The following is a 144,179-nucleotide window of genomic DNA, read 5'->3' as shown; positions in this document are numbered from 1 at the left end:
TTATTACAGTTTTTTTCTTTCTTTTATTTATCTTTCTTTTGAGAAGTTTTACAACATCTGCTGTATGTTTGAAGTACTTTCGCTGCCCATTCTTCACTCTTTAAAGCGGATGTCTCTTTTATGGTTACTTAGTTTAGTTTAAACTTGGGTTTTATTCACACACCTTATGTAACACATAATTAGAGACAGAAACAAGTGTAAATACACTTACATAAATCTGTTATTTTAGTTACCAACATTAACAACTGTAGCGTAGGAATAGTGACGTGGATAGGGATCAATTACAGGGGTAGTTAGAAGAGAGTTGGGGAAATGCAGTGTAAAATATGGTACATGTACAAAATATTCTATATTCAGAAAAATACAGTACATAGTGGTCAAGACAAATCCTCCAGTTGCGTCATCGTTTCATGAAAAGAATATATACATGTATATGTATATATCTAAGATCGTACATAAACAAGCTGCATTATAATGTTGATATATAATATTCTCTATATAATATACGGTTGCTTTAAACTCGACTGTCTAAACTGGATAAACATCCAGATATGTTTCAAACATCCATCTTTGAATATTGTACACCATACAGGTGCTTTTGCTTTCAGTTGAAAATTTCAGGTGCAGAAGGAATAGTATAACTAGCCTCCCTTTTCCCAGCAGTTGTATTATAATTTACGTAATCTCTGCGACAAGTTCTGTGAATTCGCTGTCTGGGAGTGTTTCTGATTGAATCCCTTCTACGTTCACATGATGGCGAGACTACAAATTCACTGTATTTGCTTGGTATTTGGACAACATTTACTTGTTTGACAGTGAGACACAATGAACTTGTCTGCGTGTATTTGTCTTTTGCTTAAACTTTGTTGTTCATGGTTTTGCGTCTTTTGTAACAGGTATAATATAATATATAATATGAAGACGAGAAGGGCAAGATAGGGCTGTAATGAGACAGCATGTATTTGTTTGATAACGAGACAACTTGTATCTGGTTTATAATGGAACTGCTTTATTTAAATGATTATTTCATTGAATTTCATGTGGTGAAATGTTTTAATGGGTGTTTTTTAAATGACGGGATCATTGTACCACGATGGAACATCGCTTTGATCTAATTTGACTGCGGAGAGAAATTAACCTTCCAATAAGTCTTGCCTCAGGGAATAGCATATGTATATGAAATCAATATAACAAATGAAATGACATACAGGTAGAATTGTGTACACGTTAAATGCAAATAGATCTATTGATGGATGTTTGTAATTTGTTTTAGGAGATAATGCTTTTCATATTAAAGCTTGGTCGGGTTTTATGTTAGTTTGTCAGAAATAGCAATGCAGGTTTAGTTTTGGTTTGGACATTATTAGACATTCCACTACACAAGCAAACTTTCCTCTAGTTAGTGAGCGTACCCCTTGACTTTCGATAATGAGTATTACCATGCAAATATATAACTGCTTTGTGAAAGCTAATTTAAGGACGTGATATGTTTAAGACCATTTCTCCCAGCCTTCATTCTTCAGGTTTCGTTTAAGTATATTTTGGGGCTCTCACTCATATGTAATGATATCCTTACATCTACAACAAAAATTGTTTAAATGCTGAACAAAGGAAAAACAATTCGGAGTTAGTTTAGTTTAAATCAATTTTATTGCAACAAAAGACAAATGGATTGGACAAAAGTTATTGCAACTTACTTACGTCCTATCCGTAACAGAAAAAAATATATACAAAATTAATGTGTCACGTAATAACCTAAAACAAATTTATATACATATATATATATAAGATGTTAAAGATGGGTTACAGCAAAAGAGGTAATGATAGGATTAGGGACACCAACGTATAGTTTTTAAATATGTATTCGGAGAGTTTACTTGAGATCGCGTGTGTGATTTTCCTATTCGAGTCGGCGTAAGTAGTATACCTATTCTATACACACATATCCTTCTGCTTTTCTAAAGTTCAATCACATTCCGTGCCGTATTTGCCTTTCTCTTGTGTCACTCCAAGTCCTTCTGTGAATTCCTGCCTTACACACTTAGCCGACTAGATTAGGAAAACCGGACACGCGCTCTTTGTCATATGGAAACGGCTATGATATTGACGGACGCTAAGATTGAAGTTAATACACAGTGATCGTTGGTGTTGGAAAAGGGGAAAGGGTCTGGAATAAGAGGGAAGGTGGAGGGGAAAGGCAGATGGGAATAGTCGAAGTAGGTATCCTGGTTATTCAATATGACTGTTGGGTATTACATGTTAAACCGTTTGGAGCTAAAAATGAACAGTTTTAGAGACCTACAAATTTGAATGTTTAGATTGTAGTCAAGATTTGCATCTCCGAAGAGAAGGTGTTCAACAGTGATTTCGTTATACCAGTCGAGGGATTGAAGCATTATATTACGGGATTGATCACATTTTTAACAGTTTAGTATGAAATGGGAAGAGTCTTCCGAGTCATTTCCGCAGTCGCATGTAGAGTTGTCTTGAAGGTGAGCTTTAAAAAGGTCGCAATTTAAAGAGCTTCTGCGTTTTCGTAATTGAAAATGTGTAATATTTACTTTTCTGGACCCATATTCAAGAAAAAATATATATAAGAAGGGGTAGTGACTTTAGGTTGAATAAGAGTTTTAAATTGTTTAATGGATTCTGATGACATTGTTTCTATTGGTAGATTATTCCAGGAGTCTGAAGTACTTGGTATGAAGGATGATTTTGTGACTTGCAGTCTATAGTATGGGTTCTGAAAGTTATTTCTGTTTCTAAGATTATAGTTTGAGAAGTTTGACACATTAGGTGGTAGAAGAGATTTTAGAAATGAGGGAGCATTATCATGATAAATATTATAGAACATGGATAATTTTCCAATCCTGCGTCTATCTGTCAATGATTTCCATCTGAGCTCTCTGTAAATTTTTGTATTTTTTTTTTTGTATAAATAGGTAATCCAGTTATTATTGTTATTATTCGACCTGCTTCATACTGCATGTTCTCTAATTTATTCGAAAATGTGATATTACAAGTGTCCCCTTCTTCGCAGGTATATTCAAATAGTGGTCTTATAAAAACAAGGTATATTTTTTCCAAGTTTTTTCTATTTAGAATGTATTTTAATTTCCTTAAAGTTGCAATGTACTTTGGAGTGTTCGTTAATATATGTTCAATGTGAGAGTTCTATGTGCAGTTGTTACTAATAATGACTCCTAGATGTTTGTGGTTTTTAACAATAGGGATAGGTGTGTTGTCGAAAAGAAATTGTGGGTTAGAAGGAATATTTGTGTTAGAAATTAAGAGTATTTCGGTTTTATTTGGGTTGAAATTCATTAACCATTTATTTGACCAAAGGTTTAATTGTTCCATGTCATAGTTAATTACTTGTTTTATATCGTGTACATTTTCGGAAAAGTGTGCTAATGCGGTGTCGTCAGCAAAAAGTCTAGTCATTGATAGTAGTGTATTTGAAATATCGTTGATGTATACAAGAAAGAGAAGCTGCCCTAACACTGAACCTTGAGGAACTCCGGCTTTGATAGATACTTCAGAAGATATAGCATTTTTTGGTACCACTGACTGACGTCTGTTACTTAAGTAGTTTTTAATACAATCTAAAAGTTTACCTTTTATCCCCTATTTTTCTGATTTAATTAATAGACTCTTATGCCAGACTCGGTCGAAAGCTTTGAATCAATGATGTAAAATGGGTCTATAAGGGATTGTGTAGTATTTGTTACTCTAGTTGGACTGGTTATCAGGTTAGTTGAATTAAATTGCTGTGTTAGAATGCTAAGATCATTGTGTTTCCTGTTAATAAGTCAATGTTAGTATCCCCTGTTAATATAACATGAGGAGTGTAGTCAAAAGCTATGTCAAAAGAATGTTTCAGTCGAGTCCAAATTCCAGAGTTAGTATTTTGCCATGGAGGTTTGTATAGTACACATAGAAGATATTTCTTATTATCAGTACACAATTCAATCCAAATTATTTCGTCATTCGGTGATTCAATATAAAGTCTGCGTTTAGGCAGTATGTCTTTAGTTGCAAAAATCATAACACCGCCACCAAAAGCGTTCCTGTCTTTTCTAAATATTGTTGAGCAGTTAGTAAGAAGAAGGTCAGAATCAGGGATAGAAGGATCGAGACATGTTTCTGTTAGGCACAATATGTCTACGTCATCGGTAAAACTCTCAAGAAAAACAATTTTATTTCTAACGCTACGAATATTCAAGTGCATGATTCTTAATGACTTATCGTCAGAAACAGAAAAGGATATACAAAATGTATTGTCGGAGTCGTTAGATGAAGAAGAACTGTCTGCTGGTCCTGGATTTGTGTGTATGTCCCCTGACAAAAGTGACATTAAGATTAAGACAAGGGCGATGTTGTTTGGGTTGCTATATGTCTGTAGAAAAACAAGAAAAACAACTGCTATAAGCAAATATATAAAATGTAGCTTAAAGATATCGTAATAGGAATAAGTGTTGTTGTTGAATCTGTACGTTTTGTTTAAATGGGTTTGTTTAGAGTAATATAGTCCGATAGCACATCTCCATGTGGCTAATGAGCACCCTGTCATGGGGGATAGAAAAAGTACGAAATAGGGACATGGAGACTGCTAACTGATAGTTCTGTTATTGTTACATGTACGACTGTCAGATAACCAGGATAACTTAAAGGCAAGAGCGAGGGGAACAAAGAGTGGGGAATGAAAGATAAGAGGTAGGGAAAAATATAAACACATTTTACACAGTTACACAACATCGAAAAAGCAATAATGACAGTGTAGTAATGTGTTTGCGGGTGATCATTAGAATTATGACGCTGGAAAAATTACTAGTCGTATCACATGGTATGGACAACCTGTATAAGTCAGACAGATGACGTTAATTTAAACATGAGTATAAACACGGATGGGCATATATATTGCAACAAAAATGATGACAAAGATATGTACAGCAATGAAATCATGAATGAGCATCAACTCAAACTATCATACGTGAAAGCCGACACGAATGTAGCTACAAAAATGTAGCATGAGTGACAACATGTAGGTAAAAATGTTTGTATACACGAATGAACACAAGTGCATGTACATGTTCTATGAAAGAACACGAAAGCGATCGAGTGTAAAAATAAATGCAAATGTGAAGGGGCATTAATGGACACGAATGTAAATCGGATAAGATTTGATGTTGGCCCGAACATAAACATGAACAAACACGAAGGAGCCGTCAGAGAATTTGCACGCGTATTTATTCATGAATTCATGAAAGGTCCGAGTTTAAAAGATATTGTAGACATGTCTGTACAAGGCATGACAACAGCATATTCATTTGTGGTATGAAAACTATTTTCGTACAAGAAATAGATTATAAGTATATATACGCAACAGCAACAGAAAAAATATAAACCCATATGCACACGAATGTATATACATACATTTGTATGTACATACACACAGTTGGTTGCTACGATGGAAACTACGTTAGCCGTGGTTGCTAGGATAATATAGATTCCAGTGAATCTACATCGATATATGAGTTTTACAAAATATACAGTGACTTGAAAATATTATTTTTTCCTTTTGATAGCTTATACATTTTATATTTATTCATCTGAGTAGCATTTCTTCTCATTTATAGTGGTCATTATATACACACATTGACACACTGCTCCTGTAGTGACGTGGTCGAATGTTCCAGAACGTAGTCGCCATTGCTTACTTTATGGACAAGGAAATTTGAATGTGCATCGATGGAATAAGAAGTTTGTCAGCATGCCGTTGTTACTAGACATGCTATATCCAGAATAGGTTCCATTTTTCCAGATGTTGAAGGATCCAAGGAATGACTGTCATCAGTTGGTTATGGCCGTCTGACATTCCGCTACCACTGGCCCTCTGCCACTGGGTCGCGGGTTCAAGACTGACGTAGGCCAGTCGCCATGTACTGACCGTAGGATGGTGGGGGTTTTAAGTATATAAGTTAATTTATACGCACTAAGAGTTAAATAAGCTAAAGAAGGACATCTCAATATTTATGCATATAACATAATCGTAGAATTTTGGCTTTTAAATAATTTGGAATTTTATCTTTAATCCTTCGCTTAGAATATTCTTTTACGGTGACTTTAGACGTTGCTTCTCTCGATTGGTCATTAACGTTTGAATGTACGTGGTATGTTTAATCAAATCGCTTAACATGTATATATATAATGGGCATCCACTTCTTTGTTTTTCAACATCTTTAAAAGTAAATATAGAAATCTCTTTTTGCCTAGATCAGAGCTAGACTTCCGCATTGTTACGATTTAGTTATATTGTGAGTATTGTTTTGCCTTGTAGTGAGATGACAATTTCTACAAGATTTTCCACGGGATGCGGCTGGGCGGTGTACATGTGGCAGGGGGAACTAAGCTGTCGATAAGTCCATATCATTTGGACAATGAACTATTTCTGAATTAATAAATAAAACTCGCTTCAATAGTAAATTACTTAATTACATCAGCGTGTGTTAAAATTATTCAGTTTTGTCTTTCCTATTTTGGCAGGTCACTTAGCTGTACGGAGTGTATCTACATGTATATATGTTGACAAACTTAATCTTATATATACTTGTACCTTCATGTTGACGGGACTGGAATTACATTTCCCTCCATCAGGACATAAGTCGATTACCTCGATGACCCATTATCTGTCTGGTGACCTCTTGTGACCTCTGATGACGTCGACTGACAATATTTTTTGATAACGACAATCAAAATGTCAAATATTGCCATACATGATGTACGAAGGACTTATTTTTACATTATCTCAATATAATTGCATATGATGCGAAAAATGTCTCGATCGGCAGAGAATATTTTATTAATATATTCAAATGAAATAAAACGCTGCGAGACGATGTGATTTCACCATCGGTTGTTAACGACCGAAGATTACGTGACAACATCAATTTCCCCATATTGATGTCAATCATTTTGAGGTTTTGATCCTTGATCGATATATACCCAGATTTTCGGAGAGTGTGAGTAATGGTGTTTCACTAAATTCATGACTTTTTCCCCCCGTCAAATCGATTAATTCTGTTACATAAAGATTACAACTCTGAACAAATGCTCATCTCTATGCGTGCGAGGCTACTGTCGTACAGATCAGAGAATCCCTAATTGACGTGCACGGGTCAAAAAAGACAACTGCAGGATCATTTTTCCTTTCTCAATTAAAGAGCGTTTTTTTTGTGTGTGCTTGAAAGTCACATTTACTCGTTATTTGGTATTACAGTTCCTTGAATGAGCCAATGTTTAAAATTTCAACACTAATTATAAATGTCAATGTTACAATAAGAAAACAAAATGAAATTCATTGTAAACACTATTTTTGTCATCATCCTAACGGCTTCAGTTCTTAACAAATAAATTAATGAAGTTTGATAGACGTATTTGGTACGTCATACCTTAGGCAGGCGTTAGGTTCAGGGGTCTACAATTAAGCTCAGGTCACAATGAGAAAAACTGATAATTGCAATGCATTGGTCAGACTAGTGATGATGTACAAACCATTTTGTTACTTGTCTTGGTAGTCCTGTAGTAAAGTGTAGGTCTACACATACAGGGTTACAGGGGGTCGTGTTTGAACAGTTTTCCATCAAAGAATTTGTGTCAGATAGGATGTGTCTGCGAGAGTATTTTATCACTCTGTCGCCTTATACCTAACTTTTATTAAATAGCTTGACAGATTCCATCAAATTCCTCTGAAGAATGGTCTGACAACTTTTATCAAAATATGGGTTGAATGATGATCGATTCAAGTGATTTATAATTTAAAGTGATTCAAACAAAATTCGTCTTTCTGAAATCTTAATGTCCGAACCATTTTCAACTCATTCTCGAAATCTACCAGTCCTATTTAGCCTCACTTGTATGTATAGAATGTCACTGCGGTAATTCCAATCTTAATTGGTCGCTCTGATTTTTTGATTAGTAGATAATGTTTGATGCTGGTGATGTTGGTTCATGATTAACTATAAGTGTTGCTGTTATTTTAGATCATTTCGAAATGTTGTTATTATATCGGCAAAACTAAAAACAGCCGAGGTTTTCGCTAGTATCGGGTACGATTTGCTCACAACAATGTAATCAATTGTCACTACGTCTGTGTATGTACAAAAGTGCATCAAAACAACCACTTATTCTATTGTGACATGTGAAGATATGAAGATATATTTTTATTGCAGTGAAGTGTTAAGTATAATTGATAACTTCTGACATTCACTTGTTGAAAATGTAATAACCTTTTCGTGTGTCTATGTGGAGCTATTATTGATGGTGCCGCACCGTCTTTGTGTTTTTATTGGTTAAGGAAGACGGAAGTCTTGCCTCACAGAACATTTAACCATACAGATTTGAACTGTTGGCAAATCCTGCCTGAGAACAGAGGATGCCACTCCTTTAATCAAAATTATTGCAACGTGTGATAATGTTTGAAACCAACATGTTTTGACATTTCCGATCTGTGTCTAGTGAATTATTAGCCACGATGATACCATTAACCTCATTTATAACAGAGGTGTTTTTGCATATTGGTAAAATGTTACAGTTTTAGTTTCCCATCTGTAGTAAAAGCCAGATAATTTCTATTGGTTATTTCTTAAATTATGGCTCATAGTCTTGGGCTGTGATAAATAACCCAATATGTTTATAACATGAATATAATATTCTCCCCATACAGGAAAGGGTAAGTTTTTCATCTGTATGATTACTTCCTTTGGTTCCGAAACATTACACATAAACATTACATGTTCATTACGTCAGAGAATTCGGATTTTCGGAAATCGTTTCAATTTTAAAGCTCCATTGGGTAATATTGATATGAATTTGGTCCTGATGACTTCAGGTAATAAAAGTAACGCTAAGACATGCTGGTATGACTGATTTACGTATTGTGTTTCTCTGGTGGTTGCTGCCATTGATTTTCTGTTCAACAACCAACTTGATTGATTTGAATACCGGTAAAACAGGAAATTTGTCCTAGCATAAGGAGAGAGACACAGGACAACATTTGGTAACTCTAAATGTCTTCAATACTCCCCGTTATCTAGAGCATCTTCAAATGTATACAGATACCTCATATATATGGCAATGTGTGTGATTGCATTACAGTAATCACATAAAGAGGAATTCAAGCAATCGTGTTTTCCTCTTGTGTTCGAGTTTCCCCAACATATTTCCCTTATTCTGAATCTCCATTTTTTGTTTTGCTCTCGCTAAGAACAAGTAATCTCTGGGAACAACAACAACAACAACACCAACAAGGGCAATACATGTATAATATTAGCATGAAGTTGTCTACAGTATTCAATGTGATATACTTTAGTTCATCTAGACATCATACAGTTGCTCACACGACATACTATTAAAGGTATAATTTATAACACAATCAGTATTAATTATTTGTGCGGCGAGTCCTTTGTTAAGGACTGGTTACATATATTACATGTATACTGGTGATGACAATTTTTCCAATTCTATTCATAGAAAGTGCATTTACAAATTTAAATAGCAAATTTGCAGAAAAATCCTGCATGTATAGTCTTTAGTTGCCTAGATGTGAGAGGCTTATAGGGCATGTGTCGCTCTTGTTATCTTAACGTCGCCACCCGGGGAGGCTAACGCTTTTTATGCAATATATTCGAAGGTCCTCCAAGAAGCGGGTAAGACCACAGGCCCAATCCTGGTAGAGTGACGCATTCATCTTTTCATATCGCAAAATTGTATACATTATATGTTCATAAATGGAATCTCAGCAGGTTCCATACTGTTACCCATGGCCTAAGTCCTCAGTGTTGTGGTCGTACCAAAGGTCAGTTGGCAGCAAGGATGCAATGCGTTTCTTCATGCAAATTATATCTACATGCAGTTATGCATATCGCGAGGATTTCTGTTGTATTTCAGCAGTGCGGCAGTACATCCAAAACTCTATAAGAATCAAGGATAAGGTTCAAGCCCCTCTGCTATTTTAAACTTCTCCTCTGTGTTTCAATTTCAATGAAAAGCAAAAACACAACATATCAACATGAAGGAGTAGAAAAATCAACGGGGTGATTTTTGCGTAATAAAAATGTTTAACGAGACATACAGGACAACTAAAAAAGACGTAAAGGTTATACAATATATTTTATTTTCTACAGTTTCCTAGCCGCGAAAAGGTTCAATTCGATTAGATTACCCTCACTTGTATTAAACAGAACCATCACTTTTCTCGTGACATCTATACTGGAAGTATGATACTTTTATGTTCTTGTTCTACATTTGAAAGTAATGCTCTTCAATATTTATGTTTTCTATCAATTAATTACAAGATCTATACTCTCAGGCATTACACATTCATGAACTACAAACGGTGTATACAGCAGTCTTGTCAAAATGTACACAACGAATGGTATTTAAATGTGTAGTGTCCAACTTTAATATAGAACGATCAATTTCGTGTCAAATTATACACCACAAGCAGTTTTAAGATTTTGTCAAAGATCTAAGCAAGCTTATGAATGTTCAATGTTGTCTAATTGGCGGCCATGTGTCTTATTTAAAAATAAACAACTTAATTTTGAGGGGGTGAAAATATGACAAAAGACAAGGTTGCAGTTTACATCTATAAGGAATCGTATTTGACCTTTGACGCCTGGTTTGTCTTTAGGCCACGACCCATCGCCTGCTGAGAGGAAGTGACATTATGTCTGTTATAAGATTTATGCTTGGTAACAGTTCTGACCTTTCTTAGCCTCTGATTTGGATTTCCCTTGTGTTTTATACCATTTGACTTTTAACCAAAAACGGTTTTTTGCGTCACATATCTTTTCCGTTATTGCCACTGGTGAATAAGAGATTTCTCATCTAAATCTTTTTATGTCTGGGTTGAATTTTTGCCGTACATGATATCTTTATATCCAGACGAGCAGACACAGACAGTTCTGTAAATTATCACCGACATCAAACAAAGGTTTTGTATTAAACGGTAGGGAGGCCTGACCGGGTACCAGAGAAAACTACTACATTATAACATTTATCTATTTATTTCATGTTATTACTTATTTTTGTTGTATGGCCCATCGATGAAAAATCACCAAACACTTTTTGTTTTCGAAGTTCGGTATTTTCCCATCTAAGTACCGCAGTAGGTAACTGCGGATTTCGAAATCAGATTTTAGGATAGATACCAGTTTTGGGTCAAGAATGTTTTCAAAAAAAGGTATGGTCAATAGCAATGTGTTGTGCGCATTTTATGCGGTTAGATGAGCATCTGATGGGATGTGGATATTTGTTTTTTTGTTGTTTATTTGTTCTCATGGATAATGTATTGGTTTGGTTTGGTTTAGTATTGTTTAACGTCCTATCAACAGACACGGTTATTTAAGGACGGCCTTCCCTGTGCGCAAGATGCATGCTTGTAGTGTATGTGTGTGTGTTTTGGTAGGCTGCGATATGTTCGTGTTTGTCTCCTTGTGATAGCGCGGAACTGATGCCGACTTTATAGTGCTGCCTCACTGAAACATACTGCCGAAGGCTCCCAGTCGTCCCACTCCTAAATTGCTGAGCGTTAAGCAGGAGTAGAAACTACCATTTTTACAGACTCTTGTGTGTCTCGGCCAGGGGACAGAACCCAAAGCCTTCCTCACAGGGGCGAACGCTCAACTAAAAGCCAAAAGTGAGGCATTGTCAGACATTAGGAAGAAGAAAGTTATTTAGAAAGAAGAGAAAAGATAGAATCCCAAATTTAGTAACCTCTTATGATCATGCAATGGGGGCAGCAGGTACCATTCTTATGCCCTACCTGCATGGACGAATGTATAGGTATTTATAAGTATTTATACAACATCATGTGACCGGGTGGAGTATCCTGCTGGGTGTCTTTGGCCTCCCAAAACATACACGCATGCATCTTACACACAGTGGAGGCCGTCCTTAAATGACCATATCTGTTAAAAGGACGTAAATCAATTCTAAACCAAACCAAAACCCTATACATTCACATTATAATAGAAACATGCACTATTTCAATTCAAAGTGCTCTTCAAAACACGTGCTGGCCTTATACCAATCAGGGCAGCGCCACGTTATGTCGGTATTGCTTTCTGTGTGACCAGTAAAAGCTTATGTAAAATGGCGCCGACCATTCTGTGAGAAAAGTTGAGTAAAAAAAAACCCAAAAAAAACCGAAGGGCATGGATTGGTGCATCGGTTTGTCGAATTTCAGGACGACGTTTTATTGTAGATGACACAGCTAAAGAGACCCTTGATCATATCACAAGGTCGGATATGGTCTCGTGTCTGGATTATATAAACCACGAAACAATGAAAATGGTTGCAAATGAAATGTCTGTACCGCTTCTCTAACATCATTGAATAAATAAGGATTTAAGGTCGATGGATCATTACATGAATTCTCGTTTAAATCTCGTTTTGATATAACTTTCAAACTTGTCAAAGGCCTTCAAACAATTTATTGCAACGACGATTACATTGAAGTGTCGAATCCATTTGATCAGTATGTAATAAAAGTTTGCTGGCAGTCTGTGGCACATGGGTGGACAGGTTATAATTTTACATCTGTTTGTCTTCTCGGAGATGTGTTATAAAACAATTAGATAAAGAACCGAAAATGCAATTATCCCCGCCAGCGGAGCCCTGCTGATCACACAGACTGATGAATGAAGCGTCGTTCAAGTGGCCACGTACATTCCGTCACTCGATAGGACTCCAAATAGGCACTGTCACCGTTCGTTACGCAATTAAGCACTTTTTGCATATATATTGTGTCTAGTCTGTGTTTGTTGTCGTCCTTATGGAAGCAATTAATATTCTTACGTAATACATACACTATATATATCCGCCCTTCCCAAAACCACTTCCCGTAATCTGTCATTGTTTCCCCGAAGTATTGACGGGTCCCTGTCATACAGGTGCCTATTTTGTAGTATTAACAGCGCTGTGTCTAGACCAGAGGACCATCAAACATACACGTCAATGTTTTCCCTACACTTCATGTTGCATGTCAGGCTGTCTATTCCCTAATGGAGACCCATCATAATTTTAAGCTTTTGATTGTGGCCTGATGTAGCAGGCTTATTACAAAGCTGGGAATTGCATACCTTTTCAACGCTGCAACTGTTGAGAAAGTTAATTGTTTTCCCATAATGGTTTCTTGTACCACTATGAAAGTATTGATTGATTCTATAGAGTTAAACGTTCTATAAATAGCTAAGATCAATTAAGGACGTGCCTCCATGTATGTTGTGTATGCGTGCATGTGAGCCGGAGACCGGGTATGTTGGTATATTTTCCTTTTAATGATAAGACTGCTACCTCACTGAAATACCATGCCGAAAGCACCGGTCGAAATTATATTGACAACGGGTAAACCAGTTGTTACCATTACCCTAAAGGTTGAACATTAAACAGGGAATAACAACTACCATTTGTGTTATATCCCGGCCTCGGGGCAGAACTAATTGCCTTCATCACCTTGGCTAACATTAAAGCCAAAAATTGAGGTATCGCCAAGCAAGACGCTAAGAAATAACAGGTAGAAATACAGAGAAATATGAGGATTCGAAATATTGTTATTGGTGCAGTAGATGTATTGTGGTCGCTCTCCTGTCCCCAAGTATAGGGAACAAAAGCAAATCCCCAATTCTGCAGGGGGTTCAAACATTGGTCGCCTCTTACGATACATGCAGTGGGTAACAGCAGATGTATTCTTCCCTCAATCCTCGACCTGCAGGGGTGTCCACGAAGATGGAGTAGTATCCTTTTACGGACGCCCAGTACACGATTACTGTTACACATCTCCAGAGAAATTAATGTTAATTAATCATTTGTTTTTGCTATTACTGTAACTAAATGACTAAAACGGACATTTCTTTTCGCTAAAGGTGTTGTATAGTATAATACCCTCACAAGCACACATATTTTTGTATGCATCACATACCTTCAAAAGCTTTACTAAATGATAGTAATTTCAGTGTGAAATAGCTCACGCAGTACGACGTCATTTTACCTTTTGACATCACATTTTGCATTATCCGTAAATCAAAACAGAGAAATGTAGTTTTACTTAAACCAAACAAGCTTAAGCATAAATAAAACAAATCTCACTTGAGAAAATGTTGATTTCAATATATAATCTATTTGCTGAAGACCATGGTATGCTTTAGAAAAAAAAATGTTCGTAAATTATGATATTTCCATTTGCTCGTTATTCAATTTGTCTACAATCCTGTGAAAATTATAGGACAATAACATTCCAACGAAGGCAGTTTAATGCTTTAATCAATTATCAATTATTGGGTTTGTCATGTGTTTAGGGATACAGCTAAGGTGATATGAAGGCAACGCCGACTGGTGATGGTACTACTGATGAGCCACTTTATGGTGACATCTTCCTGAAATATCATAAGCTGAACAACAGAGTAAAGACATACATTTAAAGTTGTACGACAAGCAGCAAATACCTATTTTAATGTCTCTGTTTGTCTCGACCAGGGAATAAATCAAACAACCTTCATCGCATGGGCAAACACTTAATACAACAATCAAAGGAGAGGTATTACCAAACAAGTGGCCAGGTGTAGGTAGTTAAGAGCAGAAAAAACTAATACCAAGGTCCCACGTGATGTCATTTGCTGAAGTAGGTTCATGAAGGTCGCTTTTGTTTCCACAATTAGAGGATACGAAACTAAATCCTCACTCATGTAGGGGGTTGCTCATTAGTCACCTCTTGTAAATCATGTAGAGGGTGAAAAGGTTTATTATTTTCTAATCCCCGATCTGCAGGCATGGGAATTTATCTGATATGCTCTTCATAAATAACCACAGTCTATGAATATACTGAATTAAGCACACTCCCTATTAAGCCATAGACGTTAACAATCAAAATATAAATATTTAAAAAAAAAAGGAGTTTGTTTAAGATTCGGTTTTTTAACAATGAGTAATATCTCTGTCAGCCATTAGGGTATGGCTACTATCGCTTCCTGAATTGTGAGCATTTTTATAAAACTTGTCAAAACAAAACCGACAAGCTTGACAACGTTGTAATAACTTAAATATTGTGTTGAGGTTGTGATCCACTACGTACATCATGCGTCACCCAAGGATTGACGTTTAAAGAAAATAGTGCGTTTGTTATACTTATTAAAAGATCGTATTTCTAGAGGCACAAATATGTTTGTCAATTTCTCATTCTGTTTTATGCTGAGCTTATACAAATTACCATTCTCTTTTCTTTTAAATTAAATACATATACATATGGGCAAGGTCAAGAAAAAATGCTTCCATGTTTTACCAAGCAACGAATATTGTCCTCCAAAGTATATTTAATCTTTTCGTTTCATTTTTCATTAACAAACTAATAAAGTAAAATTATTCAGTGAGATCAGTTTCCCGGTTGAAGTTAACGCAGCACCTATGGTTTTGTTTAACGTCGCGTCAACAACTAAGGTCTTTTAAGAACGTGCCTCCGTGAATGTTATGCATGCTTGCTTGTGTGTGTGTGCTGGAGGCAGGGTATGTTAGTTCCTCTTTGGGATACCGCGGATCTGATGCCGACTTTATAGTGTTATCTCACTGAAATATCATGCCGAAGGAATCCAGCATAGCATTCCACCCTGTCACATTTAACTGAAAACGGATGAACCAGTTGTTGCCATTACTTTAAATGCTGAAGGACAGCTACCAAGTGTCAGGACTTCGGTATGTTCCGGCAAAAGGCAAAAGGGAGGTATTCTTAATAAAGGCTCTTGGAAACAAAAGGTAGTTAGAAATAGAGAGAAATATAAAGATCCAAAAACATTGTAGGGTGAAGCAGATTTATTTTAGTCGCCTTTTCTACCCAAAGTAGAAGGCACACACGCAAATCTGCAAATCTGTAGGGGTTCTCCCACATAAGTTCTCTCTAACGATTACTGTTCTCAATCTCCGACCTGAATGGCTACGCTGCATCTATAACAGCTAGCATTAAGTCTGGAGTCAAATGAAATTGTTGCAATGCAAACTTGCAGGTCAGATGATTGGAACTGAAGTGAGCACCTTACAAATATTTAGCAAACCTGTAGTGATGAGTTTTTCAGCATTACTGGAAGTGTACAATCTAAATTTTTTGAACTAGGTCCTAATACTTTGTACCATTTAATACAGTGTAAAACAAACTTGCTCATCCTGATTATCACCCCATCATTAATGAATCGCTGGTGGAAATGTCAACTGTTCAAAAATGAAACGAGCTGAAGCACTACCGACAAGTTTCAACTCGAGTCTCTTTTCTAAATTCCCGGGAAAAAATCGCCAAGCGTCTGATGATGCATCCTGATAAAAACTTTTAATTGGTCAGTAGCTCTTGTGCTACTAGATACGTTTTCTGCAATTAATTGCATTAAGTCATATTGTGCGGGTGCATGGAATATATTCATGGCGTATTTGCTACCGATCGATCGGAAGAAAGCTTGTTCGACATCAGTCTCTGGATGAGCTGCATTATGTTAAATTTCAACCGGAAAGAATGCAAATGTTATTGTCTTTATTCCTTATTAAAAAAAAAAAAAAAAAAAAAAAAATGACCTCCATTCCAACCCAAAATTGGTAACAGTGTCATTTAGGCCACGCTATTTGTGAGAAAAGTGTGTGTCTTTACCTTTAATCTCTGACTTAGGAATTACAAGTGAAATCAATCTCTAAAACGTGTTATTGTCAAGACAGAATATTGGTTACAGCAGTCAGGTGAAAATAGATACCTGCAGAACCCTAGTACATACCACATTGGTGTCTGCTAATGAAATATTCGTCACTCTATTCAAACGTCTCCAGAGAGTTGGCATCTACTCACACGTACACGGAAAAAGAGACCTTGCACTGAAGTCATTGCAAAGGAGTAAAATACGGTCATTAGTACATCGTTCTGCGTACAAGTTTGAGGCTACATGTGGAAAATCTCCAGTTTTGATTGTATATTTACCGGCTTGCTTCGAATATTACGATTTCAATGATACACAAGGGTTTATTCAGAGAGATGACTGTCGTTAAAGACTTTTTTATTATTATTTTTGCCAGCGATAAATTGAATTCTATCGATTTTGTAAAACCGATATCTTCCACACTGTTACTGACATAAAATCTGCATTTTGTCCAAAGTATTATTAAATAATTGTATACTGCAAGCAATTCGTTTTTGAAGCTGTACATAGTTTTATAAACTGCCATGGTAGTGACTATTCCTTCTTCATGGTTTAAAAACCTGACATTTTGTAGAGTTATATTTACTTTATTGCCATTACTGTGTAATGGATACAACAACAATTGTTTATCCTGGTTGTGATAAACTGAAATAAATGAGTGTACGCTGCTATTATTGTTTTTTCATAACTTGATGTTGGGGTATATATAATATTATATGAGCAGCATGTAAATAGGACGTGTATTTCATATATAGATTAAAACGTAATGCCACTATATGATAGGAAAATAATTACATATAGGGAATTGAAAACATGATGACGAGACTGAAAACAACATAAAGTCATATTACCCTATAGGAAAAATATATCTACACTCGGAGACGCTTTGAAGCACTGTTGCACTTTAAAGTTAGTTCTTGTTTGTTAGACTCGAGGACTGTAAACAGATTACAGATTCATTGTATTTAGATGTTAGCTTCAGTGAGAGATATTCCTGTCAGTAATGATTTATATACAGGAAACAGGAAATATCGACTGTGGCGGTCGAGTTAAAACCTCATATATCTTTCACAGACGATTTTAAAAGGGCACTAGTTATAGGATTTGGCCATTCAGAAACCCCATACATCCACACGAACGCAACAATTCGAAAGGTTAATGGCGATTTATTTTTATTCTTATTTTGTTTTTGATATTAGCAGTATAAATAAATAATGGAACCAGCAAGCATTCCGTTAACGACGCTTTTCTCACTTCTGAAAGCTATTTTTCGCTTGTATGTAGTCACCTAACTGAAGATTTGGTACACATTTTAAGTTCCTGTGATATAATGTTGTCGTGACTAAGAAAGTACTTTAAATTATTTAATGATGGATCATTTCGTTCACCTGTCTTTCACAACGAGCTGTGTTCAGAGCTTCACTGTTTGTGTCCTTGGTCATCTCTACAGACATGACAGGACGCGGCTTATCGACCTGGCTTAATCGACCACGCTTAAATTCGGCTACCATGTGCTGTATATATACGAAGGGATACAATCACCGTTAAGATTCTGACAGTTCGTCAAATATTCCTTTTCCGGAATTAACTTTCATATTCAAGTATTTAATGATAGATCTGTACGTTTTGACGCTTTCCACGAGTTTTGACCACGTGATTGTTTCTCTGTTAAATTTCTGCAACTGAACCTGACGATATACACAAGAATATATCCATGTACAATATGTGCAAAGCATGCCGTCGTTACGTCTCGAGGAATGGTTTAGGCCGGTTACACAATGAATAACCCGTGAATGTTATCATGATATTTTTTCTATTTCTATTCAGGATGTTAGGACTGTTGATTTACTTAAAGCTTTGTCTAGTCTTGGACTCATAACATAAAAGATGAATTTAAATGAGTCTTTGAACATGTCTTAATATCTTATAAACTTGTGCATGTGGAAACACTAAACTATTTCAAATTTCTTTCTTAAAGTGATAATCGGTCAGGCGGAAGACAGTTTTATTTGGACCCCTCCTCCTATTCCGTCTTTGCGTATTGCAGAGTTATCTTCTCTTGAGAACAGGTATTGATTGTTACGTCATTGATTTGTGTGAGAAAATTACGTCATTTTCTCAAAAATTGACGTTAATCTCACAAACCAATGACGTAACAATCAATACCTGTTCTGAATAGAAGATAACTCTGCAATACGCAAAGACGGAATAGCGATACTTTGCACATATACTTCCCGTCCCATAAGCCTGTTCGTGTATGACCGTAATGTTTGATACTTAAAAGCAATGAAGCTTGTTTAGTTTACCATGACAAAGCATTTCCAATATACATGTTCAAGGTTGATTTCATTGATAGTCTAACCTATCCTATATACATTTGCATTTGTAACTCTCTCGTTGCTTTTACCCCATTTTGTCGTAATGTTCTATCGTCTGCATGCGCATCTTCCTTTGTTTCTAATCTGTACCATTTATCTTGATGTAGTCCTAAAAGACATCCAGTGCCTTGGAATTTGTTAGCCCTACATAACAGTTCTGTCATATAGACGTGTGTCGAAGGTTTCTAAAATTGAGTGTGTGTGGAAGTTATAGATAATCAGCAAGAATATTTCTGATATAGTGAAAAGGATTGGTGGCAGTTTAAGACTTCTCATGGCTTTCTAAGATACGTTTTATTTTTTGCAAAAATAAACATTGAGGGTATACTGTCATGATTTGACGAGAAATGAGGAACAGTTTGGAACCATCCTTCATAGCTATGATGTTTTTGAATCACGAAAGCTGTATATAATAAAACTGACCGAAAAATACACTTTTGTGATAAGTCGCGGTGGCCGTGCTTTATATCGGCTCAGGTGCTTCAACTGCATCCTCTATTTTGTGCCGAAATACACACCAGAATCAAACAATAATCATATCAAAAATTAAGAAGCATCCCACCATCATCTAGAGAAATGAGATTTGAGGTTGAGGAGTTAACAAGTGTTCACTTGGCTGTGTGTTAATCTCCACAAATCTTAATTGATGAGACGTTAAAGTATATACAAGAAGTAAAACCTTTCTTAAAGGGTTCTAAAATACACGAGAGAAAAGTAAGTCACAAACATTTAATTAAGGTATGGTATTATAGGTACCAGTGGTGAAATTGGCCCTCTAAAGTTATTCAAACTATTTATAATGTAATGTAAAATGCATATACATGCAGAATTTCGTAAAATCAAAAGGACAGTTTCAGATGCATGTCCAAATAGAATGAGCTCATCACGAACTTTGTTATTGTTATCCGGCTGTGTAAAATTGTTGTAAATCAAATAATTATGGAATTTTAAATACAAAAAATATATTTGTTGTGAACCTATATATATTGATATAAACAATGGTTCAGTGTATAAACCATTTCCTCTTGTGGCCATTTTAAATCAAGAAACTGTTTTCCTTGTAGTTATTTTTGAAGGTACAGTGACATGGTGACATGGTTAAAGTCTGAAATAGCGGCCAATTCTAAAACAAATCATCATGCCTCTTGTGTCCGCTGACTTCACAGATACCACACCTTTATAGCATGACCTTACAAACGGCCGTCACGAACAAAAAAATGTACAAATATAAAAGATCGTTAAATAAATCTGTTATCTTGGGACAATTTCCTTTTGTAAATCTGGCAGGTACTTGGAATTTTGTCTACATTCCTGAGGGTGTACTGAGACGTGTAACACATATCAAATAAGCCCTTTGGGAAATTCGGGTAATGTTAAGTGATCAAAGATGGTGTAATAGTTATAGCCGCGAAGGGTTAAGTAGAGTAATATAATACCGCACGTCAGTACGTCAATGTAGAGGCTATACATACTACTATATGGTAGTTATTCTTTGCGGTTTTTTAGGCAATTAATGCTAGATTGGCATTGAAACTAAGGTAAAATAGAATAGAAAAATATAATATTTATATATATATACCACAACGTTAGCACTTTATGACTAACTCAGAACTTAACTCCGATGCAATTTATAGGAAAAGAAAAATAACCGCAAATAAGGAGACATTTAAACGAAAGATAAAGAAAATTATTAGTGAACCAGGTGAAAGGGGTTAGTATACAGTTAGAGTATGGGGTTGAGGGATATAACAAGTTTCTGGTGTCCCGAGACCAGGTCTATTTCCCGAGGCGAAGCCGAGGGAAATAGGCATGGTCAAGGGACACCAGAAACTTGCTTTATATGCCTCAACCCCATACTTTAACCGTTTTATTATACCGATACACACTGGAGAGATAGTTTTAACTAGAAAATATTTGTAAACCATAAGCTGTATAGCTTCACGTCCCAAATGCCCTTTTGATGGCAATGGAGCCAAATGCTTACGAGTTCGGAAGCAAGCTCCGCACACCTCGCGCGTCACTGCCGAGTTCGGTAACAAGCTCCGCCCACCTCTCGGTTGAATGGCTCGGTGGAAACACCCGAGTGTAGGTGTGTTTTAGTTCACAGACTAACACACAGGACTAAAACACACTCAGGCAAAAGTGGGGATATATTCGATTTAACCAATTACTTTTATATAGAGTAAATAAAGTAGAGGTGTAATAATACCTTCCAACTTATACCCTTGCTATTTATGCGATAGTAGGCATAATTAATAATAAATAGGGACAGGAAAAAGTAACGCAGTCAAGCGCTTCCTGCGAGGGTTGGAATTTTGAAATACGATCATCAAAATAGGGAATGATCCTTTTACTCCAAAGCAATTTTAGCACAAAGTATCAATCGCTTAAGATATTCCTTTGAGAATTTAAAATAATATCACCTGACTAAGCTTATAAACTTCAGTGAGGTAGATCATTAACACACTGACACCATGTAAACATAATAAAAACATACTTTTTAATATCTCTACTTTGTCTGCCACAGACAATTTGGGGGTAAATGGTTTTGGTTAATTGTTGTTCGTCACCTCTTTTAATAGACGTTCGTGTACCTAACATACATCTTATAAGTCATAATCAAAATAAGCAACATGATAAAATACTGAGTTATACCATTGCAAAAAAGCAGCCGAGTCGAAATTCTTGTCTCTCCGGAATTGATGCTTGCCACACGTAGATTGACAACTGTGCTGCTAACAGCAAGATTAACAAGAATATCGTTTCTGTACATACACATGTTACGCACCTGTATGCCTCATCCACAGATTGTCATAGGGAAACCAATATGTAGTGTATGATACCCAGCAATGATTTCTATTTTAAACACATGTTGAGGAAGTGATTTTTGACATTGAATAAAACGCATAAAACTTGGAAATGTCTACCCTTGTTTCATACTGTCGTAGTTGATATATCCGAGTGTTGGAACTATTTTTAAAATGTGTTGACGCTTGGCTTCAACAAATAGTGTAAAGGTTCAAACAGAGAATACCGACGTGATAGGAAAATTGTAATAGTGACTCGAAATCGATGGAACTAAGTCAAAAATACAATAAAACGGAAATATAAATGAAATACATGGATCTTCAGACCATGTGTTCCGAAAGGGTAAACGTCGTCTGTTTCATAGACGACAGCAGCAATGTTAATCTAGCTAAAATCCTAGTACGTTCACGACAACGAAACCACAAGTCACTAATGAGCATATTCATATTGAAGAAGAAATTTGAATGTTTGATATATTAAAGATTGACATCTGTCATGAACATCGTGAAATTCCGGTCCAGCCCAAGGTTATTGGATCAACAGCAACATGTACACAATGAAGTTAAGGTTTTAACGTCTTTGTTTAATCAGTTTTATTTTATGTGGGACCAAAACGACATGATAACTCCTAGTACCATACGTCATTTCATGATTGAAAATGGTTATTACAATAATGCATTTCTGCAGAATTGCCGAAACACATGACACTTCATGATCAACATGTATCTCGAGGTCAAAGTATTTAGATGCTGGAATAAAAATCGTTTAAATATTCCAGATAATCATACTTACCAACCCTAGTAAAGGCTATTTTCTTTAAAAGTTCATAGCTAACATGGAGAGCAGATCATTGGAAACCTGGAGAGATGGCAGTCCGCCGTGGTTCCAGATATAGTGTTTGTCAACCGTATTGTAAATTAGACATGTCCAAATACGTATCCCTGGATTAATAAAAGATTATTATTATTATTATTATTATAACCGTTCTGTTAGACGTATTTGTTACTTCTGGTGTCCGGAAGAGTTCGGGAAGAATGGTTTAAAATTCGATACAAAAAGGTAATAACGACAACAATGAAACAAAAGCCGAGGAGATATCAAACCAAAAAGGCAAACAACAACAGGAACCAGTGGGACTCAAAACAAAAGACAACAACAGGAACCGAGGAGATACAGAATCAAAAGGATATACAACAACAGGAACCGAGGAGATACACAATCAAAAGGATATACAACAACAGGAACCGAGGAGATACATAATCAAAAGGATAAACAACAACAGGAACCGAGGAGATACAGAATCAAAAGGATATACAACAACAGGAACCGAGGAGATACAGAATCAGAGGGGTAGACAGGCGATCCTGAAAGTAAGGAAAGAAGTAGTGAAATCTTATGCACGGCCGAATTCCTAAAAGGAAATATTTTTAGTATTGACAATTTACTTTTAGATTTGGTTGTAAGTTCTTAACCATGCCGTTCTTATATCATAATTAACTGCGAAACCACATGTACTAAATGACTGATTTGTCACTATAAATATGTTGCAATCCTTCAGTAAGAATATTAAATATCATATTGTTTTCTTCTAAAAAAATACATTTAGTTTCAGGAAAACTTTCCATCTGTATACAAGCAGTTCCCTTTGAGTTTGGAAGCCAGGTACTACGTGTAGGAAAAAAATAAATTCGATCAAGTCTGACGAAGGAGCCACAGATGCCGTTTCACTACACGATACATTCTCCTGTCCTACTTGATATTTACGTCACTACCTCTTACCTTTATACGCGTAAAGGGACAACAGTTCGCATCATATTACACGTTTTCCACGTTTGTTTTTCGTTTTCGGGATGTTATCAATTAAGGTCGATGGGTTGAATTACTTTTAAACATGACGTCAAGGTTACCCCAATGTATTAATGACAAAATTCAAATGTATTGTTTTGAATAAATCACCCACCCTTTTCTCTAGTTATGCCATATTTGATTCCACAAAATTTAAACAACGGTTACTGTTTTCAATCAAGCACTAATAAACTTTCAAACTAACCTCGAAATTCTAATTTGTTTTTTGTTCCACATTCACGTGAAAAATAATACCACACCAGGTCAGAAGGGAAGACAATATACGCACATCGTATGTTGTGTATTTAATTAACAGCCAAACTACATAATTTATTGACCCTTTTTGAAGGATCACTGCTTATATAAACATTGTAAATAGCATGTACCAATATTATCCCGTGAGTAAATTATTGATAATCATATAACAGTAGGACGTACGTTAGATGAAGTGGTGGGCTGGAGAACAAATGTAAAAGATAATTTACATTAAGGGTTATAGTCGTAACCCTTCGTACTGATATAGAGTCACTCCAGTCCCCTAATGTAAAAGAAAGGTTTTTTTACATTCTAGTTGTAATAAAAATAACTATAAGAAGGGGATGTTTTACATTATAGAGCGTAGAACCACCATGTTCTCAATGTCTTAAAGTAATGCCTAAATAGCCGCACCTCTTAATAAAAAAGGTAACCCGTACCTTTGTCGTCCCTTAGAATTAAAAAGATTTGGAAATGTAATTTTGTAACAAACACAGAGTGTTCTCGATCCCTTAATATAAATGTTTGAATTGGAATTGTGCTAAGTAGTGAAAGAGTACATACATCCGAAACTGTTAAAAATCTTAATGTAACTACTCTGTTATATCTTAAGAGGACTATTTTACATTAATAGATATGCTTGGAGTAAGTAAGGGTATGTTTTACATTAAATATTGATATGTATCATATTACTCTCTGATAAAAAATAATGAATGAATGAATAAAAAGATGGTCAGTCGTACTCCTTAGTATAACACATACATTGAGGAGCTACCTAAGAGAAACCTAGCTAAACGTCGATAGGGTTTTTAGGGTAGGCGATGTGGCCTTAATACGAGAGTTTAACTAATTCTAGTTACGAGACGTGTTCCGACTTTGGGGAACTAGCAAAGTGTCTGTACTGACTTTATACTGACAAATTTACCTAATGGGTGACGGAAATCTACGACTTGGCACTTCAGGTGATTCATGAAGGGTTTCTCACTTTCTATCTAAACCTATTCTTTTGATTGGTAAATATACTATGGATATACTACACATGTACTTTGTAGCTTTGTTTGTAGGCTAGGGTTAGTGTTAATATTATATCCGTGGTTTTGGACTAGATATATTGAAATGTACGTTTGTGTACTAGGAATGATTCTTTTTGTGTGTGCCTTGGAACTTATATGTTATTTTATAGCTGTATTTGTCGACTAGATCTTGCAATAAAACGAAAAGTAGTCCATACTAGTTTACCTTACTGTATCATCGTCTGTATTTTGTATGGATACTTGGCCAGCTGTTTTCCGAAGAAAGACTTGGCTGCTGTATCCCCCCTTATATGTTGGAGGGAGGTTTAGGCTGCTATTTTGTTTGTTGAACTGCCACCTCTACCCAAGGTTGATGAATTCACAAAGATCGTTTACTGACATTATGACATGTCAGCGTCTTTTGTAACAGGACATACTTTATACATAGTTACCGGTTAAATATACGTAAAAACATGGTAAAATTGACGATAAATTTTGTGCAATCCCATGTTTGTGGGTTACGTCCATCTTTAAGGATACAAGATGGTAGACTCTGCTAGTGAATTATTTGATCCCGGATGTTTGTCGTAGCCTTGACGGCCATATACATCAATTGTGGGTAGTATATATGTAGCATGGTAGTAGTATTCATCTTATTCTTAAAACTAAATATTATGGGGATTTACGCACGTCACACTCCCTGTTCCAACAGCAACAGTGCAGCGTGTAATTCTTTTTTTTTTAACTTATCAGGTAGCATAGTTAATTGTGACGAATATTAAGTCATTGGTTTAAGGGCTGACCAACGATTATATAATTAAAAAGAAATAATAATAAAATATATTTAAAGGTTGCCAACATACCTTTAAAAAATATTTAAGTGGCATAAGTCTTTCTTGTTACGGCATCTTTCCATTAGATTCTCTGTCGATTCTCTTAATTAAAATAATTGTCCTTACATCGTTTATCGTGCAATTTTGACAAATTTTGCACATTGCTTCTATTAGTTATATATAAAATATGATTTGTTCGTATCATTGAGATAGAGACTTTTCATCTCTGCATAAACATTACTTTGAACGTCAATCGTTTAGGCACATTGTCGTAAATATTGCTTTACCAAATTCAGTTATCACGGTTTATATTTTAAGAAACGGATACTGATATTATTAATATTACCAACATAATTACTCATTAATTTTTTAGCTGTGTGTCGATTTTTTACATGAAATTAAAAAATGAAATCAGATTTTTTTAAATATAAAATAAGTAAATAAACATAAAACCAAATGGGAAAATGACGTTAAGTAAAACACATGTCACTGTTTTTACATAAAAGTAACGTGTTCTAGTTTTTAAAAAGCAGTAAAAGACAGAAATCCTATTAAAACTACTGGTAACTTTTAGGAGAGACCACTCCTATCGAGTATATAGTGAAATATTGAAGTATATCATCAAACGTTTAACCACAATCCACTCACATCCTGCAACATTACAATATACTGCTGTAAATTACACACTTTGTAATCTACGACGTGTCGGTGGGTTTGGTCTAAATCGCAACACGCCCATTCGGCGACTCGGCCATTCGGTGTTCCGAGAAGTAAGCGTCAATATCTGTGTGGACATCGCTATTTACAATCGAGTCTCAATAGCCACGTCAATGATGTCTTTAAGTATTTCTTCCGATGTAAATTAGTATTTTGGCGCAATATCACTCAGCAAGCTACAATACTATACATACGTGCTAAACGTACGATCGACTTCCCGATAACCATAGTATAGCTGTATGACAATACATGTTAAACATTTCCAAATTCCTGCTTTTTATGCAGTAAAGAGAAATTCAAGATCAAATGCTGAAACTATACAAAGATGTGGAAAGGTCGTTGAACAGGACGAAAACGTCGCTTCTTGTGTGAAGAAGCGTTCTTTAAAGGTCAGGGCGGGGTCAAGCATAACATTTGGTGCAAAATAAGATAAATGATAGTATCCATAGCCCAGCATGCCTTTTGTCACGATAAAGGAAGAGGTAAATAAATTATAACGAAAAACAGCGACGTGTTTCTATACATGTCCAACGAAAGGTCAATTTACGTCACCACTGACATTTACCAAATTAAAGTAATGTCTTCCAAAAAACCCCTTAAAGTTTACAGGTCATCTTAGAAAAAAAATATAATTTAGTTTAAAGCAAAATGATCGTGCTGATAAACAAACGACGTAGTTCCGATAAATCAAGACATTCGGTAGCTTTAGGTAAGACAATATCTCTGATTTCCTTTCCTGACAATGGCGACCTTTATACTCTGCTGCTGTCAAACTGTCCTCGTATAACTCGATCCTTCGTCTTCTTCATTGCCCTGAGTCTGAGTTCACACCTGTACTGTCCCAGAAATCTTTACACTGACTGTAAAAGACTTTTCAACAGATGCTTTTTCTCGAGGAAACCTGATATTCATCCACAATAAACATAATCGGCGGGATTTCAATGCAATCATTGTAAAAAAAATGCAATCCGCATAAAAATGCATTTTAACAGATACGTGGGTTACAATAGGAAGTCAGATATTGAATCTAATCAGAAACAACTGAAATCTTCTGTGTGAAATGCTATGAGGAAAAATATAACACAGCATGAAGAGGTGGATGGGGGAAGAATCTTTATCTGGCAGTACTCTCCATATAAACCATCGATCTGGCATAACAGATGAAAAAACATTATTATATGTATCAAATTTATCCTTCATCTTTGTTTTGATTTCCTGTTCTCGAAAAGTCTTTTGTTCAGGTTTATGGTTCTGTACTTTTGGTTTATAGATCTGTGAACATTTGTGATGTGTCAATTTTATAACTGAGCGCAAAGGAAATTGTTTATTCATATCATTTGGGGTCACCTGCCTGACCACGTTGGTTTTTTCTCCTGGTACTCCGGTTTTCTCCCACACTAAGACCCCTGCACGCTAACGACCGGGCCAACAAGAGTGATTAATATAAGTTGTTTCCTAATTGTTGCAAAATAAATAAAGTTTATATATATATCATTTACTTGAAGTTATATATTAATAATTCGAATAGTATAGGGCTATTTTCATCACAGTTATGCCTCTACAGTAAATATTTTATCAGCATTTTTAGAAATATTTTCTATTGTTTACCTGTTCACTAGAGCGTTTGTGTTGATTAATTTTGGGGTATTCTTATGTCATAGTATGTAAAATACCAGTTGTGCATTTACAATGCTTAACTTTGCTCGTTATGTTGTTTATAGTCTCCACGTGACACCATGATGCTGATGCTGACCGTCATGCCAGTTACAATGTATGTATGTAGTTCAAATTGACTAATAATACAAATATTAACGAAACATAATGATTCTGCAGTAAAACGAACACCAAACATGGAGCCCTTGACGATTCTCGATGTCACGATGACCATGGCTGTTAATAGCTATGACGTAAAACAAAACAAAACCAAATCACGATGTAAGTGGATGGAGCAAGACGTCTGTATTTTAACAATGTGACAAAATGTTATCCATTGTCTCATGTTCAGGGTAGAACTACAAGATCATCATCTACCAATGTGTTTTACTTGCCATGTCTATATCTATAGAGTTTGGGTCTACAAACGATAATAATAAAAAAAAAAGATAAATACATAAAATTTATATAATGTCAAAATATATTTTTTTTTTTTTTAAATTCAAACAGAAGTCCAAAAATGTAAATAATAAAAATCTAAAAATCATTTTTAAAAACATCTGAACAAAAAGAATAAGAGAGAGACAGAGAGAGATAAAAGAAACCTTTGCATGTTATATAGAATATTTTTTAAATACAGTGAAGTGCCATAAGCCATTTAAGTAAAGCTTATTTTTTCCACAAAATGTATTATATTCTATGTTAATTCACTTTTTGTTTATAATTGTTTTGTCTTATATTTTTGTCCCATTTTGACAATATTTTGCACGCTGTCAAAGAATTATTCAAAGCTTCTATTTGTGATATTGGTTAAATTCGGGTTTGTTGTTTATATATCACATTTCATCTCCACATAAAAGTTACATGTGGTATCATGCCCAAAGACACAACGTTAAAGGTTTTCAATAGAATTTGTTTTAATCAGATAATTTTCCATAATTGAAATTCTAAATAAGGATAATAATTTATATTATGCTAACAGAAATATTCCATTATTTTTATATATGTGCCGAAATTTATCAAAATTGGAAGTAAAACGAAATATGTCAGCAGCACGGCCATTCGGAACACTTCTATAGGCGTTCCGTGTGAACACATCTATGTACAATCGAGAGTCAATAGCCACATCCGTGGTATATTTCAGTGTTTGTTTGACATGGGTTCTTATTTTTTCAGCGATGTCCTCCATTAAATAAAACCTATGTTGACACAATTGCTTTACGGACTAGAAATACGGTCGACTTCTCGATATTATAGTACATTGTATGTTAAACATTATTAAAATCTTTAGAATATCGTAAAGGTCATCAGGGAGTCAAACACAAGATAAGGCGCAAATCAAAGCAAATGTAGCTCAAGACGCCCTTTGTCACGAAATTAGAAATGGAAAATGGATTAAATTGTATAGCGAAAACAAATGCCCGATTTTTATACAGGTCCGACATAAGGTCAATGTACAACACCACTGACATTTACCAAATTAGCAGTGATGTATTCGGAAGACAGAAATATTGTAGCAGGTTAGTTTAGAGAGAGAAAAAATGTGTGATTCAACCCAAAATGTTTGTGTAAATGTCAAAATTTCATACTTTTGATGAATCAAGGTTTCCAGTTGCTTTTGGGAAGACATTGTTTCCTATTTACTGCTGATGTCAAGCTGTTCTGGTGAAAACTATCTTTTTTCCCCCTTCATAGCAGAATCGACGCTAAAACTATCACAGAAATATCATTTAAGTATAAAGTCCACACACAGGACTCGCTGACCCAGATTCCCTCATATTTACCACATTAAGGGAAATAAGCCCTGCTGAGCCGACCCTGTGGTGACGAAATCCTCCTAATGTTTTTTTTTACCGTCAATTGTGCCTGCGTTATTTTGGGGTTTTATTTGAAAGAACGAGTTCGTGAGTAGGTTAAATTTTTCTTCTTACACAGCCATTTCCATTCAAAAACGAATATGAATTAATTGTTCATGATTTTTGTCCTACCATGATTTAGCGAGAAAGTCTTCCATGACAATCAGTTAAGATTCATTTACAATGTAAGTATTATCATCCACTGAATATTTTTCTTGCTGTCTAGACACCTCTTCGTTTTTTACTCCCGGGTTTAGGACATTTATGACACCTAATTATATACGTCAGAACTCTTCGTAACATTTGGAGCTTTACACTCAAGGAAACCTAGACTCCGGAGGCACATGAATGTCAGGGAAAAGGACAGCAACATGTGCAGGTATAGCATTGCAACAGAGTAGTTTAACTGCTGCCTATCCAAGAGGACACCTGATATCCACCCACAAAGACACAGAAGCATTTTAACAGGAAAGTTGGTGGCAAGAGGAAGTCAGCTGAAATCTGAGAAATGTGACAAAGCAAATTAATTCCCGCAACATGAAAATGTGCACGAGGAAAGAGACATGATATGCCATTATTTACATTTTTATATCTGAACTCATGTGAATGATGGAGCATTACTTGCACTTTGTCAGATTGTCGTAGAATATTATTGAAATAATAATAATTTTGTTGTATGTTAGATCTAGGCTTCATTCATGTTTTGTTTCGTTGCTATTAAAGTTCATATTTTTTCACTTTATATTGGTTAACAGCCGAACACCAACAAAATGTGTTACTTTATTTATTTCATGTTTTATTGAAATAAACAGTACGTAATTGTATTTAATCATCACATGTTGTTTTGCCCCACAATCAGAATGTGTTCAGTTATTTTTTCAGAGTCGTCTCCACTTTCTTTTACCTGATCATCAGAGCGTTTGTGCTGGTGAACGTACTCTTCACATGTGGTGCTCTTTTTTTATAGTTTGATTAAATCGGTATTGCTTGTAAAGTGCTAAAATTAGTAGGATATGACGTACATGTGTCTGGACTCCACGTGACACTTAAACACTGGCGTTGACCTTCATGCTAGATATGGTACACATATCAAATTAAGATAGTCCTATATGTGAGTTGGAGATATCATTAAAGTGTCATGTTACTCAAATTGACCAACAAAACGACCTTTACGAAACACAATGAATCTCTGGTCAAGTGACTAACAAGTATGACGCTTTGAGAAAACAAAATAATCACTATAAGTGATACGAGAAAAGGAAGCAAAAGGCATAATTGAAAATATTATTTACCGTTGTAGAAAACCACACAAAGTAAACATTTTACTTCACATGGTCATTTTGTCCATTTAGAGCTCATCAGTGGTACTAAGGACTAAAACTAAAACAAGGATTATCCACGTCTAAAGTATTCCGGAACTTAGGCAGAATGCCGCGAAAAAGAAAGCAAGGTCAACGAACGTATTGCGTAAAAGAGTCACTGGAAATAAGGATGAATGCGTACCTGTCAGTGTCATTATCATGCCAGATGACCGACAAACATGATACCCTTGAGGATTCACGAGATCACAGGAGGGAACAAGATGTCTGTTCTTTATTCTACCATGTATGCAATGTAACGACACTTTTCATTGGTTGATAACCATGATAGACCATGCAAGTGTGTGTATTATTTTCCAACAGACCAACGCTCTAACAAACACCTCTCCCGCTACTATACCGGTAGACAATCGCGTCGCGGGATTGCTTTCATTTGTCGAATGAGGGTAACCGCATTTATTTTGGATGTATTTGAAGATTTGTTGGCGGCAAAATAACTATTTAACTTGTATATCTACTTAAAACCTGTCAAGGGCTAATGGTCAGAATGTTGCGATGAACTTACCGCGAAGGTGACAAGAAATAGTGTCTGTAAATTTCTCAAATGCTGATTTGATATGTTGACAAGCAATGTCGATAGTTTGGTGGATATCATTGATTGAAATAAAGATTCGACATAAATCATGACGTCAGTGTTAATTGTTTATCGTCTGTCGACTGAATGACTACTGAAAATATAGAATCCGTCCCATAAAAATCAAGGTTAAATTGAACTGCCCACAGGGTCAGAAATCAAAAAATCGCGCAGCTTGTTGTATAATGAAGATATGTAGGCATCACGTGTCAAAGGTTAGCGCGCGCAAAAGAACATCCTAATTGAAATAACTAGAAAATATCTAGGAAGCCATGCTTATCAAAGGCGTATTGACACGAAAAAGGCTTCTGTTACACTTTACTTGGTTTAATAGATATACTCAACATATGTTTATATATTATGGTTTGATATATAACTCGGAATTCGAAGATGGTGGAAAGATAACCAACTCAGGCTGTAAGTGGCCTGAGTTTGTTAATTTTTCCAGCATTTTCTCTCCCTCGTTTTATACTCCACCATAATTCCGCACATACGTTGATTATTTCTTAAATAATAGGTCTTAACTTTAACCATTGAAACGAAGAAAATGAATATAAACAATTTTTCTTTGCTTGAATGCGTTATACTAAATCAATTGTTTTGGCCTAATTTTCCTTTCCTTTTTTACCCATAAAACTACAAATATAATGGCTATTGGTCTTATACGGAATATGCCGTTGCTGTGTAATTGTGTAGTTTGAAGTATAATGGTTAAATTACAATTTATCTTAACGAATATGCAATATGCAATCTATGATCTTTGTACTTTGCAAATGCATTTAATTCGATACATGTTACATAACAATGTAAAATGACACCAAATCCGCCACTTATATTTTTATCTGTAAAAACAAAGCGATTTTTCTTAATTTTCCATTTTATTGCTGAACAAAATCATGAGTGAAGTAAATGGATGGGTAGCCTATCCATCTTAAACGTGTTCCACAATATTCTTTTGATCAGAATGACTTTCAGTACACAGTTGTGAGATTAATGTTTCCATTATCGGTAGCCGAGAGGTCCTTCCGCCTTTCCGTGTTATAGGTTGAACCGTCTGTGAGTAATTAAGAACGTGAACCGGTATGCTCATCTGAAGACTCCAAGTTCCATTTGGGCTGTATGGCGTGTTTATAGTGACCTCAAAAAGTATCTCATACCAAAAAGCATTATATATATATATATGTGTGTGTGTGTGTGTGTGTGTGTGTGTGTGTGTATAATGCATTCTTAAAATGTGTTTAATGTTATTGTAGGTGGTATCAAATAGATCTACTACAAATCTTTGGTAAACAAGTGCATAGTATAATGACGTAACTATATAAAATAAAAACCTATCTTTTTCTCTACCTCAGTTAAGTACAGCTCCAGTTTTATCATTTCTCTAATATGATGGCGATCAGTTAGGAAATTAAACTAATCAACTAATTACATTTTGCATAACTACTTCAGTATGGCTGTTACTTTCACGAATAGTAATTCTTTGTTGCTCCTAATTTCTTTAAATGCATTTCCGACGCAGAGTTTGGAAACCAGATTTGCTCGCAAGCAGGATCTTAAATTCACATTACTGAAGTAAGAGCGTAAGATCGGCAAATATATAACAAAGTGTCTAAATCATTGAGGCGTTTTAATGTATTTATTGTTCAATTATTATTTTGTTAACAATTGAAGGCATATAGAAAACAATGAAGAAATCATACCTTGATGAAAAACAAATAGCCCTTCATGCAGAAAGAATGAAATCTTGTTTTCCTTTTGAATGGGTTATATTTTAACGAGTGGGGTAAATATATTTTGGTTTATGCATGAGAATTTAGGACAGTTTTCCTTTCACAAATGGGATATTCTTCAAGAAAACGACATTATTCTGTTTATTACGCGTTTATTCATGGCATGGACTTCCATGAACAAATTATTCTACCGAATGATACTGAGACAGTGAATTATGTATTGCTTTGTTTATGGTTTGTTTGTGTTTTACGTCCGTTTAACAGCTAAAGTCATTTAAGGACGTGCCAGGTTTTGACGGTGGAGGAAAGCCGGAGTTCCCGGAGATAAACCACCGACCAACGGACAGTACCTGGCGACTGCCAAACCAGGGTCTAGAAACCACGAACTAGTGGCGGCGGGCTAGTGGTAGCAGAATGTCAGACGCCTCTACCACTTGGCCACCGCGGCCCCTAAGTATTGCGTCATCACCATAACAAACGGTAATGCTAGTGACGTGGAAAACGATTTTCAACGGTAACATAATATCTTTGATAAGATGTAGCTAAATGCTGTAAAAATAAAACATGACCATGAGTATGATTATTTTTTTTAATGAAACACTTTTTTGCACGGATTTTTTTTCAAATCAAGCAACTCCCAGGGGGATTGTGGAGGTTGGGGGCTTTTAATTATTTTTTTATCGCAAAGTGAAAACATTCCAATGGGATCAGAGTATTTCCTCTTGAAATTATTCATTAATGAAAAATGATGTCAATGATTTAAATTGGAATTTATCGCTTTCTAAATAAAAATTAAAAGCTAATCAGAATTTATAGTGCTTCATTCTTCAAGGCGTTTAAACTGATTTAATAATTAAACCCATTGTCGCCTCGTGTCCGTAAATAAGTCTTAATTAAACAGAGAAAAAAACTGAGTTAATGGGTTTATTTGATTTCGTCGAGATGATGGTCGTTCTGAAACCTAAAAATAATTTATTCGACGCATAGAACGAAGTAGATTTGATCAGAACTTGTTGGTATTCAGAAATGAAAAGTAAGAAGTTCCATTAAAATCGTCGATATGGAAAATTACTTGTCAACCTTGTTAGAGTCCCTGCCACATACAACTTGATTTGAGAGGGGTTAGTGTTAGGTGAGCTGGTGTGGTCAGGGGATGGGAGCTGAACATCGCTAGTGTAATAGGTAAAATACTACAGAAGCTGGTTTGCGTCATTTAAATCATTTTCGCTGTAATGACAATAAAGATTCTATTTAGAGTACGATTCTCCTTTATCCGATTGGGAGTGTTCTGACAAGTTTCTGTGAATAATCCTCAATTCAGTCGTGCAGTTTTACCCACCAGATCACATCAGTGATACAGCTAGAAAATAACATAAACTCAGTCATTTCGCCATGATTTGATAAACACAATCTTAATTCATTTCAAAATCAAATCACATTTTTAGAAAATGTCTTTCCTGATCAGAAATTGAATATAATGTATGATTTAGGGATCCTTAGGGATTGTTTGACTATACCGTTAGCAATGTGCAGCTTGGGATCCTTCGATGATATAGAACAATGTAGAGGGACACAGATAACATGGTTATAGCATGGTCGGTATGATTCCTCTTAGATTGCATTATATGCTATCAGAGGGACAACGTTTATAGAAATAAAGTTTTTCAATAGACGAATAATTTTTAAAGCGTTATGGTATAAATGTGTGTCTGATTGATATCTAAAAAGCTCCAAATGAAATATAATTACTAAAGTAAAATAATCTGCATCACAACATGAATCTACAACCTCCTCATACAACAACGTATAATAAAATTCGGAAACCTTTATCAATCACCCCATTAAGAACAACCGATCCATTTTCAAAATATACTACATTTACAACACTATCCACCCTTCCATATCAAACACACACCACACGAAGTAAATATACCATATGTGTGTTAAAGTACTATCCTCACAAGTAAAACTAATACATGTACACCACTACAGTGCAATTAATCAACTTTCATTTTATTCCACCAATCTCCACCAAACAGTAGACCACGTACAGTACAATCGACCAATATCTACCAAACAGTAGACCACGTACAGTACAATCAACCAATCTCTACCCAAGTACAGTACAATCCACCAATCTCTACCAAACATTAGACCACGAACAGTACAATCCACCAATCTCCACCAAACAGTATACCACGTACAGTTCAATCCACCAATCTCTACCAAACATTAGACCACGAACAGTACAATCCACCAATCGCTACCCAACAGTAGACCACGTACAGTACAATCCACCAATCTCTACCAAACAGTATACCACGTACAGTACAATCGACAAATTTCTACCAAACATTAGACCACGTACAGTACAATCAACCAATCTCTACCCAACAGTTTACCACCTACAGTACAATCCACCAATCTCCACCAAACAGTATACCACGTACAGTTCAATCCACCTATCTCCACTAAACAGTATACCACGTACAGTGCAACCAACAAATCTCTACCATATAGTATACCACGTACAGTACAATAAACCAATCTCTACTATATAGTATACCACGTACAGCACAATCAACCAATCTCCACCAAACAGTAGACCACGTACAGTACCATCAATTAATCTCTACCAAATAGTATACCACGTACAGTACAATCAACCAATCTCTACCACATATCATACCACGTACAGTACAATCAACCAATCTCTACCCAACAGTAGAAACAAATCTCTACTATATAGTATACTACGTACAGCACAATCAACCAATCTCCACCAAACAGTAGACCACGTACAGTACCATCAATTAATCTCTACCAAATAGTATACCACGTACAGTACAATCATCCAATCTCTACCACATATCATACCACGTACAGTACAATCAACCAATATCTACCCAACAGTAGACCACGTACAGTACAATCAACCAATCTCCATCAAACAGTATACCACGTACAGTACAATTAACCAATCTCCATCAAACAGTATATAACGTACAGTACAATCAACCAAACTCTACCCAACGGTAGACCACGTACAGTACAATCAACCATTCTCTACCCAACGGTAGACCACGTACAGAACAATCAACCAATCTCTGCCACATATCATTCCACGTATAGAACAATCGACCAATATCTACCCAACAGTAGACCACGTACAGTACAATCAACCAATCTCTACCCAACAGTAGACCACGTACAGTACAATCCACCAATCTCTACCAAACATTAGACCACGTACAGTACAATCAACCAATCTCTACCCAACAGTTTACCACCTACAGTACAATCCACCAATCTCTACCAAACATTAGACCACGAACAGTACAATCGACCAATCTCTACCAAACTGTATACCATGTACAGTACAATCGACCAATCTCTACCAAACAGTATACCACGTACAGTTCAATCCACCTATCTCCACTAAACAGTATACCACGTACAGTGCAACCAACAAATCTCTACCATATAGTATACCACGTACAGTACAATAAACCAATCGCTACTATATAGTATACCACGTACAGCACAATCAACCAATCTCCACCAAACAGTAGACCACTTACAGTACAATCAACCAATCTCTACCACATATCATACCACGTACAGTACAATCAACCAATCTCTACCCAACAGTAGACCACGTACAGTACATTCAACCAATCTCCATCAAACAGTATATAACGTACAGTACAATCAACCAAACTCTACCCAACGGTAGACCACGTACAGAACAATCAACCATTCTCTACCCAACGGTAGACCACGTACAGAACAATCAACCAATCTTTGCCACATATCATTCCACGTATAGAACAATCGACCAATCTTTACCCAATAGTATACCACGTACAGTACACTCAACCAATCTCCATCAAACAATATACCACGTACAGTACAATTAACCAATCTCCATCAAACAGTATATAACGTACATGACAATCAACCAATCTCTACCCAACGGTAGACCACGTACAGTACAATCAACCAAACTCTACCCAACGGTAGACCACGGACAGTACAATCAACCAATCTCTACCCAACAGTATACCACGTACAGTACATTCAAACAATTTCTACCACATGTCATACCACGTACAGTACAATCAACCAATCTCCATCAAACAGTATACCACGTACATGACAATCAACCAATCTCTACCCAACGGTAGACCACGTACAGTACAATCAACCAATCTCTACCCAACAGTATACCACGTACAGTACAATCCTCCATCGTTAAGTGCTCCCGATGTTCCCTGTGTATGCGTGATGTACATTCGATTTAACCGTTTCTGCTTAAGGGGAGATTACTGTATCTACAAAAAATATTGGAATTATTTAGTTTTCTGCCTGCAGCGGGACAAATATCCTTAATGGGATGATATTTTTGAAGCTATGAAGCCAGACTTATTGCTATTTTAAAGGCGATTCAGCTAGGTTAATAAATAAAGTGTCTATGGCATACGTAACAGTCTGACTTTAATGGTTTTGTCATGTGTTTTATAATCAAGCACTCTTGATATGGATGTCAAGGGAGAGTCTACCGTCACAGACTACCACCTGTCTCTCGTAAAATGGTCACCGAGCAAAGGAAATGATCATCCTTTCTTTCAGATATTCTGAAATATAGTTTAAGCCTATACTTTTGTCAGATGCCTTACAACGTATTGTCTAATATCAAATAATTATTGCTGTTAAATAATAATTTAATATATAGATATATCGTTTAAAAATTGTGTATTGTACACCTTAATGATTAAAGATAATTTGAAATATTTTCAAAACAAACCAAAATGTAGACGACAAAAACTTCACCATTCCTTTTCAACTGGTCTGACTTACATAAGAAAAAACATCATGGTTTCTTCTTTCTTCTACTCTTCTCTGTAGTGTATCCAACCTTAACTGATGTTTATCAACCCTTAACTGATGTGTATCCATCCTTAACCGATATGTATATACCCTTAACCGATGTGTATCTACCCTTAACCGATATGTATCTACCCTTAATTGATGTGTATCAACCCTTAACCGATATGTATCTACCCTTTACTGATGTGTATCCACCCTTAACCGATATTAACTACCCTTAACTGATGTGTATCATCCCTTACCTGATATGTATCCACCCTTAACCGATATGTATCTACCCTTAACTGATGTGTATCCACCCTTAACTGATGTGTATCAACCCTTAACCGATATGTATCCACCCTTAACCGATGTGTATCAACCCTTAACCGATTTTTATATACCCTTAACTGATGTGTATCCGCCCTTAAAAGATGTGTATCCACCCTTAACCGATGTGTATCAACCCTTAACCGATATTTATATACCCTTAACTGATGTGTATCCGCCCTTAAAAGATGTGTATCCACCCTTCGCTGATATGTATCAACCCTTAAAAGATGTGTATCTTCCCTTCACTGATGTATCTCCAAATCGTGTGCAGAATGTCTCCTTTTCGAGCGGGGGCTGCTAGATAAGATACATATGTTTGTGACCTGACAAAAACCCCACCAATTGACGGTAGGTGGCGGAGAAGTGAAAAGCATTACACTTATTGATATACATGTATAAGACGTGATATTTTATGGTTACTGCATGCATTGTATAGTTACTCAAACTGAATCACATACATTAAAGGAGATATCTTTAATTTTCGACTCTTTCTAGCGAACTGTGATTATGGTCATAGGAGTGTATTGATAAACGGAAGTAGGAAGTACATCCCTAGTTGAAAATCCAATGTAGGGAGACAGTAACACAATTTCCGCATATTCTAATGTTTAATATTAAACTGATGAATAATTTCAGTGTTTTCTCTAAATATTAAAGTATTTCAAAGCAATGCAGGCATTAATTCAGGTTTATTTTTTTATCAATGAGCCACATGTATCTATTTTTCTGTACTTCAGGAACCGGCTACCTATTTCACTACTGTGAAGTTTACAAGAAAGATAAATCTTACCTGCAATTACAATATGCATATGGTTTTATTATAAAATGTCAATTTTTAATCGTTTATAGATCATTTTTTTGACATAATTTCAGCATTTATTAAATTGATATACATTAATGCAATACTTATCTATGGCAGTATCATTTTTATTGACATTATTTTGCAAATTATTGTGTCTTTAAATTGTTTTCAAAAGTCACTCTTTTTTATATAAATTTCCATTTAAATTCCTTAAAACTATGACAACCTATATTTTTTTGTGGCAGAAATTTTTCTTTACTTCAAAGCAATAAAACTTCAAATTTGAGGAAATTCTACTGAGATATGGCGACACAATCCTATTACCTTAAAGCAAAAACACACATTACCGATTTAGTTGGTCGATAATTTTGTCCCTGACATACATATGCATTTTAAGATGTTTGCGATCGAACAAAGAAAATGTTGTGAAACAAAATAAATAAGAATGGGAATAGCCCCACTGTGTGTAAGTAGTTATGTCGGATTATCGCTACTGTACTGCTGTAATCTACTGTTTAAGTTGTTAAGAATGTATTTATCTTGAATGCTTATGTAAACATGGAACACTGATTATGACGCCATAATAATGATGACGACGAGAATTGGATATTGGTATTCATAGTTGATATAAATGCCGTCTGAATTTGGTAGGGTTATATAGGGAAATGATAACATACTGGAAATATCAAAACACGAAATAAATTAATTGAAACCGATTTGCGTTCAAACCGGAAACAATGTTAAAAAATCTGTACATCAATAAAAATAATAATACAATGTATTATTCTGCCCTCAGAACACTGCCATATTTGAACATTAAGGCCACAATATTAATGTCGAAATTTACCCCCCGCTTCCAGTCCTGTTTTTTTTTGTTTTTTTCAAAGGTTTCTTCACGTGCTGGTTAAAAGACACGCTTTACACGCATGTGGTTCTGAACAAAGATAAATGTCCTTTGGCAGGTTTGTCTGGTGCAATCGTGTGGAGGTACTTTCCCATTTAAGATAAGGTGCATTTATTTATATAATATAAAAACTCCCGAAAGTCAGTGAGCGGCAGACGTTTCTCAATAATAATGAAGATGTTAGTCTGTGTCATCGGCGGTTTGTGAGGGTGAGAGGAACCGCGGATTATAACTTTCTTTACAAGGTAGGAAAGGTCTTTAACACTACAAAATACTGAACGAGCATATAGCACGTTATCTGATACTTAAACAATACGTCCACAGCGATGAGTCGACAGGGGCTATCTCAATGTCACGCGCCAAAATGAAAAACACACATTCTGCACGACAGTGCACATTGAAAGCAATTCATAGCATTCATGGCTTATTTAAGGTCAACGGAGAACAAAGAACGATGGTCGAGTGCAGTAAACAACATGTGTACGTGTACCTTTCGGAAACTGCCTGTGTCCAAGAACAGTTTTTGGCCATGCTTTTAATATTTATCTTGAGCTCTCGACTAAGCAAACATGGCGATTATTACAACATGTTAGAGATATCTTGCAATAAATAAGATATGCGATTTCAAATTAATATCTTTATTAAACCGTTTACTGGATTGAGCAGCAGGGAAAGCCGTTAAATACCTCTTTTCGACTTCCTGCAATACAGTACAAAAATATCTGAATAAATGAAGAAACGTGTGCATACACCCAGTAAACTCCTGTCAATGTTATTTGCTCATCGCTCGACAATCTGTTATTTCATAATAAAAGCTTATCTATTAAATAGATGTAAACTATTTATTATTAAAACTAGGTAATATTGAATATATCTGGAAATGTGTTGAAATATTGATTAATATAAAGGCTAAGTTTGCAAAATAAGATTTCCTGTTTGTGTTCAAAACAAACGTAGCCCATGGGGGGGGGGGGGGGGGGCCTAATAAATTATAATTGTCATGTAGGTTGTACATGTATACTACTTTCTGGCACCAAACAATATATAGAACTTCATTATTTCTGAGATTGTGACAATTATAATTTTCCTGTCGAGCAGAGCGATGCGAATTTGTTTTCGGAAGATATAATACTAAACTTGTTCAAGCACTGCCAAGCGTAGAAAGCTAGAATTTATCGGACATTATTTCTATTGTCAAACAGATCGAATAAGGCATAGAATAGTTTTCTGAGTTTGCGGTATTATTCCAGGTTATATTTTATAACATAGAGTATTTATATTTTATGATGGCCAAGCGGAGCGAGTGTTAATAAATTCTCTGAAACAATGGTAAAAATGTAGGTTTTTGGTTAAAATGTTGATGTTTGTGTCATGCGTTTCATGTGCATGTAGTTTAGGCGAGCATTTTGGCAATTAAATATTAATTTATTTTGTCATAAATATGAATTATGATTTGACTGTTTGTCTTTTATTGTGAATTTGTATGCATGGATATGTACAAGGGCAACACCTGTTATAAAGGAAATATATATACATGCCAGGCTTTTATGCTAACATTGGTTAAATATTCACCTGATAACTCGATGCTAAGGTGGATGCTTTATTGTCTTTGACATTTTTTGAAATTTACATTTTTTAACAGGTACAATAAATGACTCCTGGTGATCATGTGTACATGAAACCACAGGTGAAAATACAGGTTTATCTATCATGGGACTCTACCTTTGAAATAACAATTACCATATATACCTTATTCCAACAGATGGTTTTATCCTCTCTCAACGGACAGGGTGATCACTTTTTTTTCAACAGTAGACTGTCCGTTGAACCTTCACCACTGACCTGACTGGAGACCCTACTAATATATAAACAAAAGAGGATTAACCCCTATTGTTTAGAGTATAAGTAGTGGACTCCTTGTTTGGTCAACTGCACCCTTAGGCATAAAATTTATATAGATATTCAAACTGCTGCTTGCCATAGAAAATCATAGCTCACAGGATGGTTGATATTAGAAAAAAATCCCATATGAAAAAGAGTAAAATCTTCAAAAACCTAAGCCAGATTATTTTTAGACACAGAAAAAGGGCGTTGTCCGGGCAACTAGGGCAATACCCATGGGTCCGCAACTGTTAAAGCCTTTATTATTCATACCAAACAGATTAACGGATTTCGAATAATAGAATAGTATATACTATATACTTATATATACTATACGTTGCCTAATATACACAATATACTAATTAATAAAAAATAAAATAAAAATAAAATTCATAAATTAAGGTTTTTGGCGCCCCTACCCGTCTGTTTAAGCATAGTTAAGACCAATTTGGACTTCCAACCTGTTGGCCCCTATCATCATCGATGAGTCCAAGAAGGACGAAACGGCTGTATGACGCAGTGTAATTCAGGTTTGACATACTGTGCCTATTACAAACACTTTTGTGGGTTATGTTCATCATTGAAATCTAATATGAATTATACGCTTTAAAATTTGAGAATAGTTTCATAATCTTAGGATTTGACTATGTATCAGCGCTGTTACGTTTAAATCGGTTTACAGTGCCTGCCATATCAATATTTTGTAAAAGCAAATTCCTATCATAAATACATATAAACTTAATTGATATTTGTACACTTAATTAGATATTAAGTTCTTAGTTTATACTGATAAACGAGTTAACGATTTGATGTTCCTGTGCTATTGTTACCCTATGTCGATCCACCCTGTGCCCTACAAATCAACAGCATTTATCCATACCGTATTACACAAAAATATGATAATGTAGAATGTCATATTAATAAAATAAAACCTTTTTTCAGTTTTTCAGGAATATATGGACACTTGATAGGTGTACTGTAAGTCTGTGATATTATTACACCTCAAAACAAATATGTATTTATTATATTAATGTTTACGTCATTTATAACGATCACCTGAGACGTTTTTTGTAATTCTAGGATAAGGATAATGACACTAAAATCATGACAGTAATTTCAAGACCGGTCTTGTGTATCTCTGAAGTGGTCTTAAAAAAAGCCAGAAATATGTTGACAGACACGATTTCTGAACCTGCATGTTAAAATATTATTTGCCCTATCATTTGCTTAGCTAAATGTCATGGTGTACGTTAAATACATAAACTAAGACGCAGGACTAGTCCATTTCCCTGAGGGTAAGATAGAGCTGTCCATGGTAGGAGAGGGGTGTAGGACATTTCTTTCTCCCACCCTTCACAGGCTTGTCTCCTGTTTTAGCCGGGAAAGACCAGATTGTCACTCCCTAGGGGGAGATAGCCTCGTGCCGATTAGTACGTGTTCAATTTTGACGTCATTAAAATGCGTCACAGGTAATTGTGACGTCATCAAAAGTGAATGAAGATATTCATACCCCACATGTGTTTTTGTTTACAAACTTGGTAGATAATTGTTGGTGTAGTTGTGACTGAAATAATATGATGGGAGAAAAATAATCATACCCTACCTTGAGGGTGTAACAGAGAAATATCCAACCCTCGGGGTGATATTTGTTGGTTGTCTAACCTTCGGCAGAGCCTCGGGTTAGACAACCAAAAAAATCACCCCTCAGGTAGGATATTTCTCTGTCACACCCTAAAGGTAGGGGAACCTTTTACGATATATTTACCGACACGTTAGAAAGATGTGATTAATTTTCCTGGGCAAACTCTGTTTGCCAATATGGGATGTCCTCAACCCGACTGGCTGATTCGTTTTCATCTAAAAGGTTTTGGGAGAAAATTGATATTTTCAAAATGGTGGCCAGTCCAAACGCATTTTGCATGGTTTCTGAGCTTATTCTAGTGGTTGGAATGAGAGAAAAATACTCTTTCATGCCCAAGGGTGTAGGATATTGAAATTCCACCCTCGGGATTTTCAAATTTGGCAAAACCCTCGGCACAGCCTCGGGTTTTAACAAATTTGAAAAACCCTCGGATGGATTTCCCTATCCTACACCCCTGAGCATGAATAGTCTTATATTGTTTATCCCTCTTATTCTCTAGAGTTGTCATATGCACGCTTTATCACTGGCTGTGCTAGATGTTCAAACAAAGTCATTTTTCAAACTTCTTGCTACCATTCCTAGTACCATTAAATCAGGGTTAAAGTCCTTTTGTGACTCCGAATATTCCAGTGGTAGATTAACGGAATGTTGATTTTGAATAACTCAACAGATATTTTGATCAATCTGGATCCTCAAACCTTCAATCAGAACATATGGATTTTTCACACTTAACACCACCAAACCTCACACAATACTAAAGGAACGCATTCGTTCCTTAATTATGAGAACTTTCCCATTTAATGCACGACAAAGGCCAATAAGTATACTAAGGATGAAACCTTGAGATGATAGAGTTCCTGGCTGCCATTGCCTTTGTTGATGTCGGTGGCAAGATTTCCCAGCAAGTTGTAGGTTTTCTTTTAGGAACAATCTGTTCTCCTCTTTTGGCCGAACTGTTCTTCTTTCATATGAAGCTGAATGCAGTGAAGCGCTTATCAGGACTTGTAATGAAAACCTTCCAAGTCAACTTCAAATTGAGAAGTATCGACGATGTGTTGTCTTTAAATAACAAGTATTTCATTGACCACGTCGATGTATTATACCCTACTTAACTTGAAATGAATGATGCTACGGACTCTTCCACATCAGCCGGTTTCTTCGGTCTTTACTTACAACATGACTAACAAAGCCAGCTTTCTTCTTTACTGTTAATGTGACTTTTTCGATTTACCTATCGTGAACTCTCTTGAAAATAACATCATTGCTTCCTCTACCTGCCGTGTTTACATATAACAGGCGATTTTGTACTTTAGAGCTTTCTTTCCGTGACATAAATCGACTACTGACGGACAATGTTTACGCCGTTTGAAGAATGCGATGGGCAAGTTTTACAATCGCCATCATCATGTAAAATATTATATTTCCCAGATTGATATGAAGTGAATGGTTTTAATAATGCTAATTAATGCGCCTTTCGTTGTCACTACCTCGGTCCTTGCTTTGACGATGTGACATTGATTTAATTTGACTTAGATGTATCAGTGTGATGGACAGAAGGCACTTGACCTTCTGGAACACCTATCTTATTGGACTTTTTCAGTCTGCATTTGAGTCTCTCCTTTGTCCATCTTTTGCCCCAATTTTATCGATTTTGATTTGCAATTACGTTTTTTGTTGCTTTTTAACTTGTTTTGTTCTTTTATGCAATATGATGAGACTCATTCAAATATGGGCCTATTTACCGCAATACATAAAGTATGTTCTTATCTATTTTATATTTCACCAAAGTGCTGTATTCATTTACATTTTTATATATCAATGTATATTTTTACATTTTGTGCCTAATTGCCTTGTTCACTTCCGTATTTTCCTAGATGTTTCTTATGTGGAATTTTATAACCACCCTTAACCAACACGTGCATCACGTGTTCATTTGCCCATATATAACAATGAAAGTTGTAATCATCCTCGTACTGGTATGTCATGTGATTATGAAGACAATATTGACATACAGATAAAGACTCTGTTTATATGACCAGAGAAAATATGTTAAAAACTGGCTATTTTTATAAATAAAATGAAATAGAATAAAATTTAATCCTTTAAGCCAACAAAACTTAATCATTGCCTTATCTGAAGTGAGACATGTTACTGTCATGAGGTGAAAGATGATATTTGACTTGGGAATGAGCGAGTCTATTAAACGGTATGCGAGTAGTGTTTTTTTCAATACTAACAGTGACGTAAGAGTCATACTCTGACATTTAACATTCCCTTGTGTTTTGATTGAAATATTTTTTTACAGGTCAATCGCACAAAACTTTGAGAAAAACAAAATTTACCATTTTTTATTGAACCTCAACTTCGTTAAATGTCTCGTCATTTTTTTCCACAGGTAGTCCATCACAACACATGACACGCACACACGTGACTGATAGGCCTCGTGAGAACGACTAGATGATTGATACCCTGATCATCTCTCTTCAACACCGGCCCGACATTACAAACGAGCATAAAATATTGCATCCGAACATCATGTCTGTCTAAAAGCGAACAAGTCATAATCTGGCAATGGCAGATAATTCTTCTTCAGTACCGACCTAATAATACAAGTCGAGTAATAAAGAGCTATTTGTTGTTATTGATATTGTTTTCTATTGTTTATGTCTTTGATGTTGGTATTGTTTCTGTAATATCTTCGTTCACAACCACAAATTTTAACCGTCATGGCAACCGTCGAACATAATCTTCTCCAACCATACCAACTCGTTGAGTTTGTGGAAAACGAGAAACAGTCTTAGAGGTAATGATTAGCCAATGTCTGTTCCACCTAATTGAGTCTTCTATAACCTTTGAAATATAGATACATTTACACTTTGGTGTGTGAATCCCGATATATCACCTCTGCCGTGTAAATGATGCTGTTATGCTGTGAAGAAAATGTCGGCGCGATGCTTTGATAAATTTAATAGGTGACAGATTCTAACACTTGCCAGCATCAATGATAATGAAACACGATTTAAGACTCATTTTCAGGAGATTGTTATTGGACTCCGGGGTATGTTGATTCGAAATAAATTGATAATTAAAAATTGATTACCCTAAGCATTACTCTTTAGCGTAAGGTTAACGACAATGTTATTTCACTACACCACAGGAGTCACCGTATACGTACACAGGTATTTTTTTTAATATTTGTTTATCCTTCCAGGTAACGCACATACTTGTAATTTTACTATGCATCGAAAACAATGTGCTGTTTGTTTTCAGATCCGTTCTAAGTCGTTAACACCTCCTGCATAAGGAAAGTCAGCTATTGGGCCAAGTAGCTGTAGATGTGAGCGATGAGCTTGACAAATCAAATTAATTCTGTTAATATTAATAGTTTCCTTCCTGTGATTTTTTATAAATTAAATAGCTATCAATAAAGTGTTTAAAACTTGTTGATGGAAACTAGTATAACTATGAAGAAAAGGTTGGTTTTAAAGAAATAAATATTGCAAACTTATGATCGCTGATTTGTGTTTCTGGATTCAAGATGGCTGCCTTGATCTTGATGATGAATGCGGCTGAAGATTAAGTTCAGTTGGGTTGATTCGAATATTGTTTTTGCGATGCCTTATTTACTGCTTCTGAAATAGTTTTGGAGACCGTCCAAACAGTCCCTGTTACAAGTAGGACTATATCTGGACCACTGATGATAAAAACTCCAACAGAGTTTTATGGAATTTGTCACCAATTATTGTTTATAATTGTTATCATTATAGTAAAGTTATAATTTTGAGAATTTTCCATGGCAGGTAGGCGATCTATGTTAGCCTTCGGCTTACAGTTGCTATCGTTATTCCACAGAGCTATACGGAAGTAGCAAATAACGAAACAATGACATGATTCACGCAACGAACCAACGGAATAACAGAATAAATATGATGATGCAAAGAAACGACGCAGTTATGAATAATTACACAAAGCAATAGCTTACAGTGTATCAACTAAACGAAGATTGATACTGAAACACTGTAATTACAAACACCGAAATAAAGAAACTTAAAATTAACAAAATAATGAAACTTTGAAACAACAAAACATGGAAATGATATATCAAAACAACGAAATCACGAAACATTGATAAAACGAAACAATAAAATAACGAAACACAGAAATTACGAAGCGACGAATAATGAAACAGTGAATAAATTAAACGAGACAACAGCAAGCTAGCGTGATTAAGTCACTCTATTACATGCACAATTAGGGGAAAAGCTATGTCATGTCCTTGAACAGACCCATTCACCAGGAAATGTTTCTGTTAAGTGACCTCAGCTGTCTGTGAGAGCTGCAAAACAAAGATTCAATATTGTTACAATGATTTAAACCAGGAACTAAGTCAAGTATTGGTTTCCTAGTAGCAAGACTATTCTCAAGGAATCGACACAATAATACGTTATTGTTACTTATATTAATTATCCATTCCCTTTTTGCGTATGGTTTAATTGTTTCTTTGTTTCCATATGTTTATTTTCATTAATTAATCAAATCTTTAAAATTTTTAATTTATTTTTTATTTTTAGGGTTACGTATTCTACTGAAATACTTTAATTCAATATATGTCAGATCCTACTGTGTTAGATAGGGGAGAGTTCCTGCTGTAGTAGTTACAAGTTGCTTAAATATCACAAAGACAGTTTCAGATAGGAACTATAGTTGCTGTGACGTTATAATCAGTTTTAAGCTCATATCCGGTCGGTTATAGTACACTATTGACAGAATACGGGATATATTTCATTAACCAATAATATTACAACATCCTGGGTAGAGGCGCCATACCTATTATCGTAATATTTAATCATTTTTACCATAAATGAACACCCAACACGTCTAGTTCGGATTTTATTTTAGAGTCAGCTTATATCAGACATTAGATTGCTTTTATTTTACTTTGGGGGTGCAGTAGCATGCTTGCATCGTTTCCCCGCATGTTTAGCGAATATAACCGAACCTAGGATTCCATCATTAGACGTTTAGGTTTGTATACCCCTTATCTTATCATGGTTTCTTGGCGAGACAATAAATCAACCCGAAAAGATTGTAGTCGGATATGTATGAATTACCTCCATGCAGTCAGTGGTCGATGTAAAAGCAATCATGGCCTCACGTGGGTAAAATCAAGGGACTCTTGTGATGTGCCTAGCTTTCTTTTACATTTACAGTTAACGTATGTCAGTGTGCAACAGGTTCCATTTTCATAATATAAACTATAATTTAATCCAAAGGTAGGGTCAACGCCTATGGAGATTTAACATTAGCGTCGGCCCCCACTTGGAATTTCAATACAAGATAAATCCAAAAAGGTATCGGTATAGGAAGCTTAAATCAGGAACAGTTAGTTTCAGAATTCATTTGACGATAAATGGGACCTCATTGACTTAACCTGTGTGGGTGTTACGGGTGCAGTAATACAATTCCTCCTAGAGCATTTAAATGGCACAATTACTATAAAATTATATCATCATCGTGTGCAACGTATTTCAACTGTTATTTTGATACCGATTATTACACTATTTCAATAAAGAATTGTTCTTTTTATTAAAGAATTGTGTGAACTTTCATTTCTTATGAGAAGTTTTCCATTTAATACGTTAATTCATAAAGTTCTAAAACTAGTCTATTTTTCTTACTTGTTAAAAAGTTGGCTACCAATGATATCTTTCAACATCAGGAATTTCAAAAAAATTGAAAACCGGTAAATTTGTCGTATACTACTTTTGGTTCAAAAAAAGAAAAACATAGCTTTCTTTCTACATTACCTTTAACCTGTGTTTCTTCATGACTAAAGGTCATTGGGTGTTGATATTTGATAAGAAGGTTGTTCATGTAAATGAGTTTAAGTGTTGTTAATTTTTATGACCTTGACCTTTGTTCAAGGTCACAAAATCCAAATGTGCCGAAATATTTTTTTGTATGGGGAGTCAGACAATGGTATCTTTCCTTGCTTTATTTGTTTAGAGTTAGCGATATAAAATAGTGTAGAATCCCTTCATATTTAATTTAATGAATGGTCAAAAGGCTACAAAAATAATAAGTAGAACTGTATGCCAAAGATTAACTAAAAACCCCGCTCCTATATAAACCAGAACTGTAATCTAAAGGCTAACTAAGGCAAAGCATTGCAAATTAATCCATAGTCTCCCACCAGTAATTATGTATGTATATATGTCACTGACATACTTCTTGTACTCTCTCCCTATGCCAAAACATATTTTCATACCACATCTTGTTAGCCTAGATGACCCACTTTTGCTAAAATCGTTGTAGTAGTTAAGGAAGAGTTATCAAGACAAAGATTTTTAACAAAGGGCCATAACTCTTTAAAAGGGTCGAAATGAACAAATACTACCCTGATGCAAAACATCAGGGGGGTAATTACCATATCTGTAAGCTTTCATGAAATTGGCCCAGAAGTTTAAGAGGCAGACAATGTTTTTTTCAAGAAAAGGCCATAACTCCTTTTTAAAGTGTCGGAATGAAAACATACTGCTTGGATGCACAATGTCAGGGGGCAGTTACCATATCTGTAAACTTCCGTTGAAATTGGCCCCATAGTTTTGGAGGAGTTGTCTGGACAAGTGTTTTCCAACAAAGGGCCGTTACTCCGTTAAAAAAATGGTCAGATTGAAAAAAGAATTCTTGGATGCACACCATCAGATGGTTGTTACCATATCTGGAAACATTCGTTGAAATTGACCCCTTAGTTTTGGAGGACATAGCCAGACTAGGATTTTCAACACAAGGCAATAACTTTGAGGGGGAAAAGGGTCAGAATGAAAAAATAATACCTGGATGCATAACTTCAGGTGTCAGTTATCATATCTGGAAACTTTCGTTAAAATTGGTCCACTACTTTAGAATGAGTTGACAAATAGACAAGCTGATTCCAGTATACCCTCACCCCCTCCACACCCACACCCACCCCTAACTTCGTTGCGGGGGTATAATAAGGTGTATACTAGTTTTGTTATTAAGATTATTTTATTTATTTTTAGGTAATTGCATAGCTTTGTCTATAACACAATCTCAAACCTAAAGTAGTTCTCCAGAGGAAAGATTACTATGACAGAATACGTACTCATGAGGTATTACTGCTGCACATAACTTGAAAACATGCCTAACATAATAAAGTGTTTTAGTATGATACAAAAACAGAAAATGTATCGGTATTTATCATAATAAATTTTGTGAAAATTTTGCATGTTTTTCCAATTAAAAGTATCACTGCGCTTACTTCATGTCTACCAATATGACATATTTAGTATCAAAATAACATTAATTTTATTCACTATACACTATCATAATTCATTTCCAAATTAACATTTACCTGTGATATTTATCGGTCATTTTGTTAGGATACCCCCGTCACTCAACCACTACGGTTATCAGTAACAATTATGAATAATCATTTATGCAGTTATTAATAATTTTTATGTATCTACATATGGCAAAAGAATAAAGGAAATCAAAGTGGGCCCAAATGTTGACCCCACCTTTGAACTAATTAATTAGATTTGACCTTTGACCCATTGTAATTGATTGTTTTGTTTGTTGTTTTGTTAGTATGGTGTATCTAAAGTTTTGACCACGTTCATCACTTAGATACTGCATTGACTTTTAAAAAGCACACGATTCAACGTTTCTGTGCTACAAAGTACTTACACCATTTGATTGGTTGTTAGTTATACAGCGTTGAACGTTCTATCAACAACCAATGTCATTTAAGGACGTGTCTCCATGTGTATATGGGTGCCGGAAACAGGGTATGTTGCTGTATTTGCTTCCTTGTGACAGCGCTTATCTGATGCCAGCTTTTTAGTGCTGTCTCACTCAAATACCATTCCGAAGGCACCCAACACAGCATTCCACCCGGTCACATTATACTGACAACGGATGAACCAGTCGTTACCAATAACTTCAATGCTGAACGCTAAGCAGGGAATAGCAAGCATTATTTTAGGTAGTTTCGGTATGTCCCGACATGGGGACAGAACCCATTGCCTTCCTCACCAGGGCGAAAGTTAAACATCAGAGCCAAAAATAAAGTATTGCCAAAGAAGGCGCTAGAAAACGAAAGGTAGTTAGATTTAAAGAGGAATGCAAATATCCCAAATATTGCAATGGGTGCAACAGATTTATTTTTGTCGCGCTTGAATCCCCAAGCATAGGGCAGAAAAAACAAATCCCAAATTCTGCAGGGGCTTCCCACACTAGTCGCCTTTTACGATACATGCAATGGCTAACAGCAGGTGTATACTTTCTTTTCTCGATCCCTTACCTACAGTGGTATACAAATGTATACCATTTGCACGGTTCTATTTATTTTTGGACAAAACGCTGTACGATGAACTGGAAAAAGCTTTTATTTTGCTTATTACTGAATGCTTCACCCTTAATGAACTTGCTTGCTATTCAAATGTGATTGAAAAGGAGTTTGAAAAGGAGTTTGCCAACTCTTGCTGACCTGATTCCAATCATTATTTACAACATGACCAACAATGGCAGCAGTACGGAGTTGTTTCAATATTCACTTGGTTACATTTCGTGATAGATGTCAAACTACAGAAAAAAAGACTTACAACACAGATATGATTATTATTTGGAAGTGTTATTGTTGCCATTATGACCCCACTTAGAAATATATTATTTTTGTGCCGTATGGTGTTTTTTTTGTCACTCTGCCCTTGGTCAGTTATTGGTCTCCATATAACAAATCGTTGTTTATATATATTTTTTAGCTCATCAACAGTTAGTTAAAATCACTCTTCTATGTACTTTTTGTTTTGCATTTTTCACCACCGTCCGATGTTATCTGATTTATCTGAGTACTGTCTTTGGTGTTGGATTCAGGGTTTAGATGAACATTGTGGGGAAAACATCAGCTCATTTTGGTTGTTTACATCAAAACTCTATGAATGAGTGTTTTCGGGTAAAGGAATGTGACGCACTAAATCATCATAGCTACAATTTAATTAAATTTGATTGTAAAGCTCCTGTGCAATTCCCACCGGGGCCTCAGTCTTCCCGTTCTTTGTCCATTACGTCACGGACTGGTACGTGTGTTTGTTGACAGCGCTTGCAGAGGTTTCGTTCGATGGGGAAATTGTGACATTCGACCGTCATTTTATTGAGAACAAGTCCATCCTTACAGCAACAAAAATGTCAGAATGTAGAAAAAGGGTCTGTTCAATATATACAAGCAATGCACTATCTCTCGGTTGTTCCTTTTGGTTATGATTTCAACAAAGGAAGGAAGCAATGGTGAGGACTTGTCAATGCATTAATAATGTTGTCATCTTGAATCTTCAGTTCCTTATAAAATAAACGCCTGTCAGTAGTGTTCGTCATGTTGTCGATAACAGAGTCGGGCTGTGTAACAAAGTTATATGTCAGTTATTGGAACTCGTCACTTTGTCCCTGTCACATTTCATATGTGTGTTTTCCGAAATTGGCCATGAGTTCAATCTGATCACCACAGTTGTGGAATTGCTTTTACCATTTCCTCCCTCATCACGGTCGTTGGATGATATCGTCTCTCCTTGACCTTGTCATATTTCCGAATGATGTAATCGTGCAAACCTTAGTCACAACACAGTCGGGGAGACATGTAAGTATAAAGATATTTGAAGAAATGATTATCCCTTTTCCACACACTATCTACAAAACCTAACCATAGCTCTGATAAATATTTAAAATCTGTTCAAATTTGGTATATTCATTCCAAAAATTGTTCTTCTGATTCATTGAGTATATCCCGAAAACCAAGAACTGCCAATATTTCTTATGTGGCATCCTTGATTTTCTCATGTAAAATATCAATTACAAACCAACAGTTTCACTGTCTCCTGGAAAATGTATTCACATTTTGAGACGAAGCTTTTATTAATTAATTTTATTTGTATAGTTATTTTAGCGAATATCGGCAGTGAACAGTACACATTCTTTGTAAAATATTTGGATTGATATCACTTTGTCGTTAAAACTTCTTTTCCACATAAAGAACATCTTCTTGATTATTCCACTGAAGGAATTTGCTGTTGCTGGTAACGAAATAGGCCTTTGAGAGGTCTAGCAGTTTCTCATATAGGTGTGTAGTATTCTGTAGACCAGAGAAAAGCTAGAAAAGTCCGCCAAAAATGTACTACGCTTGTGTGGCCATCAGGTGGTGTTAGTACCTGAATGCAACAAAATGATAGGCAATCCAACAGCGTTTTGACGAGCTTTTAATTCTGACGTCATATTGTATCGTCATCATCTGATTGTGATATGATTTTAGAGTAAAGCCCACTGCGTACAGCTATGTGAGATAAATAAAAAAAAGTCATTGCTGTGCGTGTATAATAGGACTGCCTGGGGCAAGAATAGGGCGACGCCACAACGGGACAACGATCATGTGACAGCATGACACCGGGAAAATTACGAGGATCCGGTGTGAACACCTTGCAGTGTATTAACAGTATAAGTCAGAAAAACCGGATTAAGATTTCTATGCAATCAACTTTGAGAGAAATGGAGGATGCCAAATCTTGCTGACAGGTTTGCTTTTCTCCAGTCAAAACGCCTTTCATATGTAAGGTGAAGGATAGAGAAGTTCAACCCACGAAATTTTCAAAACGAATTTGAAACCAAATCGCGACTTATAACACTATCATGAAAGACTCTTGTAATAACCAGATTTGCAGTAAAAAAAATTGATAATGGAATTTCTTCAATTAAGTAAATTTTTATAAAATTCGAAAAACCGTTACTGTGAATGTGTTAGGAAACAAAATTGAAAACAAGTTAATTCCTTAAAACAGAATAGATAAATCTTTAAACTACAATACATCCCGTTTACTCGAACTTTGATGTCAAGATCAATGGTCCGAAAGATACATGGCATTTAACTAATTCAAGGTTGGGCCGACATCGCCTTGTAAGTGTCTAATTTTGAAAAAGGCGCGTTCACGTCGGATGTTTTTATTTCTCAAATATGGCAACTTACAATACAAAGATATATTTATATACATCGCAAAAACAACAAACGTTATTATATCTCCCGGAAGAAAACCTGCAAAGTATTGCTAATAAGATTTTTCAATGGTCTGCGTGTATGATGCCCTATTTCATAGTATGCGAAGATTGCACTCATAGATATGAGTTTTGTCGCACTTCGCGGAAGAAAACGACATTTTTATCGATTTTTTAGCATTTTGTAATTTTTTTTACCATTTGGTATTTTCTTGCTCTATTACTTTTATTGTTTGTTATATATTATATGTGCCAAACTTGAAATTATGATTAAGCGATCCTGAAGAATAGGGGTGTTCTGTACCAAAGGGGCAAAATCAAAAAGGGTAGTCTATGTAGAAAATTATCATTCCAACCATGTTCTCATATATCGCTTTGTTGCAAAGACACGCTTAACACTTCAGGAAATAATTCTTTGAAAAAAGGAAAGACCTAATGCGTATATGTATACACCGATTCCTCCCTCAGGATTTAAATTGAGAACAAAATCTTGCAATTACGCGCACGCTTGTGACACCAGGTAAGATCAATGGTCCTTGGTTCGATATATAATCTACTTATTTGTTTATATTCCGACATTCTGGAAACTAGCAAGAGGTCCTACAGCCATAGAGATAAGCCTGCATCAGTTAAAACAAAAATAGTGGCCAAAACTTATTCCAATGACAAATTAAGATAGCATTAATGTTGTCTATTTTTGCAAAATCACAAAGGGACTGACGATTATATAGTAAAACCTCACATTGAAGGTCGTCGTCATGATTTCAGTGAGAATTCGTCTAACATGCATGTAAGTATACAAAATATTCGGGTGTAACACATGGAAAAAGAGTTCTGATAACAGAATTATTGTAAAAAGGTTCCACAGATCTACGAAATAATTCAAACGTGGCGCAATATAAATTATATACCAATTATTTACAATACTAGCAAAGAAAATTAAGTTCTTTATCGACAAAATAACGGAGGTTTACAGTGCTACAAAATTCCGTTTTTTCTTCCGACACACTAAAAACACACACTGGTGTAATTTGTGTGCGACACTGGTGTAGTTTGTGTGCGACACTGATGTAGTTTGTGTGTGACACTGGTGTAATTTGTGTGTGACACTGGTGTAGTTTGTGTGCGAGACTGGTGTAGTTTGTATGCCACTGATGAAGTTTGTGTGCGAGCCCAGTATTTTGTGTGTGACACTGGTGTAGTTTGTGTGTGACACTGGTGTAGTTTGTGTGCGACAATCTTCTACAAAAACTGTCAAAAGCGCAGAAACAAGCTGCAAGATTACTGTTGGATGCTCCATTTGATACACCATCAGTAGAAATGTTTCTTCATTAGGGTGGTTACCAATTGGCAAATATTTGAAATTCAAAAGAGGTGTTATGGTGTACAAATGAATAAATAATCTGGTTCCAGGATATCTTTCTAATCAATTTAATTTATCTAACAACAGATATACTAGATCAGCATCCCAAAACTCTGTCAAGGGACCCAAACACCGTACCACATTTTATTCCAAACACTTTTTGGTACAAGGGAGCTTGATTTGGAATACTTTACCGGTTGAAGTACGACTCTCTTCCTCCTTGACAAAACTCAAACAAAATATGATTGGTAACATTAAGAATGCGGTTTAATTGTCTTTTATTTTTACTATCATACTTTTTAGATACAGCTTTGATTTGTTTTATTTTCGCTATATTAGCGTGTATTCTGTCAATTTTTAGCTTTTGCTACATTAGCATATATGTAAATTAGACAATTTGTCTTTTAATGAAAACCATAAATGGTTAAGCACGGAATATATTTCGTGCTTCTGTGATAATTTTATTGTAATTGTATTGAACGACCGTTTAAATTATGAAATAACTGTGATATGAATTGCTGTTTTAGTAGACCAACAATTATTTTATGTACATTTATTTGCTGTGATACTACTGTCTTTTAACTAACCAATTTTACTAACAGAGGACCCTGTGGAAGATTAGCTTTGCTAAACAGGTTTTGTATCCTCAATAAATAAAGTTTATTATTATTATTATTATTATTACACTGATGTAGTTTGTGTATGCCACTGATGAAGTTTGTGTGCGAGCCCAGTGATTGTGTATGCCACTGATGAAGTTTGTGGGCGAGCCCAGTGATTGTGTCTGCCACTGATGAAGTTTGTGTGCGAGCCCAGTGATTGTGTATGCCACTGATGTTGTTTGTGTTCGAGCCCAGTTTTGATATCAGTGTTGTTGATGTGTGATTCCAGGGTATTTCGATATGTGACACCTGTTTTGTTAGTGACATCAATGTGTTTGGGTGTGTAGAACATTGTTGCTGGGATTGGTGTTGGTGTGCAATATGAATGCTGTTGGTGTGTGCCTCAAGGGAAGTTGATTGTGCTATACCAGTCTGTTTGCGCATGATATCGGTATTGTTGGTGATACCTATCAAACAGTCAGTTAATTCTGTATAATATTGCTTGTTGTATAAATCAAAAGGATAAAAAATCAATATAAAAGATATGGACCAAACCAAAATGACTTAATTGTATTGCACCATATGTCGCCTATCTAGCAAAATGCTTTGATTTTCGGAGTGAGGCTCTCAAAGGATGATCACTTAAGTGTGGAGAGACTAAGGGTATGCAAAATGAGAATTAAGGTGAGCATCACATACCAATTGGGCCTCCTGTGTAGCGCTGTAAGCTATACAATTTTGTTATTAATGCAATGCATGTTATCTACAATCCATGGACCATATGTGTAAATATGCTAACTTTAAAGAGGAATATAAATGTAATTAGGAGTAAGTAGTTGCAGTTAAATATTCCATTTTCTGTACCTGCTACTGTATCTGCTCAAAGAGGAACTCTTAATGACATCACGGTACACATGAGTTGTCATCCTCTGTCTGAAATAAAGATTGTGATAATGAAACTAAAATATTTTCAAAACCAAACAGTCTGCAAGACTATATACAGGTAATCGGGGAAGGAAACTGTGATAAATAATGTCAGTATTTAAAGGTAAAATGACCCTTTTCAGCATGTATTTAAGCCTCTTACAAATGTATGTTTTTTTCTGAGTTAGGTGAAAGTGGCCTTATCAACGGCAGGTGTGAACAGGGTTTTCATTAAAACAAATCCACAGGTGTGCAAGTTTTTTTTATCTAGTCTACGCTACGGACTGTAGTATACCTTGTATCAATAATAACATTGTGAAGCTTACAATTCTAGACAACCAAATTTCATAAGGCTTTTGGTACCTTTACCAGTATTTAAATCCACATCACCACATCTCTCTGTTAAATCGACTATCTGATATATACATGCAGTCATTGCTTCAGTTGTGGTCAAACCGACACACCGACCAGAGGTAAACCACTTGATAACATTGTTTTAACTAGACCACTACTAGAATCAATTTAATATCATTTGTCAAAGTTGATTAGCTAACCCGCGTAATGCAGTAGCTGTTTTGAATTTTCCAAACAGATCCGTTATATTTGCAATACTTTAATGCGAAAAAGTTACCTACCGGGAACGCTTCAATCTCCACAGAAAAAGGTAGCACAGGTATAACCACGGCCTGATAACCAACTGTAGTGCTTTTGTACCTGATCGGTTTGGTGTATTGGGTGAAGCCTCCAATTACCAGCTAAGGTCATGCGAAGACATTTCCCTGTGTATGCAATGCATACGTGTGCCCTGGAGGCGTCATATTAGTGTCTGTGCCTCCCTGCGATGATGTGGATATCTGATGCCTCATTTAAGAGTGCTACCTCACTGGAAAATATGTGAAAGGAACCAAACACAACATTTCAATCTATGCCATTATACGGACAACAGGTAAACATCCTTTTCGCTACCCAGTTGAAGCTGAACGTCAACCATAGGGCAGCAAGAACTCATTTTAAGGATAATATTTGCCTTGGTCAGAGTACAGAACTTATAGTCTTCCTCGCTACGGTGAACGCTCAACACAAGAGCCAAATTAGAAGTCTCGCCAGGCAAGTCGTTAACAAATTCGAAAGGTTGATAGAAGGGATAGAAAAGATGAATATCCCAAATGTTGTAATGGGTGCAGCGGAATTCTGCAAGGGGCTCCCACATTAGTTGCCTTCTACATGTAGTGAGTAACAGCAGGTATATTCTTTCCTAACCACCCGACCCACATGGGCTTTGTCTGTGTCTAAGTCGGACAAAATACATTATCATCTTATTTTAAATCGTTGTTGACTGATTTTTTCCCTGTCTTTTCCAGGAAACATCATTCAGTGTTGCATATGGTGCCGGAGACAGTTACTCTTTCGGACTATCAGATTTCGCCTACGAGTTTGTAATAAGATTTCGTGTTCTTTTTCCAATTGTTTTGAAATTTTCTTTGTATTTTTACCTTTTCGTATCCAATGTCCTTCTGTTACATTAATCTATTAAAACCGTTATGATTTAAGCATTACATTGCTTTCTGTTGCTATATCTAGTCCTTGTGAATGAAAACTTTAACTGACAAAGCCTGTGGCTATATCTAGTCATTGTGAATGCCATCTTCAACTGAAAAAGCCAACAGCTGTGTTCATTTAAGGACGGCCTTCCCTGTGTGCAAGATGCATGCGTGTAGTGTATGCGTGTGTGTTTTGGGAAGCTGCGATATGTCCGTGTTTGTCTCCTTATGATAGCGTGGAACTGATGCCGACTTTATAGTGCGACCTCACTGAAACATACTGCCGAAGACACCCAGCAGGACACCCCACCCGGTCATATTAAACAGACAACGGGCGAACCAGTCGTCCAACTCCTAAATTGCTGAGCGTTAAGCAGGAGTTGAAACTACCATTTTTACAAACAAAGCTTTCCTAACAGGGGCGAACGCTCAACTAAAGGCCAAAAGTGAGTCATTGACAAGGGAAACATTAGGAAAAAGAAAGTTGTTTAGAAAGAAGAGAAAAGTTAAGATCCCAAATTTAGTCGCCGTTTACAATCGTACAATTCTTACGCCCTACCTACCTACCTACCTACCTACCAATGGCATGCCCTGGTCTTTAATTTTATTGAGATCGAAACATTATGTAGGGGATGCTACGGTTCTATCGAAACCCTTAGCAGAAAACACAGACAAAAACACGACCATATCTGTTATATATTATTCGTTGATACAAACATGTAAATGTTCACTGCATCTTTTTCATCGAAACTGCAAAACAATTTAAGAGCTATAAACTTTAGAAAACAAATTAATTGAAGTTTAAGAATGATCGTAAACATTTGATATTATTTGTGTAAAACTTATTTGCAATGTGAACACCTTTAATTTGTATTGCCGACACGCCCGTTTTAAAGTCATTTCACACGTGACGCAGGATGTCGGTTGTAAACATATAATTGTAATCGAACGCGCCATAAAAATTAACTGTTACTGTTGAGTAACATTTTCGGGTGGAGAGACAATTAAAGCAGACGTTTTAGATGGTAAATTAGTTGACAAGTCGATATTTTATTCACCAATGATACGCCACACGTGTAATCATGTGACAAGTCGATTTGGCGTGACCTTCTTCAGTGGGGTTCTCGACGGACGCGCGCTTGTTTGGTTGTATCAGTAGCATGTTCTGAGGGGTCGATACGAGACCTCTCGGCGTCTCCGTTGCCTTCCGCGGTCATACACGTGTTGTATTAACTGACGCCATAGTACCCAAGGTGACACTAGTATAGCCAATACGTAATAATTGTGATTATTTGTGGTAATATTACAATACGATGATGTATTGGGTGATAATAGTGTACGGAGTATTCTCTCAGCACATGCTTTACACGCGAGCACAGACAAGGTAAGATCATTCTTCTCATATCGATTTATCTAATTTTATGCTGCGTGTATACCTTTTATATATATTCAATCATTGTTATTTCGGCCGTTTTGTTTATAAAATCCTCCCACGTTTACTATGTTGAGCAATACTAAACTAAGCATGCAAACAGGTGTGTGGCACACCTATTTATAATATATAAACGAATTTATATTCACCCAAACCTATTTAGCTGATAAGTTTTATTAAAATGCATAATATCAAACTCGAAATATTGGGTAGGATAAGGAGGCAAGTAAATTTTATCGTTAGGTATGATAAAGGAAACATGGAAGTATAAACGTTAGATATGATAAAGGAGACACAGAAGCATAAACGTTAGGTATGATAAAGGAGACAAAGAAGTATAAACGTTAGGTATGATAAAGGAGACATGGAAGTATAAACGTTAGGCATGATAAAGGAGACACAGAAGTATAAACGTTAGGTATGATAAAGGAGACACAAAAGTATAAACGTTAGGTTTAATAAAGGAGACATGGAAGTATAAACGTTAGGTATGATAAAGGAGACACAGAAGTATAAACGTTAGGTATGATAAAGGAGACACAGAAGTATAAACGTTAGGCATGATAATGGAGACACAGAAGTATAAACGTTAGATATGATAAAGGAGACACAGATGTATAATCTTTAGATATGATAAAGGAGACACAGAAGTTTAAACGTTAGGTATGATAAAGGAGACATAGAAGTATAAACGTTAGGTATGATAAAGAGGAGACACAGAAGTATAAACATTAGGTTTGATAAAGGAGACACAGAAGTATAAACATTAGGTATGATAAAGGAGACACAGAAGAATAAACGTTAGGCATGATAATGGAGACACAGAAGTATAAACGTTAGGTATACGTTAGGTATGATAAAGGAGACAAAGAAGTATAAACGTCAGGTATGATAAAGGAGACAAAGAAGTAAAAACGTTAGGTATGATAAAGGAGACACAAAAGTATAAACGTTAGGCTTAATAAAGGAGACATGGAAGTATAAACGTTAGGTATGATCAAGGAGACACAGAAGTATAAACGTTAGTTATGATAAAGTAGACACAGAAGTATAAACTTTAGATATGATAAAGGAGACACAGAAGTATAGACGTTAGATATGATAAAGGAGACACAGCAGTATAAACGTTAGGTTTGATAAAGGAGACAAAGAAGAATAAACGTTAGGTTTGATAAAGGAGACACAGAAGGATAAACGTTAGGTATGATAATGGAGACACAGAAGTATAAACGTTAGATATGATTAAGGAGACACAGAAGTATAAACGTTAGATATGATTAAGGAGACACAGAAGTATAAACGTTAGATATGAAAAAGGAGACACAGAAGTATAAACGTTATATAGGATAAAGGAGACATGGAAGTATAAACGTTAGGTATGATAAAGTAGACACAGAAGTATAAACGTTATATATGATAAAGGAGACATGGAAGTATAAACGTTAGGTATGATAAAGTAGACACAGAAGTATAAACGTTAGGTATACGTTAGGTATGATAAAGGAGACAAAGAGGTATAAACGTTAGGTATGATAAAGGAGAAACAGAAGTATAAACGTTAGGTATGATAATGGAGACACAGAAGTATAAACGTTAGGTAGGACAAAGGAGACAGAGAAGTATAAACGTTAGGTATGACAAAGGAGACACAGAAGTATAAACGTTAGGCATGATAATGGAGACACAGAAGTATAATCGTTAGATATGATAAAGGAGACACAGAAGTATAGACGTTAGATATGATAAAGGAGACACAGAAGAATAAACGTTAGGCATGATAATGGAGACACAGAAGTATAAACGTTAGATATGAAAAAGGAGACACAGAAGTATAAACGTTAGGTAGGACAAAGGAGACAGAGAAGTATAAACGTTAGGTTTGATAAAGGAGACACAGAAGTATAAACATTAGGTTTGATAAAGGAGACACAGAAGTATAAACGGTAGATATGATAAAGGAGACACAGAAGCATAAACGATAGATATGATAAAGGAGACACAGAAGTTTAAACGTTAGGTATGATAAAGGAGACATGGAAGTATAAACGTTAGGTATGATAAAGTAGACACAGAAGTATAAACTTTAGATATGATAAAGGAGACACAGAAGTATAGACGTTAGATATGATAAAGGAGACACAGAAGTATGAACGTTAGGTATGATAAAGGAGACACAAAAGTATAAACGTTAGGTTTAATAAAGGAGACATGGAAGTATAAACGTTAGGTATGATAAAGTAGACACAGAAGTATAAACTTTAGATATGATAAAGGAGACACAGAAGGATAAACGTTAGGTATGATAATGGAGACACAGAAGTATAAACGTTAGATATGATAAAGGAGGCACAGAAGTATAAACGTTAGATATGATTAAGGAGACACAGAAGTATAAACGTTAGGAATGATAAAGGAGACACAGAAGAATAAACGTTAGGCATGATAATGGAGACACAGAAGTATAAACGTTAGGTACGATAAAGGAGACACAGAAGTATAAACATTAGGTTTGATAAAGGAGACACAGAAGTATAAACATTAGGTTTGATAAAGGAGACACAGAAGTATAAACGATAGATATGATAAAGGAGGCACAGAAGTATAAACGTTAGATATGATAAAGGAGACACAGATGTATAAACGTTAGGTATGTTAAAGGAGACACAGAAGTATAAACGTTAGGAATGATAAAGGAGACACAGAAGAATAAACGTTAGGCATGATAATGGAGACACAGAAGTATAAACGTTAGGTAGGATAAAGGAGACAAAGAAGTATAAACGTTAGGTATGATAAGGGAGACACAGAAGTATAAACGTTAGGTATAGGAGACAAAGAAGTATAAACGTTAGGTATGATCAAGGAGACACAGAAGTATAAACGTTAGATATGATAAAGAAGACACAGAAGTATAAACGTTAGGTATGATAAAGGAGACAAAGATGTATTAACGTTAGGTATGATAAAGGAGACACAGAAGTATAAACGTTAGGTATGATAAAGGAGACACAGAAGTATAAACGTTAGGTATGATAAAGGAGACACAGAAGTATAAACGTTAGATATGATAAAGGAGACAAAGATGTATTAACGTTAGGTATGATAAAGGAGACAAAGAAGTATAAACGTTAGGTATGATAAAGGAGTGTCTCCTTTATTATATCTAACGTTTATACTTCTGTGTCTCCTTTCTCATATCTATAAACGTTAGATATGATAATGAGAGAGGAAATAAGGGAGGTTATAGAAGAAAATGTTCAATATATTGTAATTGGTACAACTTACCATATTTGTTTCCTAAATGTGCTTTTTGCAACAGAGGAAATTCTCATTTCTGCAGAAAGGTTCCTCATTTTCGCCTCATAAGATCGTACATTGGAATACAGCAAATTAATACACATTTAAATATGAATGACCTATTATGTTGACCATACGTTAGTCGCGTGTAAAATACAAATGCAGAAGTGCATTATGCATACCAGTTGTTAAACAAAGTGATATATTCGCTTTTATTACATAACTCCTAATAAATACGTGTTTTTTTTTGTATATGCTATACGACACAATTGCTCTTACCCATATCAGCCATCGCTGTATCCCTCCCCAATAGCCGTATCAGCCCCCGCCGTATCACACCCCAAAACCCGTATCACACCCCTTTTGGAAATTTTTCGTTTTTCAATATTTCTAAAGAAAAATAGATCATAAGATAGTATCTTTTATTAGTAAGTATGTAATAAACAGAATAAAACATGCCTTTTTCCATATCACACGCAGTATCAACCCTCGACCAATACCAGCCATCAGGCCTTCAGCCTTCGGGCTGTTATTGCAGTCTGGGGTTGATACTGGGTGTGATATGGAAAAAGACATGTATTCTTCTCTGTTTATTACATACTTACTAATAAATACGGGTTTTTGTATATGCGATACGACACAATCGATCTAACCCATATCAGCCCTCGCCGTAACACACCCCAAAACCCGTATCAGCCCTCTATTCCCGCAAAAACTGTATCGTCTCCTTTTGGACATTTTTCGTTTTTCAAAATTTCAAAAAAAAAAGATCATAAGATAGTTGTTTTTATTAGTAAGTATGAAATAAACAGAATAAAACACGCCTTTTTCAATTTCACACCCAGTATCAACCCTCGACTAATATCCGCCCTTGTGCTGATATTGCAGTCTCGGGTTAATACTGGGTGTGATATGGAAAAAAAGGCGTTTATTATTCTCTATCTAGATAACTTTTTTGTACATCTATACATGTGTATATTATTACCTTTTTAAATGTCCCATTACACTGTAGACAGTATAAACTACCATATTATACATATATATCATATCTGGTTTAAGAATTTCGCATTAAAATGCACGTAACATCCCTTATATTACCAAACAATAAAATTGTTAACATTATTGTATCACTATATTTACAAAGAAATACTGTCCTTAAGTAGGGTCTTATATTTTTCACAGTACACCTTTTTGCATATGCTATATTACTATTGATATTCTATTACTATTTACACAATATTCTACGTCTAGAAAAATTAAAAACATTCTGTAGGAAATTTATTGATTCCCGATATGCCTATTTCATTTTTATAAATGGTCAAGTGGTTAAGGCGTCTGATATGCTGCTACATGTACCACTAGCCCTTCACCACTGGGTCCCGGGTTCGAGGCTTACGTAGGGCAGACGCCAGGTACTGTCCGTAGGTCGGTGGTTTTTCTCCGGGAACTCCGGCTTTCCTCCACCACCAAAACCTGGCACATCCTTAAATGACCATAGCTGTTGAAAGGACGTAAAACACAAACAAACAGACAAATATTTTCATAATTTAGTACAAGTGGATAACATTGGCAGATTGGTCCAATAGTTAAATGGCACTTACCTTCAAAGTGCAGGGGTTCACAGGAGAGATGTTGGGTTTCGAGGTTTGTTTTCTTATCTCCAGCCCACCATGTCTTATTGACTTTCATTACCAGAACATCAAATACATGTGCAGGATTGAAAACTGCACGAACCGTGTCTAACTGCCAGTAAACAACCCGGGGATAAGCGGCGTTATACCTGGTTGCTACAGGGAACGTTAACTTCACAAGTGACAAAAAAACATATCAAGATTAATACAGCGTATTGGCGTTCATAGAGTAAGACTTTTTAACATTTGGTACATTTTGTATGAGATATGGAAAATTTGAACATTTTTCACTCTTGTAAACTCGAAATAGAGATAAAATGTCATTTGAAAAGGATTAACGATACCAGCTTTTTCAATTTGACACGCATTTCCTTTCACAAATATCCCCACAAGAAGTAACCTGACAAAATTAAAATATGAATTTTAATTACCTGATGACATATCAAATATTTTCCGTATACCGTATAAATATTTCACGCGTGTGGCAGAATGTCGATATTTTAAATAGGTAAACGGAATACAATCAAGACATCTTCAAAAGCTAAAAAGCGTACAACGATGTAGACTACAGGGGAAATTACAGCAAAAGATATACTTAAGTATTTCACGAGTAAAACTGTATCGGTGTGTACCATCACCAGTGTGAAATATTTAGACCTAAGTATTATTCGGCAATAATATACAATGTACGACAAAAACGTAGCTTCATTAAGATAGTGTGAAAGTTTGTAGGGTAGTATTTGGCCTCATATTCTAATGACGTCACGGTCAACAAGGAGGCTGTACGCCATTTCGAATGTGCAAATTAGCATAATTTACTACTTTCTTCTAGGCAAAGTTCTTGATGAAATTCCTTATGAAATGTATCAGTTGTGTGGTTAGGTAATTATCTTGGTGTTTATGCCAAGGTCATTTCAAAACAACAACCTTTTCTATCTCCACTACAGCTGTGAATGCAGTGAATCGAAAGAAACGTTCTGATTGGTCAACCAGTTGAAAGATAGCAGTTTATCGTATCAACAAAATCAAAATATCTCATTGATAAATATATCATAATTAACTCTCACACTTATCTAAGGTCAAAGTGAAATGTACGATATGGCCGTAGGTTTGATAGTTATACTTAAAGTGTGCAATGGAGATAGCTTTCACACATGTTTAAGATTAACGTTGCATATATCCTGTGATCAATAGTAATTATATAATGTTACGTAACCATAAATGATGAATTTGAGCATATGTCATATTTGTATAGATATACAAATATAAAACATCTCATCGTACTGGTGTGTACTTTAAACAACTTGATTATCGTTGAGAATACATAAGCGTTTGGCCCAAAGATAACATCTAGATAAGTAAGTAAAGTGTTTTCGACCTTAGATGTGCAGTAACCAAAGTCTAATCAAGTTTCCGTGACGTGAAGCGACTGATAATCAATGTTTCTTTCCTAAAATGACGCCAGTTTATAAAATTACTGGACAAGCTGGTTCGAACATTCGAAATAATTGACCGCCTTCAAAGGAAGCTTATTTGTTTACTTACACAATCTCTTATAATTCAAAGTAATGTTAAACCTTCAAAGAAAATGAAAAGGCACGGTACATAAGTTTGTGGAGCATTTTGGAATAGTGATGTATATCAATATAAGGAATCAGTCACTTAATTGCATATATGGGAGATATTTGTGGTTAAACTGTGCCATCCTGCTTAAAAAAGGGATCCATTTTTCTACCGCTCTTACGCATGCTAGACGTGTTTGCATTGCTGTTTCTCTTCTCAGCGATGCTCTATTGCTATTCACTTTAGCCAGGCATGCTTCGAATCGGTCAGCTGGAAGGTTGTCTGAATGAGTATGGTGGAAACCATTGTCTGATGTACGAAATAATCAAATGTTGATTTCTTCTCCCACTGTCAAAATACCGCCAGATGCACGTCTATCCTGTTTCTGCTGGATCAGATAGATATTTATTATGTACAGAACACATCCGGCATTTTAATGTGTTTCATAAATGTCGGTATTATCCATAGCAGATTGCTACATTGCACTGTAGGTAATTTGCATTGCTTCGTTATTTGTCAGATAAAGGATAAATATTTCCCTTTTTTAGTGTGAATAAGCTATAACGTATTGTCCGGTAAATAGGTATGTTCTCTATGCTACTTTAAGTATAACGTATACCTACCAGTACTTTATATAGATCTACTATCTTTCCACATACATTCCCCGCCTGGTTTGTTTAAGGAGCCTGAGCGACCGCTGTGTCTCTGCGGTATCGATATAATCGACTTCTTTGTTTTGGGGACAGGAAAGAAACATAAGAGATTTGCTAAACCTATTGCATATAATTTGTCTCTCACATTTTTGTTCATTTTTTTTCTTCTTTTTCTTCAAAATGTTTATTCTAACAGTAAATTAGGGTAAACTGACCGTTTATCTAACCAATAACGTATGGGACTGTTTTTCCTCAATTGTATTGATCGACTCTTCAGCAAAATCAAATTTAACCTCTACAATTTAGCACACATAATTCGTATTTTTTTCTTTTATCGAGTTATGTAAATAAGCGTTAATGATCGTCACGTGACATATATGCTAGCACAAGAATACCTTGAAATCATATTACATGATACAAACATATATTACAGAAAGTAATACTGTCGACACATACTACAGGTTTTTTCTGTTGATATTTATTTCCGCGTAAACATCGATAGCGAATTCAAGATACACGCGAACAATATCATTCATAAGGCAACAAAATATTCCCGCAAATATGTGCAGATTGGTCATTAACAATTTGTGTAAAATTAAGCGTGAGAATAATGAGTAACAGTAAACAATGCATGCAATAGATTCAAAGTATGGTTACCTTAACAGCTTTACGCAAAATAACCAGAATTTGTCCAAAAAGATTAAAATTCTCAACTAAAGTTGTATTTATAATCTTTCATAATGACCATCTAATGACTATAAGACACAGAAATATTGATATTTTTGGAAAGTTCTCAAAAATCACATTATGGAAATTTGTATCAAGGGTTCGTTAAGCTGATTAAGCATTGAACATTCGGGTACAGAGAGTAATACGTTTTATCCTATGTTATTCTATGTCATTCAAACAGTATCTCATTTTCAAATTAGCTGATTAGCAACAATAAATTATTTCACTACACATTTTTATTCCGGATATTTCTGAACATTATAAACATATATAGGAAGTTAAATGTTCAGTTCAATGTTTTCTTCATTGGACGAATAGGGCTTTTATACTCTATCAAACTTAAATACAGAGGTGTATGGAATAACCTCAGCCAATTCATGTAGAACTAATGGTTTGTAGCGATAGCTTTCACTGAAAGGAAGATATCGACATCACAATATCTACCTAACCTATAGTCGCTTCTTGTCTAGACGACATGCAATACACTCAACTTACCAAAATAATTGACTAGAGTTTCTAGGAAGTATGCATGCCCGAATTCTGATTGATGAACATGGTCTAGCCTGTACATGGTAAGAGGGAATAGTTACTGGTTAAGCTAACAACAATTCTCCCACACATTTCACTCTTAAAAACAATACTATCCAAAGCTCATTGTATCCAATTTACGTCTGCCGTGTTTTCCATCCATTGAACGTCGATCGGTACAATCTGTTTGGGGGTTATTGCGGGCAATCTTTTCGCAAGTATCTAAATGATGTAATTGATTTATATGTGATTGAGACGTGAACAATCTCAAGTATTTCTCCAGGAGTAATGTGTACGCGATTGTTTCTCCAATTACATCATCGTATGAATTCGAAAATAAGCAAATATTGCATTTTTCTGAATAACTTAGCGCCATAAATTGTAATCAATTATTAACTAGTCTACTGAATCTCCGAAAAAACTAAAATCCACAAAAAAATGTACAAAAAGTAGTCTTTTCTAACGTATTATTCTTTTTTCATGCATTGACTTTGTAAAAGCATGTTGATCTACACTTCAAAGGTTTTACTGTTGTCATTTAAATGTGTAAATGCGTTGTTAAGTAACACATAAGGGTACAAACATTGTCATGTAAACCTTTTTTCCTCTACACAACCGTCCCTATATTATCCTGTTACAACCAACATTCCGGTTGTTCCGCTCTTCAGACAAAGATTAATTTTGTTCTGTTTGATGCCTATAATCTAGCCTTTTCAGAATATTCATCTGGTACAACGGGGCTCCACTGTATATGTGCATGATTTCATTTTAAACTATTGACTTACAACCTCACTAATTGACCAGCCCCAATCACTAGCGACAACATTAAAGTCAAGCACTACCTTGTTGTGTTACGGATCGTCAATTAAGATCTTTTATTTATATTTCAGATCGGAATTTGTTGGTGCTCTGATCGTTGATTATGACAACCGAATCCCTCCGAACTTTGAAAAGAGTAAGTACACTGATATCTCTACTTTGTCGAAAGTGCATGTTTCCTTCCAATATTGGCAAGCAAACCTTCTTGACAAGGATTGTATTCCTTTCAGTTTACATAAAAAAAAAGGTTAACATGATACTTGAATCATTTAAGCATGGGGACAGTGCGCTGATGATTTTATTTCGAGAATGGACACTTTTTATGATTAAATGAACAAAGATAATCCTTTCATATTTCAAATGAAGAAAAACTAGTATAATAATAAATATAGATACGAGGTTAATTTAATTAATGAAGAACAGTCAAAATGATATTATCGTTGTAGTTTGCAGCTTTTCTGCCACACTAGTTGGTGCAAAATACAACACTTTCATTTATTAATTAATTTCCTCTTTTGAACAAAATACGGTCATGTTATGATATAAGTACCATGGTTTTAGTCTTCGCGTGATTTACGAATCCAACAACCTAAGAGGCGTCGCGTGTGTATATACAAAATGACGCATTTTCTGTCTCAATTTAAATTAATCTTTCATTAGTTTGTAAAGTGTAGAGGCCATACAAACCTAAGAATACATCAGGAAATATATCATGTCAACCTAGTTTCTGGAATGGTAAGTAACACGTCTGCTGTAAACTACGCTCCTATATCTTAGCGGGGGGTCTGCTGGATCACCAAACTACCCGGTAGTGAAGCGGACGCAAACCCAATTAATCATCCCTAGCGGCGACTTTTAGCTGTTTGTTTCTATATGAAACAATCTACTTGTCGTGTTCGCCAGAAGGAAAGCTTAGTGTGTAACAGAGAATGTGAAATATTTTGGAAAAAATCTACCAAAACAACCGTAAAGTAATGCTAGTAGCCCTGCAATATCTATCGCTGAAACAAAATGGTGACAGTAGATATTCCTGGAATTACCAGGAAATAAACATCTACCTGGAATTACGATAACCTATATATATATTATGTAGTGGACTATATAACCACGCCGGGTTCGAGCACCAGTGTCGGTGTTGGTAAGACAGGAACAAAAACCAGGAGTTCAGACTTGTCAAGCGAATCCTCAGGAAGAGACAAGATTGGTGAACCTTTTTAGATGATGTTGACCTTTGTGATCAAGTCGGACATGGATAAGATCATGGATAGAATGCTAGAAAGATTGAGAGATAACATTAGGCAGGAACACCGTGTGCTCGTCGATCAGGTCGAAGGAAGAATGGTCGACCTCCAGAAATAGAACGACATATTGAAAGAGAGGGTGGACAAATTAGAAGAACAAGCCAGCGAATCAGACAGTATGAATACTGGACTAGTGTGCAAAGTGAACGATTTGGAACATTAAGGCAGGAAAACCTCCATCATCAATTGTTGGCCTAAGCAATACAAAGGAGAAAGAAACAGTCGGGGAAAGTGTAGAAAAGACATTTGTGAGGGATTCGTTGGAGGTGGATGTACGGAGCAACGACATAGACATTGCGCATAGACTCGGGCGATTTGACAGAAGCAGACCACGAACGATCATCTGTAAAATGACCCAAAGGAGACAAAAAAAAGACGTATATTGAAGGAAAACGGACAAATCGTGTGCGAGGATTTGACAAGAATGAATCAAGAAACACTCCAGGAAGCGTACAGACTTAAAAGTGTTTAACATACAGTGTGGACGGAAAAATATTCGCTGTGTTAACGAAAAGAAGTGAAGATTGTTGTACGATACAGATCAGTATCTTGCAAATGACAACAATTTTAGAATATAAACTAAGAGACAGATTATATGGAACTGCGTGACCAGTGTTTTATTTGAGTTTGAGATCGGTATCTGACTATAGGCTCGCGTACATGTATACGTGTGGCCGCCAGAGATGGACTCCTCTGGTTCTACCGATCAGTGTGGTTTTGAAGTGTGTTCACGATGTGTCAGTGTTATGTCTTTGAATTTGAAGGGTATGCTGCGGATAATTCCTTTTAAAATGTATTCCGCCATTCCCAAAGACGCAGCAGTCCGGTTCTGTCCCAAATACTTCGTGAAGAGGTCAGGGAGATGACGAAGTAAGAACTGGAATGGTACTCAACACGGCAAACTGTGATGTTCACTCCTAGCACATTCGCTTCAACCGGATATACGGCTACTACGTAGACCGGGGACGACAGTAGAACAACCGTAACACAGTATTACGTCACACGTGAAGGAACAGCACAACGGATAGGAACCAATGAAGACTATAACAGCTCCATAGAAAAATAAGTATATAACAATTACGTACCAGTAACGTCCTTCAACAACAGTTCCATAGTAACGTTCGTCTGTAAAATTCCGCAGAAAAGTTTGTCTGTAAAAATTCCGCAGTGACATCCGTCTACAACAGTTCCACAGAAAAGTTCACCTATAACATTTCCGCAGTAAAGTTGTTCTATAACATTCCACAGTAAAGTCATCTATAACAGTTCCTAAAAAAATCGTCTATAATAATTCCATAGAAAAGTTCATCTATAACAGTTTCGCAGTAAAATTCGTCTTGAACAGTTCCGCAGTAAATTCGTCAACAACAGTTTCGGAGTTAAGTTCGTCTGTAACAGTTCTGCAGTAAAGTTCGTCTTAAACAGTTCCGCAGTTAATTCGTCAACAACAGTTTCGCAGTTAAGTTCGTCTGTAACAGTTCTGCAGTAAAGTTCGTCTGTAAATATTCCGCAGTAAAGTTCTTCTATAACAATTCTGCAGTAAAGTTCGTTTGTAAAATTCCGCAGTAAAGTTCGTCTATAACAGTTCCGCAGTAAAGTTCGTCAACAACAGTTTCGCAGTTAAGTTCGTCTGTAACAGTTCTGCAGTAAAGTTCGTCTTACAATATTCCGCAGTAAAGTTCGACTGTTAATATTCTGCAATAAAGTTCTTCTAGAACACAGTTCCATAGAAAAGTTAGTCTATAACAACTCCGTACCATTTACGTCCGTCTACAACAGGTCCACAGAAAAGTTTGTCTGTAAAAAATCCGCCGTTAAGTTTTTCTATAACAGAATTCCGCAGTGAATTTTGTCTATAAAAGTTCCGCAGTAAAGTTTTGTCTATGACGGTGTCGCAGTAAAGTTAGTTTACAACAGTTCCGCAGTAGCGTTCGTCTGTAACAATTCCGTTATAACGTCTACGTATGTAACAGTTACGCAGTAATGTTCGTCCGAAACAGTTACGCAATAGCGTCAGTCTGTAATATGTCTGCTGTGTATGTAGCGTCCGCCTGAAACAGAATGGTTTTAACGTTCGTCTGTTACTTTAGTATGGAACAGTTCGGACGCCAGTAACGGTTCTACAAGTATGTAACAGTTCGGACGCCAGTAACGGTACTACAAGTAGGTAACAGTTCGGACGCCAGTAACGGTACTACAAGTAGGTAACAGTTCGGACGCCAGTAACGGTACTACAAGTAGGTAACAGTTCGGACCCCAGTAACGATACTACAAGTATGTAACAGATCGGACGCCAGTAACGGTTCTACAAGTAGGTAACAGTTCGGACGCCAGTAACGGTACTCCAAGTAGGTAACAGTTCGGACGCCAGTAACGGTCCTACAAGTAGGTAACAGTTCGGACGCCGGTAACGGTACTACAAGTAGGTAACAGTTCCGACGCCAGTAACGGTACTACAAGTAGGGAACAGTTCGGACGCCAGTAACGGTAATACAAGTAGGTAACAGTTCGGACGCCAGTAACGGTCCTACAAGTAGGTAACAGTTCGGACGCCGGTAACGGTACTACAAGTAGGTAACAGTTCCGACGCCAGTAACGGTACTACAAGTAGGAAACAGTTCGGACGCCAGTAACGGTACTCCAAGTAGGTAACAGTTCGGACGCCAGTAACGGTCCTACAAGTAGGTAACAGTTCGGACGCCGGTAACGGTACTACAAGTAGGTAACAGTACGGACGCCAGTAACGGTACTACAAGTATTTAACAGTTAGGACGCCAGTAACGGTACTACAAGTATTTAACAGTTAGGACGCCAGTAACGGTACTACAAGTAGGGAACAGTTCGGACGCCAGTAACGGTACTCCAAGTAGGTAACAGTTCGGACGCCAGTAACGGCACTACAAGTAGGTAACAGTTCGGACCCCAGTAACGGTACTACAAGTATGTAACGGTTCGGACGCCAGTAACGGTACTACAAGTATGTAACAGTTCGGAGGCCAGTATCGGTACTACAAGTATGTAACAGTTCGGACGCCAGTAACGGTACTACAAGTATGTAACAGTTCGGACGCCAGTAACGGTACTACAAGTATGTAACAGTTCGGACGCCAGTAACGGTACTACAAGTATGTAACAGTTCGGACGCCAGTAACGGTACTACAAGTATGTAACAGTTCGGACGCCAGTAACGGTACTACAAGTATGTAACAGTTCGGACGCCAGTAACGGTACTACAAGTATGTAACAGTTCGGACGCCAGTAACGGTACTACAAGTATGTAACAGTTCGGACGCCAGTAACGGTACTACAAGTATGTAACAGTTCGGACGCCAGTAACGGTACTACAAGTATGTAACAGTTCGGACGCCAGTAACGGTACTACAAGTATGTAACAGTTCGGACGCCAGTAACGGTACTACAAGTATGTAACAGTTCGGACGCCAGTAACGGTACTACAAGTATGTAACAGTTCGGACGCCAGTAACGGTACTACAAGTATGTAACAGTTCGGACGCCAGTAACGGTACTACAAGTATGTAACAGTTCGGACGCCAGTAACGGTACTACAAGTATGTAACAGTTCGGACGCCAGTAACGGTACTACAAGTATGTAACAGTTCGGACGCCAGTAACGGTACTACAAGTATGTAACAGTTCGGACGCCAGTAACGGTACTACAAGTATGTAACAGTTCGGACGCCAGTAACGGTACTACAAGTATGTAACAGTTCGGACGCCAGTAACGGTACTACAAGTATGTAACAGTTCGGACGCCAGTAACGGTACTACAAGTATGTAACAGTTCGGACGCCAGTAACGGTACTACAAGTATGTAACAGTTCGGACGCCAGTAACGGTACTACAAGTATGTAACAGTTCGGACGCCAGTAACGGTACTACAAGTATGTAACAGTTCGGACGCCAGTAACGGTACTACAAGTATGTAACAGTTCGGACGCCAGTAACGATACTATAAGTATGTAACAGTTGAACGTCCACTTAATTATAATGTGAGTGTCACTAAGACGTCTATTAAAATAGTGTTCTCTTCATCTAAAATACCTGTACGTTTTTGGGTGTAAAAAAAAAAAGTTTAATTCTAATGATGTCGTTAAACGTGGGGAATTAATCCAATATACAATGTATTTAGGATTGGGGCCATTGAGCTCTTAATCCTATACAGTCATTCTAATTGAAAAGTATATATGTTTATATATTAAATTAAAGTATCATGATGACTTACACCAACTTTGTCAATCAAACAAAGCCGTCGTTTCTGGCGTAGGCTATATCTAATTCTTAGGTCGAAAAAAAAAAGCAATTCCCATATTGACAAATCAAGCCCTGTTGCTTTCAAAAGTTGTTCAAAATCTTCATATGCATATCTATCTATTTTTGTACCATTACAATAATATTATGTAAATTAAATACAGATTGTACATTCTCTAGACGATTAAGATAACCTGTCTGTTTATAATAATTTGGTATGTCTAATGCATGCTCTGTCTGCATAGCCCCATATTTCAACCCCCTATGGAATAATCTCATACTTTTTTTTATTTAAAATTGTACATTTGAATGTTGCATTTCATTAAAAACCTTTATAAATAAAAACAAAATATTCCTGGAATTACACAGTAAACGGTTGTGTAAATTATCTTCGTCTCTGCAATCCGTTGTCAGCTAGATATCTACTGACTGAATAAGTTCTTTATTAAGCGGAGTCTTTCGTCTCATCAGTTCAAAGATGAGCTATTTACAATATTTACATACAATACAACGCAATACCGCACTAGCCCTATCCGAACGATACAGAGAGTATAACCAACTTAATTGGGGTTTTCTTACATTTGCCGCTTTAAGATATTTGGCAAAATTGACTAGTTCTTCTGTGTTATTTAAATTAAACATATCAGATAATTTTAAACATATTTGGCATATATCAAAAAATTAACGCACACATCAGATTAACATGGACATTAAAACATAACATGAAACTCATCTTCAACATCATTTAAATTACATATAACACATACTCTAAGACTACGTTCAATATGTGTATATCACCCTTTTTTTTAGAGACACCCTGTTTGATATGTTAGTGTTGACATTTATCGTAATTGATCCTTATAACACGTTTGACATAAGTTGCAAACTTGATATTTGTTCATACGGTACCTCGGATGCCTCGGTAGCCGTGATCGCTAACGCGCACAGTCATTGTACTACTGTGTACAATCAAGCGTGAGCTTCAGACCACTCGCTCTCCTAAGAATATCGGTTCGATCCCCAGCGGTGGAGGAAAAAAGAGAGTGATGTCTGATAGGGTTAGTTGTTATCCCTCCGATGGTACGGTGGTTTCACCTGTGGGTTTCCTCCACCACGAAAACACCATTTGTTCCATTAGAGGCGTCGTGATAAAAACTCTACAGAGCTTATGTTTGTTGTTGTCAATAGTACACGACGGTAAATAAAGAAAATTATTACGGTTGATCTACTAAAAGTATCTGTGGGTTTTTCGTTTCACATTTATGGATCAACACGCTTTCCTTATTAATTATTTATTGCTCTGGTTCTGTATTTACAAATACTATCTCATTTATCATTTTAATACAGTATATGTCATTACCAATATTGTCCAATTTGAAATGTTCTAATTGCCTATAGTATATTACTATGATATATTGTGACATTTCACGATTGAAATAAACATATACACGCCTGCTAACCTTACAGCTACTGATAAACGTCGGTCCTTGGGATACACACCTGTTACCCTTACAGCTACTGATCAACGCCTGTCATTAGGATACACACCTGTTAACCTTACAGCTACTGATAAACGTCGGTCCTTGGGATACACACCTGTAAACCTTACAGCGACTGATAAACGCCTGTCCTTGGGAGACACATCTGCTAACCTTACAGCTTTTGATAAACGTCGGTCCTTGGGAGACACACCTGGTCACCTAACAGCTATTGATAAACGCCGGTCCTTGGGATACACGCCTGCTAACCTTACAGCTATTGATAAACGTCGGTCCTTGGGATACACACCTGCTAACCTTACAGCTATTGATAAACGTCGGTCCTTGGGATACAAGTGATACACGCCTGCTAACCTTACAGCTACTGATAAACGTCGGTCCTTGGGATACACGCCTGCTAATCTTACAGCTGCTGATAAACGTCGGTTCTTTGGATACACGCCTGCTAACCTTACAGCTATTGGGATAGATTTTAACTTCAAAATCGTTCTGAGTTGTTCATGCACTTTTAAATAATCACCATTAAAAATAAACTTTATTTATTTTACAGCAGTTATGAAACAAGTTACTTCAACTTATATTAATACTGTTGTTAGCCCGGATGTTAGAGCGCGTGGGGTCTTATGTGGGAGTAAACCGGAGTACCCGGAGAAAACCCACGTTGTCGGGCAGGTGATCCCATACCTTTACTCGTCCGAACGAGGAATCGAACCCCGACCGCCTTGATGAAAGGCAAGTGCGCTATTCACCCAATAATCAACTTGAGAGAAGTGAGCCAAAGTGACAAGAAAGCGCAGAAGTGTCCACAAACCATAATTCGAATTCAAGACGATAGAACATGGACATAATATTCTTCTTTCATATCACAAAAAATATTTTAGACTTCCCATTGAAATCACGAAGGCGACCATATAGCTTACCCATGACTTTCATCAGCTTTCTTCTGAAACCATGTGTTTATATGACGAAAATCATGATGTTCTTAAATACAGAATCAGCTGCGATATGATAACACTGTAAGATGTTAAAGCAGGAATGATACATTCAAGAAAAGGAAAGTTCACGATCGGAAAGTCAAAACGTCGTCACGGTTATTGTACATCTTTTAAGTTAGCTGTCCCCGTCGGTAGATCTAGGAATGTGCCTCATTTTGAAGGGAAGTTTATGTACTTGTTTTCATTTCAGGATGGGTTATGTGATCAGCGTGGCCAATGAATTTCTTATAAGAAAACGCATTATCGATAAATTTGAAAGTGAATCTCAACTACTTGGCTAAGTTTTTATTATCAGTCCTGGCAATTCAGCCTCTGATGCAAACAAAAGCAAGTCGGTCAGGCGAGGGGCTCCGTTTGTTTCCATAGGCATGTCTTTAGTAATCATGCAGCCAGTCATGATGTGACACTGATTCGTGCTGACAGCTAGTCAGCAGATTTGTCCTCTGTCTTCTTTACACACGCATTGTTTAAAAGTTAGACAGGACAAATAAACCGACATAGGAGCCGAATTATGTCGTATTACTTTCGCAACATCACATGATATAATCATGTTGACAATCTAAATATTCCCAGATTATCAAACATAACGATATATAGACACTGGCATTTTCTGAGGGAAATACAGCGTATATGAATGACATAAATTGACTACTAGCACGTGCTTTCTCATAGATATGATAATGCTTTACAAACACTTTCTGACATATACGATGTATGACATTTGGCGGTATCATCAAATGTGATCTTTTAAATTCACAGGTTCAGCATTAAGCCCGCGTTTCGTCCACTAGTATAATCGCTTAACACTGACGGTACTTGTCGTATCTGGTATGGTAAGCCTAATTGATGAATGCAATCATAAAACCTATGATTGCAATCATAAAACCTATGATTGCAATCATAAAACCTATGATTGCAATCATCAATTAGGCTTACCATAATCATCAATTAGGCCTACCATACCAAATATGACAAGTATATAGCAATAAGTTTATATTTGCATCACAAGTTCACTCCTTGTACATACCAAACTAGAGCTTCGCTCATGTAGGGTTTGAATTTGAAATTTTAATTTTCGTGCGGCTTTCATTTTCACTGAAACTCACGAAAATACTGTTCGTTAATATATTTCCATTTTCAAAAAAATGTCGTCGGTCATTGAGATTTAAACACTCATCTGATAGTGCATTTTGTGTGCCGATATAATTTACACGTAGCAATAAAACTCCAGCACTGTGGCGACTGATTCATATTTAGTCACTGCATCATTTGAAGCGGAATACAAAGCGTCACATTAACAAGGATTTTGGCTTCAAAACCGACTTCTGTGTAATTCATCGTACTATGAACGCTAAAGTCATTACGTAGGTGCATAAAGTAGACTTAAAACACAAATATATAGTACATGGACCATAAACATTCGTCTCGTGATTTTGGCTCTGACGCAATTTTGTACTTGTCAATTTGACGCTTAACACTTCATTTCCACGATTAGGAGTGATTCTCTATCAAAATCGTTCCATCGACGATGCGCATATCAAACAGTTATCAGAAGAGAGTGCATTTTATTTATTTCTTCCTAGCCGCTGTAGGTTTTTCTATTCCTAACTCATGGACAGACCTGCAAGGAGTTGGATAACATTTTAAGTTCCCTTAGTAGTGGGCAACACCCTGGACGTGATTTCATTGGTCAATCTTCTAATTATGACGTCAAATAACAATGCTTTGCGACGTCATCTTCCATTGTGACGTTATGGGGTATTTTTTATTAGGTAAATATGATAACAATCCAAGACTAGTTGTGGAATTTCTATTTATGCTATTACGATTGTAGCAGAACGTGACTTGGTCAATCGTCGACGACCAGGTAGCTCAATTAGTAAAGCGTCCTTCTACATTTCGGAGGGTTCCCGGATTCGAACCCCGGTCTGGCCGTTGCATTTCTCTTTCTCCTGTTTCAAAATGGGCGAGCTTGCCATCCCTTGTTTCAAGCACTGAGTGGATGCTTAACAGGGGGATATCCGACCCTAAGTAGCAAGTAGTGTTGTCTTCGGAGTGTAAAAGTACACAGAAACAGACAAAGAGATAGACATGACCAAAATATCGATATTTAAAAGCAAAAATTAAGGAATGACGGAGCATATTACAAATACCACATGAAATATGTTAATTAACCCAACAAAATCCCGTTATTGAAATGGTTCCTTTCCTCACTGCATTGTGCGTTGTCCGTGTTGAGATCTGCCAGACGCACTCGTGTAATCAGTGGCACTCTTAGACCCACCGATCATCATACTCGTCTTACAAATTCTATCACACGCACAGACAACATTAGCTGTGGTCGTTTTTCACAGTAATTGGGTGACAGTGCTAGAAGCGCGTGCACTTCAGAAACATTTATACTGATTACACCCCCTTCAAAATGGCCGTCTACCCTACTTCAACTTGGTCGGAATTAATTTATCAGTTTGAGTGAGAATCATAAGTATTTTGAATCAACAGGAAAACAGAACAATTTCGCTGGTATTTGAGTGCCATTTATTATTTTGTGGGATTAAATATGTCCGTTTGATTCATGTGTTATCACAAAAATAGGTTTATCGTTTAGGATTTATAACAGGAATTAATGGCATGTAGTGTTTCAAGCCTGTCAACGTTTTGTGAGGATTCGCTTTGTTTTGTTCGAGAATTAATGTCATAAAAGTTTGTTTTTTATTTCATTTCCTCTGGTATTAGGCTGTTTGTTGATCGGGGATCGTGCACACGAGCTGAAGTTAAATGTGATCAGTGTGTATTCTTGTGGCATCATAATTTCAATTACATGGAATTAATTAGGAGATTTCAATTTATGACAGAGCATTATTTGTGACGTAGTGCAAAAGTTTTGTTACCAAAAATAGAAATTTATCGGGATTTGCTTAAATAGTGAGAGCTGATAACTGGGTGCCGAAACAAAGCTGTAAAGCAGCCGAAATATAATCTGGCAAATCTCAAGAGTGAAGTTTTTAGAGGTTAAATATTAAACTATCTAAAAACGGAAAATGAAATTGTTTGGTACAAATCATTATGTTGTGATTTGCACTGATAGGAGCTCTTTTGAAGTATTTAGTTAAGTATTGGCGTTATGTCTTCTGTATTTTAGTGCTTCCTAGTCGACAAAGATGAACAAAATATCTGCCCAACGTATCGTATGAGTCGTTAACTATTTAATCAGTGCTTATATATCTTAGTATTTACTCAATTTCCTTTCCTTTCGGCTATACACTGTACAAATGTACCATAAACTACACAGGAAATAATAAATTGGTTTCAGGAATAATACCAAAGTAATAATTCAAATGTACCATAAACCACACAGGAAATAATAAATTGGTTTCAGGGATAATACCAAAATAATAATTCAAATGTACCATAAACCACAAAGGATACCAAAGTAATAATTCAAAAAGTAAAAAGTAATTTGTTCTATCATTCTCAAAATAATCAAAAACAAAACAAAACAAATCGAGTTACTGCCGTGTTGTTGGGTTGCGATATCTATTTCTAGTCTATTCACGCCATTAGAGAAACTATCCTTTTTCTGATGGGTTTCGTGACTGTAGTCTTTATTCAACTTCCTTACAAAACTGTGACATTCCCAGGTAAGACTTGCAAAAAATTATTATAAATCCTGTTATTATTACCGAACGGTTGTTTATATGATAGAACTGACAGCAGAAAATTTCGTAAATTCCTATGGTCTGAATAAAATTGTGAAATACTAACAATAGATAAGTCCAAAAAGTCTTGTTTGACAATATACAACTATAAAGAAATAGGTGATGGGGTGTCTCATTGGGGTTCGATACCCCGATATAACAAGGAAAAGTATGGGGTCACCTGCCCGATCATTTGGTTTTTCTCCGGGTACTCCGGTTTCCTCCAACATAAAGACCCTGCGCGCTTACGTCCCCGCCAAAAAGAGAGATCAATATAAGCTGAAATAATTTGTTTCATAAATGTTGCAAAATTAAATAAAGTTTGTATTATAAAGAAATGTCTAGCTGTTTCCCTGTATCGACACATAACTTATAAATATTCATAAATACCGGAAGATTCAAAAGATCAGTATTATAATACTAATAAAATAATTGCACCTGAATGTTTTAAATCGCCAGACTTATCAGTCCCTGTAACAGTCGCACTATTATATATGCTGTCGAAATATCACGAGCTGTACGTGTGGGGGATGTAGTAACCTATACCTATTTCAATACATCACTAATAGGCAAGCCCGTCGGTAACGTAAGTCAGGTAGAAAAAATGCAACCTGATAACAAATAATGTCTTGAATGTGACCTTATGCTCCAGTTTCACGAGTAGTTCAACACATAACGGCTTAATCAGTTGGAATGAATCAGAATAATATCATTCACACACGGTATAATATAGTGTTCGAATGTAGCTAGATAACGATGTAGTTATACCGGCCAAACGACGTTGTTTTTCATCCCCTAAACACCAACCTAAACTATATCAACAGTGTAATAAATCAGTGTCATCTCTTTATATTTGTCATTTCTATTGTCTTTTTTTCCAGACAATTACACGGAGGTGGAGGTCAGTTTGTTCATAAACAGCATCGACTCCATCAGCGAGAAAACGATGGTGAGTAGCTAGCTTTACATTATCTGTGTACATATTGTACCGCGATAGAACAATGCCGTGTCTTCTTTCTATTTACGTATATGTTGTAGAATGGGGAAACATTACTAATGTTCCCCTTTATGTTCCGGTAGTCTGACCTCGGTTTCAGGGTAGCCTATATATATCCCAAAATACCAATCATCTCAAATTTGCCCGGGAAATATAAGTGGGACTTGTTTTGGCGATAAAAATAAGCCTTCCTACCCGCGAGCTTTGACGCCATGTAGTGGTTAGTAAATAAATGACATCCTGTCTTATGTATACAATCCATAAAAAAACTATGATTCGATACAGAGTAATATTTTTAAAACAGCAACAACTTTGATGAGAAGCTGTTTAGCATTGGTCTGTTGAGGGAGGGCTGAGGGTCTGGAAACTCCAGGAGTGTTTTACCAAAGTCAGCACTGACAAGGCCCTCTAAACCATATCACCAGTCACCGTTCCGTGTTCTTAACGTTTTCTATTCTGCTTTTTAAAAATCTTTCTAAAATCACGAATGGAATCGCAGATTTATGTTTACCCCACCTGTGTCATTAATAACTTGACACGCACAGACGACAGCAGTATTGCTGTAGGTATAATGTATCGTTTGATATCGGCATGTTTACACAGCCACTACATGAATAGTTTTCCGATAACTCATTTATCACACTATTCTGACATGCCTGTGTGTGCTACCTAAATCGAAGTCCTAATTGTTTCTGGGATTGAATGACAAATATCGATCCAGGTCAAAACACGCGGGGTAATTGTTTATTCCTTCTGTCTATCTATTGTTATTCATACCGTTAGGAACTTTGTACTTCTTTGTTTCGAATCCAATTTTGTAATAATCCTTTCCGGGACATTAGACTGATCCGTATATAGCCATCCCGGCGTACGAGCACGCATGAGTACAAATCAAATACACCGATTTGCTATTCATGAATCCTGTACGTATCTATCAATGTGCTGTTATAGGACAGCTTTATGTGTTGTGTCCTCGTTTTTTATGGAAAAAATACCCATTATCTTTACATACCGTAGACGCATGCTGCTTTAGCCTCAAAGAGGTATTAGCATTAGTGAAGCAAGTACCATATTCAATTCTACTTTCAATCTAACCCACTGAGAACACTGATAGAATTAGAACGCATGTCGAAATTTCAATTACGACGGTAGTCCTGCTCTATAGGTCGACAGTCATTCTGATAGACTTTATAGACAGATTATCGACAGACGCTGAGATAGATTTAGCCAGTCGACTGTCGGGATTGATACGATCGGTGTAAGCCTTTTCCCCCCGACAACGTGATCCTGTAAGTTCGAGCTTGACAAGGTTTTAAATTTCATGATTTTGAATGTTCAATTACGCTTACAATGCTGTATATGTGAACATGGAATCGGCAATCACAACTCTTGCGGGTGGTTTGTGGTATGTACAGAATAATTATTGTCAGACATTTGGCTGAGGAAATTACACACACGCCTTTGTCAGACTCCGCTTCAAACTCACGCAACATCTAAGTAGGTCACATGACAGGACTGGAATATGTACCGATGGCTTTTTCTCGATTCCCTCAATTAAACAAAGCATTAGGAGAAGAACGTTGTGTGAAGTATTGTAGTCTATTTCTTGATTGTATTGACATTATTTATCTATTTTCACCTGTGGTAAACTGTTCTAAGTAAGGTAAAGTAGGGATTTGTAGCTGGAACTGATAATAAAAAAAACGCGTATCATTTAAACACACACGAGACATCGATAACACGTGGCGTAATAGATACAAGAAATCATTCCCACCTATGACCTTCAGCTACCCATTCTGCCTCAAATCAAAAACAACGCAGATCCATGTGGTCCAGTCATATGAAATACAGTCGTTCAGACAACTGCCATATCAAATTGTTTCGTCCTATTAAGCCACATCTGATTTCCTGTCTAACTCAACATTCAATTACTGCAGCTTCACATTCCAGAAGATGTAGAACCTCGAAATTTAGCGGCTCTCCACTTCGATGCAGTAAAAAGATGACTACTACCGTAGACTCGAAGCTGAGCCTGCGCACCGCGTCTACGCATTATTCTTCCGCGATGAGGCGTCAGAAAATTTGATATCATATGAAATCATCAACAAAAATTAAATATGACCTTTAAAATATGGTTTTGTGTTTTGTTTCTTCATAATTTGGCTGTATTGAAATATCAACGTACACCTTCATGTTGTATGACGGTCCTTCAATGACAGACTATATTTTATTTTACATTACATAAATACGTAGACTTACACAAGCTCCAGAAGCTGGGACAAACTATCAGAATTGACTTCACAAGTTCCGGCTATTGAAAAAAAACACGTTGATTGAAATATAAAGTTTTAAATCTTGCTTTGGTCGATTTCATTTGGTGATGAATTGAGTTGGTCTTAAATTTGTTTCAAGACCATGTCAAATCATCACCCCATGAAATCAACCAAAGCAAGACGCTCGTGACGTAGGCCTAACATGTGGTTTACTTATGACGTCATAGATTAAGCTTGTTCAATGAGAGTCTTGTCGCTTCGCTTTGGATAACATTCAGTGTATGACCCTGCGTCAAACACTCAAATGACCACGGTTAATTATTGGCGCCAATTTTATTTAAATAGAGCTGTTCCGCCAATATCGTTTAAAGGACGACCCATACACAATTAATAAATGAATTATTCAAGACCAAATAGATAAAATTAAACAATTGTTCTATAGTAAAAATGTAAATATATGGATACGACTTGCGGGCTCCATGCAATATGAATGTAACAGATTTGCGTTCATACCGGTATGAAAATTACAAAAACGCCGTTCAATCCATATGTAACACTTTGCTTATACATATAAATATTACCTACACCAGTAAGTGACAACAGAACTTATCATATAAATAGCCGAAGAATACGCATACCCAACGCAAAGTCGATGTTTTGGCAGCGTTGAACTTGTGACGTCACAAATGTGAGCTACCAATATCGAGGTGATCGCCGCCGAGGCAAAAGTGTTTTTTTCTAAAATAAATTGCAATATCTCAGAAAACGAAAGCTGTCACGACATTCGCACTTTTCTTAGGTTTTTATTGTTCTATATAGATTTTTTCGTTACGGTTCATAACTGGCTTTGCATTGCACGTATATGTTTTCGAGCTATGTGCTAAAACTACAGTTTTCTGATACAGACACCTTGACAAGATGCGATACGTGGTCCAACTGTTCCTTTATCGTGCTGAAGTCCTGGCTTGTCAGTATGTTGAAACACCGAGAGGGAGGAAGCCATTGTGCGTTATAGACATGTTGCAGACTTCTCCATATAAAATTCTTAAGGAATAGAAACATCTGTCATAGTGACGAAGCAAATCGCATGTAGAAAAGCGAGAATATCAGATCGAATTATATCAGACCATCAATGAAATAAAAACTGATGAGATTTGTATGTATGCTGAGCACGATTGATAATCCTTAGTATGAGGAAGTGTATAGATCCTACACCCTTTCAGAATAATTCAAAACACACATCTTGATTTTTTTCTTCATGCACATTTGAATGGCAAATTACATACACTTTTCGAAAAGCATGCCTTACACTATCCTCGATTTCCAGCGGTTACGATCACCTACGCTCTCTAGGTGATCGTAACCCCGGTAATCGAGGATGGTCTTACACGTGTGTTGCGCTCCTTACATAGTGCTGCAGTCATCAATCATTTCAAGCAAATGAGACTGTCCTCGACGATGAATGTTCCCCCCAGTTTTAGTAATATATTTGCGATAATAACAGTTCATTCTTTTTGCTTGGCCTTTTTTATATTCTAACACAACAATCCCACATATTTTGTATTTCGGCATCATTTGTTTGTGTTTAACTAATCAATAAAATTTCTAATGCCAGTTGGAGGATTATATCATTTTAAATGATGTCTTACTTGTACTGTACACGTGTACAGGGATTTGTTGACATGATTCCATAGGAGATAAATCAATAGGTATGTTAATAAAATATGAATTAAATGTTCCATTGATTTGAAAAATATTTATTACTTAATTAAGAAAAAGATCACATGCCTATTTATTAAAAAAAAAAGTGAATTTGAACGTGGATTTAACATTCGAATACATAGGCCATAGACGAATACGGAAATACAAACTGTTTTAACCCAAGAAACACCTGTCTCGGTTTTAAGAAACTTATTAACCACTGTTTTTCATTATTTTGAACACTTTCCCAAAGGAGGACCACTTTTCCGGCATGTGATTTGTTTTTGCACATTACATCACGGAATCAAAATGTTTATTCAAAATTTGGTCCATGGATGGGAAAGTGTTGAAAGTAATTTTAAGTCTGGGAAACCCCATCGCTTTCATAGTTATAGTAAATCAAAAATATCTATTATCTCAGCAGTTCAAAAATTCATATTCAATTAGTTTTATATCTATTCTATGAATGTTCGCTACCAGAAATTATTTATGCATTGATATGTTTTTTCGTTTTCATAAATGCCGACTTATGGATATATGGACAGTTTTCCGCCATAGATCTTTCTCTCTTTCCCCCGCAAACATTATGTGATCAGTTGATCCATCTGTTAAGAAACCTTTCAGCAAAGCATAGCCGAACATGTTACATAAAGAAATGTAAAATTCGGGTGTTACACAGGAACTGTAACACTCCGTCGTAACACAGGATTGAATCATTTAATGGTAACACAGGAAGCGTACCACTCCGTAGTAACACATACCACTCAATTATAACAGAGGAAGTGTACCACTCCGTAGTAACATATGCCACTCAATTGAAACACAGGAAGTATACCACACCGTAGTAACATATGTCACTCAAAAGTAACACAGGAGTGTACCACTCCGTAGTAACACATACCACTCAATAGTAACACAGGAAGTGTACCACTCCGTAGTAACATATGCCACTCAATTGAAACACAGGAAGTATACCCCACCGTAGTAACATATGCCACTAAATAGTAACACAGGAAGTGTACCACTCCGTAGTAACACTTCCCACTCAATAGTAACACAGGAAGTGTACCACTCCGTAGTAACACTTCCCACTCAATAGTAACACAGGAAGTGTACCACTCCGTAGTAACACATACATAGTAACACAGGAAGGGTACCACTCCGTAGTAACACATACCACTCAATAGAAACACAGGAAGGGTACCACTCCGTAGTAACACATACCACTCAATTGTAACAGAGGAAGTGTACCACTCCGTAGTAACATATGCCACTCAATAGTAACACAGGAAGGGTACAACTCCGTAGTAACACATACCACTCAATAGAAACACAGGAAGGGTACCACTCCGTAGTAACACATACCACTCAATTGTAACAGAGGAAGTGAACCACTCCGTAGTAACATATGCCACTCAATTGTAACACAGGAAGTATACCACACCGTAGTAACATATGCCACTAAATAGTAACACAGGAAGTGTACCACTCCGTAGTAACATATGCCACTCAAAAGTAACACAGGAAGTGTACCACTCCGTAGTAACACATACAACTCAATAGTAACACAGGAAGTGTACCACTCCGTAGTGACACTTAACACTCAATAGTAACACAGGAAGTGTACCCCTCCGTAGTAACATATGCCACTCAAAAGTAACGCAGGAAGTGTACCACTCCGTAGTAACACATGCCACTCAATTGTAAAACAGGAAGTGTACCACTCCGTAGTAACAATTACCACTCAATAGTAACAGAGGAAGTGTACCACTCCGTAGTAACATATGCCACTCAATAGTAACACAGGAAGTGACCACTCCGTAGTAACACATACCACTCAATTGTAACACAGGAAGTGTACCACTCCGTAGTGACGCTTACCACTCAATAGTAACACAGGAAGTGCACCCCTCCGTAGTAACACATGCCACTCAATTGTAAAACAGGAAGTGCACCACTCCGTAGTAACAATTACCACTCAATAGTAGCAGAGGAAGTGTACCACTCCGTAGTAACATATGCCCCTCAATTGTAACACAGGAAGTGTACAACTCCGTAGTAACATATGCCACTCAATAGTAACACTCGAAGTGTACCACTCCGTAGTAACATATGCCACTCAATTGTAACACAGGAAGTGTACAACTCCGTAGTAACATATGCCACTCAATTGTAAAACAGGAAGTTTACCACTCCGTAATAACATTTGTCACTCCATAGTAACACAGGAAGTGTACCACTCCGTAGTAACACATACAACTCACTAGTAACACAGGAAGTGTACCACTCCGTAATAACACATGCCACTCAATAGTAACACAGGAAGTGTGCCACTCCGTAGTACCGCATGGAGTGTTACACTTAATAGTAAGACAGGAAGTGTACCACCCCGTAGTAACACATACCACTCAATAGTAACACTGGAACTGTACCACTCCGTAGTAACATATGCCACTCAATTGTAACACAGGAAGTGTACCACTCCGTAGTAACATATGCCACTCAATTGTAAAACAGGAAGTGTACCACACCGTAGTAACACATACAACTCACTAGTAACACAGGAAGTGTACCACTCCGTAATAACACATGCCACTCAATTGTAAAATAGGAAGTGTACCACTTCGTAGTGACACTTACCACTCAATAGTAACACAGGAAGTGTACCACACCGTAGTAACACTTACCACTCAATGGTAACACAGGAAGTGTGCCACTCCGTAGTAACACATATAGTGTAACACTTAATAGTAACACAGGAAGGGTACCACTCCGTAGTAACACATACCACTCAATAGTAACACAGGAACTGTAACACTCCGTCGTAACACATGGAGTGAACCACTCAATAGTAACACAGGAAGTGTTACACTCCGTAGTAACATATGCCACTCAATAGTAAGACAGGAAGTGTACCACTCCGTAGTAACACATACCACTCAATAGTAACACAGGAAGGGTACCACTCTGTAGTAACACATACCACTCAATAGTAACATAGGAAATGTAACACTCCGTCGTAACACACGGAGTGAACAACTCAATTGTAACACAGGAAGTGTTACACTCCGTAGTAACATATGGAGTGAACCACTCAATAGTAACACAGGAATTGATACACTCCGTAGTAACACATACCACTCAATAATAACACAGGAAGTGTACCACTCCGTAGTAACACATACCACTCAATATTAACACTTCCTGTGTTACAATTGAGTTGTTTGGTCCGGGTGTTACGACGGAGAGTTACATTTCCTATGTTTCTATTGAGTGGTATGTGTATGTGTTACTACGGAGTGGCACACTTCCTGTGTTACTAGGGAGTTGTATGGGTTACTACGGAGTGGTACAATTCCTGTGTTACAATTGGGTGGTATGTGTTACTACGGAGCGGTACACGTTACAATTGAATGGTATGTGTTACTACGGGGTGGTACACTTCCTGTGTTACTAGTGAGTTGTATGTGTTACTACGGAGCGGTACACGTTACAATTGCGCGGTATGTGTTACTACGGAGTGGCACCCTTCCTGAGTTACTATTGAGTGGTACTCTCCATATAATACTACGGATTGGTATACTTCCTGTGTCACAATTAAGTGGTATATGTTACTACGGAGTGGTTCACTTCCTGTGTTACAATGGAGTGACATATGTTACTACGGAGTGGCACCCTTCCTGAGTTACTATTGAGTGGTATGTGGAGTGGTATGTGTTACTTCCTGTGTTACAATTGAGTGACATATGTTAATACGGAGTGGTACACTTCGAGTGTTACTATTGAGTGGCATATGTTACTACGGTGTGGTATACTTCCTGTGTCACAATTAAGTGGTATATGTTACTACGGAGTGGCACACTTCCTGTGTTACTAGGGAGTTGTATGGGTTACTACGGAGTGGTACACTTCCTGTCTTACTATTAAGTGTAACACTCCATGCGGTACTACGGAGTGGCACACTTCCTGTGTTACTAGGGAGTTGTATGGGTTACTACGGAGTGGTAACACATACCACTCAATTGTAACAGAGGAAGTGTACCACTCCGTAGTAACACATACCACTCAATTGTAACAAAGGAAGTGTACGACTCAGTAGTAACATATGTCACTCAATTGTAACACAGGAAGTGTACCACTCCGTAGTAACACATACCACTCAATTGTAACGTGTACCACTCCGTAGTAACACATACCACTCAATAGTAACATAGGAACTGTAACCCTCCGTCGTATTACATGGAGTGAACCACTCAATAGTAATACATGAAGTGTAACACTCCGTAGTAACACATACCACTCAATTGTAACGTGTACCACTCCGTAGTAACACTTACCACTCAATTGTAACGTGTACCACTCCGTAGTAACACATACCACTCGATTGTAACGTGTACCACTCCGTAGTAACACATACCACTCGATTGTAACGTGTACCACTCCGTAGTAACACATACCACTCGATTGTAACGTGTACCACTCCGTAGTAACACATACTACTCAATTGTAACAGAGGAAGTGTACCACTCTGTAGTAACATATACCACTCAATAGTAACACAGGAAGTGTACTACTCCGTAGTAACACATACCACTCAATTGTAACAGAGGAAGTGTACCACTCTGTAGTAACATATACCACTCAATAGTAACACAGGAAGTGTACCACTCCGTAGTAACACATGCCACTCAATTGTAACACAGGAAGTGTACCACTCCGTTGTAACACAAACCATTCAATAGTAACAAAGGAAGTGTACCACTCCGTAGTAACATATGCCACTCAATAGTAACACAGGAAGTGTACCACACCGTAGTTACACATACCACTCAATAGTAACACAGGAAGTTTACCACTCCGTAGTAACACATACCACTCAATTGTGACACAGGAAGTGTACGACTCCGTAGTAACATATGTCACTCAATTGTAAAACAGGAAGTGTACCACTCCGTAGTAACACATGGAGTGAAACACTCAATAGTAGCACAGGAAGTGTACCACACCGTAGTAACACATGGAGGGTAACACTCAATAGTAATACAGGAAGTATACCACTCCGTAGTAACACATGGAGTGTAACACTCAATAGTAACACAGGAAGTGTACCACACCGTAGTAACACATGGAGGGTAACACTCAATAGTAACACAGGAAGGGTACCACTCCGTTGTAACACAAACCACTCAATTGTAACGTGTTTCACTCCGTAGTAACACATACCACTCAATAGTAACACAGGAAGTGTACCACACCGTAGTAACACATACCACTCAATAGTAACACAGGAAGTTTACCACTCCGTAGTAACACATACCACTCAATTGTAACACAGGAAGTGTACGACCCCGGAGTAACATATGTCACTCAATTGTAACACAGGAAGTGTACCACTCCGTAGTAACACATAGCACTCAATAGTAACACAGGAAGTGTACCACTCCGTAGTAACACATGGAGTGTAACACTCAATGGTAACACAGGAAGGGTACCACTCCGTAGTAACACATGGAGGGTAACACTCAATAGTAACACAGGAAGTGTACCACACCGTAGTAAAACATGGAGGGTAACACTCAATAGTAACACAGGAAGGGTACCACTCCGTAGTAACATATGTCACTCAATTGTAACACAGGAAGTGTACGACTCCGTAGTAACACATGTCACTCATTAGTAACACAGGAAGTGTACCACTCCGTAGTAACACATACCACTCAATGGTAACACAGGAAGTGTACCACACCGTAGTAACACATAGCACTCAATAGTAACATAGGAAGGGTACCACTCCGGAGTAACACATACAACTCACTAGTAACACAGGAAGTTTACCACTCCGTAGTAGCACATACCACTCAATATTAACACAGGAAGTGTACGATTCCGTAGTAACACATGGAGGGGAACACTCAATAGTAACACAGGAAGTGTACCACTCCGTAGTAACACCTGAGTGTCGTTTCACGACGCGTACGTAAAGTTACGAGTACCCGTAAACCGTACGTAAGTTTTTTGGTCCGTTTCACGACGCACACGTAAGTTACGAGTGCACGTAAATAAGTTACGGGTACCCGTTAGTTACGCCCAAAACCTCACGTAACTTACGCCAACAAATACCTGCCGTAAACCACACGTAAGTTTACGTTCAGACGTCATAAAAGTAAACAAATGACTGCCGTATTGTGTCGTGTTAAATAAATAAACTCCAGTGGGCATTACATAGGGGATGAGTGTGTCTAAACCAACAAATCACAAGTAGGGGCCAAAAGTACAGTATTTTCCCAATATTTTACTTGGATGGTAACAGCGACGGCTATATATTCCATGCATTTCTAGATATATTTCATGATTTTTAATGATGAGTTTTGTGATGAATTAATTTAATAAACGATGATATTTATTTCAAAATACTGCAATATTATTTCGTTAGCTGATTTTGAAGATATGATATAATATTTAGCTTAATAATTATGCTATGCAGGTCGTTTTTCATGTTTAACCTGATTATATCAGAAAAAATGAATTTCTGCAAATTTGCTATCCATTTTAACAGAGACGTATACGTCTCTGATTTGAAGAAAAAGTATAAAATTAATATGAAATAAAAATGTGTGAAATTCGATTTCACGGTATATCAAATTTTGTTTTTATAACATTTCCGATTAACTTTAAGATGGGTTAAAGAAAAATGTGTAGAAATGTATGAAAGATGTTGTATGCAATGACGTGCCGTACATGTAAGTCTTCAACGTTACGTCATTATCCCATTGGGTTGTATGTTATTTTACTGGGGGGCTTTCCAATAATTTCCCCTGGCTTCGTTGTTTGATCCATTTTAACGACATTTTGCGTACATCTGCAGAATTATCCAAAGCTTTCGTTAATTAGGCTAATGTTATCACCCATTTCTTAGTTTTTAAATAATAATGAGTTAATTGGCCATTGTGTCCTATTAGAAAGACGCCAACAGTAAATTTGATACGGAGACGAAAACTGGTATCTCAATAACAGAACCTTAGAGAATTATGTACATGTAAATACTACTAGCAAGAACAACGTGTAATTTTCTGGCAGGACGTTAAGTATAAAAATCGGATGTCAAACAAATTCATGAAATTTATTGAAAAAATGTTGATAAATGCAATGGAGAAATGACGTATCTTGAAAGGCTTATGACGCGTCACTAACGTATATCAATAAAGAGTAAGAAATTGATCATAATCTGCCCAAAAAATCACGAACTGTTGTGTCATTTCGTCCGTCCTTTCTTTGGATTCCAGGGTTCACATTACCCAACCTTGGCGCACCAGTTGCAAATATTTTTGTAATTGAAAAATATGAAAGTATGTTAGAAAATGGTTGTTTTATAACGATTTGATCCCGATATAATTGTCATTCGACGAGTACCGCTTTGTGAAACTGTCCCCCAACCGACCTGATCCCTACCACTGAGATCTAGACAACCCCTCATCTCCGAGTAATAGTTTGTACATGTAGATTATGCAATGATTCAGTAGTTGAAAGGGAAAGCAACGGCAAGAAAGTTTAAGTCGACGGAAGTTATGTTTGAAGGTAACTTAACGTTTAACTATCCGCTATCTTGTCGCTGTGATATTGTTGTGGTGCTTCTATTACAACACGTCGCAAGTCTGTCAATCTTTGTGGGTTTTTTAAGATGATAGACTTTTACTGTGTTGCATCCTTATAATAACAATACCTACACAATTAATTGGCTTATGTTTGACTACTGATTCCGGTTCACCCCAAGAGTCCGCGGCATCTCCAAATCCAATAGCTTATTTTTGTTTGTAAACTTTCTGTTACATGTAATATCTGCCCAGTGTTTTATTGTGCCCTCTATAATTATACGAATTGGAAATCATCGGGTTTGTGAAATGATAAAAATCCTCACAATTAATATTTCCATGCCTAAAAATACAACAATATTTAGTTGTATCAGAGTTTTACAAAACAATGTACTTATTAATATTCAGTTGAACTGGCGATCAGATAGTCCAAATAATACAAGTACTGTGACGGACTTAAAATTTAATTCCATGGTACTGTCACATGTGCGATATTAGCTGTACATGTACTTGACAGTTGTTATATTTCTAATTCTAAATTGGCATAATATTGTTATGTATATATACATATATTTTTTTACCTATAACTAGATAACTAATAAGTTGCATCTTTTGAGTTGTTATTCCAGATGAAATCATCAGATAATAGAAAATAGGAATAGTTGAAAATGCTGAATTTCAGGGTTCAAAATCGGGAATCTCCATCCAAAATAGGGAGAGTTCGCCAGTATGGATTTGTAGAATATGATATGTTTCTTCATCATTACATTCATATTGTTAAAATATGTAAAAAAAATAATAATAATACAAAGTTGCTACATGTATGACATGACATCAAAAGAAATGGCCCGGGCGGTTCAAATACTTCTATCCAGCAGTACCGGGCTCTCATGTGCTGCCTCGGGTACTACTGGGCTCTAATTAGTTTAACTATGACACTAGAGAGTTCCGCTTCTGAAAGTTCTGGCCACCTCATAAATGGAAATATTCCAATGAGAATCGCCGTATGTTAAGTCTAAAGAAATCATTGAATGGTTAAGATTGTAACCACTTTAAACCTAAGGATCATCACATCATGTTGGATTATTCACTTCCGGTATAATTTACGTGCACGTAAACCCGTACGTAAATGTGAAAAGTTACGTACGGTTTCGTGAAACCCCCCCTACGTAACTTACGTGCACTTAGTTACGTGCACGTAAATATTTAAGGGTACCCGTAACTTTACGTACGCGTCGTGAAACGGCACCCTGGAGTGTACCACTCAATAGTAACGCAGGAAGTGTTACACTTGATTTTACACATAAAGTGTGCTCAGGCTGCCATCTTATCACGATATAAATAATTGTAACATCAAGGTCAAATGATTATCCGTGAGCCGTTTACAAAGATGAATAGGTTGTAGAGCAAGGAACCCTGGGAGAGATTGTCGCTACCTTACTGTTTACTACTTTTACTACATAACGCCTATACAACGTTAAGAGTATTTTACAGCAGATTGACTAAACAATTTTAAGTGGCCAAACACGTAACTACTGCTATGAAAAATAATTGCATGTTTCAGGAAAGTATCAGATGACACATTAGTAATACAATTAAAGAGAAGAATTAAAAGTTGAATGATAATAGTACATAAGCTTTTCTTACAAGTGACGAACCTTACGAGAAAGATGTTTGTTTTATTTGAAGGACTACACAATGAACATGTTCATACAACAAGAGTGGTACGACCCCCGACTACAGTTTTTCGGCCTAATTGATTCCACCTATCTAGAACTCGACTCGAAACTCATCAACGATGTATGGGTCCCCGATCTCTACTTCACCAACGAGAAGAAAGCTTCCTTTCACGAAGTCACTGTGCCTAACCGGATGATGCACCTTTATGAGGACGGTCGTATTATCTATAGGTTACGGTAGGTAGACAGATGTGGTGTTTATCAGTTACGACAGGTTCGAGCATAAATAACTACCGGCCCGGTAAGCTCGCGGACGTATTATATACCGGCCTGGTGGTCTGGTAGGCCCGCGGACGTATTATATACCGGCCCGGTAAGCTCGCGGACGTATTATATACCGGCCCGGTACGCTCGCGGACGTATTATATACCGGCCTGGTGGTCTGGTAGGACCCCGGACGTATTATATACCGGCCCGGTACGCTCGCGGACGTATTATATACCGACCTGGTAGCCTGGTAGGCCCGCGGACGTATTTTATACCGGCCTGCTGGCCTGGTAGGCCCGCGGACGTATTTAGTATATACCGGCCCGGTAGGCTCGCGGACGTATTATATACCGGCCTGGTGGTCTGATAGGCCCGCGGACGTATTATATACCGGCCCGGTAAGCTCGCGGACGTATTATATACCGGCCTGGTGGCCTGGTAGGCCCGCGGACGTATTTAGTATATACCGGCCTGGTAGGCCCGTGGACGTATTTAGACCCGCGGATGTATTGTATACCGGCCTGGTAGGACCGCGGAAGTATTTAGTATATACCGGCCTGGTAGGCCCGCAGACGTATTATGTACGGGCCTGGAAGGCCCGTGGACGTATTATATACCGGGCGTGTGGGCCCGCGGACGTATTATATACCGGCCTGGTAACCGGCTGCGTACGGAGATTGAGGCTGGATTAATGGCCGGTAATTTTGGATAAGAGGACGGGTAATTTGAGACAGGGTTATTGACCGGGTAAAGTTGGTTTGAGGATGGGTTGTTGGCCGGTTATGGTAGGTTTGAGGATGGGTTGTTGGCGCCGGTTATGGTAGGTTTGACGATGGGTTATTGGATGGTTTTGGTAGGTTTAAAGATGGATTATTGGATGGTTATGGTAGGGTCGAGGATGTGTTATAGGACGGTTGTGGTAGGATTGAGGCTGGATTATTGGCCGGTTATGGTAGGTTTAAGCATGGGTTATTGGAAGGTTATGATAGGTTCGAAGATGGGTTATTGACAGGTTGTGGTAGGTTTAAGGGCGCATTGGTCGAGTGGTTAACACTCCGGCCTTCCAAGCAGGCGGCCGGGGTTCGATTTCCGAAGTCGCCGTAGGCATGGAATATTAGAGAAAGTGTTTTTCTCCTGCCAACACAACTCCAACAACCTAAGTGGAGTATAAAATGATCTGGGTTGGGTGGTGCGGTATCTGTTGCTGTAGCATTCAAGTGAGGTAGCATTATAAATGATACTGTTGGAAGCACGGTCCCACTACAAACAGAGCACAAAACATATCGAGCACACACACAGGCATACACACATAGGGAGTTATTAGCCAGGTGGCATAGGACTAGTAGTTAGCGCCTGATAAGGCAGCTCCTGCGAATTCCTCAAATGTATTGATCAATATATATATGCTTAATGTATTGACTGTATACAAATTGTATAGCTATGTACTGTGAAGCGCTTTAGAGTGGATTATGTTAGCTAGATAGGGCGCTATATCAAATGTTGTATATTTATTTATTTAAGGATGGGTTGTTGACCGGTTTAGGTAGGTTTGAGGATGGGTTATTGGACGGTTATGGTAGCTTCGAGGATGAGTTATACGACGGTTATGGTAGGTTTGAGGATGGCATGGGTTGCTGACCGGTTATGGTAGGTTTGAGGATTGGTTATACGACGGTTGTGGTAGGTTTGAGGATGGGTTTCTGACCGGTTATAGTAGGTTTGAGGATGGGTTGCTCACCGGGTTAGTAGGTTTGAGGATGGGTTGTTGACAGTTTATGGTCGGTTTAAGGATGGGTTATTGAACGGTTATGGTATGGTCGAGGATTGGTTATAGGACGGTTGTTGCAGGTTTGAGGATGGGTTATTGAGGTTATGGTAGGTTTGAGGATTGGTAATGACCGGTTATGGTAGGTTTGAGGATGGGTTATTGACAGGTTATGGTAGGTTTGAGGATGGGTGATTGGCCGGTTATGGTAGGTTTCAGGATGGGTAATTGACTGGTTATGGTAGGTTTCAGGATGGGTTATTGACCGGTTATGGTAGGTTTGAGGATGGGTTATTGAACGGTTATGGTAGGTTTGAGGATGGGTTATTGACCTGCTATGGTAGGTTTCAGGATGAGTTATTGACCGGTTATGGTAGGTTTGAGGATGGGTTATTGGCGCCGGTTATGGTAGGTTTGAGGATGGGTTATTGACCGGTTATGGTAGGTTTCAGGATGAGTTATTGACCGGTTATGGTAGGTTTTAGGATGGGTTATTGGCTGGGTACATTTGTATTTTCTACTTGAATTTTTTGTCCATAATTGGACTGCAACTCTATGACCTGAAGCTACATTTGAATACTTTGACGACGAACTCCTACCATATACAGTTTATAAGTGCATTTAACATTGGAATGCTATCTCATTTACATCCTCTTCTATTTTTGTATTCATATTCACTCAACAGGACCTTAAATACAAAGGAAAATATCTAAACGTGATCTTACCAGCACATAATGCTGTCTTTTATTTACATTCTACAGGTACTGTTTGTTCTTACTTCCAAAATCACCTACATTTGACAAAATGTAGACAAAAACATGCATATTATCGAAAAGTTGGATTTTGAACCCTACACCAAGCGCTGAAGGCATTAATGTTTTATCATGTGTTGTTCCTCCACAGCGTGTCTGTGACGGCTGCTTGTCCCATGAAGCTGCACCGCTATCCGTTTGACTCCCAACTCTGTTACCTCTATATCCAAAGCTGTGAGTATCTTATGTCACGTCTCTTCATTCATAAAACGATGTTGATACATTTTATTAAAGAATATTAATCGCTGATAAGTCGATGTATCTAAATAGCATAACAACACTAGTCTTCGTAGAAAATCCTTTTCGAGGATAACAAAGAAACTTCCAATGACGCCTGAAGTCTTAAAATGGGAACATATAATAAAGATATAACCTTAAATATGTAATCTAACATATTTTCTGTAACTTTTGTCAGACGAAAATGACCTGTAGCATTGACTTCTCCGTGGAATAAAACATATCGGGCGATTGCATTTATGTTTAGGTATGGGGCCGCGGTGGCAAGTGGTGAAGGCGTCTGACATTCTGCTACCACTAGCCATCCACCACTTGGGGGCAGTCGTCAGGTACTGGCCGTAGGTCGGTGTATTTTTTCCGGAAACTCCGGTTTTCCTCCACCACCAAAACTTGGCACGTCCTTAAATGACCATAGCTGTTAATAGGACATAAAACACAAACAAACCAATTTTTTTAAGTACGCCCACCTGTTTATTGTTTAGTGCATGTACATTACACGGGATGTTTTCATTGTTGCACGTGTCGACACAATGGGTGGTATTACATTGTACGTGTGTTACGTACTGAGGATGTTTTCATTGTTGCACGTGTCGACACAATCGGTGGTATTACATTGTACGTGTGTTACATACTGAGGATGTTTTCATTGTTGCACGTGTCGACACAATGGGTGGTATTACATTGTACATGTGTTGCATACTGAGGATGTTTTCATTGATGCACGTGTCGACACAATGGGTGGTATTACATTGTACATGTGTTACATACTGAGGATGGTTTCATTGTATTACTAAGTCCCTGTATGTAAGGCGTAAAAATTGTACCTGCTTCCCCCATCGCATGATCGTAAGAGGCGACTAAATTAGGGACCTTATCTTTTCTCTTCTTTCTAAACAACTTTCTTCTTCCTAATGTCTCCCTTGACAATGCCTCACTTTTGGCCTTTAGTTGAGCGTTCGCCCCTGTGAGGAAGGCTTTGGTTCTGTCCCCTGGCCGAGACATACCATTAGTCTCTACTCCTGCTTAACGCTCAGCAATTTAGGAGTGGGATGACTGGTTCGCCCGTTGTCTTTATAATGTGACCGGGTGGGGTGTCCTGCTGGGTGTTTTCGGCAGTATGTTTCAGTGAGATAGCACTATAAAGTCGGCATCAGTTTTGCGCTATCACAAGGATACAAACACGAACATATCGCAACCTCCCAAAACACACACTCATACACTACACGCATGCATCTTGCATACAGGGGAGACCGTACTTAAATTACCATAGCTGTTGATAGGACGTTAAACAGTACCAAACTAAACCAAACATTGTACAGGTGTTACATACTGAGGACGTTTACGGTGATATAACTCGTAACATTATATCTAAGTAAGGTCATATGATCAATACAAATACCATCTGTTACTTCACGGTGAACGGATACCTCATATAAAGTCATATTCAATTACTAAAATTTGTAATTCACTGTCGATATGGTGACATTCAAATCTCCGCGAAAAGCGCATACGATAATGAAATGATACTATCTCTTCCACGCTAACCATAAATATAATATCTAGGCGCTGGGTAAACATATGTTACATCATACCCCAAGTTGTTACCGGATATTGCGGTTGGAATGCTGTTATTCTTGAAGCTATTAACAGGTAAAATATAGGATTTGCGGATATAGCAAGTTTGCGGTTCACCTTTACCGGGCTATTTTCCCAAGCTTTGTCTTCGGAAATTAACTTAGTCTCCAAAGAAACAGAATCCTTATATATATACGTGTACATACTAGTTAACTTTATACAAATACATTTTCAAATACCTTTAAAAATAAGGCTTTCCAAGGATCTGCTCTCGTGAGGTTTAAGTCACGTTCATATCTTGTCTTAATTTAATGTAACAGGATTTCTTTAAATTTAACAAATTATTATCATTTTTTAAAGCAAAAATCCTTCTGAAAAATGTGTAAAGAAACTAGCAACCCATTGTTTTCAGAACTTATTTTTTCAATTTAAAAAGATGATCAATTTGGGGGTCACGAACGTCACAATCCCACCCGTTTAAGACACTTGATTAATCACTACAATTGTATTTGCTTCGCAATTTTCAATTGAAGAAAGATGAGTTTTGCGGTACAAGTTTATTATGTTCAAAATATGAAACTATTATGTAGCAAAGTGGGAAATTATACAATATTGGCATTTTTATACTTTTTATATCACCTGTAGTCTATTTGATCTTTGATTCTGCAAAAGTTGAAATATAACACTTAAGTGTCAAAGACGAGAAACTTATTTTCTTTCAATCCAGTAAATATTAAGAAAGTTAATCACCAGAACTGTTTATATCAATCGTTAAATCAGCAAAAACTGACGAAAAAGTGAGGATTCTTTACTTAAAAATCAGAGGTAGGGGTAACTTGAACTGCTTTTCGTAGATCAAAACATAACTTGAAGACTTTTTTACTTCCATAATTTAGAAGAAAATGCTATTTTTATTATTTGTGCTAACATTCATAGTTATCTAATAACATATTTGGAAGATATTGATAAATTTCACTAAAATCAAGTAAAATTCATATGTTTTACCGATCTTAGCAAAACACGATCTCACGAACATATTATTTTCTTTGTTTTGTTTTTATTCTTATCTTATTCTCTTTAAAATAAAAAATGAAAAAATTACACAGTAGAAAATATTATTGAAGTTTCACAAGAGCAGATTTATGTGTCTTTTGCATAAGAGACGTGAAAAATAAACTTGCCAAGACAAATAGCAATTTTGAGTGAGAAAATAAGTTATGATTGAGAAAAAATCTAGTTATCCTTGTGTTGATAAATAAGTTGACCATGCATTTATCTTCCACAGTTGCCTACACGATGAATCGACTGAGATTTAAATGGCGAGATAGTGACCCGGTAAGGACTAATGCCAATCTGGAGTTGCCACAGTTCGATCTGGACAATTATGAAACCTCGGACTGCACGGGGTATGGGACGGACGATCTGGCAGGTACTCTTAACAATCACACATACCCGTGTATAACACCTGGCGATCATACTGACTAAAATAACTTTGAACCTAAATATCCACATGGACTTATCATTTAAATCTCATTTTTATATATAAATCACTGTGATTAAATGCGTTCCATGTAATTTAATCCGGCCTGGATGGCGTGTATATACGTTTGATATACAATTACCTTAAGTGCATATTCATTTGTATCTATTTTCAACAGCTACATGTTCTCTGTATATAACTTCAAAACCTAACGATGTAAAGTGAAATTTGCAGTCGCATTTATAAACATTTACAGAAAAATGAACATAAATTGATTTGCGTGGCCAAAGTTGTGCATTCGTAACGTAATAATATTGATATGTGCCTTTCTGCTTTTCTGCGATTCCACACATTTTGCCGGACTCGTTTGATGTCCATTTCCATTGTTTTGGCCTTTATATCACCTAATATACAATTATGGGCTTTTGTGCTGGTAAATATTATGTGATATGAACCTGAAAGAGGGATATTTACCTCGGCTTCGCCTCCGTTAATATTACTCTTTCAAGTTTATATCACATCATATTTAACAGCACAAAAGCCCATAACTGTTTTCTTATATGCTTCAACAATAAAATAAAACAAAACAAAACTAAAGGTTCTGATTATTGTACGCGAGCATCCGTGTAAAATTTAGCCAGGTTTGAATACAACAGTTCATCATTGTAGCTTTCGAAGGCATCGTCTAGATTCTTTTTCTTAAGGTAAGCATGGGGACGTGCACTGCTTGTTCAATTGCCTTTTTTTACGTTAACAGCATCTTTATCCTCGAATAGTTATGGTAATTTTCCTAACGGAGGAGAAACGTTCGCCAGCAGTCGTCTGACAGATCGCGTTCCAGTCTAACTGCGCATGCGCTACGACAGGTTCCGGGGAATTTCCATACAGGCTATATTTAGAAATCGATATTCACCGGATAACCAGTCTACATGAGTTTTTGAGGACTGATCACGTGTATAGGATCCGAACAATGTGATTGCGAGAAATGTTCATGCATATAATAACACTCTTTAATGGCGCTAGGGTGAAGTAAATATTGATTTTTGCCTGCTTTCTGCATTCACAAACCAATATTTTAGGTACAGTTTTGAACCTATTTATATTGACTATTTCACAGTTAATATATTTCCAGTAATTACACTCTTTAATACAATCGACCTTCCTTTATCGATTTTGAGATGCGATTTTGTGCTTGCGTGTTGGGCAACCTGCCGGGGTGGGATTGTATTGCATGTCTTACAATTCTAGACATCCAAAGAAACANCCCACCCCCCTCATCATTAGTGTCGTCTTAGTTAGTTAGTTTATTACTTAACGGCCCAGCAACGGTGATAGGCCGTTTAGCAATATACTAACTGACTGATCAAGACGATCAAATACTTATACTCGTCCAATGACTGCTAAGTCATCCAGACTATCCTACTGATATTGTAGTTAGTGTATGATCCAAAATCTATCAGTTTAACGACGTTATCCTGTATACTTTTCTACTAAAATAAATTGTGGATCGAAACCGGTACTAAATAGTACGCGTTTGATTTCAGCCAACTTCACATGCATCCAACTAAAACTACACCTAACCCGAAGTCTGGGGTTCTACATGATTCAAGTATACGTACCCACCATTTTGATCGTGCTGCTATCCTGGGTGTCATTCTGGCTCAGTATTGACGCAGTGCCGGCTCGAATTTCTCTGGGGATTCTCACAGTGCTTACCATCACCACGCAGAGGACCAACTCAGTCTCGTCGATGCCCCCTGTGTCCTACGTTAAGGCGCTGGACGTGTGGATGGCAATGTGTCTGCTGTTTGTATTTGCCGCGCTTTTAGAGTACCCGGTTGTATACGTCATGGAAAGGAGAGACGTCAAGTTACTTCAGACGAAAGTTGCAGTAGAAGAGGAAAAAGCATTAGTAAGTGAAGTTTTCTTTAGATATGTACTGTGTAAGGTGAAGAACAGTGTATGGATAAATTTCAGTAGTCTCTGTTTCGAAATGCGAGTTGCGTTTTAATCTACAGGGAACACTCTTTGGTGATATATTACTTCCTGTCTATTTGACCTATTGTTTGAATAGCTCCTCGGCGATTTCTCATATATATATAAACAGACTTTCACTATTCCGTCTTTGCGTATTGCAGAGTTATCTTCTCTTGGGAGCAGGTATTGATTGTTACGTCACTTGTTTGTGAGAATAACGTCATCAGTTTTTGAGAAAACGACGTAATTTTCTCACACAGACCAATGACGTAACAATCAACAGACTTTCAATATACTCGCGTTAATATGATTTTGAAGGCCGGCTTTGCACTGGAAAACATATACAAAAATTATAAAATACTCGTTTAAACACTTAAAGAAAACTCCATCAACGACTAGAAAACATCTCCAGTCTGACGTCTTCAGTGAGGGGGACATGCCATTTGGACGTTGGTGTCTCAGTGCGATACTTTTTCTATTTAATCTCAATTTAGAATGTTTGAGTATGTCTGGAACGACAGATATGCGATGAATATCAAATCTGGTAGTGATCGTATTAGTGTGTATCGTGACAGGCAATACGAGATGGCAACCGGCAATAAAGCTTTCCTTGTGACGTCATAATCAAATAATCTAACAAGGTTTCGCATAAAGTTTCTTGCAGATTGTGGACATTGAATTATAATTGCATGACCCCATGTGAGATTGCTCTGGTCCAAAGAATCACCATTGGACAAATAGGACCCAGTTGGCCCAGTATTGTATACACAGTGGGGAGGGACCCCTTAGTGAGGAGTATGACAGGCCCATATAGTGGAGATAATCGTCTTGTTTTACCTGATGTTTCAGTATTTTTTGTGCTATTGCTTCCTTGTTGGTATGTAGCATTTCTAACGTATTGCAAAAGGAGCAGGTCACGCTGAAAATTGGACAAATATTTTTTCTAATGTAATATATGACGGCGGTGTACTATCTCAAAGCATCGATCACATTCACATTGTTCCCGACGTTTGGAAATAAATGGATGGCGGTTTAAAATGGAGTGCAGCAGGAAGGTAATCGGACGAATTCTATATAATCCACAACCCATAAAACAGCAGAGGCATCTGAATCTGTAAGAACTGCAGCTGTGATGAATTATAGAAATAGATGTCCCAATAAAATGGAGATAATTGTTTTTGTAGTGGTTTTCCGAGTAAACCATTACTGTGTTGTAAGGATAAGAAGAGTAATTCGTCTTCAAATCATACAGATTGATGATACACAACGGTGCGTGGGACGGATATCAGAAGGACCACATTTACACAGTCAATCGATATAACAGGAATTTGGCCATACTCAGAAGTTCCGTATCCTTGAAACTGACATTCATTACAAATCACATGGAATGGTTTATCAACAAGTAGGAAAATCATCCCTTCATCAAATGACATTGATATATTCCAGAGACAATTTGTCTCGGTTTTAACAACATTTAGTAAGCAAAAAATAAAATAACATTTAACATTTTGATGTTTATTTGTAATCGCCATTGTTGAAATGTTTTTTAATTAGTAAAACGAATGCCCTGTTCATCGTCGCATGCATTAACAAAGAGTAATAACACGGTGAAAGGTAATGGCCTAAAATTAACTTACAGAAGTTACATTCACTTATGTTTCATAGGAACTTTTAGTGTTTAAATATGCTAAAACCATAATTGGCAATCAGATCAATACAGTTCATTTTTGTAATATATTGTTAATTTCTTTTCAACAAGGTTCATAGATACCCCTATCCCACAACTTTTTATAAGAACGATTTAGTAGGAGAGTAGGAGAATATGAAACATTTCTTGACTATGATGTACATGTATACCTAATATTCATCTGCGAGCTTAGGTATGAAAGACCTTGAAGCCAGTATACCGGTAACTAAGGTCAAGGTCAGAGGTCAGCTTGCATTCCAAGTTTGATATGTTTACACGAAACAGTGGAAGAGATCTTATCCATAAACCTATAATTTTCATCTAAAGTCGAACGTCAAAGCTCAAAGAGGATAAAAATTATCATTTTTGACGCTCGACACAGAACCTTATATTGTATGCTTAAAAAGAAAAAAAGATATTTCTGCATGAAAGATCAGTGCCGACATCAAAAGATTGCGGAGCTGCCTATGACCTTTACTTTGGTATTCGACACAGGGTCATCTTATGATGTAATAGGTATCAAGTATGATGTATGTACATGCACATGAAAAAATGGTCGACACATGCTTCGGGAACATATATTTTTATGCATCCGAGATCACAGGTCAAAAGGTCTAAAGTAAAAAACAAACACTTTATTTGATATACAGAGCAAGGCCTTCTTTTGATATGTCTATACAAAGTCTGAAGAGGGAATATGTATCAGTGGTCACGACTTGCTCTATAAGGCCTCAGTAAAACATTCAGGATTTTTACTGCCGTCCTTGATAGGACCACTCCCGATTTAAATGTGTCAAAAGTCTGATCAAGATTCCGTGTTCGTGGCCGGAAATTCCCAAATTTGTGAAAACATTTATCTAATCACGACAACAATCAGATATTGTTCAGGAAGCGTCCCGATTCAGCCATTTCCAGCCGAATTCGTCCCGATTCTCCCGTTCTCAATCCGAATGTGATCCGATTTGTATCCTCCGCATGGTAAAAAACGACAGAATCTGTCCCGACAGCGTCCCGATTCTCCCGAACGCGATCTGACAGAGATCAGACAGTGACATGACAGTGAACCGACGCATTCGGCAAGATCTTGACGCAATCTGGACTTAATCGGTTAGAAATGGCAAGGAAAAACTTCTGCAAATCTTGCCAGTTCATCACGACAGCGTCCCGCTCCAAACGACACTGTCAAGACACCGTCCACACAACACAGGATATTGATACGATTTTGATCCGATACAGCAGAATCTGTCACGTCATAATCACGATTGTAATCCGACTAGACAAAATCGGCTGAGTTTCCCGAATGTTACGGGACGCACCTAACTGTCGGGAGTGCTTGGTCGACCTCTCTTGACCATTCCCGATCCGTAGGACTCTGTTACGAACGGGCCCCGATATATTCGGATTTTGCCATCCTTAATTTGTTCAAAGATGTCCTATTATATTACATGCGCAAAAACTGAGGTACAAGTTTGACCGAAAGTGAGTTTTTGGGGGTACCAAAAGGGGTATGGTAAATCACAAATATTTTTTTGGTGTTTTCATTTCTATTTTTGAAAACATGTGTAAACTAAACAGGCATATATAAAAGAATGAAAATAACCGAAATTCAATAGTCACTTAAAGATCGTTTATATAAAACGGAGGTATTAAGTCAGGGGGTTGTTTTAGGTAATTTTCAAGTGAAAAGTGTTTTGTATTCTGAATAATTTCCTTTCTAATCTATAGTTTGAAGTTGAAATTTACAACTTTACTCATTTGAGTACACTTACATAAAATGCATATTCACTACACACTTTCCTTTTGTTTTATACTGAGTTATGGCTTCTGGACACATCTCAAACTTGGCAATTTCAAATACCTCTCTATCTTAAGTGAATTAAAAGGTGCAGGACGACCTTTATATGCTATAAGTATATGCTAGTAATTGTATATAGTATTGTATATCATATATATCATTTAATATGTGTTCTAATGAGAAGATAGGATATTTCATTAAAAGCTAACATTGATTTTAAACTACTGTAATTACAGGAATATCCTAGTGAAATATTGTAACGCGTTAAAAATGGTTTCTTATTTAATGAGAGGAACAGCTAAAGTTGTGGAAGTTATTGGTCATGTTTCGTTTTGTACTAGCTTAAATGATATTTTTAATTACTTTCTGTTTTTCTGACACAGTTTTAAAAAATCTCAATACACGTTCTTAAAAGCAATTTGTCCTCAGTAAATATAAATTGTCTACTTTAAGTTATATTTATAAAGCAGCTAATATAATGTGTTTGTCTTAATGTAAATCCATTTTCCTATCGTTTTGTTTTGCAGAATCCAGCAAAGACACAACATACGAGAAATCGTATGGAACGAAACCGGGCCCAACGAATTGACAACATCTCTAAAATCATGTTTCCGCTTGTGTTCTCTTCGTTCCTAGCGATCTACTGGTTTGCATATACTTTATAATGGAAGGCTTCAAAAGGTTATTTCGGTTTAAAAAAAACTTCATTTAATGTGTTTTAGGGGAGCTTTTTACAGCAGAAAACGGACTGAGTGTATGAGGTTGCGATACCGTGACTAAATAATGAAAATAAATTTTAGATTTCCCTCTAAGATTATAGTCAGATTCATGTCGTTATGTTGCATAGTTTAAAACTATTTTCAACAATTTGTTTCCGACATTCTTCAATAGCAATGAAAGGTGTTATCAAACTACAAATGATATGTTTCTTTGAAGTTCATTGTAAGATCCATTAATTTATGTAATTTTAATACATACCTGTTGAATCTTGTCATAGTAATACAAGCAATTTTCAGACCATGAAGTACAACGTTCTGTATTGCACATGTGCAATACGGAATGTTGTATTTACCTACTAGCCGGAACTACTTTGTATGGGAATCCCCTTGTCATGGCGAACTGAAAAGTTCCCGGTATTTGCAAAAAAACATCAAAGTTTATAAAATCTTTGTATCGATCTCTACCAAATACGATAGGTATTTGATAAAAGCAAGACTACACACTTGTGTTTTTCTAACGAATCAGAAAGCACTCATGTATTGCGCGGATGTATATATTCGTCCGCCCAATAAACTCGTGCTTTCTGATTCGTTAGAAAAACACAAGTGTGTGGTCTTGCATATGTAATGTAAAACCGCTTAAATATGGTTCCACAATTGTTTATTTAATTCTTAGTTTCGCCAACATTTTAATCCCAAATAAGCAATGCTGTTGTCATTTTAAATTGGATGACAATAGCATTGTTTATTTGGTTGTAAATGCACGATCGGTTTTCATCGGTAAATAATGTGACAATATACAACTCAGGAAACTGAATTGTCATTTTACCATTTAAATTTACAATTTTACTCCAAGATTCGATATAAAAGCTGCCCCAAGAAATTGTTTTAATTTACATGAAATTAGAGCGCAGGCGAATTAGTGCCATTTTAACGCTTCTCCACGCTCCTCGCCTCGCATGAGACTATCTTAAGAAAACAAACATGTTGATGATGCTGGGCTGTTCTAAGAATGTCCCTTGCTTTGACAATACAGATATATAAATACCGTAATATTTAGGTGAATGATTATTTTTATAAATAATACTATCAATTCTGGATTAAATGAAGTTGATATTCATGCTGCTTTGAGCATATATCGGTGGCATTAATATTTAACAGAAAGCCATAGTGACGTGACTCGTCCAATCCTATATAAATGTGATTGTCAATGTATCTCTATAAATAAATTATAAAAGTATCGTCTATCTCAGCAACAGATAAAGTGCTGTGGTTCCTCATTCTGAAGTACAATTTCGCGGTCAGTTGCAGTATATTGCTTTATATTTGTCGCGATTTTGTCTGGTCAATTAAATGCAAATGTCCTCTATAAAAGGTAACCGTGGAACCGATATATAACAATAAGTACAGTGATACAACCAAATAAGGAGATATAAAACTAACGCTTTCAGTGTGTCGACAATTATTAGGAAATTTGTGTTTTTGTCTGAAACTCCATAACATCAAATACATATCGAAAGTTCAGGTATTTCGTATGTATCAATATTTTCTTTCGGATTTTGTAGATGTCTCTACAATCTAAAGAGCCGATAGAGCATGGTTTATACATTTAAACCTCATCTTTCTGATGTCGACATATAAATCTCACATTTCTGATGTCAACATAAAAATCCCACCTTTCTGAGGTAAGCTTACACAAACTCTTAGGCAAACCTTGGTAGCTCTGTTAGGGGACCAATAATTATAACTGAGATAATAGGTTTGTCACTATACGCGAGTTAATTAGAACCTCTCTAAGGCTGTTGTAATACGTCACCAGTAACTTATGTCGTGTAAAATATAAATTAGATACGGGAGAAAAAATTATTTAATTTTGAAGTTGCGACACCAATGGGTGTCATACAGTTTCATGCTTGCTAGGTACATTTAATAGTACATAAATGGCCGACATGCCTCATTAAAAATTAGGCAGTGAATGAAGACAATTGCACTTTTAATGGATAATGGATTTACGCCATGCACGAAATAAATGTCAAGACAAGAAATGGCCTCTGGTGTATAACAAATAGGCCTACCCTCACTCGACATGATGTATTGCTGACCTATCTCAAAGTTTTTTAGTGTTCCCATACGTTTTCTACACTTTTTTTTACATTTAACATAAATTTCCCTGATATTCTTTAGGGAAGGACATATAAATCGAAGTAGGAGATAGTACGTTTGGGTCACAATGAGCTTTCGGCAGGAAAGATCAGGATACAAAAATGGGTTACTGTTGCTGATAGCAATTGTTTTCGAACACACTATTGAAAGTATGAGAAAAAAAAGAATCATCCCCTACAGACGGAAGCAAGCCTCGGAATAAACAAACAAGATGATCTCGTTCTTGTTCAAGCACCCTAAATGGGGGAGGATTTTTAAAGCATTTGATCATATGGTTGCGTCCCGTTTTATAAATACGCTGTTGCTGTATTGATATGAATTTTGTAGTTTATCTGAATTAAATGTCGACCAGTAGTTGACTGTGATTGGAGTACGCGCTCTAACAAATAGATCAATTTGTCCCTTTAGATAACGTGTGGTGTAAAGACAAGAAATATCACACAAATTTAGTACACCGGATATGCGTGCATTTATTCATACATTGTTATCAGCTTGAAGAATGAAAAGCATACCAAAGATATGTCAGATACATATCGAACAAGTGAAAACATAATGAGATATGGAACGGTGCTGAAACATTATTATTATGATTTAGAATCATTGTATTGTTATAAAACGATATTTTATAAGCAATAACTACTTCACTGAATCGGATATGCATGTTTAATAATAAAATACACTATATACTTTTAAAACATCATAACTATATTAATAAACATGCAAATCCGGTGTAGTGAATATTTAAAAACAAATCGAGTTCTTATGATGGGAAATCTAAAGAAAACGAACAAAGAGATTTATATCAGATCCCTATCGCTTTCATCACGTCAGAAGTTCGTCACGCGCTTTTTATGGTTAAATACATAGATAGCATATGTTTCATTTAAAAAAAAAATGATAAAACGTTTCTGTATTTCTGTACATTTGCTCAGTGATTGTTGTAAATTCATGTAAGTATCCTTGTACCACTGCTGAAAACTCGGACTATGCGATGGAAACTTAATCCAGAATAACTGTAGCTTTGATAAATCGACAAAAATAGTGCTCTCTGAGTATGTCATTGTAACGGGACCAGACCAGAGTTCGAACCCTTACCCACTGCACTATTATTCTAGCCCTATCACACAACAGGTACAGTGTATATCTAAAACTAAGGCCATGTTACTTTGTATGTACGAGAAACTACAGTACAATTTCTAAGAGTTCTGCTTGCAGTGGAACAATGATCCTTCAGTATTTTTGTCGTACATTCATGTCAATAATTTGTTCAACAGTTTTAAATGTTTTTTTTTTTATCTATTTCAACTATATCATTTAGCCCTTTATAATAAAAGGAATAAGATAGATTCTTTGTTTGGTTTTATGTTTGAAGATACAACTCTTTATATCATAATTATGATAATCACATCGATTGCGTGTCGTTTTATGATTTACAGGTTTACAGGTGTATGGTTTGAAAATAGTACCCAAATGCATCTAAATATATCTTATTTAACGTCATTTTTATTACAAAAAAATGATATGTAAAACAAAAATCATGAGTATATACTCGATTTATGAACGGTCATCATGGATTTAAGGTTTAATAGAAAACAACAGAATGTTAGCACACAAGGAAAAAATTGGATTATTTCACACAAAAAAGGCCACAAGAAGAACAGAAAATACATCAGAAAAAGGAAAAAGAAATTACTTAAATTTCAACATAATCGTAATTCGAATTAAAAATCAATAAAACCATGACCAAGTATGAACTAGAGAAAGGTTGACCTGAACAGGAAATGTTTCGGAAGGGTAACTGTGTTAAGCCGCATCAATTAAAACCAACCAATCAAATTTATGTCAAATTCTAGTAATGCCATGTCCTCAAAGGGAGAACCAGGGTAATGACAACGAAACAGCAAGGCACACAAAGAAAACACATATTTCTCAGTGGGATCCTTAAGTCGATCTACAATATTTAGTGTTAGTTTGTCTGTCAACATTCGACATATATCAAGGGATTCATGATGTTCGGAGCAAGCTTTTTGATACTGTATCAACTGCGACATGTAAACACTTTAGGGTGGGAAAGCAAGAATGTTACTACCAAGAAAGAGACAGTTCCGATTGGAACACAGAATGTTACTACCAAGAAAGGGACAGTTCCGATCGGAACACAGAATGTTACTACCAAGAAAGAGACTGTTCCGATTGGAACATAGAATGTTACTACCAAGAAAGGGACAGTTCCGATCGGAACACATAATGTTACTACCAAGAAAGGGACAGTTCCCATCGGAACACAGAATGTTACTACCAAGGAAGAGACTGTTCCGATTGGAACATAGAATGTTACTACCAAGAAGGGGACAGTTCCGATCGGAACACAGAATGTTACTACCAAGAAAGGGACAGTTCCGATTAGAATACAGAATGTTACTACCAAGAAAGGGACAGTTCCGATTGGAACATAGAATGTTACTACCAAGAAAGGGACAGTTTCGATCGGAACACAGAATGTTACTACCAAGAAAGGGACAGTTCCGATCGGAACATAGAATGTTACTACCAAGAAAGGGACAGTTCCGATTGGAACACAGAATGTTACTTTTACGAAGAAAGGGACAGTTCCGATTGGAACACAGAATGTTACTACCAAGAAAAGGACAATTCCGATTGGAACACAGAATAGGCAGCACGAACCCGATTAAAACTGGAGGTGAAAACAGGTCCTCCGGGTCGACACATGAGGTACCCATCATTATGTATATTGTAAATGTAGAAACGTCTGTTAGTCATCATGGATCTAAGAAACGGTGATCATGTCTCAGCACATGGCAGGCGCTGAAACCATTTAAAAATGGAAATGACAACGACTAATGTTTTGAGAAGGTTCCATAAGGTATTCGTCTACAGGACACACCTATCGAGATTAGCAACAGATACAGCTGAAATATTAGTAAAATGGAACAAATTACGAATATAAAATATGATTTCCAACACATAATAATAATATTTTTTCGCACCCATTAAATTAAAAGCGTGAATAAATAAACCATGACCTCATGTTCATGTATTACGGTGGAGTTGATCCTACATTTAGACTGACCAAACTTTCGCCTTTCTCTGAAATATTGACATTACTGTAATCGTCATCTAAATAAGCTGGAAGTGACGTCATGGATGACGCCTCTTTAACACTCTGAAACGTATCATATGATTTCAAATCTTTTTCAAGGCGATTGTAATCACTTTCATCTGTATACTCATCGTTTATATCTCTTTCCCATGAACGTGACATTGTGTCGTAGTTGCATTGGTCACTTTTATCTCCTTGACTGTGAGACAGAGATGTGTTTGAATGTTTTGTATTTTCTATTATGCATGTAACTTCTGTATATGGTCCTTCCGTGTGTTGTTCGTGATGTAGTTTGAGATGTATTTCATTGTAGGTTTCGTCTGGAAATGAAACACTGGTCACTGTAAACACCGGAGTGTCCTCGGCTTGAGGCATGTCCACATAGTCGTTAGAAAGGAAATTGTCGTCGATAGTCTCGTAGTCCTCTCGGGAACCTATTATCAAAGAGGTTTATGTTTTACTCTAGATATACGGTAATTACAAAAATAGAAATAAAACCATTGCGCCAATATAAAGGTATTGAATGATAGAAAAGAAAACAAATGGAACCAACAAAGAAAATGACGTGAATTGTCATAAAGAAGAATTAATATGGTCCGGATTGTTTTTTATTTGTTTATACTATATCAACTGTATCATTAACAGACCGATGCGTCATATACATTTATATCTAATCTATGAAAACGTATGTATATTTTCAATGGTAACATGATGCATACAATGGTTTTTTTTAAACAATGTATCCTTGGCGTCAATACATATATATAAATGTTTTTTGCACATTGCCCCTTAATGGGCCCTTGATATTGTCAGTAAAATATTGAATTTTGATTCTTATGACAAAGCTATGTCAATAATCGCCTGAGGCCGCATTTTCTCGATACGGTGCATTATGTCTATACCAAATTGGTTATTTTGGAAAGCGTCATAAACAAGATCTTTAACTAGGTATTACTAAATTGCATACATTAAGGTCAACTGCAGGTAGTTGACACTCCTTTTGAATGAAGAAGAAAAACTAAATGCTACGCTAGCTTGCAATCAACAAAATACACAGCAATTGTTTTAATGATATTTTCTTTTCTTCTAAATAATTTTTATTTACACTAAAAGACAAAACGAAATATCAAGACAAAGGTTTAGTCCAAAAGTCACACTGTATATATTAAACCAATATGCAATCGATCCTCAATTACCTTAGTATCACTGATCTGGTAACTGTGCTATCATGCTCGTGTTTTGGAACAAAATATATCTTTCGCAAGACAGCCACTGTGGCTGAGTTGACAGGATTGACCAGGATACACATTTAAGGTAACTGTTTCCGTCAAATACTGATTTATGTACATGTTGACTTATAATTAGGACATATCTTACAATTGCAACTGTTTTGAAAACTAGTATTTACCTCTTTGCGAACAATTCCTTTCAGACTGACGTTTTTTCAACCTGTGTCCAAACAAAAAAGGAAAGTTAAAATGTTCGTTATTAAAACAATTCATTAAAGATTATAAACAATAAAAAACATAGATGAACATACAATGTGAGAGTAATGTTTTAATGCAAATATTTCAATTGTCTTCAAATATCTAATATCGGAACGATGTTAACAGGTGCTGATATTTTCTAAATAAAGAAACGTTTTCAACAGTTAGATTGGTGATACCATTAAGCATACGTTATTAAACGGATTGTTATAGAGAGTTGGACGAAACAGACACATGGTCTCAAATGTTCAATAGTCTTCAAAATATACTTTACTATATATAATAGGAACTACGTTAAATTGGTATCAGTTACAATCAACTCTGCCTTGAAAATCCACGTAAATCGAAGTTAGACACAGAACTGATTCATTAGGACATGTTGATGATAGCAATAACCCTTTCACCCCTATGTAACTTTAGTAGTCTCTACCATGTATTGATCTGGAAGAGTCCATTATGGTCTACAGTGGTGAAAGGGTTAAGCATATGTTATAGAGTAAGCAGCTATAGACAGATGATATAGATAAATGGTCTCTGCAGTTATAGACACTTAACAACTGCAGACGAGTGGTATATATTGCATATATAATTTTATTTATAAACAGTTAAAATATAGACACCTGGTCTCTAAGGCATGTTCGTTTGTAGTTATAAACACTTAAACGCTATTTACAAAATGGTTTCTAAGGCATAATTAATTGTATTTCTAAACAGATTAAATATAGAAACAAGATCTCTTAACCATCATTGTTAAACAGTAGTTATAAACACTTTAAAGCTATTTACAAGATTATAGACACATGACACGATAAGGAAAATTTGCCGATGTTTTTAGGAATAAATTAAAAATCATCATTTAAATGAACAAAAACGAAATATCCCAATTCACAGGAAAAACTTAACTTATTTGGTAGCACCTAGCTGTCATAATGCATGATAATGATCAGGATAGAAACATAATATTAAAGAAAGTTCGCTAGTTATTTACTTATAAATTTGAATGTGATTTGAATACCTGCATCTGTAGATAAAAACTATATTCAGAATGATGATGATGAGTCCAAACCCTGCTGGGACAGCAATGATGACGTAGTATAAAACAGAAGAAACTTCTTTTGGAGGAGAGGTAGAATCTGTAACAGATAATTACTGTTGTGAACATGTACGGATACACTAGATTAGCGTCTGTGAGGATTAACTGACATATTCAATTCATAACCAATTAACAAAGTTAGGTAATAAATACTAAATTATATCATAATGCATGTAGATGCATTATTTATGGAATTCAAAATTTATGTATTTTCCAAATTAAACGGGGCCATTAGATACATTGGATATCGTATAACATTTTGTCCCGGATGTTAATTATTGGGAAACAGACAGAAAAAACACTACTATATCGTTAATACACAAGACCTTTAACCAAAAGATCCAGTAGATCAGTATATGTACTCGCCTGGTGTGTGCTCCATTACGCCTTTTGGCCCTTGAAAACACTGCCCGGTGTCTTTTTGACAATCCCCGCTGTATAGACAATCACAAGAGGACGAACAGTTGTGTCCATAGAAACCAACATCACACTCTGAAAGAACACAAAACGTCATTGTCTTTCTCAGCTGTTCGGCTCTTCTGAATGCCTCGTTAAACCAACAACGCAATGTCCTACGAAAGTGGTTATGTTGCTTAGAAAATAATGAAGAAAACGGTATTTGTTATTATTTAAACTTTGTTTGTTAGTTGTATTTTCACCTTTTTCATGGATAATTCCTTTACTACCTTATGTGTAATTAGCTATCTAAGATGCTTATAACTCGGTAAACGGTTTTATTTGCTCTCCGTTGTAATCCCATATGGCATTTATATCATTCCCTGTTGTTTACCAAAAATAAGTCATGCTTTTAATTTAGAGAATAAGAAAACTAATTAAAATTTGAAACAGTTTGTGATAATCCATGTTAAAGGAGCAAAAATTTCATATATGATAATTATTTCGTTTTAGTCATGTATTCAAAAGGTTTTAAGTTATATATATATATATATGTATTAAAAGCTTGCGAATATCGTTCTTTAATATTCTTACAACACAACACCGCTGGATATGTGAAAACGTTATGTTAACTTATCTTTTACTTTAACAGGTGCAACTGAAAATTGATAAATTAGACGTGAAAAACTTTCAGGAATATTTGCGATTATCGTCAAAAAGGGAATTCAAAAGCAGGATCAGATGACATAAAGGGACTATTGAACATTGCCTCCGTTTTACACTCTCACAAAATAGTACGATCATAATGAAATACGGACACACAAGGGAAAAATAAAATATAATGGATAATTGAAATGTATTTACAACCCGTATGTGTATCGTTATATTTTATCTCTTCATCACCGGATTGGCAATACGGGCATTACAATTGGGGGAGTTGTTTAGATATAGCCGTGCTACAGGTAGACAAGCCCGCTAGACGTTACACAAGAGGCCCATCAATGGTTTATAGCGGTGACATGGTACAAGGTGATTTACTCGTATAATCTCCTATAAAGATAAGTTTACAACAGATATTCATCACAAAAGTCAGAATTGTATGGCGAGTAATAACACGCCCAAATAGTTTTGTTATACTGTAAAATTACTTATTTTAGCGGACTCAGATTTTAGCGTATAAACGAATTTTAAATGATTAATGCATTGTTAAATTGGCGCACTAACAATAGATGCAATATAACATAATAAACACAGACTTCAATTAGCGAAATCAAGTGCAACATTTAAAGGGACAAAAATAACCCCGCTGAAATTAGAATACCGCTTAATATAAACATTTACAGTATACTATGTAATTCGGAGCAAGTTAAGACGGTGTTTTATTTGGCATTAGCCAATTGCAAGCTCTCTTCAATTCATTTTCGTTCTATTAATAAAACATGATGAATATATTAACATTATACATCACGAAAAGGAATTCGATATCCTAAATATGTCGTTTATGTCTTGACCATTTAATGGTGGACCTATGAACATGCTTTCCTCGATTTGCAATCTTTTGATATCGGGTGATCATCATACGAGATAGCAACATAAATGTTATTGTTTTTCTAAATAGTATGAAAGATTTCTGAGTTAAATTTATAATACCTTCATCACAATTTTGACCTATTAAGCCTGGCAGACATGAACACTGCCCAGTTTCTGAGTCGCATGTTGAATTTGCTGAACACCCGCAGTCGCGTTCACACCGCCAGCCGTAGTGGCCTTGCTCACATGCTGAAAATTCACAAAAGATTTCTTTTAAAATTTTCAATATTTGTTTCGAATTAATGATTTCAAAATAATAACAGACAGACATAAATTAAAAACTCATTGACCAATGTGTCACTCTAGTGTAACATGCATCAAATGATATTAAATGAAATATTTATTTATCTGATAACTATGTCGTTTTCGTTCATGTATCGATACGTGATTGACCTCAGTGTCTCTTTTTTTCTGTAAACATGATACTTACTTGTACTTTGATTGCTTACTTTAAAACTACATATATTTTTTATAACGTTCACTCTAAATAACCAATATTTCGCTAGTTGTTATTTTAATAGAAAAGGCTACGAAAAGACATTAATGTGAATCCTTAAGACCATATTCCTTTCGTCCAGAATTAGACATTTCCTCATTATGGATTAAACACTGATCTCAGGCTGATATTTCTTGACCACGTTCTCATGGCATTATAAAATTTGCTTTCGTTGACTTGTAGATGTTTATATTCATATGTCTCGTTTACCTGTATATGCATACGTTCAAATATGTCTCTGACCTTTACATTCACGGAATAGAACCGTTTGTGGGAGATTATCAGTAAATATCGAATAAAGGTATGTGCACTTTTCATGAACCCTCGAAGCTGTTCATGCAAATAGCGCCCCATCCCATTTGGTCATAAATAGACAACATGTTTTAAGGCATAATTACTGAATATCTATCTTTTTTGAGGACACACTCAAACGTGATGGTTAAAAAGTAGTTTCAGTATGTGATGTCACCTTTTTTGGTGTTGTAGGGAATTTAATGGTTATACAATATAACCTGAAAAGTGTACGATTGTGAGGAAAAGCCGAGCTTAAATCATATTTTCATGTGTGCCATTGACCTTCATTTCTTTCTCTCAATCTTGTATGTATATGATAGAACTGTCTAGCGAAAAACGGAGCTTGAGAAAATTCCATCCTACACTCTGTTTCATGCGTCTGGCGTTACAAATTCAACAATGACATGACGTCATGAAATCAAGAACATTCCGATGCCACGATGCGGAAACTGCGTCGTTTTCTCGTGGATTCTATGTTACTTATGGTGATTGGAATGAGAAAAGAAAATGTTCATGTCCATGGTTGTGGAAAAGGGATATTTCGCTTTAAGGATTTTTGAATTCATACAAAATCCTCTACTAGCCTGTAGTTTTATCCTATTTGATAATCCTTCGGATGAAATGAACGAGTTCATAATTTTTATCATTCACCTGTCGCATTGACAAAAATATAATGTCAACATTTATAAAAAAAAATATGAAACATGTACTGTACATATATGTATATTTCAGTATATCTTTGACGAGTAATTGTATGTTTTGTATTATAATTCTATACAAGGTGTAGGTAGCATGGTGTACATATACACATCACTCTCTTTCATTTTAATACATGCAGTCATAAAGCTGCGGATGGGGGTTGGCTGCATTTAGTAAGGCCAGGTGACATACAACTGTAATCCTGTTTTTGCCCCCCTCCTTTAATAGTCAAATAAAATGTTTTTATTTGGCATAATGCCTATATGTATTCAGGTCAGTATGTGCTATGTTTAGTATACATGTTTTTATTTTACGTTGATTTTGGAATAAACTACGTGACATGTTTTGTATACATGATTTTATTTTATCTCTTTTTTGCAATAAATGGCATATTTCAATTCATATTTCGGTATTACTGCTTTTTATTTGACTATTCAACTTTTGGGGAAGCTTGCTGTATGACTGGGTGCTGAAACGCACTTCATCAATATTACTACCGTTAAAATTGATGCATACCTCCAAGTGAGTCTTTGACATATATATCCACATGCGCATTGCACCCTATGTTTATCACCCTTACATACATGGCAACATATACACATCTTTTTGCAACGTATGCATACCTTCACATTTCCCGTTGATCTCATAGAAGCCTATGCAACAAGCCTGAACATGGCGGTTTACCATGTAACTGACGTTTTCGTGAGTTGAAACATTCATACTGAAATTTAAAGAAGTCAGTGAAGTTACAAAATATTCCTACGGAAAGTAAAACATCACGTCAATTATTAGCTAACAAAATCTTGCTAGTGAAATTCAAACAGCAAGTAAGTGAACTTATGAAATATTCGTACTGAAATTTAAACATCAAGTCAGTTAATTTATGGATGATACAGAATTAATTCATATTTGTTGAAAATATAATGTAGAATAATATCTACAAACTGTTTTGAATGATTTAAGAAGGTCGATATAACGGCCAAAGAACAATTGTTAGTCCTTACTGTTATCCTGGTAATATGACATAGGGTTTGAAAGCATTTCATTTCTTTTTGAATCAATCTCTTTATAAGTTCCCAAGAAAACTGTTTGGGAATAATAATATTTGAATGAGGCCAGTATTTACATTTGTTCAAGCAATCTCATTTTCATTTAGTGTTTTTATCTGTTATATTCAATAAGCATACTACAAACACATATCTTAAACCAACATGACATCATGAAATCAGAAAAATTAAATCCACATCTCTGAACTGTCTCTACCTAGGAGAGAACATATACACACGACCATCGTCTTGTTTCCAAGCCTTAGGTGTCTGTCATCGTCTTGTTAAATGTGTCTTAGATCACAGATGAACTACCCTTTTTCAGGATATGGAAGGAAATAATGAAGTGTATCAGAGGAGATATCACAAATGTTTACAGTAACTTTAATCTATTTATTGTTGTTTGGGTGGTGTTTTTTTTAACCTGTTAGCACTAACATCCTACATCTAAGCTCTATTTTACTTTTGTGACAATAGCCAGTCAGAGGCTGCATCGACTATGACTAGATGTATGTTTCTACATAATTATTTCTATTGTGTTGTTTAAATTGAAAGATAATAAGTATAAAATCATCTTAATATTTAAGAACGGCCAGGTTGATATTTACAATAGATAACATTGAATGTAGCTGTTTTGACAAAACAATTGTCAGTGCTGAAGGCGTAACCAAAAATACAAAACAATTGTCAGTGCTGAAGGCGTCACCAAACAAACAAAACAATTGTCAGTGCTGAAGGCGTAACCAAAAATACAAACAATTGACAGTGCTGAAGGCGTAACCAAAAATACAAAACAATTGCCAGTGCTGAAGGCGTCACCAAACAAACAAAACAATTGTCAGTGCTGAAGACGTAACCAAAAATACAAACAATTGTCAGTGCTGAAGGCGGAACCAAAAATACAAAAAAATTGTCAGAGCTGAAGGCGTAACCAAAAATACAAACAATAGTCAGTGCTCAAGGCGTAACCAAAAATACAAAACAATTGTCAGGGCTGAAGGCGTAACCAAAAATACAAACAATCGTCAGTGCTGAAGGCGTAACCAAAAATAAAAACAATTGTCAGTGTTGAAGGCGTAACCAAAAATGCAAACAATTGTCAGTGCTGAAGGCGTAACCATGACTACAAACCAATTGTCAGTGCTGAAGGCGTCACCAAACAAACACAACAATTGTCAGTGCTGAAGGCGTAACCATGACTACAAACCAATTGTCAGTGCTGAAGGCGTCACCAAACAAACACAACAATTGTCAGTGCTGAAGGCGTAACCAAAGATACAAAACAATTGTCAGTGCTGAAGGCGTCACCAAACAAACAAAACAATTGTCAGTGCTGAAGGCGTACCCAAAAAAAAAAACAATTGTCAGTGCTGAAGGCGTAACCAAAAATCCAAAACAATTGTCAGTGCTGAAGGCGTAACCAAAAATAAAAACAATTGTCAGTGTTGAAGGCGTAACCAAAAATGCAAACAATTGTCAGTGCTGAAGGCGTAACCAAAAATCCAAACAATTGTCAGTGCTGAAGGCGTAACCATAAATACAAAAACAATTGTCAGTGCTGAAGGCGTAACCATGACTACAAACCAATTGTCAGTGCTGAAGGCGTCACCAAACAAACACAACAATTGTCAGTGCTGAAGGCGTAACCATGACTACAAACCAATTGTCAGTGCTGAAGGCGTCACCAAACAAACACAACAATTGTCAGTGCTGAAGGCGTAACCATGACTACAAACCAATTGTCAGTGCTGAAGGCGTCACCAAACAAACACAACAATTGTCAGTGCTGAAGGCGTAACCATGACTACAAACCAATTGTCAGTGCTGAAGGCGTCACCAAACAAACACAACAATTGTCAGTGCTGAAGGCGTAACCAAAGATACAAAACAATTGTCAGTGCTGAAGGCGGAACCAAAAATACAAAACAATTGTCAGTGCTGGAGGCGTAACCAAAAATACAAACAATTGTCAGAGCTGAAGGCGTAACCAAAAATACAAACAATCGTCAGTGCTGAAGGCGTAACCATAAATACAAAACAATTGTCAGTGCTGAAGGCGTACCCAAAAATACAAACAATTGTCAGTGCTGAAGGCGGAACCAAAAATACAAAACAATTGTCAGTGCTGGAGGCGTAACCAAAAATACAAACAATTGTCAGTGCTGAAGGCGTAACCAAAAATACAATGAACACATTAATGAATACTTACTAGTACTCCCATCTAATACAGCCAAAACTGTTTCGTGCGTGACATTGTGCTACCTTGGTGTCAACCTTTGTAATCTTCGTGATGGTTTTATAGTGTAGTGTTCTGGAACAGAATAAATAACTGACATAGTAAGAGTTCATAAAAAAAGTATACAAGTATTCGTTGTATTATTTACCGGAACTGGTAAATGACAAAGTTTGGGTTTTATGCTTAATTCCTACTAATTCCTACACCATGTCTCAAAAATATAAACAGGAGAGAATAGGACTTTAAAGTAAAGTAGGTGGTTAACTTAACACACATACGAAATCACACTTATACAATTTGATATAAGATATGGTATCCCAAATATAAATTACACAACTGTCTCGTCCTGTTAGGACTCTTTGGTGATGCTTAGGGCCAACAAGATGCAAATCAAAATATGTCTAAACCAATGTTGAAACATGAGGAATTCTCAAGACAATGGCAGTGACTCTTTCTTGATACAAACCTCCAGGAGTAAGCACTCTCTACAAAGGATGGCAGGTGCAGAACTGACAGTAACGAGGTATTGTAAAATAATCCACACAACTTTACTATGATAAAGATATTGATACAATACAAGTGATAAAAACTATCCAAATACTTGTGATTTACGTGCAACAAGGATACCGACGGTTAGTGCCTTTACTGATGCTATATCACTCGGAATATTTGTGTTAATTTTCGTTTTGTGATTGAAAGAACGAAGAAATGATAAGTTATGATAAGCAGGTATATCAGAAAAATATGATTTATCGATAACTGGGAATTCTTACCCGTTATTATACGTACACACATGGTCGCCATGTAACTCGCTCTCAACAGTCGTCAGGAACAGCAAAATCAGCATTAGAAACATCACTTGGTTTAATTAACACCGATTCTGCAACCCTGAATGCAATAAGAATGCCCGTGTAATAATGTACCAAATACATAACAATATGTAATACCAGAAACGTCACATTTAAATAAATAATTTATAGATATATATATATATCACAGTAAATATCACAGGTTTCAACAAAGCAAAAAATTAATGTAAATGTAAACAAAGAAGCATTTTGGTAGAATGGAAGCTGTTAAAAAAATGTACTGTTTTGTTTCACCAACATAATTTTAGGATATTGTCATGTTCTGTATTCTTATAACTAATATCCATTCTACAGCATTAACTAAGCGTAGTGATTACAACTCTGTATAACAAGAATGATTTTAACGATGTCACACATAACAAAAGTAAGAAGGGTGTGAGGCGAAAATGAATTCACCAGCGTAACATAATATATGTCTACAATAACGCAATAATTCCAAATAATACATCTTATCAACAAATTAATTCGATGATGTGTTACTTATTTAGTCCTCTACTATTACATTTTAATGAAGAATTAATTGATACAATGAAAAACATCAAAACAAAATCTATTAACCATCTATTAATCTAAATTTAAAAGTAGAAAATAATCAAAATCAAAGGAATTCGGGATAATATTTTCAATTATATCTTGTGCAGTGTTGTGGCATTATGTTGAAGATTAATACTTTACCTTGAATATTTATCTAGCCTAGTGTCCAGCAGTATCATACACTGTGTATAGCCGATTAACCGTAATAGGAAGAATGTGTACGTAAAATGAACAGCATCCGGCCATGGGTTCTCATGTCACTAGTGTGGTATGGACTCTCGGATGTATGATGATGGTGGTGTTCGTAGTTAATGTGAGTCATCAATAGTGTTATTGTTCACTTCACCAATATCTATATATATATATCCACGAACGGCCCTCCTTGTGTCGTCAAAAATCACGCGTTACTTATTGGGGATGCTCGAATATATGTTAACTTAATTAAGGGATTAGAGGGCACCCCTCCTGTATTTCCAGGAACGTGTATGAATTGGTTTGATTTCGCTAACTGCGTATTAACTAACGAGGCGGTGCCAAGTCTTCAAAATGGATATTTGCGACATTAAAACAAGCAATAGCAAATCAAATATAAACAAAAGTTTATTAAAGCAGAGTCAGTGGAAATGTTTATTTGTGAATTTTCCGTGACTTCAGTCATAAATTGCTCTGACCCTTAATCAGATATGCAACCTGTTAAGCGTGCATACACTTAGCTGTTAAACTGAACGAACCGACAATTAAACCATTCGGCGTAAGTATGTGTCCTATTTCAGATGTTAAGTTAGTACATCGTCCTGTACTTTATCTCCAATGAAGAAGACTTTTATTTTGTTCGACATTTTTCTAATTGGCGTTGCTTGCCAATTTAGCAAAGAGCTGTTATAAAAAGAAATAGTTATTTTTCTATTTATAAAAAAATATCTCCGCCACAGGGATCGATTTCCAGACCTATTGATTGTAAAGCATGGAGTTTATCTACTGTACAATACCGACCTAAACATAAGATATCATAATTTTCTGTAAAATTACTGGAATTGATTAACTAAACTAATCTAAAAAAAGAAATTAAACAACAGAAATTGAACAAAAAAAATAAACTTCGACCCTGTATATGTGATGGGATTGTCTGTTTTATCTCGTGGTTTAGTTTAGTGGTGTGTCGGTACGTGAGATTTTAGTCGGTTAAGGGTTATATAAGAGCTGCACTACCGTTTGTGGTATCCTTGTTACCGTGAGAATTGCGGAGTTAATACACACGGAAGTGACGTATTATGTAGACTTGTCAAGTTTGATATTTCGCATGGAGCTAATTTTCACTTAACATTGACTATCAAATTCTGCGAACATTGGATAAAGCGAACTGTGACCAGTTTTTAAACAGCTGAAATGAAACAGTATGAAAAATAAATATTATTTTACTATATCTTAAAATGTTTTCCAAATTATGAAATTTTACAAAAGTCCGGTTATAAAATTGTGATAGACAAGTATATTTTGTTTCCTTTTATCGCTATATCAAACTGACAGATTTAAAGATTGAATATAACTGCATTGTTTCATATTTGTGTGTGTGTGTTATAATTGATAGTATTAATGTTATTAGGACTAGTAAGTTACTTTATTGAGTAGAAACATTATCCAGTGGTGTTACACTTATTCTTGAAAGTTAAACATCCATGTTAGACTCAGTTATATCATATAACATTAGTTACTTGGTGTAAATACCTATTAAGGTAATAGGATTGTGTCACCATTTCTCAGTAGAATTTCTTCAAATTTTGTAGTTATATTGCTTTAAAGTAAAGAAAATATTCTGCCACAAAAAAAAACATATAGGTTGTCAGAATTTTAAGGTTTCTAAATGGAAATTTATGTAAAATGGAGTGAATTTTGAAAAAAAAATGAAAGACACAATATTTTTACAAAATAATGTCAATAAAAATGATACTGACATATATTAGTATTGCATTAATGTATATCAATTTAATAAATGCTGAAATTGTGTAAAATTAATTCTCTATAGACGATATGCAGGTAAGAGTTATCGTTCTTGAAAAACTTCACAGTAGTGAAATAGGTAGCCGGTTTCCTGAAGTACAGAAAAATTGACTCATTGATAAAAAAAAAACCTGAATTAAAGCCTGGATTGCTTTGAAATACTTTAATATTGAGAGAACACACTGTTTTGTCAATAATAAACATACAATATTCATCAGTTTAATATTAAACATTAGAATTTGCGGAAATTGTGATACTGTCTCCCTACATTGGATTTTCGACAAGGGATGTACTTCCTGTTTCCGTTTATTAATACACTCCAATGACCTTAAGCACATATGCTAGGTAAGTAATGTTGACATTTCAGTATTCTGGTTTTTTGTTTTTTTATTTTTTTTATTTCTGTTTTTGAAAAGCATTTTACAGGCATTCTGTGTTAAAATTATCGCCCTTTTAACAGAAAGTGTTTATAGAACTATCTGATTTCCTCAAAAATAGATATGTTTGCGTTCCAAATTTATCTGCATTTAATCTATCAAAAAAAAAATCAGTAAATATATATATAGGAATAAAAATCTGCAGTTTACAGGTTTCGTAGTGTTGAAGTCTTTTAAAATGAAAGTCACAGTGATGTAGGGTGGATCCCTAAGTTAGCTTAATAAACTTTTTTTAAGCATCCCTTATCAATTTTATGTTAAGTTGCATTTAAAACACATAAAGCTATGATTGTTATTACATATAAAGTTAAGAAAAATAAAGAAACAGCAGAAACTCATTTTAAAATACCTGAAACCACAGTCCGCCTCTAGTTCTTGTTCTTCGTATAAATTCATAAATTCTGTTGCACTGTCCTTTATGTCACCACAGGTAACCCAACAAAATTGAGCAACATACTTAATAATAATATACAACATTTGATATAGCGCCCTATCTCGCTAGAATAAGCCACTCTAAAATGATTTACAGTACATAGATATACAATTTATACAATAAGCATATACATTAATCAATACAATTTTGAGGAAATCGCAGGCGCGAACTACTGGTCCTATGCCATCTGGCTAATATTCCCCTTTGTGTGTATGCCTGCGTGTGTGCTGGAGATTTATTATGTTCTGTTTGTAGTTGGACCATGCTTCCAACGTTATCATCTCAATTGAATGCTACAGCACAAATACCGCAACATCCACGCCAGACTATTTTATACTCCACCTGTGTTGTTGGAGTTGTGTGTGTAGGAGAAAAACACTTTCTCTGAATATTCCCTGCGTATGACGACTTCGGAGATCAAACCCCAGCCGCCAGCGTGGCAGGTCGGGTTTCTAACCACTCGACCAATCCACCCATAATGCAATATTTTTTTGCAGACCAATTGCGAAAGGATAAAAAAAACACCGAGAAGCACCATCACCACAATGAAACCGTTATTGATGTTGTTATGGTTTATTATAGAAACCGAGTACAGCAAGATACGACTCGGGCAGATATCCTTCCTGGACAAATAGAATGTATTTAGCATATCATACAGATTTTAATATTCAGGCCGTGAATTGCATTATCTGGTGTGTACGGTGTGTACCAGATATGAACAATGGTGCAGATCTTCCTGTTCTGTGTTGATCCCGAGTCATTTTAATTGCTCAATTTTTAAATGATCAAGAAAATAATTTTCTATATTATTAGCATGCGTAACTGACTTAAACAGGGATCAGAGAAATATGTTTTGAGATATTTAATCTTTATAAAACATCTGTTAAAATATTTGACTTCTTAACACTTTACATACCTCATCCTTATTCTAAACATGTGTATTATAACGTCTTACGTGTTTAGCAAATCAGTCTCTTTGTCTAAGACCGACCGATGCAGGTATGTTGATATGGTGTTGTCATTAGAAACGAGACCTATAAAACATCACACAGCAATAAAGAAATAGCAAGAGACCAATTGCCACTAAGCTCTGGGCGCAATGTGTAGGTTCCTGTTGTTATTCTGCACAGTATTTTTATTCTAACAAGTTTGTAGTGTTTCATGAATAAACTTCAAATAAATTAAAAATTACACATATAGATTTCATGACTTCTTTGATCAACACCATATCACAAATTTATCTGTACGGACTTTTGTTAAATTAGAAAAATATAGTGCAGTGCAATAAAAAAGAAACTGGACTTGTAACCTGAATGGAAACTATGAAACTGATAACGACGTTATGACCAGGAGACCGGCGTTAGACCGCATATTGTTTTCGTTCCTTTCGATGTTAACGTCGGTAAGTAATAGTCATAGCATTCGCTTACCAATTAAGCTTTCTAGACTAGATAAAGCATTTATTTACGTCGTTATTATTCTTAAAACAGTTAATAACCAATCCTTCTAAGAGGAGTTATCAATACGGGTCATCTGCTAGTGTTCGGCGGTGTTTTTATAATTACATTACAGTTTTGTTAACTGTTTTACCTCTCCTTATTTAATCCCCTCTCCGGTTATCAGCTGCAATTAACTAGATTTAATATAGCAGTTTTGATCAGTGAAATGGGGTAAGATTCCAGTAAGAAATTTTCAAAAGTTTGTGTTCCAATTCTCCACACATTTGTTTTGTCGGAAACATTGCTACACAATCTGAGTTCTGATATCCAGTGTTGCTAAGGGTCCTCGACCCAAGCCGAGAGCCAAAACAATGTGATAAAACAGTGATAAAACAATGTGATAAAACAATATGATAAAACAATTATAAACCAAAGCGAAAAGACATCAAAACAAAATTAAAACCACAGCGTTAACACATCAAAACACAAAAGGAACAGTTAGTGTTTACATTTCCCAATGTTTAATGGCTATAATAATAAAAATTGAAGAACAAAACCCCTCATATACTTACATTCAAAATATATCTGATATGATTTAACAATAATCATCTGCATGTCTATTAACGTTATAGTATAACAGTGTGGGATATAGTACTATGAACTATGCATTGACCTATACATTAAAATTACGTATGTGCGAAATAAATACTATATAATTCTGTATGTTGATGATCCGGAACTTCCAACCCTGAGTCAATGAACTTCGAATAAATTTTCAACAGAAACATGTGACTGCGGTTTTGGATATGTATAAGTCTTTCATTAGTGTGAAGACGAAAAGATATTTTGATACGATCTTTTAAGAAAATAACAAACTTTTAAGACCCATTCCCTTCCCAAAAAAAATCAATTATCAACTTTTGTCAAACAATCAAGACAGAGTATAATAAACTTTGATGGAATCAGGCTGGAAATGATTTTTTCCGGCGTTACTTCTGAAAAGAACATCACGCCTTGCGGAAATAAATTATGAAATAATCAATAAAGATGCATGATAAAAACAATAGAATCAACAACAGAGATGGGAGTGAAAACAATATAACAAGGCCATACGAGGATACGAACCCTGGACCTTTAATCATCTACTATTGCTTAACAGTAGGGAATTACCTGATCAGTGGTAGCTATCTAATGGACGAAATCAAGGGTGGGGGGGGGGGGCTACTGTATGTACAAATAACTATTATCTGTTGGTTTGCCTGTAGTTAGAGAGGAATCCTGCACTGCGTTCTGATTAGATTCGATTATCCTTTAATTGAAGAGCTTTGCAGGTAAATCGAATAAGTCCCGTTATAACTCTTTTGTCAGCGTCATGTTTAGAATAATACGAGTAAATAACTATATACACCATTCGGCTTTATACTTATACATGTAACCGTATCTCCTTATTCATTTAAATGGCTGATACTTATTCGTCACCTATTTCATTCAAATAAACCAGTTAACAGGCAGCATTGGCCAATGAATCCTATCGTAATGATTTCAATGTCAGAATTTTAATGACGTCACGATCAGTAAATCTATGTTTGACCAGTACACAAGAATAAGCCTCTCAAAAAGGAAGCTTACGGTGTGAATCATTGGAACAATCTGACTATCATCATCGAAATCCTTGGTTTCCGCCCTTGATTCTTTCATTTGCTCAACCGCAACTCTAGAGTATGTCATAACAAAATCGAAAAAAGCTCGTCAGACTAATCGACTTGTATCATCCACCAGGTATCGCGTGAAGAGCCTTCGATTTTGAAATGGAATATCCCAGGAGTGCAGAGAAGATATGTGTATCTAAAGCGGAATCCATAATTTTGAGGATGTCCAAATGGCACCATATGCGATGAAATATAGCACAATGCTACATGTGTAATTTCATATGGTGGTAATTACCCGCGAAATCTCCAGTGTCAGACAACCACTTAGGTTTAACATCTACATACGAATAAGAGCCGGCTTTTCCCGCAAATACCGAACTTAAATGTGCGTATTCAAACACAGGGCTAACTCTTTCGTTCGGTCTATCCTCTACTAAGTCTTCAAACGTGTTATATAAATCACCGGCGCCTGACCTCGATGTTTCCAAATGACTATAATCGGCGTCGTCGCTAACCCCCGCCTTTTGTCTTTTCGCCAATTCATTAAAACTGTCATATTCATGAGGGTCGCCATGCCTTGTTCCTAAACGACCGTTATAGTCTCCGGAACTTTTCCGTTTTCTATTTTTATCATTCAACTTGTCATTAATGCTATGTCTTTGACTTGAAACGCTCGTGTCTTCCGTAATTCGCATTGTTCGTTTTCTTTTCATTTTTTGACTTTTCTTTAATTTGTCTATCAAAATTAGCTCATCTGTAACCGTGTCGTAGACAAACGTTCCTCCCGGCACTGAACGGTTCCACCGAGGCCTGGTCCCGCCATGCACCTGCTGGTCACTCAACCCTGTCTTGTTCTGCGCATGTGATTCGGTGCTGACGGGGTCGGGAACATCTATATAGCTGTATTCTGATCGACTTGTATTTGCTGTTTGAGTGGACGATATAAGATCTGAAACCAAATTGAGAACATAAAGATGACAATGTTGTTAATAAGAATAAACATTAACTGTAAAGTCATACTGAATAGATCAGCAATAATTTCATTAAGAAAATATTACTAAACTTTAACATTGAGAAAACAAATACACCCAAACTGCAGAACGATGCGGACATCAAACTAAATACAACGCCTAACATATGTCTTAAAAATTATACAAATGCCTTTTGTATAAATGCTATGTAATTAACGATAGTACAGAACGATGTTTGCCGGAAGTGTTTCAATCTTATAAATATCAGCAGCATGGATAGGAGGCCAAAATGTAGAAGTTTCACCCCATGTAACATAAAGCCGAATCAATCGTCTAAACCGTTGAATAATAGAAACACCAGAGGGATTCACGTCTCAATGGCAACCTAACTACAAAATGTGAACACTATTGTATGCTCTCAGCAAACACGTTTCGCATGGAGTATCACAAAAACCACAGCCGGATTTTATTGTGCGACATTTAATAGATCAATGAAAAAGGTGATTAAATTAACATATCTTTATTCCAAATAGCACTTATGCCGTAATTGTTCATTTACAAAATTAAGAATCACACTTATATTGTCGCATTTGTTTATTTACACGCGGAAAATCGTATCATTAAAACATTATCATTTTTACTTATAAAACTATTTAACTGTTTAAACTTATTGCAAATATTTACATGATTTCATGATCATTTTTTAAGATTTTGTGATGTTATTAAGAAACCAAAATAAGAGAATACTGTAAATACAAGTGCAATTCGAACTGAAAATCGACCAAACTGGAGTTTCCTACATCAGTTTAAGGAGAATAAGACCAGGTGTTCCAGAAGGGTAAGCGTCTTCAGCTTCATGGACGACAACCGCCATTAAAATAAAGGTAAACTCCAAGTTAGTTCATGTATCCAAGAACAAACCGACGTTAGTGGCAATATAACATCAAGGCACAATAATGAGCATAATTATAAAAACATTGACCTTCACATCACACAATGAGACTGTAAATATTGATCAAATAACACCATCGTATTACGTGACATTATCATATAATCAAAGTTTTAAGAAAGCATTCAGATACATGTACACACAACAACAAGAGTTTTTTTGTATATGTATTTCATTTTGTGTAGTTTCTATAGGAATTGGAAAGAAAAAGTGTATACCTCGTTGACTGCTCTCGGTTCCGTTACCAAAGAAACTGCAAATCAAATTGATTATAATAAAGCTAAAAACTCGATTAAACAATACGTTTTCATGTTTTATCGAATATGGTCCTATGTTATCACATTTAATTAACTCCAAGTATGCAAGACTATACACAGACCTCAAATTACAATTTATTCATATAATCTGTAATCCCAAAAACAACATTGCGACTCTTCCCTTTCTTTGCTTTCTCTATAAACACAATTTTGATTGGTGTTATCACTACATAATTTACTTTAATTCTGAGTAATTGGGATTAGATAAAGTAATTTTGACAATTTGATCATTACAATCTTGATTTTATTCAAGTTCAAATTGTCAAATGAAACCTCTTGTTGGGGTCAAGACGGCACTATATATAAGAAATGAAATCAGTTAGATAACCTGTGTGAATATTGGCATATAAGAAAGAAGGAACTTACCTCCGGTTCCCGTGTGCTCGCCTGACAGCGCATACCACGCAGACTGATGATGTAGCCATGATCACAGCGACACCTATGACAGACGCGATAATTGAAGACAATGGTACCTCTCTCCCCTCGCTGATCCCTGTGCCGTTAACATCCTTTGTCATGTCTGTGAAATGTAAGTAATCATACTAATTGAAAGATACGTGTTTTAATGAACGATTATGCCATCAGATGAGTACATGTTGTTTTTAACACTTGTCAACAAGTCCAAGCCATGATTCTCATCTGTACTAATCTTGTTGAGGCAACTTAACAATAACTAAACACAAGATCCATCCCGGCCTTCTATTCAACTTTCTGCTGTCAAGACGTTAAATCGTTAACAACATGTATACAAAGCAACAGTGTGTGCAATGCAAACAGGGAAACAGTTTAATCGCTCGACGAAGAACAAAACGTGATCATGATAGATCACGTGACACTCTGTCTAATGTAACCTGAACGAAAACTTAAGTTTAAAATGTTTTGTTCACATATTCATTTCATTCCCAAGATCTTAAGTACAAATCAAATAATTCTAAAACTGCAATCATATTTTGCAAAGCTTCAGGTCGGTGCTACCAAAGTCCTGATCTAAAAACATGAAATGTGTCTAACAGTGCAGAGCATAAAGAAATCAAAGGTAATTCAAACTTGTCAAGAAAGTCGTTTCAACGTAGATGATTGCGATAACACTTGATTAAATGATTCCTAGTTCACTCATTTGTTGCTCATCAAAGTGGTACCGGTCACTCTCTATTGATAAGTCGTGTACGTTATTACGTGCGAGAAGGGCTGGTCGATGATAGAGCATCAGTGCAGCCTAAAAACGTATGCCTGTATATTTAAATAACCACGGTTCGGATAAAAAAAAAATGTAAGGAAGAACAGGGTACATGTACATCAGACAAGCCACACAACCTAGAAATACAATATTTATTGTTTCTATATATTAAATATACCCAGGGTAATAGTACTATATCAAATAACGTTTAAAACAAAACTCGTTTTGAATGGTCTAATTTATAAGACGTCTGGCGAATGAAAGATAACTGCTGGAAACAAACTTCCCGTTTCATAAGCAATACTTTAGCTGTAGAAAAGATAACGGCCTCGATAAATAAGATAATACTCTTATCACAGAACGTCATTGAAACAAATCCGGGAAGAGGAATTTTGCTTGCAATGCTTCCATACTTTTTTCCCTTTGTTTTTAAAGTCGTCGTTACGAATTTTGAATACCATTATTCTTACTGTTTACTTTTCCATTTGGGGATTTTAACTTGATAGAAAAAACGTGTCTTAAAGATCATTTGCATAATTGGTATTAGAATAGTAATGATCGTCATATGAGAGTGGCTAAACTGCAAAAACAACAAATATTTTGATGTGCAAATACTAAATACTAAATACTAAATACTAAAAACGTCACAAACGTTCATACCATAGAAAGAGGAAAAATTAAACAAAGAAGAAATGAACAAAGCAAAAGAGAGAAAACAGAGAGTAACGATCGTAGTTTCAAGAATCAAATACTTACCTGTGGTGTTTAATAAAACGGTACTGTCGCCTTCAAAAGAAAAAGGATGTTTTAGTGCCACAGATATTTATTTACAGGCGACATAGGAAATAGCGTGGACTAGTTAAACATTTCTACCTCAAAAATTACGAAATGGATACAGATTCAAAGTTTAACATTGTAAACAGGTTCTACGCACAAGGGGTAACACGCTGGCAGCATGGCATTTGGCTATTATATGGCATTTGACAGCACACAAATTCAATGCGACGTCTTGCTAAATGTAGTTGTAATAATAGTAGCTAAATGTAGTTGTGTTAATAATATTGTCTACTATATTCTGGAAATGCCAATAGCTCATCCGCTGGGTTGATAAATATAAGTGCAAACTAAAATGTTACCAAAAATTTGAAATACTGGCTTTAGAAATTCAAATCAAAGTGCATTTTCGTTGTTTTTTGTAATATTCACTTCAATGTAAATTTCTTGGGATGAAGATGATTGAAGATGTATGCCTTCGGCTTGATATTAGTCGGGAGGCCATATAGCCTATGTGAGTTCGACCATAACACCGTTTTTACTTTTCATTATATCGCAGCCTCCAAAACTTCATGAAATACTGAATAACAAACAAGTCGATAATATTGTGTTTCAGGATAAATGTCACTATTGCCATGTCTTTGTTATGTATGTACTGCTGTCTTTATTTTCAGATGAAATTCGAAACAAGTGTTCAGTAAAAATCCACCGCCGGACGGAAGAGAGCAAAGGAATAGTAAATAATGTAACTTGAACAAGATTGGTTGCGTTAAATACTCACTAGTTGTATCTAAGGTGATGGTACTGTCGCCTGTAAAAGAAAACAAATATAAACATATATATAGGATCTTAAATGAGTTTTAATTTCATATGAGATTTTATGAAACGAGTCTTAGGAGTTTTTATTAAACCTTCGAGATGAGATGAGGGGGTGTTATTGGTCGGTTAAACGTTTTTCTTGTCAGGGAGGCATTGGATACACAGGTAATATGCAGGTTATATGGTAAACATACATATGATACACGGAGATAACACTTTGACAGCACGCAACCGCTATTTAAATTACATATGACAACATCAAAATGATTTGTCATAGTACAATGTTACGTCAAACTAAATGTAGTTCTTATTGAAATTTGATCCACGGATCAGCAAGAGCCCATGCCTCCGGGGGACACAACAATTATATCACTCTCATTACACAGTAAGGTGTCAAAACAGTTCAACTTAATGTAAGTTTTGTGGCAGCTTCTTATAATTGTTTAATCGGCAAAACTCGTATTTATTGTTCTGATATTTATCGTTTCCATAATATTTAATAACGTTATACATATTTCAAATGCATAAAAAATTGTCGGAAATAAACGGGAATAACACGAATAATAAATTAGCAAGACAATGAACAACGGAGGGATGATAAAATTACAAAAAAATATATCAAAAAGACTTACGAAAGATATTTTTAAAGGAATAGCAAAGAATAAATGGTAAAACAATTGGAACAAAGATATGAACAATAACAGAATAACAAAAAATATCAACAAAAGAAATAGCAAGAGAAACAACAAGAACATTTTTCTAAATAAAAATATATAGCCAACAAAAATAATATACAAAAGCCCAGCCCACGGTATAACGTACGAACGGTTATTCGTGTCAATGTTTAGGATTGAAAAATGTTATGTCCCGGTCCACATTTACGGATCAGACGCCGGATTAGGCATCATTCCTGGCAATCTGTAGTGGTCCGTAGCTGTACGTATTGTGGCCTGGGTCAATCGTAGTAAAACTTTTATATCCGTGACAGTATTTGAACATGTTAAAAAATTCACCACGGATCAGACAACCGTAGTACATCCTTACTGATCCGTAGTAGAACGTACTAATCCGTTGTAGTCCGTAATAAACCGTTATTATCCGTACTTAAATTATTCGTAGTACATCTTAGCCAAACCGTGGTGCATCCGTAGCGGACCACGGATAGAGACTATTCCGGGGTCATCCGTGAGTTTCCATCCGTAGTGGATCCGTCGAGACGATCCGTGAATGTGTGACTAGGGCAGTATAGTCGTACGTACGAGAGAAAAAGCTTTCATAATAAAGAACACCACCAAATTGGAAATAAAAAATGGATGGACCAACAAAACATAACAGAGGATACTACAAAAGGAACAAGAAACGAAATACCAAATAAATTACATAAAGGAACTACAGAAGAGACAGAAGAGGCAACGACAGAAACACAAGTGATATTATCCACTTGTCCTTACATCTATTATGGTCATCATAAACATATTATGGCCATCCCTATAACTTTGATATGAGTTCATGCTCAGATTGAATACATGATTAGTTAATTTCCATATCACTTACGCCTGTCGCATGTTGTGGATGACCAGCCCGGCTTACACCGACAGGCCCCACTGGTAATATCGCATCCTTTTTCGAAATTATCACCGTTACATTTGCAACGTTCTGAACAGTTGTTCTGGTCAAATGCTCCTTCTGGACAATCTATTAAAACAAAATACGAATCTGTATAGAACGTACAATGACTTTACCTAACACAAAGCCATGTTTATCTAAGAAAACACAATCATGACTGCGAAAATGTTTACGAATCATGTTTTTTCTATTGTAAATGATATTTAAATTTTACGTCGTGAAATTGATTTCGTATATTTTCAGCAGCTAGGATTGTATCTGTGAGAAATTAGAAAAAAAGTCTATCATTTTTTAGGTAAAAATGTAAACATCATGACCGAGCTTCTAAAGATTGTGCAGGAAGTGTTTGCCCTCTATAATACAACTGTATGTGTTTGAACATCATTGCACTACACAGTGTACTTAAGTGTGTGTAAAAGCTGTAGTATTGATCGTGTTGTCTATGTGTGATAACTGTAGCAACATTGATGTGATCTTGGGTGTTAACGCTGTGATATTATTGATGTCCAATATAGTTGACGCTATAATGTTATAGGTTTTATCCCTGCGTGTCGACGCTGAGGCGGTATTGATGTAGACCTGGTGTTTTGTTGCTGTAGTTTAATTGATGTTATCCCTGTTGGCGCTGTAATATTGAGTATGGTGACCCTGTGTATTGGCGCTGACGCATGATTCATGATGTCCCTGTGTGTAGGCACTGTATTATCATTGATAATGGCGCTGGAATTGTATTGATGTTGTCCCTGTGTGTTGGCGCTGTCGTATTATTCATATTGTCCCGGCGTGTTGTTTTTATGGTGTTATTGATGATGTCCTTGTGTATTGTGTCTTTGGTGTTTTTGATGCTGTCCCTATGTGTAAGCGTTTTAATAGTATGGATGATGCCCCGCATGTTGACTCTGTCGTATCATTAAGTTTGTCCATGTGTATCGGTGCTGTATTATTATTGATGATGTCCATGTGTATCGGTGCTGTATTATTATTGTTGAATTCCACGTGTATTAGCGATGTATTAAATTGACGATGTATCTGTGTGTAGGCACTGTATTATTATTAGTAATGGCGATGTATTATTATTGATGATCTCCATGTGTATCGGTGCTGTATTATTATTGTTGAATTCCACGTGTATTAGCGATGTATTAAATTGATGATGTATCTGTGTGTAGGCACTGTATTATTAGTAGTAATGGCGATGTATTATTATTGATGATGTCCTTGTGTATTGGTGCTGTATTATTATTGATGATGTCCTTGTGTATCGGCGCTGTTTTAGTATTGTTGATTGCCATGTGTGTTAGCGATGTATTAAATTAACGATGTCCCTGTGTGTAGGCACTGTATTATTATCAGTAATGGCGATTTATTATTATTATGATGTCCCTGTGTGTTGACGTTGTCGTATTGTTCCTATTGTTCCGCTGTATTGAGTTTGTGACGTTATTGGTGTCTTTCGCAATGCTGTCGTTGATACTATCCTTTGTGTTCGACACTTTTGTATTATTGACGTTTTCTCTATGTGTTGACGGTTTGATATAGTGTATTTTAATACACTGTGTTCGTTGATATTGTTGACCGTGTGTCCTGTGTGTTGACGATCTGATATTGTTGACCGTGTGTCCTGTGTGTTGACGATCTGATATTGTTGACCGTGTGTCCTGTGTGTTGACGATCTGATATTGTTGACCGTGTGTCCTGTGTGTTGATGATCTGATATTGTTGACCGTGTGTCCTGTGTGTTGACGATCTGATATTGTTGACGTTGTCAGTTGTGTCTTGAATCTAGAATTATTGAGGTCGTCCCTGTGTTTTGACGCACTGACATGTGTCATGTTGTTCACTGTGAATTGTATTTTAGTTAATTTATTTGTTGTTTTATGTCCTTATCACGGCATTTCCTGCTACACATGATAAGTAAACAGCAGAAGCGATAAAAAGTGTTGCTGATGTTAGTTGATATGAGCTATTAACTGTTATAACTTACAGTATATGTCATAGTGGTTAAATATCAATTTTCTAGGTTAAGTGTATATAGTTGTCAGTTTTCTATTATGTCTACTTACGTTTTTCACAACAATCCCCTGCATACAGCCATTTGCATTCTTTGCATTTATTCCGTGATGATTCAAATTCCAAGCAGTTATCGGTGTCTTGACAATTTTCTGCACGAAATGAGAAATGTAGAGTAATGGAATATGGTCGTGTTCAGCGTAACGTTAAGACAGCTATTCATACAGAATACAGTTGTTTATTCCCAGACAACACATGTGTTCAATATAACAAAGCATCCAAACATGTAGATACAGAAATGCAAAATGAACACTTTACTGCACCGTGTATAGTCATTTCGTCTAGTGAGGACACATCAGTGATACGAACGGTCAAGGAATTAACAATCCCTGTCCAATACGCTCCGAAACTAATGTGAAAGTACAGCAAGAAGGGAAAAATCTATATACAAATATAAATAACGTTACAAAATCTTAAAACAAGTATTTCATTTACAGTGCCAGAATATCTTCCCTTAACATGGTTACGACCAACATCGGGGTCTAACGAACAGCTAAAGAACTTGCCGCATAATCAAGTAATTAATTGATTAATAATTCCATGTAACGATTACCCATTATCAATTTACCAGCCTAAACTGTTAAGGGCACGACAGTGATCAGTATATTTTCCCAATAAAATAAAGTACTTACCGCATAGTCCAGGTAAAATTACGCTGGTCAACAAGACAAAACAAATGAGGTTCAATAGTATCCTGTCCATTGTAGGGACACTGAAACTGAAACATAACTCATCACGGACCTAATATTAGTAAAACAAAAGCTTAGTCAGTGCCGGAACACATCCTGGTACAAGTGGGTCAGTCATACGTGCCAGTTTCCTCTGTAGGATATTTGGAGTATTAAATTGTGGTACAGTATCAGGTGTATCGTGTTACTGTCAGTCACAACCTATCAAAGAGTGTGTCCCCTGAGAAACGAAGGTCGATACGTGATACATAAGTTTTTACATAATTTGTCATTTTTTGGGACACTTAAATGCAGCCGACTGTACATGATATCAAAGGTGTATATCAAAACATACCTTAATTTTCAAATTTTGCGTTAGTTGGGGTCAAAGCGCATATCTAACATATTGTGCGAAATTATAATCAAAAGTTTGTCCCCTGAGAAACGAAGGTCGATACGTCATATATAAGTTTTTACATAATTAGTCATTTTTTTGGGACACTTGAATGCAGCCGACTGTACATAATATAAAAGGTGTATATCAAAACATATCTTAATTTTCAAATTTTGCGTTAATTGGGGTCAAAGCGCATATTTAACATATTGCGTGAAATTATATTCAAACACGTACAAAGAAGTAATATAAATATGTGATCGCAAACATTAAGTGATGTTAGTGATCCCTATCCCACTGACAGCAACTGTAGGCATGAATAGGAAATAGTTTTACCGACACAACAATAGCTTAAACAAAACATAACTAAGAGAAACCAATACCTTGCAGAACCTTTGTAAAAGAACATGACATTATTACAATCAACGAGGGTGTTATGAGAGTACAAATGCAAAGGGGCCAGAATTGGATTCGAACCCTGATCCTTCGATCACAATACGGCTTCTCTAAACATAAGGGCTACCTGACCAGCGGTAGCTTCTGGCCCAGTGATATCCAATACAGCAAATTAGGATAGGAAACTGTATTTATGTAAAACAACTACGGTGGAATTATCTTGTTTTACATGCAGTTTGACAGGGGATCCTTAATAAATAACCTTAAAAACGGATAACTGGTCGACTGACACAGTAACAGCCTTGTCGTGTACAATATAAGTGGCGGGGTTGAGACGACAAGCAAACGTTCCCCTTGCAATTCATGTACACGTCACCCTTCAAACTTCCGGCCATTGACAGACGAAACACCATGTGTGTATATATAGCTTTAAGTATGTTCATATACTATACATACGATATCAAGTTTGTTAATATATTACAAGGCCCAATATATGGACATAAACAGTACTCTGTGCGAAGATATAAGCCGTTGTAGGGGAGATTCTAGCTGCGATAACGTAGCTTTCTGACGACGAGAGATTTTTTTATATATTGCGTCGTCAGAGCTACGAAGCGGTCCTATACCAACTGATGGAGCAAAATCAAAAGTGTTAATCTGTAAGATTGCATATAATTCACGCTTCATATGCGTATAATGTTATCAAAATATTGCATAATTGTTGAAAAAACGGATCCTTACCCATGCAAAAACACTTTTACGAAACTAACAAAGTCCGTCTTGGGGAAAAAAATAGAAACGACCCCCATGACAGATCACGCGTGATGTTATCTCAATTATCCTTTCTATATATGGCCTGCATGGCCAAATATAGTATTACTACGGATGCCGTCATGTTTACTACAATTTCCATATTGGGTCATGACACCCATATTTGAACGTCTGACCTATATCGGAAGAGAGACGAACTTTCCAACATGGCGTTCAATTCAGATTTCGATTACACTTGCTACGTTAACTTGATAATTTAACGACAGTTTAGGCAGAGTTAAACTTCAAGTTGTGCAGGATATCAACAGAAATAGTTCATACTACAAACTTATTTATGGATGTGGACCAATGAGCTGTCAATTAATTCTAAAATCGCCCCGGTGTGATGGCATGGGATCGATTTAATACCCGGCCGAGGCAGAGGAGGCCGGGTGTTAATATTAGTACTAGGAAGATTCGTGTAGGACGTTTGTGTAGAAGTGACAAAATCAGCATTTTCAATAGTGATATCAGTAATATAAAAAAGTAATATATTTGGGGAACTATGATATAAAGAATATTTTGGTAGTGGTGATCAATATTTTTGTTAAATGGAAAATATAAAGATTTTTGTTTGCTGTGGCGATGTAAAGGGATCATAAAATAAGGAAAACATTATTAACACAAGCACGAACTTAGCATTTTCTTTTTTAATGGTTCTTGAAGGTTGTTTTCTCGAAGTTAACAGTTTGGCGTTCACGCGGACGGCCGAGATTCAAATCCTGATACACTCGTTGTATTTATTGCTATCTCTTGAGCACCACTGATCACTTCGGGGCTCTTTAACAGAATAATCGTCAAGATAGGACTCAAAATCGCTGCACTCGTGTTTGAAAGTACGTGAAAGTGATATATAGATATGTACAGGTAGCAAATTCATTACATTTATGTAAAACTAATCTATGAACATAAAATTGTATATAACTAACTGTTCAGACTTTGGAAAATATTCATTCATGACATGAATTTTATTTACGATTTTTTCTTTATATGTTATATCAATATTAACTGCAATATTTCATATACAAATTCAGAAATTATTTATTTTGACACACTGTAAATATTTATATATTCATGAATACTTTGATTTTCACAATTGTGATTGAAAAGAGGCATATATTGTGTATGTAAATACATTTATTTAAATAACTGAACTGAAAACAATACACCAAAAACGTTCGTTCCAAACTGCATTTTGCCTAGATAGTAGCAACTAAGTTTCATTGCAAATAACAAGAAATATCGAATTCGTAGAACAGTTTTTAAATACAACTGTACAAGAAATACCAATGTAGTGACCAATCATGCATGCTATGATTTCAAGATCCTATCAACGGAGCTGAAAACAAACAAAAAGTCAAACACACGTACATCTAAACAAGTACAATAATAAAAAATGGATTGGTGTTAAATATCTATTGTTGTTTGATCTAGAAATCAAGAAACTGTATACAGCGGAAACAATCGACTGTTAGTCCCTATCTACAAATCGACTGTTAGGTTAGGGGTGCCCTCCAAAACAATGGAACAGCAGCAGTAAACATTAAATCAAGGTTCTATCTATAAACTGACTGTTAGGTTAGGGGTGTCCTCCAAAACAATGGAACACCAGCAGTAAACATTTAACCAAGGTTCTATCTATAAACCGACTATTAGGTTAGGGGTGTCCTCCAAAACAATGGAACAGCAGCAGAAATCATTTAACCAAGGTTCTATCTATAAACCGACTGTTAGGTTAGGGGGGTCCTCCAAAACAATGGAACACCAGCAGTAAACATTTAACCAAGGTTCTATCTATAAACGGACTGTTAGGTTAGGGGTGTCCTCCAAAACAATGGAACAGCAGCAGTAAATAATTAACCAAGGTTCTATCTATAAACCGACTATTAGGTTAGGGGTGTCCTCCAAAACAATGGAACAGCAGCAGCAAACATTTAACCAAGGTGCTATCTATAAACCGACTGTTAGGTTAGGGGTGTCCTCCAAAACAATGGAACACCAGGAGTAAACATTTAACCAAGGTTCTATCTATAAACGGACTGTTAGGTTAGGGGTGTCCTCCAAAACAATGGAACACCAGCAGTAAAAATTTAACCAAGGTTCTATCTATAAACCGACTGTTAGGTTAGGGGTGTCCCCCAAAACAATGGAACACCAGCAGTAAATATTTAACCAAGGTTCTATCTATAAACCGACTGTTAGGCTAGGGGTGTCCTCCAAAACAATGGAACAGCAGCAGTAAATATTTAACCAAGGTTCTATCTATAAACCGACTGTTAGGTTATGGGTGTCCTCCAAAACAATGAAACCGTAGCAGTAACATTTAACCAATGTCCTATCTATAAACCGACTGTTAGGTAAGGGGTGTCCTCCAAAACAATGTACCAGCGGCAGTAAACATTTAACCAATGTTCTATCTATAAACCGACTATTAGGTTAGGGGTGTCCCCCAAAACAATGGAACACCAGCAGTAAAGATTTAACCAAGGTTCTAACCAAGGTTCTATCTATAAGCCGACTGTTAGGTTATGGGTGACCTCCAAAACAATGAAACCGCAGCAGTAACATTTAACCAAG

General features: G+C 36.2%; 3 protein-coding genes across 5 annotated transcripts; 1 reads left to right on the top strand and 2 right to left on the bottom strand.

Moving 5' to 3' along the window:
- The first annotated feature begins 60,872 nt into the window (after positions 1 to 60,872).
- Positions 60,873 to 108,873, top strand: LOC110443005 (glycine receptor subunit alphaZ1-like). Its single transcript, XM_021486940.1, has 8 exons — positions 60,873 to 61,068; positions 70,408 to 70,472; positions 82,980 to 83,047; positions 96,348 to 96,574; positions 99,273 to 99,355; positions 102,279 to 102,422; positions 104,018 to 104,385; positions 108,460 to 108,873. Exons 1-8 carry the CDS (start codon positions 60,998 to 61,000, stop codon positions 108,595 to 108,597), a joined length of 1,164 nt encoding a protein of 387 aa, XP_021342615.1. The 5' UTR covers positions 60,873 to 60,997; the 3' UTR covers positions 108,598 to 108,873.
- A 4,268-nt stretch (positions 108,874 to 113,141) lies between these two features.
- LOC110443007 (cell death abnormality protein 1-like) lies at positions 113,142 to 124,956 on the bottom strand. The gene is made up of 9 exons (XM_021486945.1): positions 124,817 to 124,956; positions 124,046 to 124,160; positions 123,246 to 123,347; positions 120,614 to 120,711; positions 118,562 to 118,690; positions 116,882 to 117,007; positions 116,438 to 116,555; positions 115,344 to 115,384; positions 113,142 to 114,369 (listed from the first exon to the last, which is right to left on the bottom strand). The coding sequence occupies exons 2-9, from the start codon at positions 124,126 to 124,128 to the stop codon at positions 113,873 to 113,875; spliced, it is 1,194 nt and encodes a 397-aa protein (XP_021342620.1). The 5' UTR covers positions 124,129 to 124,160; positions 124,817 to 124,956; the 3' UTR covers positions 113,142 to 113,872.
- A 2,701-nt stretch (positions 124,957 to 127,657) lies between these two features.
- Positions 127,658 to 140,090, bottom strand: LOC110443009. 3 transcript variants are annotated; one of them, XM_021486949.1, is made up of 9 exons: positions 139,967 to 140,090; positions 139,328 to 139,426; positions 137,193 to 137,333; positions 135,601 to 135,630; positions 134,802 to 134,831; positions 133,235 to 133,388; positions 132,770 to 132,804; positions 132,403 to 132,454; positions 131,372 to 131,580 (listed from the first exon to the last, which is right to left on the bottom strand). In XM_021486949.1, exons 1-9 carry the CDS (start codon positions 140,034 to 140,036, stop codon positions 131,466 to 131,468), a joined length of 726 nt encoding a protein of 241 aa, XP_021342624.1. In that variant the 5' UTR covers positions 140,037 to 140,090; the 3' UTR covers positions 131,372 to 131,465. The 3 variants fall into 3 exon arrangements, with proteins under 3 accessions (XP_021342622.1, XP_021342623.1, XP_021342624.1); XM_021486947.1 differs by lacking the exon at positions 132,403 to 132,454 and having other exon boundaries at positions 127,658 to 131,580; XM_021486948.1 differs by lacking the exons at positions 132,403 to 132,454; positions 137,193 to 137,333 and having other exon boundaries at positions 127,658 to 131,580.
- Positions 140,091 to 144,179: the final 4,089 nt, after the last annotated feature.

Source organism: Mizuhopecten yessoensis, unplaced genomic scaffold (assembly GCF_002113885.1).
Source record: "Mizuhopecten yessoensis strain PY_sf001 unplaced genomic scaffold, ASM211388v2 scaffold716319, whole genome shotgun sequence".
Classification (NCBI taxonomy): Eukaryota; Metazoa; Mollusca; class Bivalvia; order Pectinida; family Pectinidae; genus Mizuhopecten; species Mizuhopecten yessoensis.
This window is presented reverse-complemented; position numbering and strand designations above follow the sequence as displayed.

Coding starts and splice junctions, on each gene's coding strand:
- LOC110443005 (XM_021486940.1), top strand. CDS start 60,998: ATGATGTATTGGGTGATAATAGTGTACGGAGTATTCTCTCAGCACATG. Junction 83,048..96,347: donor CCATCAGCGAGAAAACGATG/GTGAGTAGCTAG, acceptor TTTTATTTGAAG/GACTACACAATGAACATGTT. Junction 104,386..108,459: donor TAGAAGAGGAAAAAGCATTA/GTAAGTGAAGTT, acceptor TTTGTTTTGCAG/AATCCAGCAAAGACACAACA.
- LOC110443007 (XM_021486945.1), bottom strand. CDS start 124,128: ATGTTTCTAATGCTGATTTTGCTGTTCCTGACGACTGTTGAGAGCGAG. Junction 117,008..118,561: donor AGGTCAAAATTGTGATGAAG/GTATTATAAATT, acceptor GTGTTCTTTCAG/AGTGTGATGTTGGTTTCTAT. Junction 114,370..115,343: donor AAGGAATTGTTCGCAAAGAG/GTAAATACTAGT, acceptor CTTTGATAATAG/GTTCCCGAGAGGACTACGAG.
- LOC110443009 (XM_021486947.1), bottom strand. CDS start 140,036: ATGGACAGGATACTATTGAACCTCATTTGTTTTGTCTTGTTGACCAGC. Junction 139,427..139,966: donor AATTTTACCTGGACTATGCG/GTAAGTACTTTA, acceptor CATTTCGTGCAG/AAAATTGTCAAGACACCGAT. Junction 132,805..133,234: donor CGAGCACACGGGAACCGGAG/GTAAGTTCCTTC, acceptor TTTGATTTGCAG/TTTCTTTGGTAACGGAACCG.